At 46.3% G+C, this 144,179-nt stretch overlaps 2 protein-coding genes across 2 annotated transcripts; both read left to right on the forward strand.

Annotated features, from left to right (window-relative positions):
• Window positions 1–20,034: 20,034 nt before the first annotated feature.
• Window positions 20,035–41,714, forward strand: LOC144175644 (uncharacterized). Its single transcript, XM_077704694.1, has 6 exons — window positions 20,035–20,135; window positions 25,693–25,794; window positions 26,204–26,225; window positions 26,837–27,040; window positions 30,475–30,588; window positions 41,237–41,714. The coding sequence occupies exons 1-6, from the start codon at window positions 20,035–20,037 to the stop codon at window positions 41,348–41,350; spliced, it is 657 nt and encodes a 218-aa protein (XP_077560820.1). The 3' UTR covers window positions 41,351–41,714.
• Window positions 41,715–62,844: 21,130 nt separating this feature from the next.
• LOC144175645 (sodium-coupled monocarboxylate transporter 2-like) lies at window positions 62,845–105,003 on the forward strand. Its single transcript, XM_077704695.1, has 15 exons — window positions 62,845–63,186; window positions 71,064–71,129; window positions 71,696–71,747; window positions 72,399–72,466; window positions 74,346–74,503; window positions 76,098–76,238; window positions 77,328–77,457; window positions 83,176–83,264; window positions 84,487–84,596; window positions 85,245–85,312; window positions 94,126–94,212; window positions 97,062–97,234; window positions 98,058–98,161; window positions 104,714–104,814; window positions 104,881–105,003. Exons 1-15 carry the CDS (start codon window positions 62,845–62,847, stop codon window positions 104,971–104,973), a joined length of 1,782 nt encoding a protein of 593 aa, XP_077560821.1. The 3' UTR covers window positions 104,974–105,003.
• Window positions 105,004–144,179: the final 39,176 nt, after the last annotated feature.

The following is a 144,179-nucleotide window of genomic DNA, read 5'->3' on the forward strand; positions in this document are numbered from 1 at the left end:
CGCACGGCGGGCCAGTTCGGTGCGTACGTAAGCGAGCCGGCGTGCGAAGGGCTGCGCGGGTTGCCTAAACGCCTTCACGGGCTGAAAGTTTCGCTGCATTATAAAATATACACGAATGTATTCTAAATATGGGGCCGCGGGGGAAGGAGCGTCACCAGTCCTGCGCAGCTCTGTGGTGCAGCAACACAGGGCGAAACAGTTCGGCCAAGTTTCTCGTCTTCTCCAAAAATGACAGGTAAGCAAATTAGCTTTGTACAAGTTATAGTGAATTCCTTAGAAGCCGACCGATTTCAATCTTCTATTTTCACTTCGCACATGTAACGTGAAGTTAATGAGACATGTCAGTCGTATTGGAGTGGAAACTAATGTGCAAATATATCCCAGCCTTGCAGGTACACAAAGTTTTAATAGAAGTAAACGCGCATTCGGCGCGCAGACTCTTGCCCGTAAGGTGAATTTGAGGCGGCATTGCCTTTTTGCGATTGCCTTAGTAACTGCTTGAACGTCGATTCAGGATTCTTATCGATGTATTTTTTGTTGTTGTTTCGTGCAGTGGGTTTGAGTCTTGGGTGGGGCCCCAAGTCGAGGACGGTTCGAGACTTCATTGGACGTTTCCTGTGGTGAATCACCTCAACCCCTCCAAAGTTATCCCGCTGCACCTGCTCACAAAGAAGGCAAACTCAACTGTACGCGCTTCTTGTCATTGACTGTGTACCTATTACCACGGCGATTGTTGGCGCGGGGTGGCGTGCCCTAACCAATTTTTCCGCTGCCATCTTGCTACAAAACGGATATTTGCGGAAAAACTGCTGCCAAACGTTGCTTCAGTGCTCGGAAAAATCTGACGTAAAACCGCCGTGTTCAATGCCAGTCAATTTGCACAGGGAGCAGTGGAAGGCCAAGCCGAAATACATGCGTTGTCTGCAGCTGCCATTGCAAGCGTTTCGCTCATAAACCAAAAGGGTAGCATTGCCGGCTTTGCTGTTCAATCTAACCCGCGCGCCCGCGCCATGTCATCTTATCGCGAGTGGCTTTGCTGTTCCATAGTTCTAAAGTTAGAATCGATATCGGACAGGATGAGATAAGAGGCGCTGCCCAGACACGAGCTAGGGAGTAGCGTGTGACAACCTAGCCGATATCTGCAAGTAATGAGCTCGGTACATGCGGCTTACAATACAGGAAAACTTTTTTTCTGCGCGTCCCCCCCCCCTCATAATCAGACTGTTCACGCGCCATTAAAAGAAAAAACGGGTACGCTCGATTTGTGTTGCGATTGTGTTCTGTATTGTACGACGTGATGGCGCATTATTTTTGTACGCAGATATAATCTAGCAATGAGTGGTGAATAGTGCGGTTATTGTGTTGCAACAGTTTTTAAAGCAAAGCTTTCTACCTCTATCCCCCAAGGGTTCTTTCGCGACCGTTGGTGTCACCAGAAAACTCCAGAGAACAAATAAAAGAATTTAGTGGCACCGCCGGGAATCGAACCTGGAACGAATAGACTAACAAAGCGAGAGCCCGTTGTCTTACCGATTCAGCTACGAGCCCACGCGAACACGGGAAGACAAATGGTGTACTCACCAAGCACATCTACGGTTTACCCCCTGCCTTCTCGCTGAATGCCACGTGAAAGCGTCACACGACCACTCACGCCCGTCTAGCGGCCCTGTGCGCACCTTTCTCATGTGCTAAGAGTTACAAAAATTAAAGGAAGCTCACACCAATCCATGGAATCTCACTTTTATTACGCCAATGTGCTAAAGCCTGTGGCCTCCAGTGTTCACGTAAAAAATCACAGCTCCTTGTCGTCCGCCCTCACGCCAAATCAAGGAATACATTAAAATACTCTTTGATGACCTGGCCATCACTCCAAACCCCAGCATCAAGATCCTGGGCCTACATTTCCAGGCCAACACCAATAGTGACGTCTCCTTGCAGCGCCTCAAAAACAGCATTAATCTAATCATACACATGATCAGGCGAGTTTCCACCAAGAAGCGAGGCCTAAAAGAATCCGGTACCTTTCGATTAATTGAAGCTTTTATCCTCTCGAGAGTTACTTACGACAAACCCCCATCTTCTTCTCGACGAGGAAGACATAGAGATGCTTTATATAATGATTAGAAAGGCGGTTGAGCAGGCCATTGGTCTTCTCATGAGTGCTTCCACACTGAGGCTGCTTAGCACGGGCTCCACAACACGGTGGAAGAGCTGATAGAAGGCCATCTTTCTAACCAGAAGGTCCGACTCAGAACTACAGTGAATAACCACATGCTTTACCAGATTGGCTGGGCAGCCCAGAATGTCACTCCGCTTGACGTACTCCCAGACTCTTGGCGACTGAAACTAAAGATGCTCCCTTTGCTTAGAAATATGAACCCCTCACATGACGAGGGTCAACGAAAAGCACGGGCTCAAGCGCTAAACACCACCCTCGGTGGGGCTCATGCAGTTATCTACACAGACGTCTCCTAACATCGAGGGCAGCAACACGCCATCAAAGTGGCTACCTCCAGAACCAACCTCCTTGCGTGTACCTCGCTTAGGACCCAAGAAATGACGGCAGCAGAAGAGGCAGCCATCACCTTGGCTCTCACTCAACCAGGAGTTCGGAGGGTAGTCACCGATTCCCAGCAAGCCTACTGGAATTACCAGTCGGGTTGGGTCTCAGTGGCTAAGGCGTTGCGCTGCTGAGCACGAGGTCGCGGGTTCGATTCCCGGCCGCGGCGGCCGCTTTTCTGATGGAGGCGAAAAGCAAAAACGCCCGTGTGTACGAGATTTCGGCGCACGTTAAAGATCCCCAGGTGGTCAAAATTAATCCGGAGCCCTCCACTACGGCGCGCCTCATCGCCTGCGTTGCGTCGGCGCGTTAAACCCTACAATCAATCAATCAATCAGTCGGGTTGGGTGTCCTGACCTGCACTGTGCGTGCTAAAAAACTACTCCCCAAACGGTTCCATTCAGCTCTTCTGGACACCGCCTCACGCTTCAATGGAGGGCAACAAATACGCCCACCAAACAAGCCTGCGCTTTTACCTCCCGTGCTATGGAGCTGCACGAGTACAGTCACCCGCTTATCACGTCCAGGGAGATAATCCAGCATTATCGCCTTCTGAGACAGACCGTACCTTCGCCTTACCCTGACCTTCCCAGAGAACAACAAACTACCCTACGGCTCATACAATCCGGGCTCCTTCCCACAGCCTACGCGTCTTCACGTAATGCATCCGAATCGCTACGACGCTGAATGTAAATTTTTCTCAGAAGTAGGAATACTCCGCCCCGTAATCGGGGTGTGCGACTTTAGACCCTCCTCTCTTTCCGTCAACTACCCAACAAGAGCAATGGGAGATGCTGCTGTCCAGGCCCTCTCTACCTACCCAGCTTCAGCTGGTGGACAGAACACAGGCCGCGCGGACTGCATATGGGCCCCACAGAAGAAGGAATCACTCCCCAAGGCTGCACTCTGGGCCGTTCAGAAATCTGAACAGAAGTATTTCTTCCTCCTCCTTCTCAGCCGCAAGTCTCGTCGCCTCCGTCCGCGGCGTAGATACGGAGAAGTCAGATCGTCTAACACCGGGTTGGAGCTTACTTTGATTTTATAAAAAAAAGTTTCCACTCTTGCTACACCAATACAACTGAACCAAACACCGTTCATGCATCATGCATTGATTTAACCTTACCAAGAATATCTATTTGAAGTAATAAATGGTGTGGTTAAGTGCCCTTCACTTCTCTCTGGTTTTACTATTTGTAGAGCGATGTAAGGGATTTTAAGTGACGTCGCATGTGTAATCGTTATGGGTGCCGTTTACAGCTTTGCTTTCCAACCACATTCACGGGGTGGATTGGCGCGATTTTTTTCTCGCTGCATTTTGTTGGTGTGAACCAAGATTTCTCGAAAGTGTATGGTCGGGTCAACGTTTCCTTTCAGAGTTTCAATTAACTGGCCCAAAAGGCAGGCGTTGAAGCATACCTGTACGTGTTTCTTTTAAATTATAGGTTCCCGTTTACTGTGTCTCTGAACTGAAACGAATTTTTTTAATGTCTAAAGAACATTCCCGTCTCGAGGCGAGCCCAAGAAATAAGTATAAATTGAGTGGAACTTTCAAGTTCTTCCCTTCTCCTGTGGAGGTGTGCGCGAAAAAATATGTATAGTGATTAGAACTTTCGAAGTTATTCTTGCGTAATCAGTTATTGTGTACCTAAATGTGCATCTTGCGCGTTTTTTTTCCTATTCTGCAATGTTGCATGCCTAAATTTGCATGTCATATTTTTGCTTAGAGTCCAACAGAGTGTACATAAAATGTATGTGCATTATATTTTGTGTAGTGCATGTGTTTTCATGACTTCGAATCAAAGGTGTCTTCATATGAATTTTGAATAAAACAAAAGCGAAAAGAATGTTTGTGTAACGCTCCAATTATTATCGCCACAAAGACAACAATTCGACACCAGAAAACATACTATTACTAACATGTTTTCTTCGTTCAATTGTTAAACACGTTACTGCATACACATGCCAAACGACGGGCGGCGGCCATTCCGAGGCATCGCCGCCGCTCGTCTAACTTTCGCGCCTGGTGCCATTGCCGAGCGGCCCATGAGCAGCGACTGGCGGCAGGCGCGGAAGTTGGGCGGGCGTCGGTTGCTGCGGCCGGCGCGCGGGGGCCCGGACCGGCTGCCGCGGAAAAATGACATCATCAGCGTCCGCGACGTCCCCAACCTCCTTTCCCCTCGCCACTCGTTGCCATGACGATAAATGCAACGTTTTTCAGACGCCACGTACCACTAGGGGAGGATTTGGCGCTGTTGGCGCGAATTACGCGGGACCACGGTGGATGCTAGAGAGGCCGCCCCGTGGCCGCGTGGCGCGGGAGGGTATTAGTCGAGCGCGCGCCGTCGTCGAGAGCGGTCGCTGGTCCTGCATCTCGATAATGATGATGGCGGACCTGGCAACGGTACCAGCAATTACGAGTGAAATATCTTTCTTTGTAGTTGTGTGCGTGTGTGTAATCTCTCGACTGCTCATTAAGATCACGATATCCACCGTAATCGCGCAATCAACAACCGTGCATTCGCACTTACACACTCTCCCCCTCGGGGAAGTGCGAGGGATTTTTTTTAATACACAGTATCAGGCCAAGTGAATATAAGGCCGGCAGTCAGCACTTTAGCTCGTAAGGATATTTTGCAAGCACTGTTTCATGATTATTGCTGCAGGCTTAATTCATTCGAACTGGTATGTCTGCCTCTTAAAGTTTAACGTATTGCTGCACACGCAGCCTTAGTTTAATATCAGCTAGGCTTGGTTTTTATGGTTTAGGTTAGGTTAGGTTAGGACCGGATTTTTTGGTTGGTTCGGGTTATGTTAGACTAGTACCGCCCTTTCTCAGTTGGGGTATGTTAAGCTTGTTTAAGTTAGATGTTGGCTTGACATGCACTAAAACTCATGCGTGAAGCACACTGCAGCTGCGGGGAAGAAATTAAAATACACACTGCTGGAAAAAGAATGCCGCCGGATTGGTCACATGGTCGCGACCAGACCATGGAAACGCAGTTCCGGCAGCATTTCGCGCAGCCCACTTTGCCGGCTTCCGGCACAATATACAAATTCAAATCTGGGTAGCCTGTGGCTATGCGCCCGATGCCGTGCACTTTTGCTTGGGGGACTATAATCACGATGTCATTACAGAAAATTTGATGTTGTGCAACAAAAAAAAATTACTAAAAGCAAGGAGGAGCTAGTATCCCTAACTGAGAGCTCCTGTGCAGGATTCGAGGTTCCACCTTGACACCATGCAGGCAAGCGAATTCTCCAGCTTCGTAACCGACTACGATGAAGATATGGAGTTGTGCGTATCGTCGTATTTTTTAAGATATGGCGGTAACATAAAATTTGCGTCTTCCAAGTCGAAGTTCTTCGTCTCGAATTGACCTTTTTTGCTAACATTTTCCTGCTCGGTATCGCCCATGGTGGGGTATAGTGCATGCGGCCGAACCTTTCAAGATTAGCCTTGCTTTACCATTATATAAGTACCGGACAGGCTGCTAGCACAAGTTCCTTGAGGGGGCAGGTATTAAAGCGAAAGCTTTCTTAGTGAGACCGCGGGCGTCCCGGGAGCAAACTAAAGCGTTTTCACATACACCGGGTGGTCGACCGAAAAGGTCTGATAAGATTTTTGAGCACACGCCGTGCGTGTTAAACAGGGCTTTCATTATGCCAAAACGGTTATTCGGAAGTGTCCAAAAAACAACGGTTCTACATAAGACAATAAACGCCTCAATAACCAAAAAATTAGCAGTGGCTTAGCTCGGCTATGCCAGGATGCACGTAGCGTGAGCTAAGGTTCAGCTGGTTATTCTTAGCTCTCCTGGTTGTCTAGGCTTAGCTTGATTATCATGCTTACTGCTGCTTCAGTGACACACACAAGGTATGCGCATTATGTGACACATCTGTATTTATCAAGCGGCGCCGGCGCAGCGTCACCAATCGCCCCAGAGCTAAGCTAGTTCCACGGGCGCACGCCGGTTTTGCGGCGACGCACGAGCGATCGATTCCACACCCGGCCGCATATTCCCAAACCATATCCCGTAAATGCCCAGGCCGACCACACCCCCTAAGCAGGGGCGCAGCCAATCAGGTTAAAAAATTGCAATTTTTTAACCTCATTGGATGCAGCACCGTGACGTCTCTACCTATTCGCCCCGAGCGCGAACACAGTCGGCCCCTGGCGGCGGCGGGACGAACCGCTCCTAGTGTGGATGGCGCATTCGCGTCGTCTGCTTTTTCACGTTGCGTGCGGCGCAAGACGCGTGCTGCACACGACAAAAGAACCAATATGTGTGCTCGTTTGGCAGTAAGCAATGACATAGTTACCTCTGCTTACGCATTTCCTCTAGAAACGCAATAATCAGCGGCCGTTGCGGGTAAATGCGGCGGTTTAGTTCCACGAAACATCTTCGCCGTGGTCACCGCTTGAGTGTGAAACGTGTTATAAACATTGCTTCCACACATGGCACTTTTCGTATTGTTGGGTGCAGTCGTCTGCCGTTTCGGGCACGTCGAAGGGTGCTTTTTGAAGGTGGTGTGGTGATTATTTAAAGGATAAAAGTTTAGTACGCGAAACGGGTAAGAAGCGACAAGACCTGTGCATACGCGTGCAAATTCCACTTCCTTGTAAAATTGCGCTGTGTCCTCATAGAAAGAAGAAACGAACAAAAACATTTACACTGCAAACGACCCGTGCGCTGTCGCCCATACATTACCGGACACGTGTTTTACAACCGCAAGCGCCTGTGTGATCGTGTCCTTCCCGTACCTTTTCTAAAAGAAATACCATTTTTGGACAGTCGTTGCAATTATACTACGGAGGAGGAATAAACATTCATTCTACTGTATCGAGTTGCTAACTTTACGTATTATTTAAAATATGTTTCTATGGATGCGCAAGAGTATTTAGGGGAGATTTTTTGGTAAAATTAAGCAGTTGTGAGTTTGCGTCTATCATGTGGCATTTCGTGTGTAATTTTCATATATATCATTTTCAAATCCGACATGAATCGCCTTGTCCAGAAACGTGTCTCACTCAGCATAACCAAATGCATAAAATGGTCACGTCGTGACCTCTTAAGGTGGACCTAAGTTTAAAGAAAAGGGAGAAAACGCGTTATATAATGCACGTTGTTGCCCACATGTGTGAGGGGTGTGTGCCATGACTCGCTGGTTTTTTTTTTAGTTTTTTCCCACAATGCTTGCTTCCATACAATTTTGAAAAAGGCGAGCCACAATTCCTGGACAATCTCGGACCAAAAAGGGGTTAATTAGTTTTGAAAATACGAGTTAAAGTACTGCTTTTCCACCGCTACAGAACACGATGCCTAGTGTAGTTTCGATTGCCAGTAATACTGATAACAATAGTTTGGCTTTTCGCGTTACATGCGTTCTCTTCTCGCTGCTCTTGCAACGTTGGCAGGACCCCCCTTCCCGAAAAAAAAAAAAAACGAAATGCCCAGAATTTCATTTTTTAACCAATCCTCAAGAATTAAATGCCAAGACAACGGCGATATTCAGTTTACAAAACAAAGTAGTTACCGGGAACCCGTGGCGCTGATTCGCAACGAGAAATTAAAAGGAAATGTTTTACTACATCTGCAACAGCGCTACTTCATTTATTGCCACCTTTAGGGTTCGTAAGCGACCTTATACGCAAGAATGCAAACACATCTCGCTGTTGCAGGCACCTGCTAGATTTTAAAAGGGACGCAAATGGTCAACAAAGCAGCCGTAACAGAAAATTTGTGCTCACTATGAGGCCACAGAAGCTTGGTTTGCACACTGTAAACCTGCTTGTCATTTTGCGAAAACCTAGCTAAACATGAGATGTTGATCGTACTGTGTGCGTTGACAATTCAATTGGCAAGTTCACTTGCGACGAAAGCCGTAAATAAGTGATCCGAAACCGTTATTCATCAAACCTTCCTTCAGAGGCGCTAAAATTTCATTTAAAAGACCCGTTAGAGCGGTTGCATTTATATCTCTGCGCTGATCAAAATTCACTAATTTTATGTTGCCTTTTGAACACACAAAAAATATCGTAAGCTCTTAGAAAGAATTTCGGGACAGTTAAGTAGTGTTACCACTTCAGGGCCTCCCACAAATGCAAGAATGCGCCATGCTACCAGTGAAAGCGATTGAGATTGCCGTTGTAAACTGAATTTCAGAGATCGAGGCTTCCTGATTTGTTTCTATTTATGCGTTTATTGAAGGCTCAAAGCCATAATCTGGAAAGATCGAGCTTGCTACGAGCCACAGCGTACAAGTTCATTGTCACAATTACGGCCATTCTGAGATTCCCGATGAGTCGTCGCTTTTTTTGGCGTAGTAATGAAAACTTACTGCCGCTTTCATGCTATACATTGAACGTTGAGGACCCGAACTACAGCATACCACTCTTGTTTGCACCTTTCGTACGCACATACGGCGAGAAAAAGGCACGAAGCGCGCCCACAGTGTGCATTCTTACGGGCCGCTCAGGGGAGCATCCACACTAGCAGCGCGACGCTGTCGCCACCTACATGTCGAGCTCGCGGCGAATATGTGCGCGACTTCATGCGAGGTGGATTTTTTTCTTTTTTCCCCCTCCCCTCGTTTCGGCTGCTTTTCGGACGGCCGATGGTTTCGCTCCCTGGGCAACTTGTGTTGTACTATTTATATTTTTATTACTGCTATTTCTTGTTTACACATTTGTAAACTTTATTGCGTGTGTGTGTGGCTTACAGTTCAGGCACTAGCTGTGACATAATTTTGGCGAATGAAAAGGCCAGACACTACAGAAATATATATATGTGGTAGCTAAAAATGCGTCGCAGGAAACAGACACAAACTGCTCATGTATACTCATCAGTGGATCTCCAAAAGTGACAATTTTTTGCTGCAATTTGGTCTACGAGATCACTATCGCAAAAATAGTGCGCCAAGGAGATAACGTTTTTACTTAGTTTTATCTCTGCTGCGACTACCGTGACTTCAAGCTCACGGGCAACTACTCATTAATCCCAGCGAAAAGAATATACTTATTGAGTGAGTGTAACACTGCATTAAATGAGAGGCCATGGGGCCCTGGGGGAGCAAGGATGAGGAGAAAAGGGGAAGGTCACAACTCGCACAGTGAACACAGTTGCAGTCTTGGGGTCCTAATCGCAAAATGAACACATTAAAGTCAGTCAGTGGCAGCAAAACGCTCAGTTCACACTTAAATGTACAGTTCACACTGTGGACAATGCGGTTCACACTGAAAACAGTGCACGCTGCAGACAGTTCACATTGTATACCGAACGGGGAAGTCGGCCAGGCTGCTACACCAATTTGTAGAGTCGGTTTTCAAGGGCGTACTCGGTAATTGCTTCTAGTGCGGTGGGATCGTCACGGACCAGACTAACATGTTCCTGTTCAGTCGCAGGGGCGGGACCTAGAGTTAAATGCTGGTGGCGATTACGGTCGAATAATTGACAGAGCCAAAATAAGTGGTAACGATTTGGTGGGCCTTCCCGATTACAGGGGGAAGGGGGGGGGTAATTAGCGCCATTCGGATCCTGCTGGAGCTGTCTATTTATAAATAACGTATCTTATGCAGCAAAATCTCTGTGTGCATGAAGCACAAATTGTTAAAAATAACTAATCGACATTGGCAACAGCGTGAGTGGCAGCACGCATGACTACTGATATCAAACTCGGCCTGATGGCTAGAGTGAAGAGACTGGTCAATAGCCCTGTACAGAAGACATATATCAAACTCCTCGAGTACTTCAGTTGCTGTACAATCCAACTATTACTTAGCCCTTGGTTGATATATATTTTCGATATTGTTTCCCTAAATTGTTATGACCAGCAGTGCAAATTATGCAGAATTCATGACCGAGTGTAAAAAAAAGAAAAAATCCACATCGCATGAAGTCGCGCACATATAGGCAGAGATGTCACGTTGCTGCGTCCAAGGAAGTTAAAAAATTGCAATTTTTATAACCTCGTTGGCTGCGCCCCTGCTTGGGGGGTGTGGTCGGCTTGGGCCCCTACGGGACATGGTTTGGGAATACGCCACCCGGCCACCCCCCCATGATCGTCAAGTGGACCTGGCCGCCATGTGCGGGACAGGGGCCGGCGAAGACGCTGGGGGCGTTGGGTGTGGGAGAGATGCCGGGTAGCGAGCAATGTTCTGTGCGCCGTGCGACGTCACTGCCCCACGCGCATGCGCAGCACGGCTGTCCAGGAGTGCCGTAAAACTGCTCAACTTCGGCCAGTGTAGCTCACGCTACAAAAGGAGCACAGCAGTATACCTCAATTGATATCATAAACCACGTATCCCTATATATTCCAATCATCGTAGATGCGTTTGCAGAGTGCTCGAAATATCGTCGTATGGTTTCGTTCTCCGTTTGCGATTTGGGGCTTTGAAGGTTTAGCGATCGATTAACGCACTTTCAGCGAAGGTAGCACGCACTTACAGTGAAGGTTTTGCCGCACTGTTAACGCAGTTTTTGTGTGAGAAGGATTTCGCGCTTCCCTGAACTTTCTTTAGTATGGACGGCAAAGTGTTTAATTTGCCCCACAGCCCAGAAGCTTTATGGTCGCTGCTTTGCTCCTTCTGTGCTCTCCATATTATTTCTGGGAGTGCATGCTGTAGGACTAAACGGCTCTCTTAGTGGTCGCCCGCGTCTCCACGTGCAGAACGCGTGAAGCCCCTGTGGTGCGTGTACGACAACCGAGCCGCCGCGCGCCCCTGGCGCTACCTGCCGCGGGATGTGCCAGTGGCATACTGCACCGCCGTCGTGTACGCCTACGTGGGCCTCAGCCGAGACGGCCGGAACGTGACGAGCCTGAAACCCGACGTTGATTATGGCTCAGGTGGGCAATCATCATTTTTACGTTACGTGGGGAATGGCCCAGTTACGAATATGGTGGATTCTTGAACTAGGTGCCTGATTCAATTATTTTTTGTGTAAAACATACGCCAGACCAAAACAAGTACGCCAACCCGTGCCCACAACTGTAAAGATTGTAACACAGCCATTGTACATAGATCGGTGTAAAATGTGTGTAAAAACTATTTATAAGAAAAACTTAGAAAATAGAGTTCAGTTAAGGGTATTATCCTTCATGTTCCTTGAATGAGAATATTTTTTTTTTTGTTTAGGGGTATTGCTGAATTTGTTTTTTGATGTTGCATTCTCTTGTAACCTTGAAAATGGGCGTGGACTAATTTGAAGTGTGCTTTATAAGCAGGTTGATAGAGGCTCAGTAGTACGGTTTCTGTACGGGGCGTTTAATGCCGTACAATGTTATTGTTATTTGTCTTTGCCAGCATCTGTAACATGGGAATAGATACTGACTTCGCTAGTAGGGGCTTAACCGCTGACGCAACGGCATGTTTATATATGTAAAATTAATAAATTCCCCCTGCCCATGCAGCCGGCCTGCGTGCAGTGTCGCGGCTTAAAATCAAGGACGGCCGCAGGGTAAGGCGCGGTAATGGAGCCCTGGAAGCCTACCTGGCGCTGGGCGGCCCGCACACGGACAGCCGAAGGTTCGCTGCCGCTGTGGAGGGCTCCGCCGGCGCCAGAGCAGCTCTCATGGAGAGCGCCCGGAACTGGCTGCATGACTTCGGCTACGATGGCCTGCTCGTGCACATCGATCGGCCCGAGGCCTTCGCAAGTTCCGACGACGCGATCAACGACTTCGTCTTCGTGAGTGCATGCACTTGCTGGGTGAACAACACAAGTGCATATATTTCCCTTGAATTGAGATTGCGAACAATAAAAAAAATTGGCTTCAATTCACGCCACGAACGTGGTTCGACTGCGAAGCTGTAAACGACACCAACAACCATTACCCATGTGCGGCAGTAGAATTCAGACAAGTGGCTCTACAAAGAGTCAAACCATCGAATCTGGCAGCCGTTTCATGGCTTTCGCGGGGGCGGCATCCGCGTAACGGACTTAACCCTGTTCTACATGGAGCGATTTTCCCTGCGAATGCGCAGATGCGGCACCGCTCGCGCGGAAAAACAACCTTTTTTCGTTGCTGCGGCAAAGTGCCAAATGTTAGGAACGATCGAGCATCCCCGGCAAACGCCGCTCGTGCGGCGTGGAGGCGGTAGAGGGGCCGGAACTTGTGGCCAATAGGAACACAGCTAGGTGAACGTCACGGCACGCCACGGCATCACCATTTGCACGCTTAGCAACCAGATGGCGTTGCTTGCATACACGCGGCGTAAGCACGGGTGCACCAACACAAACGTACGCGTGTTCACAACACGATGTCGCGCGCCGTTTTCAACGAATGCTTAATCGGTGTCCGCGCATGTGGCGGACATCACGGCAGTTCGGAAAAAGTACATAAAAACAGAAGAAGTCCTATGCGAGGTACACCAAAAGGTGCTAGGTACGCCCAACAAGCGAACCCAGCGTTGCTTGCTGTGTTTGTCTTCTCTGCTATGTGTGCGTATATTGAGAAATAATTGGCGATTGGTAAATGAAACCGCTAATAAACTTATATTTACTGCAAAACAATCTGAAACAACTTCCCCAGAAAGTACAATAACACTTATTTTTCAACATCACAACAAGCTTTGCTTCGTGGGAGACCTAACTCGGTCTGCAAACAATGTGTTTCTGAAGTGCGAAAATCGCGACGTTCGCAGGCCATGTAGACGACATTTACTGGCATTGCGAACTTCGCAAGTGCGAATGTTCGTTCCAGTTATTCGCCGACGAAAAACGCAACATGTAGAAAGGGCTTGAGCGAACGCAGTAGCGGCGGGAGAAAGAAAACGTAGAGGAGCGTCTGGCGAAGGGTGAGCAGGAGGACGGCACGTGCGGCTATGGCGCCATTTCTCTAATGCCTCCCCTCACTCTTGTTTTAAGCGCCGCTGCCAGTGAGCGCCCTCCCTGCCCTCCTCCTCCCCAGACGCTGTTTCGTTCACCGCTAATCCAAACCACGTGAGCGCCGTTACTATGCATTATGCGGTTTGCACTTCACACGAGGGCTTTGAATTAGCGCAGGGGGTAGACCTGGCGCTGTGCTCGCTGAGTACAGCGTCTTCCCGCCTCGTCGTGGTGACGAAGCTTTGTCGGTACGAAGACGGGCTGTCGCTCCGTTTCTCTAATCGGGTCCAGGTTGGATTCCTGGCGGTGCCTGTAACATCTTTCATTTAGCCAGGCGTTTCTGCTGACGCGGACATAAAAACGTCTTGGCCTATTAGAGGTATACTGCTTAGCAATAAAAATTTAGAACATGGAGGAAAGCAAGCGTGGGAGGACCGGATAAGCATCCCGCTCACTTGGAAAAGGGTTACAGAAGTTACAGCACATGGCAGAGTAGCAAATTAATGCGGAAGCCTGGGGAGGGGACGCAAAATACAAAAACAAACACCTTTCCAGGTGGCGTTTCGTTTCCTAGTAGTAGACGCACCGCAATGGGCCCTCGTAAGCTTTGCTTCTCTCTATGAATCACAGAGACAATTACGACTGTCTATATGTGATATTGTAAAAGAATTGTAATTTATTTCAAGCTCTTTGAAACTCTGTGTTTAAGGCTAAATCTGCACTGTTTGTGTCACATTCTGTAGCCACAATACCTGTCTGGCGTGTAATCGTGATGTCGTAAGTGTGCTGGCGGGGGTTTCTGGTGGTGGCTTTTGTTGTAGCGAGCGCCTGCCTCCTGGCTCCCAGTGCGGAACATTCTTTTTCCCCTTAATCTTCTTCAGAGGCGTTCTTCAGTGAACGACTACATTTCAAAGCTTCCCCTGAGGTAGGCGACTTGTTAGCGGCCATCAAAGTAGGGACAACACACTGGAGGCATGCCGAAAGCTGTACAGCGCTGCGATGATGTTCTCCCATTACCATTGTAAATATCCTTTTCTGAATGCGCTATTTTTTGTCCGTGCTACTCCGACAATTAAGGACCTCTGCTACAACAGAGAGGATCGGAACAGCTGTTATTCTGGCACGGCGTATATGCTAATAGCGGAAACGCACAGGCGTTCCTAGTTTTGTAAGCACGATAGTCAAAACCGTCCTGTAGGCGTTTAGTAGTTCCGCTGCGTCCTCTTATTATCATTCTTAAAATATTTTTCCCTTTCCACGGTTTGTTTTCTCTCATTTGCTAGGACAATAAAAGGGACGTCTCTCCAATCGCCATGGTTAGCCCTAGATATACGCTATTAGTGTAAACATCCATTGCTACTCCTCTAAGGAGTATCTTCGACATGCTCTGTACGGATTTAGTAGTCCAGCAATGACGTTGCATTACCATTTGATATTTTTTCCCCCTAAGGTTGTTTTCTTTTCCTCGGTTTTGTTTATATTCTGGTGTGTGGCCAATCTTTTACAGGTGAGCCGAGATAATATTACGACGGACTAAAATGAATGTGAAAGGTTGCTCCTTGAACAGTTGCTAATAACGAATAGAAGGTGGGCATAACCTAGACTAGCGTAGAACTAGGTTGATGAAGAATAATATGGTAAACAAGGGTGGATTCATAGTAAAATAGATTACATTGATTTCAGGACATTTGAACAGCGTGGCGCTGAGTCGACGACTAGACGTATGCACAAAATGTCAAGTCACACTGGTACGGCAGTTCTTGCGCATACATTGTACGGAGAGTGACTAAACTGCTCCAAGAAATGGTGCGTCCCTCTCATAGGTACATGCTAAAGAATTAGTGTTCTTTTCTGCAAACATAGAGGAAAACACTATATCTTTATAGTTAAACAATAACATCGGAGTAACGTTTTGTTTTCAACACCAAAGATGGCACTTTCACGCAAAATTTGTCTCGGCGCTCTCCAGCGGTTTCTACGGAGCCGATTTTGGGACTCCCATCTATCTGTCTCGCCTGTACTTCCCTAGTCAACAAACACAGCTGCACACTTCTTGCCTCTCACCAGACATGTCAAGGAGGTTCAAGGAGACTGAGCAAGCCGATTCTACGTGATATCAGTGCATGCGTGTACACACTATTTTTTTTAAAGCAAAGCTTTCTACCTCTACCTGCCAACGGTTATTCCGTAGCGTGTGGGAAAAGAAACGCAGATGGACAGGGCGCTTTTCACTCACTGAGCACGGTGTACATGGCTCGGTGATAGGGCGCTACTACCCAGCGTTCTCCGCATGCAGGTGCCTGCTCGCACCGGCAGGTGAGTCAGTTGGACTGCTTTGTCGTCTGCTTTAGGGACAGTTGTTTTGGGCCTGTTTTGGCGCTGCTCCGCGTCCATTGGGCGCTTTTCTTGCACGGCTTGATTAACTTTTTCGACAGCCCCTGTTGGATAACCGGGACCCGAACGAAGCAAGTGAGCGTACGGCAAAGATACGTTAACGATTGGTTTGCAGGGCGGGAAAACAAAAAGTAGAGACAACATACAGGCATGTCGCCGCTACACAATTGCTACCTTTTGGGCACTGCTTGCCACGAATGGGACTCTGTTTTCTAAATTTGCTAATACCAATTCGGTTGTGTTTTAAGAGGTATTACAAACTGCGAAAGGAGCAACCTAATCTGATCAATAGTGGTTACAGAAGTTCCCTCGTCTTTCTCGAAATTTTGAAACTTGCTAGACTAACTCGTTTAAATCGGTATGAATACAAATCACTACGCTCACATGCCAAATTGTTTCGGTGTCTGCGCTTCTGTCGCACGGTGGTTTATCCCCGAGCTAGCACACCAGGATGGCTAGGTTCCGCGGTCTCACCCTTCGCAAGACGTTCCTCTCGGCTTTATTTCCGCGGAGGCACAGCCGGGTTACAGCGCCGGCTTCTGCACTCTAGCCCGGCTGTTCCCGACTCTTCTGCGTTCGGGACGCCGCCCTGGCGAATGTCAGTTAACGGCTGGTAGAATCTCTGCTTTCACTGCTTGTAGAGCCGCGTGTGTGAATTCAACTGACGTCGCTAGAGCTGATTTGATTGATTGATTGATTGTAGGGTTTAACGCGCCGACGCAACGCAGGCGATGAGGCGCGTCGTAGTGGAGGGCTCCGGATTAATTTTGACCACCTGGGGATCTTTATCGTGCGCCGAAATCTCGTACACACGGGCGTTTTTGCTTTTCGCCTCCATCAGAAAAGCGGCCGCCGCGGCCGGGAATCGAACCCGCGACCTCGTGCTCAGCAGCGCAACGCCTTAGCCACTGAGCCACCGCGGCGGGTCGTCGCTAGAGCAATTGTTGCCGTTGTCGTTTAAGGCTTTTCTTTCCAACCACCTTGACAGCGTGTACTGGAGCCACTTTTTTTTCTCATATTTGTAGGAGATATACGGAAGCCCCGGAATAGCCCCAAAATTCAGCTTGTTTTCCTTTAGCCTGCCTACTTGGCGTGAAAGAACAATGGTAAAGCTGGCGCGGGTAACGTGACATTTCCGGCGGCTGCAATCGAAAACCTACACAATAATTTCGAAGAGTTCGAAGCCAAATTTTCGTTCAGCGGTGAACGAAAAATTCAGAAAAAAATCAATAAAGTGGACCAAACGCTGGATCATTGCTCCCTTTGGCGCCACACATCTCCGTATCTGCAATAGCCACCAGCTTGTAAGTGACAGGTAATGTTGACCAGATATTTGTAAACATATCTGTAAGTTACCGCTTGTCTAGAAAACAGTATCGTCACGTACCGAAAGATGCCGCATCGGTCTTGAAAGAAAACATTTTCTGGTGCGAACTTGTGCTCCTCTAACATTTCAGAGAATACTGTGGATGAGAAGCAGCAGTAACAAAGTGACGTGCGCAGGGGAGTGTCCGCGAATTACCGCATCGATTATCGATTATCGAATCGATTATCGATTATCGCATCGATTATCGAATCGATTACCGCAGCGGCTGCTCAGCGAGCATTTATAGTTCGGCGTTATCGTCTCTCGAATCGTCGATATACATGAAAAACACTGGAAATCCCTGAAGGTTATTCTAGTCCAGTAACGACAGGCGAAACACTCCCTATCAAGTGAGATAAACCATGCCTCGTAAAAATAATGTAAACCGCGCTTCTGGAACCCAGATAACACAGCCGGGTGCAGCCGGAAGGTAGAACAAAACACACACATAAACAAACCAAGGCAACGTTCACCGCAATATAAACATACGCCAAGGACGAATCACTGTACTCAAAATCACTGTACTGTGAAGACGGGCTAGTTTGTGCAACCGTTCCTCGGTCTCATTTTGCCATGAAGATATACTGCTGTTGTTTGTTGAGAAATCCGTAATTAAAAATCAAAATGAAAGGTTCCGGACGTCATTTTCTTCCATAACTTGGGAATCAAGACTCCTTAAAACTGCCAACAACACTTCTCAAAAACACCTTGCATTATTTTATGCATACTGAAGTTATAAGCGACTGAGCTCAATATTCGAGACACGTCTTCATGCTGCGTGCTGCGCTTCTTCCGCTGCTTCTCCGGGGTAGAGATTTAACAAAAACGTGTCTGTTCGCATTCTGGAGCTCCACGAGGAAATTTTAAACCTTTTACGTCCTTACAAAACACAAATCCGCATTTTTAATTGTAATTATTAGCGAGGTTTAAAGGAATAAAGCGCTACATCAGCAACGCCTGGGGCGAAGACTCTACCTAAAGTGCGCCTTCGATGGGCTTCAGTTTTCTTTAGGCAAGAAATATATAGCAGCGTTAAAAAGCAGATTTTTTTTTTTGTGTTACCACTGCCGTAACTGACTCCGTGCTGGGCGGGTGAAGCACAGGAGTGTATTGATTTCATAGTAGTCACCAGTTAAAACTCACTGTATCTTTTCATCGTCGCATTTCCGCTGGCAACGCATGTTGGGAGCTTTCCAACAAAGAAATGCCGTCTGTCTCGGCATTGGGTACAGATACAGACCATAGAAATAACCAAACGACAGCGAGCTTTTCCGAATGGACAACCAAGAACCCAGCATCGGTTCTGTCAAAGGGCATGCCACGAGATCGTGAATATCTTGTTAGGCTAGGAACAGAGTCGGTTCTGTTAAAGCACCTGGCAGCTTGAGCAGTCCCAATTTAGTTTGCAGTATTTGTCAACCAGTACTCTCTATTCTTTGGTGAAATACCACCGCAGCGAAGGGGTGCTTTCATGTGCTCCTTACAAGAACTTGTTTGCTATGCTTGAATATGTGAACGTCGAAGTTCTTACGGAAGCGTTAGAATAATTCTTTCACTTCAATATAATGGTTACATTCAGGACCTCTGGCACGCCTAAATGAAATGCTTTTTTTTAACCCCAACCACGTCATAATGTCAATTACCAGGCGTCCGCGCCATTTCCCTTTAATAAATGTGTCCACGCCAACGACTCTTCCGTTCTAGTACCATACTTGGGCGGCGGCAGGAACTTCGTTCAAGTATACTGCACAGAGAGATTCTTCATGCTGCAGACTTCTTCTGGTAAAGGTCGGCGTTTTCCAGACCTCACCAGCAACAGCAGTTGTACTTTTTTCATTTACACAAGTGAAACAATTGTTTTTTTTAACAAGTGGGTGGCACCGGGTAAGTTACGGCAGCTGACACACAAAGAAACCTCTTTGTTTTGCTACGCTGCTGTTTGTTCTTGCCGAAAGAAAAGTGACGCCAGGAAAAGTACTCTTTTTGTCGGGTCTTTGCCGCAGGCGTAGCTGTGAGCTTTGCTAAATAAAACTATAAACACGCATTTTTTTCGTAGATGGACGTCGTTCTAGGCTGAAAGTGTATTTGTGTACCTGCAGACACAACACACAAACGCGAAGCACAAAGCCACCGCGAGTAGAGGAGTTCAAGGCGCGAATACGCGATTCAACCACATGAATTCAGCCGCCTAAACTTTATTACAAACAAATTAATGCAGCGTTCGTTTCAGCAGTGATGTCAGCACTTTTAAGGAATTTTGTTTCCCCAGTTTCGGAGCAAATCGATTCTGGGCCCTGGTTATTTTAGATTCTAAATTCACGGTTTTTTAGTAGAAGCGCAACAGTGAAGCCATGTATGCGTGTATTTATTTTTCTGTAGACAATCGATTTCTATATATATATTTAAAACTATCTGGCCGACCTTACCCGTTAGCTACAAGTTCGTCACTATAGCAGATACGGAGATAGGTGGCGTCAAAGCGAGCGATAATCTAGCTTCTGGTCTGGTTTCACGATTCTTTTTCCGAATTCTCTGTTCACGGCCAAACGCAAAGCCGGCTTCAAACTTTTTCTAGTTTCGGTTTCTGTGTCTGATTAAAATGTATTTTAGACAGAACTTTTACATTTTGTCGTCCGTGAGGTCCCAAAGTGGGAAAAAACTGCAGCCGAACTGCGCGTCATTCGTGCCGCCGTTACATTTTCTTTTATAGCGAAATGTGCACGGTAGAAGAAAATGAAATAAATTTTTGGGTTATTCTCTGAATTGCGCAGAACTCGTAAAAATATGAGAAAAAGAAAACAAATGGGTGTGCACAGGCACGCTGAATCGCTCGTCGAGTACGCCAGCATTATATCACATGTCACAGCACTCTGCTAATTACTTCGCAGTCCATGCACGAGTATCTGGGCAAGCAGGGGTGGCGGTTCTCGGTTGTCCTTCCACCAGAAGCGGACCGCCGGAGCACCTTCTACTCGCCCTACGCCTACGCACAGTGAGTGGAAGTTAGCAAAGCCGGATGTGCGGATCTGGCTCAAAGCGGAGGCACGCTGGCGCTGGAAGAGATAAGAAATGCCCAGGGGAAACCCGTGTAAACCTAGTTACTACGAGCGACAGAAGTGATTTGGTGCAAGAGTGGAAAGGAAAGTGCGCCTGGGATATTATTGAGCTCAGCAGGGAGCTCACAGTTACTACAAGCGAAAGCAGATTACGCACACGTTTTTCGAGAATTTTGCCATTGCTTTGAATTTTGCAGCCTGCCGTTTAGCTGCATCTACAGGATGCGTGGATTCATCCTTTCGCTTGCGCTGAAAGCCCCGTACAAATATCCCAGATGGTGCGCAGTCAATGGGGAGTCGGAGGGACCAAGCGCTGGCGAAGCAGCCGTTTAAGCCTGACATAGTCACGTGGTTCACGCGCGCTGAAGCTCACGCACAGAAGGCACAGTCTCCGCAGAGCTAGCAAGCGCCGGCGAAGCAGTTGAGCTTTCGCTTAAAAAGGGGAACTGGGAATTTGTGTGGACCCTCGTTTGTAGATAATGCAACTGGCTCTCATAAATGTGCACCACCAGTGGTTTTGATTACTGACCGTTCAGCCAAGATTTTTGTTTTATACTGCTCCGCGGGGCTCAATGCTATCTAGAGTCAAGAAAATCCACAATCTCCTTCAGAACAGCATTGCTACTCTGCTAACACGCGACAGACTGGGCGCCAATTGGCTTAAGCCACGTAAGTATACCCGGTGAAAGATCTCCGCTGAGTTTAAGTCTAGCTTTGCAGCAAGCAATTTAGTACGTATTTTTGTTGAACAAAGGAGGCTTGATTGTCTGCTTATGCGCTACTTTACGTATTCCCTGAAGCTATTAACCCTGCCGCCAACTCCAGTAGCTCTGAAAAAGCGCCTTTGAACAGAAGCTTTGCTTGCATGCTCACTTGAATGCAGGGAACATAAACGGCAGTACTAATTGTCTGCATACTCCGCCTCCAAACTCCATTTTACTAACGAAAGAACGCTACGCAATAAAATGTACCAACAACACAGCCATTTAGCAATCGCCCTACCTGCTGCGTCGCATATGACAACCCACCCCTGACTGCTGGGATATCAGCCCGTCAGTGGCGCAACTTCCCCTCGGCTCGTGGACCAATGCAACGCACTTGTCACACGGAATCTTCTCTGCGACAGCACGAGCTATGTATGCTCCGACGAATGAAAGAGCGGCCATACTTGCAGTTGGCAGGAATGGTGTCGCCGACGTGTAGATGTCTCGGAGCACTTGCTGTGCCAGCTTAACAGTGGGAGACTCGGCGATCTCATTGTTGTGCACGTTGCTTCCGGTGATGGCCCTGGATGATCAGAAATACGTCGAGCTGCTGGCATTGCTGCTTTTTGAAGAAGCCACGATTTTGGTCTTCCGAATTTTTTTGGTGTCGCAAAGGTTGCTCCGCGCGCCCAACATCTCGTTACAGCCCGCGCAGTGCCTCAGTATTCTGAAGAATGATTCGATTGGGCCACTAGAAAGATTCCTTGTCAAAGCAAACTGAAACCGAAGCTTACTCAACAGAAGCCTGATGCACTACACATTAGAGACAGTGGTGAACACGATAGCATGGTAGGTCTCGTTTGTGAGAAAGTTGTCTTCTTAACTTGCCTCTTTGAGGTTTTTTATGTATTCCATGAATACAAGTTCAAATCAGTGAAGTCGTGAATCATCGGTGTCAGAAAATATGAAATATTGTCTCATATACGAACCCATATGAACTCATGAACAGCGGCGGCGTCCGCCGCGTTAGTCCGGCCGTGTACGGCGCTGCTGCGTTCGGGAAGCCGCCCCCGCGAATTCCAGGTTACGGCTGCCAGATTTTCTGGTTTCTCTATTTTTAGAGCCACGTGTGTGAATTCAAGTGACGTCGCTTGGGCAATTCTTTCTGGTGTCTTGTAAAGCTTGCCTTTTCAACCCCCTCCACAGCCTGGATTGGAGCCAGTTTTTATTAATCATGCGAAGGCCGTGTTATTGACTGCTTTGCCGTACCCTGGGAACCGTTTCTCGGCATCCGACGCCGACGCCGCCTTTTAGAGAAAACCTTTTACGTCTACCAACCAACGATTCTTTCGTGCCGTGCTTCACAACAAACTCCAAACGAGGGTGTGAAGGCGAAGGGCGCTTTCCACTCACGGAGCACAGTGTACACCCGGCGTCAAAATAGGCCGGGGCCGGGGCACGCGAGCGCGTGGCAAAATGCATCGCCGCGACATCTGACGTTGCACATCTGGTGTCAAGACACCGATGTGCGCGTGCGCGTCCAACCACGCTCGCTAGCCTGTCTTTTCATTCGCTTCAAACGGCAACGCTTGTCACATTTAGCGCTTGGCGCCAGGGGCCACTTTCTTTGGGCAACCCCTCTTGCTCGCACACGCTTCAGCGGCCGAGGGCGACGGTGAAGATGCGTTGCTCGCTCTGCGCTGCTCTGACAAAGGATACATGGAAACGGGACTGCTATGTTTTAAATACTGCATTCTTTTTTACAGGAAAGCTGTCTATGGCTAGGATCCAGCAGATCGTCTCCGTTAATAGAGGGATCTAGACAAGAATGTAGACAAGATGTAGACAAGAACTGCGTCTTAAGCCGGGTTCAGAGTGTTGTCGCAATTGTCGTAATATCTTTAAGTAATGACGTCATTTGACGTCTCAGCCAACCGAACTGTGTAAAACGCTGTTTTTTTACGTCCATAACGCGCGATACGGCTGTTACGTATTTAGTCTGAACATAGCATTAAGCGAACGCACATCATTGTCGCGTGAACGCCCCCCTTACGTTTTCTCCAAGCGTCGCGCGCCTCGTGTGGGCACAGCATACTGCCCCTTCCCTTCCCCTACCGCACACTTTCGGGGAGCGCTGGCTCGTGCCACCACGGCGAACCTGCTCCCCTCCCAATTTCGCGACATTCTCCTCCTTTGCTTTCCTTCACTCGTCGGTCTTCCCATCGTTCGCTCGGTCACGACGATGCAGACGCGGCTGAGCCCAGAGAAGGGCGCCAAAGGGCTGTTCTCTAAAATGCCTTCCCAGCAATTCATTTGTGTTAGGAGGTGAAGCAGACATCAGGGGGATCGTTGTAAGCTTGATCTTTGTAAGATGGCTTTCCCACATCGACTGTTGAACAGTGAATCAAGTCAATCTCCGGAGGGAATACCATCACAGAAAGTGGCTCTAACGCTTGTTTCATTGAAACTATACCAAAACAAATTATGTGACAATTAGCCGCTAAGACGAATCTAACACAAAGCCGGGTTTTATAATTTTCAAAATTGCATGGTTCACAGCGAAATTTTAAATATTGTGTAATTCTCGTCCGCTGGCAGTACATATGGAATTCTACGGGAGGTAAACAGACAGCCCCATGTTTGTCCACCGGAAGAAAACTCAAGTTAATCAAAATTTCATTGAGTCAAATAACCAGGAACTATGCTGAATCGCAAATAACAAACAAACGTGTTTTACTTCGTGCACACCTTGAACCCAGTCAAAGCTCACGTTGAGGCTCGGCATCGCAGCTTTGATGGTCGTCCTTTTTCACAGAGTGAAAGGGCACTGAATTTTTCGTTAATTTTTTGCCAAACCCAGGACCACGCCGAACTCTTCTCCTTCAGTTGTTTCAGAACGTGTGCAAGGTCGTCTCATCACACCTTCATAAAATAGATTATTTGTCGCTTCTGTTCGTATTCTCTTTGTGTGCTCATTCTTAGTTAACAATCAATTGCATGTTTTACGAAAAAAATATTAAAACTCGTTCCACCGATTGTGATTGATATCTACTGAAACAGCGCGGAGCCGCAGTTACGACCGTTTTCTCCAATACATGGCAATCTCTCTCCGTAGATTGCGTTATAATGACAACAAACTAGTTCTCCAACGTTTACAACTTCACTACCTAATAACGACAAGTAAACGAAACTCGGCATAGCGGTATAATCGTCCTATCGGCATAGTTTCAGAGAACTTGTTTTTGGATACATGTAATAACACACGAGTTAATGCCGTTTTCTCTAATCATACTCCCTCCGTAGATTTCGATGCTTCGCTGCGCAACAGGCAGTGTCGGAAGGCCAGCTTACAAAGACCAAGCTTCCACCGATATTCATAAAGTCGGCTTTACCTGTAAACACATATGCTTTGCTGGGAACTCCGGAGGGGGCGTAAAACGATACAAGGACAGGCTGTAGTCAAGCCCAGCCGAAGAACAGCGTCGGTGTTAAAGATACCGAAGTCGGAGAGCACATGTGGGACAGAATTTTGTCACGGCGAGACGGGAAAGATTAGTTATCTGTCATAGCAGGGCAGGGCGAGCAACGCATCTTCACTATCACCCTCGGCCGCTGAAGCGAATACGAGCAAGACATGTTGAGCAAAGAAACTGAGCCCTGGCGCCAAGCTCTAAATGTGATCAGCGCTACCGTTTGAAGCGAAGTAAAATACAGGCTAGCGAGCGTGGTTGGACGTGCACGCGCACATCGATGTCCCGACACCAGAAGTGCAACGTCAGATGTTGCGGCAATGAATTTTGACACGTGCTCGCGTGCCCCGGCTTATTATGACGCCGGGTGTACATGGCGCGTGGATAGGGCGCTATTACCCAACGTTCCCGTGCTCGCCCCAGCGGGCGCGTCGGCGGGACCCTATTCCGTCGACTTTATCTGCTTTAGCGATGGTGTTGCGCATGTTTTGGTGCAGCTTCGCGCCCATTGCACGCTTACTTCGCACGGCTTGATTAACTTGTTCGATAGCATGTCCCGGGTAATCCGGACCCGACGGAATCAAGTGCTCGCACGGCAAAGATACGTTAAGGATTAGTTTGCAAAGCGGGAAAAAAAATGTAGAGACGACTCACAAACATCTGGCCATTAGAGAAACGCCACCTTTTGCACAGTGCCTGTTACGAATTGAACTGCGTTTTCTAAATTGCTTAATACCAATTCGGTTGTGTTTTGACAGGTATTGCAAAGAAACCGAGGAACTGGTCGTGCTTAACCGCGATTACAAAACTTACGTCAACTTTCTAGAAATTCTCAAACTTACGAAGCTATTTAGCTTCAATCTGTATAAATAGGTATCACTAAGCTCACATGCCGAATTGTTTCTTTGTCTGCGCTTGTGTCGCGCGGTGGCGTAGCCCCGAGCTAGCACATCAGTTTGGCTAGGCTCCACTGTCTCACACTTAGAAACACGCTCCTCTCCGTTTTCTTCCGACGCACGGCCGGGCTACAGCGGCGGCGGCTGCCGCTTTATCCCGGCCTTGGCCGAGGCTGCTGCGTTCGGGACGGCGCCCACGCGAATCCCAGGTAGCGGCTGGCCGAACCTCTGGTTTCACTCTTTTTAGAGTCACGTGTGTGAATTCAAGTTACTTCGAATGTGAAATTGTTGTGGGTTCATTCACAGCTTTGCTTTCCACCACCTTAACAGCGTGGATTGGAGCCATTTTTTTTTCTCTCAGTGGTCCGCTAAATGCTTTTGTATTGAAAAGCAGCGCATTCTGTTTTGTCCCCTCCTCCGCAGGAAGCTTGGTGCCGTGGTGCTGTGGAGCCACGACCTCGTCGACCAGCCCCAGGAGCCCACCTGCCCTGCGCCCTTGTACAGCAGCCGGAGGGAGTCGCAGTAGCTGGTAAGGGACTCTCTGATAAATTCAAGATGACGTTGTGCTGGAGACCGATTCAATTCGCTGCTGAGACCACTAAGGTTAACCCAGCCTGACTCATATTGCCTCGGGTGCCGAATGCCCGTTTTCCCGGCCGTCGCGATTCTGTAGGCGCACCTACGGATTCCGAGCAATGGTGGTGTTGGCGGTAGCGTGGGGCGAACTCGCACATCCGTGATTCCGCCGCTAAGTGCCGTTAACGCCTGCTGTGTTCAGCCGTGGGCTGCAACTGACTTTGCCGTTAGCAGTGCTTCGCGAAGTTACAAAAATGCGTCCATTCAACTGGTCAAGTCTTGTTTTCACATTTGTGCACTTAAAGAACGAATTAGGCATGCATTGTCTTCTTACACCTTCCACTTATTTCACCTTCAGTGGTCACAGTCGGTGTGGCTACGTTTGTACCGAATGGCGAGGCTTCCGGAAATGATCTTTGCAAGGTGGACGAGAGGTTTTTGTGAGCGTGCTGGGCAGGTAATTGTTTATTCGCATGGTTGAGTATCGACAGGCGCAGCTGTTGAGTCTCGACAGGCGCCGATGACGCACCTGTTTTAATGCCTGGCTGGAGAGGCCAGGCAGCGGCGTAACTTCGCAGTCAATATTCAGCAAATATGCTCATCCAACCTGCGCGCACGGGCGCGAGGCACGTACTTTTACGCCGTCATCTCAAAGCTTTCGGCTTATAAAGGAAAACAGCAACTATCTCTCACTAAGACATTGTGGAAAGCTAAGACACTGAATTCCGTCTTCACGAACAAATGGTGCACACCTCTAACAGGGTAGCGCTCGTCTGAATCAAACCGCTACCGATGTCTCCGTTTTGACGGAGTCGCTGGTTTGACGCGCGACAAGAGATTGCATCCCTGGTTGAGAGTGAGTTAGGTTGAGGAATGCCAAATTTCTTATCTCGTCACCCGGGTGGGCCGCCAAGGGTCGGGAGGAAGAACATTACACATCGGAGAATGTATGCTGTAGCAATTTTCTCCAATTTGTTTTCTACGTGTCCAGGCGAGCGTGGTGGAGCACGTGCGGGCGTCGTACACGGCCGAGGAGGCGGCGCGGCTGGTGCTGTCTCGAGTGTTGCTCACCTTCTCCCTGGCTGGCTTCCACTTCTCCCTCGAGCCGGCCAACCCGCGTCACAAGGGACACCCGCACCCGCCTCCTCCACGGGAGATCCTCGTTGACACGGCCAGCTACGTCGCCTATCACCAGGTACGGTGGCCACGCAGCAGTGGGGAACAGTATATACTCGCACTACTTGCTTTCAGTGCCTCAATGTGGTGGCAAGTCTGTCTGGGATACCGGCACAGGAAGAGAGGATGTTGTGTTTTTCGAACCGGCAGGCTAAAATCTAATTATTTTCCTCACTAGGTTGTGACATTGTTGTTGCTTTGAAAATAATTGACACACAGAATCTAACACAGTGATGGACCAGCGAAGCAGCTTCTTGGAGAGGATAAAGAGCGCGGCGTTCGCGATATTTCTCTTCCCGTTATGGATCCGGAAGAACCGCACCTGACTCATAGCAGTGCTTTGGCGTTGAAGTTGATTATACCACCATCAGTGCATGTGTGATCATAACCGTTACTAATTTTCTCTTTGGTCAGGATTAAAATGATCATACGTCCTGGGGCACGCCCGCGGAATGAGCAATTTCCAGCCAATGACTTCGCTGTGCCTTCAAGCCGCCCTAAAGAGGCACTGAGAAACTACGTGCACGTTTATTTATTGGCTGCGTTGTGCAGGCATATCCAGGTGGTTCTCTATTCAATCAGCCAAAAAACGACCGCAGCCACAGTTTTTTTTTAATGAGCGGCAAAGCAGAAACCACCATTCAGAGTTTTTGGCTACCGTGCCCTGTTACCAAACGGTGTTACATTGCTTTTAAATCTGCTCTTTTGCTATCCCCGCCGCGACAATATTGTATTTCATCCAGCGTACGGTCAGTAAACAATTTTTCACGCACTGGTCGTGCAGGGTAAACACGGTTACAGTCAACTAAAGGTAGCTTTGCAAAGTTGACAGAGGGTCCGCTTACCCGATGTCAGTGCGAAGGAAATGGCCCATTTCAAAGTAGTTTCTAATTAACAAACCTGCAGAAACGGTTCACAAATACTGACATGTTCAACGTGTTCTAGACGGCAGTGTCATATTTGCAGCTTACGCCAGAGATCCTTTCTGCTGCAGGTCCTGTATAAAACGTTAAAATGTTCATAATTATCCGTGTTCTCAAAAAAGTGTGATAATACTGTAATAGTGAACCACTCTTCGATCGCATGAATGATGCCATTTTTACTCATGTTCTAAAAAATTGTACCAACTACGGAGTTCCAAGTATCTTCCAACATTCCGCTCACGCAGAAAAATAGGGCTTCGTTTCCAACCTGGATATTCAAGAAATCTGCCTTCAATAGAGCCAAGTGACCTAACGAAGAGAAAATGGCCAGGGGATAACTTGCTCGTTCCGTTTTCCACGATTTTGGTCAATCTTGCGGCCCGTTACATAAAAAAATCTGTTTTTGAGATGTGTCGCACTGAATAACGTGCAACAAAGTAACGCAAGCGAAGTGAAGTGTACACTGGATTGCAGACTGTGTGGCTAGGGCACTCAGCGCACTGAGTAGTAAACTAGTTCGGCCTTTTCCAAAGGGGAAAGCCTTAAATTCGTATTCATATTTGCAGCCAACTGACCTTTCGAGGAATGCAGTGAAGCAATTCTTTCAAAGAAACTAATGGAGAAGTTGACAATGGCGTAATAATTGCAAGCTTTGATACAGACATAATTCACCAAGCCGTAATGAGAGTGCAAACGTTAAGCTCTAAATCAAATTGTCCGATACTACAACGAATCGGCATGCCCTCAGTGCGTCCATCAAAACAGAATTTAGTGCGGAGCTCATAGGGTGGCCTTCAACGTGAAAAAGTTAGGAAAAACGTAAAGTTCGAGTGCAAAGAATAATGTTGTAACCAAGAAGCACGAAGGCCAGTACAGAATAAAAATACATTTTGAAAACACGATGGCAATGGGCAACGACTGACTTCAGTTTCACATAAAAAACACGTTCGTACAGACTGGGAGTCACTGCTCGGAGCTAACGCGATAGCTGTGGGCTTACCGAGACCAGGGCAACAGAAAATCGTGTGGGCAACGTCATCGTTGCGGACCGCACATCAAATATTGTAAATAGTACGTCCATTTGGAGTGTTGGAATAACATTAAGTGTAACCAACAATAGGAACCGGAATTAGGTACGACGCAGAGGTTTATTTCAAGAGGGAGTGCGGAAAACACCTCGTTTTGAGATGATCCCCGCATGTTACGTGAGGTAGTGCATCACATAAATTACATCACATCACATAAGATATCTTCCCCCTGGTGTCTATGTCTTTGGTCGTCATCGAGCTAAGCTTTTTCGAATAAAGCCTCCTTTAGGAGGTCATCGATGGCTTGTCCTCCCAATATTGCAGACTTAGTCCGTGCTTCTCTTTGGCAGTACGGCCGTCATCGCGGAGCACTAATATTTAAATGAGGAAGCTGAACATCATAAGAGAGTGGTGGTGGGTATCCGAGAAATTAAAGGTGGAAAGGTGGCGGTGTGTAGTGACCAGTTGGGTGCGCTGGGTGGGTGGGGGGTGCTTGCAAAAGTAGCCAAAGAGAACTGGAGTGGTAGTGAGGGAGCGGTGGGGGGGGAAGGCAGAGTTTATCAGAAGCGGCGGCCATCCAGGCTAATGTCCCTGTAAATTAGAAGGGGTTCTGAAACCACAGGTTTAGGGTCCCCGTGAGTATGACTCTCCGGGCTCCCGCTTATTTTAGAGTTAAAGCTGGAGCATGGTCACTTACCACCTCATTAGGACCCATGCCCGTATGAGCCGGCGTCCACACCCGCGCCACGGGGTCGGACGCAAGTTGATGAGAATTTCGAGGTCAGAAGGAAGAGAGGAATGCGTCCTTTAATTCAGTGCCGGATTACGTGTGGGGATCAGAGGGGAGATGGAGAGGGGTGAGAGTAAGAGCTATGGCTGCCTCTTCTGCTGATGTGGGCAATGCGTGCGTATTGTGGCAGAGGTTGCGTATGTTGGGTAATGTCGCGCCAATAACAGCTGTAGCAAACGCTTCTCCCGCAGTGTAGGCGGCTGCGTCTCCGTAGTGCATGTGGTTGGAAGGGAGGCAGTGTATGATTTGCCTCTTTGAAGTGAAGCTTTTCCCGCCTCACTGCTGCTGGCCATCTATAGTCCCAAAACGGGCTGCAGGAAAGACAACTTACAGGAGGGATTTTTGAAAAGCACATTATTAAACGTTTCAAGAAAAAACGCTTGCCGTGGTCGCAATCCAACCTCGGTCCTTCGCGCAATGAAGCCGGCATCTATACCATTGCTATAATCCGACAGGGTCGAAACAGCCTCGATTTTGTGCTTTGAACTTGACACAGGTTTATTACCAGCAAGTTTTGCCGTTTAACTATCTTTCCCTTACGAGATGGGGTTGTATTTTTTGGGACACCTTTACTTCCAAGAAGCTGTTAAGATTTTAAATGTATGCTGTACGTTTCCAAATCGAGAATCCGTGCAACGTCAAAGCAAGATCATTAGGCAAAAGTTTCGTTAAGGAGGCCAAGTAAGAATTATCCTGCCCCTGTGGTTTGCAGTTCTGTCGTGACAAGGGCTGGAACACCACGTACAACGAAATCACTGGGTGCGTCGAAATGGCTGGAGTGCACGGCTGGATCTCTTACCCGGGAAGGCCCCGCCGCGAAATCCTGGTGAGCAAATCCTTTCGCCCTAATTCAATCTCACAGCTCACTAGGCCACTTTAGGCTATAATCTTGCTACATGACCCACTCATCACTCATTTATTTACTCGCTGACTACGTCGCTCGCTCACTCACTCACTCACTCATTCGCATGTCACTGATTTACTCGCTCACTCACTCACGCGTCACTAATTTATACCCGCACTCACTCACTCTCATGTAACTCATTTACTCACTCTTTTACTCACGCACAGGTCATTAACATACTCACTCACGTGTCAATCGTGTACTCAAGCACCCACATATCACACATTTACTTACTCACTCACTCACATGTAACTCATTTACTCGCTCACTCACTCATTCACTCACTCACTCACTCACCGACACACTCAAGCATATTATAGTAGCAACCTTACTCCGACAGGCTTCCCTCGCAGAAGGCTTATGTCTCCCACACTAACACGCATCCCTTAATTACAAGTACGCTTTTGCCCTTTCACCGCTTAAATCACTCCTGTTCCGCTTAAACCGTTCCGGAATTTCAAAAGTACGGGGGTAGCGTGTTTGTTTACCAGTTCGTGTTGGTCCGGGCAGACATGAAAGAACATAAGGACACTCACATGTGGTTGCCAGCAACATCGTTTCACACTGATGGGGGATATCCGGGTGACACATCACCGCGAGCAGGAGGCCATCAGCCCGCAGATAAACAAGCAACAACAAGCCTTACTGAGGACGCTCTGTGTTTTCACCTTGACTTGGTCAGTGACCGCATTTCGTCCTCATTATGATACCTAACCAGACGAACTTTCGTCGAAATCTTGACTACATAACAAGAAGCCGTACTGTCCGAGCCAGTTGCCTGCCAAGAACGAACTATTTTTTGGCCGTAGCCAACGGCGGTTGTACCAGGCCGGTACAAACAAAACCTACCAGCGCTGTGAGGGCACTGGTTTTATTTCACATTGTAATACCCCCACGGTTTTTCAAGTCTGCAGAACGATAAAACGATTAGAGCCCTGCCAACAAGGGCGTATGGAAGTGCAATGAAGCTGGCGGTCTCGTTGGATTTTGCTATCTTGGCGATTAGCTGTATTTTCGATTTGCTATATGGAATTATAAGGACAGTGGCCCAGTCTCTACGTCACAGACCAAGGGGAGACACCATTGTTGGATAGAGATATTGACGTTTTATCATAGCGCAGCTACGCCACTTACAAGCCAGGCTCCAATGCGCTGCACAGGTTGCCTCTGTCACCCCCTGCCACGCAATTGAAGTGTATAGTACAAGCGTAGACACCTCCGTTGCAATAACTGTAGCGTATATGCTACTCGGGAAAGAGGTGGAGGCAGTAGAGAAAAGAATAAAGAGGGGCGGTATCCATGTATTCTCTCTAGATGGCTGTGATTTACTGCGCACCGCATAATGTGTGAGAGCCATCTTATCAAATTGAAGCTTACATCAATCTCTTGAGAACTTTGCTTCACCTTTAAATAGAGTTGCTTAGCTGCGAAAACTTTACCAGGGCTATATAACTCGTTTCACGTATAATCGCGATAACCGCGTTCCGAAGATCTTCCTAGGACACCGAAGCCCATACTGGGGTATTAAATCCGGAATCATGATCGCTTACTGAACGACTAAGGCACTTCTTTTGCTCCCCGCCTTCTCCTCTGGCCGGTTGATACGCTTTTGCTCGCGATCCATTGCTGCCTTAGGGCCTCAAAAATCTCAGACCCTTGTCTTTGTCTTTGGCTTTCCACCACCCCAGAGTCCGTACTATACGCATCCGGTGCAATACGTTTCCACAACAAAAGAATGGTATTCAAAATTGTGAGAAGCCGTCTTTCTGGACATTTCCCACGTGCTGGTTCAGAAAAGTAAATTTTCTGCCTCGGCGCAGGCCTTCTTGTGCCACAGCCACCAACGAACAAATACCCAAACAAACCAACAAACCAACAAACCAACAAACACAAACAAACAAACAAGCGAGCAAGCAGCAGGCTGGCAGGCAGGTACGCAGGCAGGCAGGCAAACAGGCAAACACGCAGGCAGGCAGGCTGGAAACGAGCGGGCCTGTAGGCGGTCGATAGGCATGCATGCAGGCAAACAGGCAAACAGGCAGGCAGGCACGCCGGAAACGAACGGCCGGGTAGGCGAGCGGCCGGGCATGCTTGCAGGCAAGCAGGCAGGCAGGCCGGAAACGAGCGGCCGGGCATGCTTGCAGGCAAGCAGGCAGGCAGGCCGGAAACGAGCGGCCGGGCATGCTTGCAGGCAAACAGGCAAACAGGCAGGCAGGCAGGCCGGAAACGAGCAGGCGGGTAGGCGGGCGGGCGGGCATGCATGCAGGTAAACAGGCAGGCACGCAGGCAAACAGACAGGCGGGCGAGTGGACAATGCACCCGCACAAACGCACAAGCACAGACGCCTGGCTTTTTGAAATGTGTCGGACTGCAAATACACGTGGAATAAGGTAGCTTTCCAGAAGGCGTCTTGATGCGAGGGCAGCGAAAACGATGAAAAATTAGCCAAACACCGCCCCGCTGTGTAACATGAACTCCTTGCGATTCCTACGAGTATATAAACTTAAAAATTTAATAACACAAATTCTTTAACTGCTAAAAGAAGTTAAACGGCAATAATACTCATTTTTTAGCTTTTCTGCGGGTTCTCAGAGATACATCAATATAAAACGCGTTTTTCTCAGAGTATAAAATCATAGCGTATAAGCAGACAGGTGTCGATTTTGGTAACATCTTGTTATAATTTTTGCCGCCGTTGATAGACTAGCCACTGCCAATCGGTGGTTTCCACATTAGAATATATATCTGTTCTACCGCTGTAAGAAGGTCTGCTTACCTCAAATGAGACCAACTTGTCCTTACGTGTTATATATCTGCTACACGAAATCAATTAACGGAGCGTGCATTAGGTGTGCAAGACTGAAGAAACAGCACAGCTGGCGGCCCCTCTCCTTTGCCGGAGACAATGCTGTTGCGCCTCACAAAGAATTCCGAGCTTGCTTCTGAAAGTTTTCCATCACTGGGAGGCCCGGATCATTACATCCCATTACATCACATCAGGCTATCACATCTCTCGCGACGTGCATCGCGTTAGCACGCGCTGGAACGTGCGGAAACTCACTTTGCAAACTCGGCGTCTCTGCTCCCCACGTCAAGTACGAACATGCGTGGACTGGCGCTGAGAAGAGCCTGTAGCGCCACCATCATCATCTTCGTCAGCGCCACCATCATCATCAGCAGATTGGCCAGCTGGCACGGAACACACTCGGCACCCGACACACCTCGGGAACGGCACCCGTGTTCTACGCGCCTCGTCGTGTTCATGGCACAGCCAACGCAACCACAATAAACGAGGGCTCGGCCGCACCACCTCATCGGCCGCCCACAAGCCCACCAGAGATCATGTTACGAACGCTGGGCAGAGTGTTCTCGAAGGTCGAATTGGCCGGCGCCGGACGTCCATTACTTGGTGCTCTGATATGCGCTCGGTATTTATTCTTGGCATTTTTAGCAAGCTCGTACTATGGCGCAAGCCCACGCGTTAACTGGGCGACACCAGGAGGTCCTCACGAGGCACACGCTCTCATGCGCTCGGTTGGGCTGAGGTTTGTGAAAACTCTAGACGGCGGAACTCGAAGGTTAAACAGCTATGCAGTTAACATATCTTTAACGGGCTACCGCCGTAACTCGCTCCTTGAAGAAAAGCGATAAGAAAGAAGAGACTTGATATATAATGCAGATAAGAGAGTATTATGGCAATGGCTTCATTTTCAGACGTTGCATTCACAAGCAAAACAAGTAACTGAGTGGCGCTAATACCACCTCCTCTCTACCTTAAACCGGAGAATTGAAAGCAGCGAAGCTTCAACGGTATGGATTTGTTCGCAGACGCAGTAAATTGTCTCTACCATCGTGGAAGGTACCGTCGAGACAGTTAATTGTGGCGCTCTTGTGCAGCCTCCCCTTCTCAGTTATCGGCCACCTCAAATTGTTTAAATCGCGCTTAAGCTTAACCATACGATTTAAACTTGACAATACCAGGAAATTTTTTACTGAGCGTGATCTACTTCAGAACGATAGGAGCAAGGAGGCTTGCAGTATCTTGTAATGTCTGTATCGTCGCGTGTGTACTAAGCCCTAGTTTCCTGACACCGACATCGTCGCACCGGAGAAGGCAAGCCTAGCGGCGATGGAACCCGCCGTAACCTACCCGCACAATTGCGCCTTTCGAATCAATGCCAGCGCCTATTATATTGCCGCGAACCATACATTGGGTTTGTTTATTTGTGTTTTGCTTTTACCGCCGGCTGCGCCGGTCTGTGTTATCTCTGCGCCAAGAGAAGCGCGTGTTCCATTCTTTCTTTCTGTGCCGCATGTGTTATCTGTTGTGATAGGGAGAGCGTTCCGATCTAACGTGAACAGCCCAGAATGGTCTTCTTGGATCTACTATGTTCTCGATGTGAAACGACGTTTCGAGAACCACGCGCGCCAAAAGATAAAAAGCCTGCAGTGCGGACGCCGGGGCATTCGATTCGACGACACTCGCCTGTGCAAGTCACTTTGTTGACCGCTGCTTCGCCGCCTCTGTATTCTTTTGAGTTGTTAGGGGAGCACAAGTTCGCTCCAATAAACGTATTTCTCATTCAACACAACTGCATCGTCCTTGTCTTCGTGACATCTGGTGGAGGTGCTGGGTACGCACCCTTCATGCCCACTACAACCTCGAAAAGCCGCCAAGGCAGTCCAACAAGAGCCAGCCCCCGCCTGCAAGATTTACCGCCCGAGTTCGGTTTGATGCCAGAAGGGCCCAAGAAAAGGAACGCTGCAACCAACACCATGGTGGAAGAAACAACGTCGCCAATCGTCCTGCAGCAGCCCCGGGAACCGCCATCGTTCCGAGGAGCCCCCGCAGAAGACCCAGAAGAATGGTTGAAGAAACTGGAGTGCATCCGGAAATTCAACAGGTGGGACGACGCAGAAACGTTCCGGCATGTTTTCTTTTACTTGGAAGATTCGGCTCGCACTTGGTTCGAGAACCACGAGAGCTCCTTGACAAACTGGGCTCAGTTCAAAAGCGAGTTTACTAAGACCTTCACTACCGTCGTGCGGAAAGAAAGAGCCGCCCTTTTGTTGGAAACGCGCACGCAACACCCCAACGAAGGTGTCGTGATCTTCGTTGAGGAGATGAAGCAGCTATTTCGCCGCGCGGACCCCGAAATGACGGAAGAAAAGAAGTTGCACTTCTTAATGCGCGGAGTGAAGGAGGAACTGTTTGCTGGACTTGTACGAAATCCGCCCAAAACCGTCGCCGAATTCGTGACCGAAGCCAGCACCATTGAGAAAGCCCTCGAAATGCGTGCTAAGCAGTATGACCGCAACTTTGTTGGCGCGGCCAATGCGAACGACTTTGGCAGCAGGCGGATTACGGCCGACAGCCTACGCGAGACTATCCGCGCAATAGTGAGAGAGGAGCTGCGGAAACTTCTCCCAACGCCGCCGCAGCCCCAAGTCGCTTCCCTCACCGACGTGATTAGAGAAGAAGTGCAACAAGCGTTGGGAACTTCTACGCCATCCGAAGTACCCCGAGAGCCACAAGCTATGACATACTCCGCGGCTGTTCGTCGACCCCGCCCTGCTCCAACACGCCGTCAAGAGGCCCCGCCGTACCGCCGCCCACTGTCACCCGCCCGACCCCCGGTAGCCCGAAACCAGACGCCGAGGAAGACGGACGTATGGCGAACTCCCGATAACCGTCCTCTGTGCTACCACTGCGGAGAGGCCGACCACATTTACCGTCGCTGCCCATACAAGAGACTCGGACTGCGTGGTTTCTCCGTCGACGCACCTCGCCCTCTCCCTGGCCAACGACCACGTGAAATCGACGAGTATCTATCTGAAACCAGCCGTGGCCCAGCGCGTTTCAACCGTTCGCCGTCGCCCTACCCCTACCAATCGCCGAACCGCCGTAGCAACGCTGACTTCGCCCGTGGAAGGTCCCCCAGCCCACGCGGGGGAAACTAAAGGCGGCAACTTCTGGAGGTGAAGTTGTTCTACGGCGAAAAGCTAGAAACCCTCCAACGACGCAAGGACGCGCTGAAGACAGTGATTCACGACATGCCCTCCTCCTGACGAGCCGACCTAACCCTGACGAGACTCCCGAACACGACGACAGCTACACGGCGCGACGCGTACCCGACCTGACCGAGACGTCTGTTGAGAAGACGACGACAACGACGATGCACAGTGCCCGACCATCAACACGTACAAGCAGAGATACGACGCCCCGACGAACCCGGAACTCGAGGAAGACTGCATCTGACGTCAAGGTGTCCATCGACGGCTTTGACGTAGTCGATCTCGTAGACACGGGAGCTGACTATTCGGTAATGAGCGGACCATTTGCGTCTAAACTGAAGAAAGTTATGACCAGATGGGACGGTCCGCACATACGCACAGCAGGCGGCCACCTCGTGACGCCAAGTGGAACGTGCACATCGCGCGTCACCATAGACGGCACAACGTACCCTGCGGCGTTCGTCGTTCTGCCTAACTGCTCCCGCGACGTGATTCTCGGAATGGACTTTTTGACGGACAACGCCGCAATAATTGACCTGCAGACCAAGTCGATAACATTTTCTTCCGATCACTCCACGACGCCGCAGCCGAACCTTGATCACCGTGCTGCTGTCAGGATCGCCGACGATCACATCACCCTGCCACCCCGCGCAAGCTTGATGATCGCCGTCTACTGTGAGGATGCTGCTTCTGACATCGACGCTATCGTAGAGCGTGATCGAAGGTTGCTTCTCGATCGCGGTGTCTCCGTCGCAAGAGGCATTGTACAGTTTAAGCAACGCCAATCTCACGTTTTGGTCACTAATTTCACCGAAGAGTACCAGCATTTAAACAAGGGAGCTGCAATTGCGTTCCTCGAAGAACCGCAAGAAGCAAGTGATGTGATCGCGGTCGCCGACTTTGAACGCACACCCGTAGAAACCTTTAAGCTCCCGCAGCCATTCGACGTGAATCCGGCGCTACCGCAAGAACAACGGAAAAAATTATTGGCTTTGCTGCGTCGCTATAGCGAATGTTTTTCGTCGAGCGCAAAACTACGTCAGACCCCTCTAGCGAAGCACCGAATAATAATCGAAGACGGAGCCCGACCTACCCGACAGTCACCATACCGCGCCTCTTCCCACGAACGGGAAGCCATCCGGACTCAAGTCGACGACATGCTCAGCGACGACATTATACAGCCATCGAAAAGCCCCTGGGCTGCGCCCGTCGTACTCGTAAAGAAAAAAGACGGCACATTAAGGTTTTGCGTTGACTACCGGCGACTAAACAAAATCACGAAAAAGGACGTGTACCCCCTCCCCCGGATAGACGACGCCCTCGACCACCTCTGCCACGCGAAGTACTTCTCATCGATGGACCTGAAGACCGGCTACTGGCAAATTGAAGTGGACGAGAGAGACCGAGAGAAGACTGCATTTATAACCGCAGACGGCCTATACGAGTTCAAGGTGATGCCGTTTGGGCTGTGCACAGCACCAGCGACGTTTCAAAGAGTCATGGACACTGTACTAGCTGGCCTTAAGTGGCACACCTGCCTCGTATACCTCGACGACGTAGTGGTATTCGCCCGGACTTTCGACGAACACCTTGCAAGGTTGGAGTCTGTACTCGAGGCCATTCGTACGTCGGGGTTGACGCTGAAGCCTGAAAAGTGCCGTTTCGCATACGGGGAACTCAAGTTCTTGGGCCACGTCGTCAACGCCGCGAGAGTCCTACCTGACCCGGCAAAAACTTCAGCCATTGCGAACTTCCCAAGGCCGAAAGACAAGAAGGGCGTGCGAAGATTTCTCGGGCTGTGCGCATACTACCGGCGCTTCGTCGCAAACTTCGCACGAATTGCAGAGCCACTCACGCGCTTGACGAAAGATAGCACCCCTTTCAGCTGGGAAAACGACCAAGAAAAAGCATTCGGCGAGCTGCAAAAACGCCTGCAAAGCCCGCCCGCGCTCGCTCATTTCGACGAAAATGCTGAAACGGAAATGCACACGGACGCCAGTGATATAGGCTTGGGTGCCGTCCTTGTCCAAAAGCAAAGCGGCTGCGAAAGGGTAATCGCCTATGCCAGCCGTGGTCTGTCGAAGGAGGAGAAAAACTATTCTGCCTCTGAGAAAGAGTGCCTGGCTATTATATGGGCGATTTCAAAATTTCGCCCATACGTGTATGGAAGGCCATTCAAGGTTGTAACAGACCACCATGCGCTGTGTTGGCTCGCCAATTTGAAGGCCCCCTCTGGCCGTCTTGGGCGGTAGAGCTTGCGCCTGCAGGAGTTCGACGTTACAGTCGTTTATAAATCCGGCAGGAAATACTCCGACGCCGACTGCCTGTCCCGCGCCCCCGTCGACCCAGACTCTTATGAAGACAGCGCGTTCTTCGGAATCGTGACGGAGAGCGACCTAGCCGCCCAGCAGCGTACCGACCCCGACTTACGCGTCATAATCGAGTACCTCGAGGGATGCAACGTTGCCGTTCCTAGGACCTTCAAACGCAGCTTACCAGCATTCAGCCTGAGAAACTCCGTCCTTGTGAAGAAGAATTTCAGCCCCGGAACAAGAGCGAATTACCTTCTCGTCATCCCCGCGGACCTTCGTGACGAAATTTTGGAAGCGTGCCACGACGACCCGTCCTCCGGACATCTGGGCACAGCCCGCAGTATTGGAAAAATCAAGGCGAGGTACTACTGGCCCGGCCTTACCTCTGACGTCACCCACTACGTCCGGAGCTGCCGTGACTGCCAGCGACGAAAAACGCCGCCGACAAGACCCGCCGGACTTCTGCAACCGATCGCCGTCCCATCGAGACCATTTCAACAGATTGGAATGGACCTTTTAGGGCCGTTCCCTACGTCACGATCACAGAACAAGTGGATTGTCGTAGCGACAGACTACATGACGCGCTACACAGAGACCGCCGCTCTTCCGAGGGGGACTGCACAAGAAGTGGCGAAGTTCTTTATAAGCCAAGTTGTGCTGCGACATGAAGCCCCGGAAGTCCTAATCACAGACCGTGGAACGGCATTTACTGCGGAGCTGATGCAAGGGGTATTACGCTACAGCAACACGGATCACCGAAGAACGACGGCGTACCACCCCCAAACGAACGGACTAACAGAACGTCTGAACAAGACAATCGCAGATATGCTGTCAATGTACGTTGACGTTGAACATAAGACTTGGGACGAAGTGCTCCCGTATGTCACGTTTGCGTACAACACGGCTATCCAGGAGACGACGCAGCTGACGCCGTTCGAGCTTGTCTACGGTAGAAGGCCGACTACGATGCTCGACGCCATGCTTCCGCATGTAGAAGACGACGACCTCAACGCCGACGTCCACGGATATCTTCAACGTGCGGAGGAGGCCCGCCAGCTCGCTCGAGTTCGTATAACGGACCAGCAGCTGGTGGATGCGGGCCGCTACAACCTCCGACGCCGAGACGCCGAGTACCAGCCAGGGGATCGTGTGTGGGTTTGGACTCCCATCCGACGACGCGGACTCAGTGAGAAGCTCCTGCGACGGTATATCGGACCCTACCAGATTCTACGACGTGTTGGCCAACTTACCTACGAAGTGATCCCCGATGGTGACTCCGGCACATCACGTCAACGCAAGCGGCCTGAAGTCGTCCACGTGGTTCGCTTAAAACCTTTTTACGGACGATGACGAACTTTTATTTTCATTTGTTCGGACTGTCGCTTATGTTAGCATCGGGTCGATGCCCTCTTAGAGGGGGGGTAATGCCGCGAACCATGCATTGGGTTTGTTTATTTGTGTTTTGCTTTTACCGCCGGCTGCGCCGGTCTGTGTTATCTCTGCGCCAAGAGAAGCGCGTGTTCCATTCTTTCTTTCTGTGCCGCATGTGTTATCTGTTGTGATAGGGAGAGCATTCCGATCTAACGTGAACAGCCCAGAATGGTCTTCTTGGATCTACTATGTTCTCGATGTGAATCGACGTTTCGAGAACCACGCGCGCCAAAAGATAAAAAGCCTGCAGTGCGGACGCCGGGGCATTCGATTCGACGACACTCGCCTGTGCAAGTCACTTTGTTGACCGCTTCTTCGCCGCCTCTGTATTCTTTTGAGTTGTTAGGGGAGCACAAGTTCGCTCCAATAAACGTGTTTCTCATTCAACACAACTGCATTGTCCTTGTCTTCGTGACAATATGGTGACGGGTCAGAGACTGGTGGTGGTGGTGGTTGTTGCTTTTAATTTATTTCAATTGAGTGGAGGTTCGCGCTCAAAAGAGGAACAAGCCCTCAGTTCCGGTTTCAGCAAGCGCCACTGTTCTGTGTTCCCGGACAACGAACTTCCGCTGCTCCTCCGTCTCGCTTCGCCATGCAAACGTGCCTGTCGATTAAACGATAAAACAAGTGCTGACAAGCAAACTTTAGTTTTTGTTTGCACCCTTATTCCAAATTACGGGACATTTTTTTTACGTACATTGCTGTCAATAGTGTTTGGTCTGGTTATGCTTTTAGCGGATATGTTCAACTGGTACAAGGGGTTGGCTTTGAACGTGACTCCTTCTTTTCTTTTTCCGCTTCCGCAACACCAGTCGGACGTTGCCGGTGCCGTGCTGTTTGACATGGACATGGACGATTTCGCCGGAGTGTGTGGAAAGAAGCACGCCCTCACAAGGACCTTCTCAAATACGCTCAACCTCTCTTGACACTGGACGCCCACGTGATGGCTCTCTACGGCAGCGATATTTTATTTTTTTATTTAGTACTATCCGTGGACCACAAGATTTGGTCCAAGAAGGAGGGACAATTTGAAATAACATTGAGTATAACAGTGAACATACGTTGCGCTTTACACCACGAACATATGAAAATAGCAAAACGAATACATCGCGGTAATGCGCAACATACTACATGGCGGTGAGCCGACCACCCTTTGAGAGACATTCATTTGGTTCAGTGCTCACCGCTGTCGCATGACGCACCTCCTGGTAAACTTTTTTCGATAATCTCTGCATCTTGCTTACTTGAAAATGCAGTTGTTCTTGCGTTTGGAGCTTCAAATAAACTCAGCATAGGGATGCAATACCGGACTTTTATTTTTATTTATTTATTTTATTTACAAATACTGCTGTCTGGCAGTTCGATACATTGCAGGAGTGGATCCACAACAGTGAATACACACTACACTGAGTATTTCATTCAAAAAACTATCGGTACGCAACTTCCGGGGAGAAACATACAGTTTATTTCATAGTTCAAGTGTGAAAGGCAAACATGAAAACCTAAATCAATCTGAATTGGCATGAAGGGCATGATGTTAAAGAACGGGTTTGACCTGCGAGTGTTTTCACCGGAGTTAGCAAACGAAATGGGCATGTCAATGGTGATTATCTTGTTCACTATTTTATGCAAAGTGACGATAGCCTCACAAGTACGTCGGTGATAATGAATTTGAGTCATAGACGATTAGCGTGTGACGAAGGCGAAAAATTCTGATCGTAATGGTGATATAAGAAGCTTATTGCTTTTTTGATTTTTGAACACCTTCCAGTTGTGCTGTCGCATGCGCAATGAGGTGACCACACCACCAAAGCGTATTCAAGTACAGGCCGTATAAGGGATTTGTGTGCTGTTAGTTTGCATTGAGGAGTTGCATCTTTCAACGTTCGCTTTACGAAGCTCAATTTCCGAAGCGCTTTAGAACAGACTAGCTTTATATGTTTAGAATGTTACGCCACGGCAATTAAATTCGTTAATATGCTTCATATTCTGGGAATAGCAAAAACGTAGGGGTTCCTTCTAGTTTGTGAATATCATGCTTAGCGTTTTGTTAAGGTTAAGTGTCATTTACCACATTGACATCCAGGTACAGAAAGAAGAAAAAAACGTTTTTTAACTGTATTTGGTCACGGGAGGTACTGATACTAGAATAGAGGACGCAGTCGTCGGGGTACAGATGGAGTTTGACTGTTGTGTTTTGGTTATCTGAACAACATCGTTCAGATAAATTAGAAAAACCCGCCGCGGTGGCTCAGTGGCTAAGGCGTTGCGCTGCTGAGCACGAGGTCGCGGGTTCGATTCCCGGCCGCGGCGGCCGCTTTTCTGATGGAGGCGAAAAGCAAAAACGCCCGTGTGTACGAGATTTCGGCGCACGTTAAAGATCCCCAGGTGGTCAAAATTAATCCGGAGCCCTCCACTACGGCGCGCCTCATCGCCTGCGTTGCGTCGGCGCGTTAAACCCCACAATCAATCAGATAAATTAGAAAAAGGAACGGCCCAAGAACCGAGCCCTGCGGCATACCCGATGTGACAGGGAGGGATGACGAATGTGAATTGTTAAACGCGACAAACTCCTGCCTTAAATTTAGGTAATCTGAGAACCAAGATAACAAGCAAATGCCGCGAGTGCCATGCAGAAATGCTTTTAACTCGAGGGAATGTTTTTTGCGGAAAACAGTATGAAAAGCTTTCGGGTAGTCAATAAAAATTGCGTCCACTTAACCGTGATCGTTTAAAGTCGAAGCGATATCATGCGTAAACCCCAGCAGCTGCGTGACTGTCAAAAATACTGCTCGAAAGAAATGTTGATTTTGGGAGAGGAGGGTATTTTCAGTAAATATGTGACTACATGTTTGTAAATAATGTGCTCTAGAATTTTACGGCCTGTGCAGATTAACGAAATAGCTAAATAGCTTGAATGACTTGCTCATCCCCACAATTAAACCCCGGAACAACTTTCGCTTTTTTTTTTCAAATCTGCGATACAATTCCTGTTTCAAGAGAGATCTGAAAAATGACTGTTAAATACATAGCATTCCATTCATCGCAACGTTTTAAAAATGTCTTTGGGATGTTATCAGCGCCAGCACTTTCATATGTGCCGATATTCAGTGGTAGATTACCAACTCCGGCGTAACTAATCTGTAGTTCCGGGAAGGCAGGCAATGTACTACCAAGACCGAAAGCGGGACTGGTACCTTCAACTATACTAAACACTGATTGAAATAACCATTGAAGGCGCCAGATATAGTTCAGGAACCCGAAGGGGCTGTTTACAATTGGAAAAGAAGATGTCGGGCCTGTAGGATTAACAGTTTTCCAGAATTTAGATGGGTCGTTTTTCATAGAGGTCGTTAACGAAGTTTAGTAGTAGAATTTACGGGTAGCATGCATTTTTTCTCTTGGCTCTGTTTTTAGATAGTCCAGTAAATTCTGGTTCTCTACAGGAGTTTTACGATGTCTTGGAAGTCGCTTTATGCGCCGAGTAAGTCGAATAATTTCTCTGTTTAGCCAAGGATGCCGAGGGTTTTGTTTTAGGCACTTCTGTGGGACATATGTGTGTATGCAGTGTTCAACAATCTTATAAAACTGCTCAAAAAACGCGTCCACACGACATTTGTAGCTATCTAACAAGACATTATCAAAAGATGCTGCTAGAACTGCACGAATTGAATGGTCGTCCACATGGGTAAAATCTACAACCGTTTTGTACGTCGGAAGTTTAGGTCACAGGCAACACTAAAGCTAAGCAGAACTTCCTTGCGGTCAGGCACGCCATCCACAGCTTGACATTCAAATTCATTATGCTGCACAGCCTCATTTAAGAATACAAGGTCTAAACTGGCATTTCCCGTGTAGGAACATCGACTACTTGGGTAAGATCGAAGGACACAGGCGCGCCTCATCGCCTGCGTTGCGTCGGCGCGTTAAACCCTACAATCAATCAATCAAAAGAACACTGGCGTTCATTTTTTTACCCTGCCGCGCTATTTCTACAAAACTTAAGTAAGTTAGATAATAAACAGCGGTTTTATCTCTTGCCGGCAGATGACACCTTGTCATTCATGCTACGTCCTCGATTTTCCAGTTGGAAGCGTTTTGTGCGTACGCATCCTGTGGTATGTGGGCTGTTTTGAAACACAACATTCCTCAAGAAAAGTCAAATGGAACGGCGTGCATTGCACACCGGAAATATAAAGATAGACAAACTTTCTTTGCCAGTGTATGCGTTCATTACATGACAAGGGCTGTGGAAAAAAAGCTGCCAAAGCAGCTAGGCGAGCCGGCCCATCAGCCCCTTGTGTACATGGCAGCAGTTGTCAATTAAATAGACACATGTAGTTGGAAGCAACTGTACCACCCTTGCTACACACACACATTAAAACGATAGAGTTTGCGTAACATCACCGCAGTACACATTGCAGCCCGAAAAAGAGAGAAAAGAAGCAAAAAGGAGGGGGGGGGTACAAAAATATGCGCAAGAAACAAAGCTGGCTTGACAGGCTGTGTCGATAATAGAGGTCACATATACGGAAAAATAAAGAAACAGCCGTAGACACTCTTATCTTTGATCTGAGCGGCCTGTGTAAGTCCGAATCTGGCACAGCTCGATTTAGAGTGGAACAATTTGTAGAGTATAACAACCACAAATACGATAATCCGTGCATGTAAAAAGAGTGAATGAGCCAATAAAAAGATACCAAATAATAGGCACTCACATAGGCATGTATTCTAACCTCTCCTAGAAAATTTTAATTTATGGTTTACATTTGTGCATGGAATTTATTTAAAATGCATGACAACGTGCTCAATACACTTTGAAAACCGTAACCCGCGCGAGAACTAAGCACCTGCCAGTGTTCCGGATTTCGACTGGTATAAGCTGATTCATTAACGCATAGGCCGGCAAGTGTGCGTACATTATCTTACCTCTTTTTTACCACTTTTGTGTACGCGTCAATAAGTCTCTCGTGGTACATATCAAATATGTTTGTAATGTTATGCATTTCAAAAAATCAGCCGTGTGCGCCGAATAACCAAGATTGTGGATAGAGCACTCTTTCCTGCAAAACAAAAATTTTGTGCTTGATTACCTCAGTTGTTGTTCCCCACAATAACTGAGCATATTTCAGATGAGACATCAATAAGGAATTATATAACAGCATTTTAACTTTAGTTCGTAGCAAGTAACAGTGCCGGCTGATGATTCCTGTAATTCTTGAAAGCTTCCGAACAACTTCATTACCACGTTCTTCCCAGGTTAAGCTGCTATTCAAGATTGCACCCAACAATAATTTTTTTCCACAACTTGTATGGTGTCATGACCCAACCATACATGAGTAGGAATCACACCTGGTTCGTTTTGCGGTCGAAAGAACACCGCTTTCGATTTTTTTGCTTTTATTTCTAGCAATGTAATTTCAGACCAATGTTGCACTTCGTTTAATTTGATGTCGGCTTCTTTAGTGGCATCAATACAACTACAGAAAAGCTACAAAGTTACGTCATCTGCATATAGTATACATTCAGTAATGGTACCAAGATCTACAATATCATTAATATACATCTTGAACAGAAGTGGCACTAAAATACTTTCTTGCGGCATGCCTGTAAAAATTTGTTTTACTGATTAATGATACTTTTTAATGCGAACATATTGCGTGCGATGAGAAAGGTATGATGCAAGAAGGCTTGGAACTGAAGACCTGAAACCGTGTTTTTCAATTTTAAGTATCACTCGAGTATGGTTAATGGCGTCAAAGGCCTGCGAAAAGTCAATGAAGACACCCAATACAACTTTCTTTCCTTCGAAGCATCGCAAAATGTACTCTTTTGGGTTTAGCGGAACTAGCTCTGTAGACTTGTGTATTGAGAAACCGAATTGGGCGTTTGCAATTAAGTTTTTCACAAAGAATTCCTTCGAATTTTTATTACCTGATCAAGACCCATTCAAAATACCGGTGGACTGAAACTGGCCTGTAATTTGACTGGCATTTCCGGTCCCCTCTTTTAAACAAAGCTGTAACTTTAGCTTTCTGCAATAGAAAGGAAATACCCCGAATCAAAGGACAGATTCAAGATGCATGTGAGTAAGGGAGCTAAATTATCAATGACGTGTTTTACCGACCTTATCTGTAAGTCATCCGCGTCACGCAGATGCTATTTGTCATTGTTATAAACGCGGAAACAACCTCGGGAGACGTAACCGGAGCCATGTACATGAAATGCGGATTAGAAAACGCGAAAAAAACACCCCGTGTACTGGCCGATTGGCATATCACTTTGCGCTTCTTTGTAAGTTAAATAGCCGTTAATGGCATCAGACATTTCCGTCCGTACTGTACTTCGGCCATCAATAATTATCTCTTGAGGAGCCGAACAACGCTTGGGGTGGATGACGAGGTTGTTAATTTTTTCCCATGGTTTTTTTTTAGTGCGGCATGATTTGAACATGGTATATTATTACGGGTGTCATGCCTGTCGTAGCTCTTTGTTCAGTTTACTTCTATAAGCTTTGAACTTTGCAAATAATTTAGAATCACGTGATTGAAAGAACAAGAGAAACATCCTGTGTTTTTTGTATTTTCCACAGTAATCTTAGCGTACCAAACTGCTTACAAGTCTTCGTAGCGGAAGTGCGTGTCTTAAGTGGGAAGTGCGTGTTATAAATACCTATAAACCTTGCAAAAAATTATTTTACGCCATGTCTGCATCCGTAAAAGCTGTCACCTGAGACGAGTCGACATTAGCCGAGACAAACGTAAAAGGTGCAAGGCTATCATCAGTTATACACCGAAAGAAAGGAGGATTAACCTGTGTAGTTTTTATTATCGTTTCAACAGACAAAGTAATTGGAAAGTGATCACTAATGTCACATAAAATGACTGAAGCCATTACTGGTCGCTCTGAAAATTTGTTATAAACGAGTCAATTAGAGACTGCGCGTTGGTTGTAATTTCTGTCGGCTTTTTAATTGCGGTAACACATCCGCTGGTTACAATATTATTAAGAAACTCAATAGCCGTGCTGCTTTCACCAAGCAGGTTTACATTGAAGTTACCCCCCAGAATGACAGCCTTATTTGATATTACGTTTACTAAATCTAAAAATCTGTCCAGAAAAGAAAGGAAAACACCAATGTTACCATTGTAAGGACGGTAACATAGTGCGAGTATAGTTTGACTGGATGCCCCGCACAATATTTCATAATGAAAAGTCACAACGCAAAGTCTTTGTGAAAGATGGAATGCCGTAGACTTCTGAAACCATGCAAACTCCGCCATCACGACCACATGCTGAGTTCAAAAAATATGTGTTGGAGTTTTGTAGTTTGAGGGCGTCTTCTGCATTCTGATACTAAACCTAAAACCTTTGATGTTACCGATCTGCAGAAAAAAGTGTTCCACATCTGCCACCTTATCAATAGCCGTCCTCGCATTCAAATGCAAACAACGAAAGAAATCATCGAGCAGTATTTTGGTCCTTGTTAACTCATGTATCGTATCGCATCTGATGTCATTCATCGTGACAAATTCAGCAGAATTAACTGGTTATCTGAAATTATGAGGATGTGAAGGCCAAGAAGTTATCTTCACATTCGATAACGTGGTTCGGATCTCCATTCACGTACGTGATTAACACTGGACCCCCGGTATGCCACGCGAACTGGTAATCATTGGCATTTGCCCTGTTCATTGCAGCTGCCAAGAGCATACGGTTGTATCGGGTCAATCAATCAATCAATCAACCAATAAATTAATTGCTCAAACGGTTTTTATTTTCACCAGTACAGCGTTCAGTGAAAAAGGGGTGTGACCGGAGAAAAAGCCACTTGTTTACGGCTTGACAAAGCTCCGGTCTCGCACACGGTCGGAAGAGGTCGATGCTCAAAGTAAAATAACAACAAAAAATACACAATGACAAACGCATGCTTCTTCACGACGGGTTGTCAAAATAAAAACATAGTAGCAAACACTACAAAACAACAACCAATGAGAAACTTAAACTGAGGGCAATAAAGACACCTTCCTTACAGACTCATGTTATTACTAACAACATACATATATTTGCGCGCATCTTAGTTTTTTATCATTGCATGAATTCATGCACATCTTTAAAAAGTCCCTGATAATGAGCTTTGCTTAAGGTCATTACTTCTCTGTGAGGACGATGAAGCAGATTTAGTATGGAAGGTAATGTATGGCTGAGTCGTTGCTGACCGTAGTTTGTGCGGAAAAAAGGTATTTGTCATGGTGGCTGGTATCTGTAAGAATATACAGATGTACTCGCACGTAAGTTTGCCGAACACAGAAATGAGTCCAAATTGCCTTATACCGCCTTTTGTAGCTTTGGGTTACCTTATATGCGCGTATGATAGGAGCATTAATAATTTTATTTTTAATGAACAACTTTATTGTGTATTCAAGGTAGGAGACATCTTCAACGGCCGAACTGCTTTCTTCCGAAATAGTGTTAGTTTTTGCATATTCTGGGCAGTGGTGGTTGCCACAATTAACGAGCAATAATTTAGTTGCGAATTAAACAATGACTGGCAAAGTAGCTTTTTGATAGCTTGGGGCAATACGTAACGATGTATGCTAAGGATAACGACAATATTTTGTAGCTTCGAGCTCAAATAATTATTGAGCTCATTTTATGACATGTTCTCTGAAAACACAACGCCAAGGGTGCTCACATACTAGCAATATTGATTTTGTATGGGCCTAGTTTAATAGTATCCGGCAAGGTGGAAAGGATTCTTGGTGCTCCTGGTTTTTGTTTCACTGAGGACAAAGTGATTTGGGTGTGACCATTCTTTAAGTTGCAGCGAACTGAGCTAGCCAGTGGCACAACACTTGTTAAATCTTTAACAGGGAACAATAGCGTACGCTCGTCCGCATATATAAAAAACTTGCACTTTTTCTTAGTTTTATGATGTCATGGGCATAGAATAGAAAATAGTGGGTCCCAAAAGGCTGCCTTGTGGCACCCCATTTTTACTGGTTTTATTGTAAACCTAACGTTATTCATTTCAAAGAATTGAACACGTTACTTTAACTTAGAACAGAGAAGATTAAAGGCAAGTCTTTGGAATACATTTCTTTCTAATTCTGCTAGTATTATTATATGGTTTACACGGTCAAACGCCTCACTGAAATACAGATATAGGCCCAGAGTCAGCTGCTTCTTTCGAAGTTTTCGACGATGGCGCCTTTCTGCAAGGATAAGGCGCTTTCATTCGAGCGCTTCTTTCTGAAACCGTGTTGGCATTCAGTTAGGAGGTCATGTTTCCGGGTGAAGCTCTCTATACGGGCATTGATTATCATTTCTAGGCCTTTTGAACACACCGGGAGAATGTAAATTTGTCGATGGTTTCCCATTTCGTTTTTGTCGCCTCCTTTATGTACGATTGCTAGTCGTGCCACCTGCATGCTCTTTGGAAATGCACCGGTCTACAGGGCCAAATGAAAGATATTTATTTATTTATTTAATTGAAATGCTCACCAACAGCGCATTGGCCTTCTCGGGTGGTGCATAAAATACAGACATATAAGGCATACAAAAGACAGAATATGAAAAGGGAAGTAACAGTACAATTATATAGGTATATATACACAGAGGAGGAGAATTATCAAAGAGACAGAGACATTTTCTGAGCAACAAGAGCACGGAGATTGTGTGTACACTAAACGACAAATACAAGCACAATCGTGATGATTCTCTTCGCTCCGACACACAAGAACAGAGGGAGAAGTGCATGTGCGACCGCGCTATAGAACATGTGCATTCAAGATAAAAAATTTTTCAAACAGCGTTTAAAAAGAACCATGTCGTTGCAAAAATGTCAATGGCAGATACAAAAAGACAGTTAACGGCATGTTGGCATCGGTTAGCTGGTACCAAGCTCAGAATTTTGTCAACATGAAAGCAACCATGCGGCCGCAGTGGCCTGCTTGGCATTCGCAGGAGAACAGAGCTCACAATGCAAGGGCAGTCAAACTTAGAATGAATGCACTTGAAAAGAAAAATCAGGTCACGCCTGGAACGCCTGATACATAGCTCATCAAGGTTCAGGAGCTTGAGAACCTCAACGTGCAGATAGTTGCTCACTGGTGAGTATCGATAAAATAAGGTTCTTGTGAAGCGCTTCTGAATCCTTTCTAGTCGAAGAGACGACGAAGGACTTAAACAATTCCAGATTGCGCTTGCAAAGTCTAGCTTCGGCAAAATTAGTCCGCGGTAAAGGGATGCGAAGCATGATGGGTTCGTGAATTCACTGGAGGCTCGGGAAATCATGCCAAGTGTTCGGAGACAGGAGTTCGTCAGGTGGTTCACGTGCGAGTTGAAGAGTAGTTTTGCGTCCATCAATACACCCAAACCGCGCGCTACAGTGGCGGGTTAGTAAAGGAGTCAGCAGGTCCAGAACTTATTTAATAATGTGATTTCTAAGTCATCTGCATCCCGACTGCTGCTGTTTATTAGGTTCAAGAAAATGCTACTAACTTGGGGGGGGGCGAGGGGGACATGCTGGCGTCAGGAATAAAGTTTCTGTTAGAGGCGAAATATACAGAGTCCGTATCAAATATGCGATGATAGTACTCATTATTTGCTTTTTCAATTTCTTTGTGTAATTTATTCCTGGATTGCTTGTACTCATTCCACTTGTCGATGTCACGGCACCGTATGAATGATTGATAGAACTTATTTTTCCGCTTGATTTGCGTTAGGAACTGCTTCGTAACCTAAGGCTTACGTGTTTTTTGTTGCACGTGAGCATTTTTCTACAGGGAATGATCTTAAAAAAGCGTTTTCACTATGCTAATCAATTTTTTTTAGCACTCGTCAACATCTGCAGTGGCATAAATTTCATCCCGCTTCGTCTGCTGAACCCCTCCTCTAAACGTATCTAGTTTTTCAGGTGATATGATCCGGCACGTGTATGCTTGTTTTCCAGCAACGCGGAAGACAGCAGGCCGTTGCATGAAAATGAATTTTGACATATGGTCACTTATTTCTGAGCATAAGACACCTGATACTGCGCTGTCAGCCCACGAATTCGTAACAAAGGCGTCGATAAAGGATCAAGTTGATAAGGTAACCCGGGTTGACGACGTGATGGCACACGATAAATTATTGCATTTTAGGGCGGCTGACAACCAGTGTGCAGCCGGTGTCGAATCTTTTATATTGTCGATGGTAAAATCACCGCCAATGCTTAGAACGCAACCTAAATCATTTGCATAGGAAAGTAACTATCGAAGAAGCTCAAGAAAGTAGGACGGCTGCCATCAGGTGGGCGATACAGGACGGCAAAAAGAGCCGTGTCTTTTTTTAATGCTGAGGACGTCGTGATGGTCTATTGTAGCACTGAATTCTTTCACGATTTTGCAAGTTTGAAGCAGAGTCAAAATGGATGCGTCACTTCCTCGGCTTTTTTTACTCTTTAGAACAAAGTGATTATTGCGGGACAGAAAGAAGTATTCCGAGTCATCAGTGAACCATGTTTCTGTGAACATTATCATGTCAAAACTTGTGCTATGACTGTAGAAATAAAGTGACTAAGTCTTTTCCTGGCTGAAGGAATCGCGCATTTCTATACTGTAGTTTCTGTAATTTTGCAGTTTGGCATGTTTTGAGGACACTTGCGATATTTTCGGTGATAATCGGATCGGCCAGTGCCATTTGCCTTGGATGATGAGGAGCACTATTTTAGGTCTCGTCTTTCCTTTAAGTTGGACTGCTTACAGTGATTTTGGTTGACGTCACTGTCCCGAAGTATTTGACGAGCCAGAACGATCCCACGTGTGGTCCACACAAGTTTCCAGTTGTGTTCGCGTTTGCGTGCTATAGCCATTCCCAAAATTCTTTTCATTTCTGGACACAGATCCTCGTTCACATACACGGGCGAATCAGTGGGCAAACCCAGCATAGCGTTTGTCAGCCTTTTCTTCCGAGACATTTCCAACACTTTATCGCGCTTCTCTCAGCGCTGAAACTGGACGATTATGTTCGTGTTGTTCTCTACTTTCGTGTGGTTGGCGACACACATTGATGTCATCGCTTGAGTTGGGTTCACCGCCAGCGTCCCCCATTTCCTTAAGTACTTCCTTCAGTTCTTCGTTTTGTTCGTACTCTGCTCCCTTAATTGGGATATTTCGGTTGCTTGTATACTGCCCGGACTTCAAAAGGCGTGCTTTGAAATCAGCTAGTTCTCTTTCGAGGTTGAACACATGATACCGCAACGCTTCGTTTTCGTTCCGTAGTACTTTGTTTTCGTTTAGTCCCTGTTCAAGCCTTCAAGCCTTCGGTTCAAGTTCTCAGGAATCTACAGTTTTGATCCGGGGGTTCTTAGTTTGTGCATATAGCGCATATATTTTCTGAATAAGCTGCATATAGCGCTCACCGCCCCCTCCTAACCATGATTTGCAATGAAAAATATTTCTCCTTGTTATTGCGCTCTGCTTTTTCACCCCATGCAAAGTTTAAGAACACATTGACTATAGTTTTGCTGACCACTGCCACCTTACAGCCCCTTAAGATGCCTAAATGTTTTCGTATTAGTTGCAAAAACCAGTAGGCTTGTCAATGGGTGTGCTAAGCGGACAAATTTGACTTTTTTTGGGCCATACTTTTGTAAAATCAGTGAAGGCGCACAGGGCTTGTGGAAGCGATGCTTCTGTCATATGAGATTAGAGCAAGTAGCATCTGACTATTTGCTTGTCTTGGATCTTTAAAAATACTCTGCAGTATAGGCTGGATGGCTGATTCCACTTCGTGGTGCCGGTAATGCACCGCGGCTTGTGGCCTCCGGTGTTAACTTAGATGTAGTCCCACATACGCTGATATTGCCGTACATATATTAGAGTCAATTACGGTGCTGGTGCTTGAACTAGCATCTCTGCAAAGTTTGTTAATTCTAGACATGAAAGTACCGGAGGATTTACCAGTGTAGGAAAGTACAAGTTGGCATAGTAGAGACTGGCGGTAGTAGATAGTGAAGCCCATTCAGAACATCAATTATGAGTCAGCTTCATTCGCTACTTTGAGAATGTTCGTGGGTTACGCACAAAATCTAAGCCGTTTTAGACAACGTCGTATTAAGTCATTACGATGCGTACTGCATTACGGAAATCTGTTTACCTCAACACATTGATTCCGCCGGCTAGTTTACGGATGAGTACACTGTTTACCGCGATGATCGAAATTAATAAAAGAGAGAGCAAAATTACGGCGGTGGAGTTCTCATCGCTTTGAGTAAATCTCTCTGGGCGGTCCGTCGCTCATATTTCAGCTGTATTGTGAATGCCTATGGGTGGAGATAAAAGTGAACGGTACGAAAAATGTTCTCATTGGCGTGTGCTACACTCAAAACTCGATCTTACGAAACTCGATCTTACGAATTTCCCGATCTAACAAACAAATTCGGATTTCTCCGCCGGTTCCTATAGAGCTGAGTGCTTTTATGAACTTAAAACAATGCAATAGATTAGGCGCCATTCCGGGTTTAACAAAGTATTTCGACAAATAGACGCAATATAAAAAGGAACAATTCCGATTTTGTTTCATCAAAAAAGCCACGAAGATAATTACACCACGTTAGAAAACAAACAAGGCAGCTATTTTTTGTGTGCTCTACGAGATAAACTTGAAGGTACCGAGGCAGCAGGCGCTGGTGGCTCTGCCAGCACGCTTTCCACTATCTTGAAGGGAAAGGACGCCATCATCCATACCACTTCGTCTGAAATTGCATCGTAGAAAAATCATCTTAATACGACCTCTTTCGAGAAATTGGAGAAAGCCCTGTTTACGTATTTCAAGGATATGATAAACATCAGCCAGTACGCTCAGCCGGGAAATGGTACAACAGAACGCGCTGTGATGCGCGCCTCTGCTGGGGTGCGATCTCTTCAGGGCAAGCCCAGGCTGGCTTAGTATTTTTATCGAGGTCTTTTTGCGCATTCCTAAATCATGGGCAGGTGAGCACTGCGGCCGCCACAATTACGATTCGATGGACGTTACTGGGATGCGCCTCCCTTTTGACGTCGAATTTATGGAACCAATGGCTTGTTAAATGACGGCCCCGATTTTACGAAGTTCTCAATTTAATGATTCGCGGTTCCTGGTGACTTCGTTAAACCTGGCCTTAACCAGTTAAATTCGGATTTAACGAAGCATATGGAGCGGACAATATGAACCTTTACCCATGGGGAGCGGAAACTTGGCGTTTTACTACACAACTTGAAAACAAACTTAGGTGGGCTCAACGGGACATGGAATCAATCATTATCCAAGTATCACCTGGAGACAGGAAACGAGCCTCCTGGATCTGAGAACAAACTAGAGTATAAGATATATTTCAAATAAGAAAAAAATGGAGTTGGACTGAGCACGTACGTAGGCGAAATGAAAATCGTTGGACTACCGAGGACAACGAGAGACGGGTCTCGAAATAGAGGAAGGCCAATTTCTCGATGCAGAGACAAAATAAGGAAATTCTACTCGAGCGGTGAGGTACAGGAGCGGTTGGAATTTGATGGTTTCTGCTTTTTCTCCAGCCTTGCACCACTAGTGTAGGATGCGCCAATTTTTTGCGTATTCGCTATGCTTGCGCATTCAAACTACGCTAGAGTCTTACGTTTGCGGAGAAGTATACATATTACTGCTTCGCAAGAAATCAATACGCAAAGGTAGGTGACATGGGACTTCAGACTCTACGAATGTTTCAAACGAAGAATGCCATTGTTTTTTATGTGTTTTTGTAAATCTCTGTAAAGTGTGAAGTAACATGCTGTCTCTTTTATTCTGTTTATTGCATATGAAAAAGAATAAACTTCAGTTAGTCTGCGTTGGGTTGGGAGCTCTTTTTTGTTTCCCTGGATTTTTGGCGCTATTTCGCGCTATGGCTTGCGCGTATTGTACTTAAAGAGGGCTTCTGCACGGGCTTTCAATCTTACGCGATGCAATAGGCTACGTGGGTTACACGATTTATTTGACTCTGTAATCTGTTAGCTTCATTGAAGGAGAACCATTCATTGTGCACGTGACGCCGCGGGTAGCTTGAAGTAACCCTGAATAGTATGTGAGTGCCATGCAGGATCATGTTTATGTTTCTCTCGGATTTCTCAATAAAGAACCTCTCTCTCTCTCTCTCTCTCTCTCTCTCTCTCTCTCTCTCTCTCTCTCTCTCTCTCTCTCTCTCTCTCTCTCTCTCTCATAGTGTTTTCCTTCTGTTGGTGATCATTACGAGTTATACTTTCTGTTGATGCAGGAAAGTACGATTTGTGCTTAAAGGGGCACTGACACAAAATTTTGAAGGCGAGATAACTTCGGAGATAGATTGGTGGGAACACATATACATCATCTGCAAAATATCAGCAACGAATACAGCCTACAACATATTTAAAATCAATTTTAAAGTGTGCGAAACGCAACCGAGCAGCCACCAGAGGACCACGCGCAATCGACATCCCGAGGATATTGTGTAAATAAACAACGTCACGAGTTTGTGTTTACCGCTTCCGCACTGCCGGCGTTTTTCGCCCGGCTCGCCAGGCTCGCCGCTCCAATCGGAGGGCCGGAGGGCGGAGCTTCTGCTCTCGAGAACGAACGACCCGATCGTTGGCGGCGGAGGCGCCGTGATTTCGTCAGCTCATCGGGCAGCTGGCCGCGACCAAAGTTCTACAGCGATTCCAGGCACTCTGTTTCTATTACTGTTTATTACCATTGGATGCGAAAACGCGCCGGAGCCACGAAAAGCCCACTGAGCTAGCCGCACAGTCGCTGTGCAGGCGGCGGCCACGGCCGCGAAGTGGCCCAGGCCGGCGCAGGTAGCTCGAGTGAAAGCTTATTACCGCTGCACGAAATTGTCCCCAAGTCCCGACCATGGTGGCTTACATGAGAAAGGAGTTAATGATGCGATGGCAGGTTGCATTAAAAATTGTCATTTGCACCGCTTACGAGAGCGGCACTGGAATATCCGCCGCAGTGCTAAGCCGAACACATCTGTAGGCGGACCTGTAGGCAGACCGGCCGGCTGCTCCCAGCGCGCGTCTTGCCACCCACCGTCTCGAGCGTCGCGCGTCGTTTTAGCCGCGGTAGCAATTGCACTCGCAGCGCCTGCTTCACATCCACGGTCGCTTTTTAATTAAGCGCCTCACGAGATCAGTACGTGGGGGCATTCGCAGAAACTGCCGTCGATGCGGATTCGACAGTGCTACGGCGGCTCTGCTCTGTGGTATCCCTCCGATGGTCACGTGGTCAGCTTTGTTCACACAAAATCCACAAAATCCATCGTTTCGCGGCACTCGCGGAAACCGAAACTGCGACTGGCCGCATTGAAAATGCCTCTAATTAAACAACCGTCGCACGCTGAAGCAAATGAGGTTTCTACAGGTTATAAGTAGGTCACTAGCTACTTATCGCAACAAAAAAAACAAGATGCAAAATTTTTGTGTCAGTGCCCCTTTAAGTGCTGGTCATACCGGAAGCTTTCAGGGGGTCTCCTTCGGCTTAGCTAACATCTTAATAAAGTTCGCACTCCTTTGTGCACTAGGGTCACTCTTGCCTGCTCTGGGGCTACGGCCTGCAAGCAGTTTGGTGGTGTCACCGGCGAGCTGGGCCCTTAAATCTGGACATCTGAGTAGCAGTTATTCGCGAAGTAGGTTGTTTCACCCTTGGCGTGTATTGTATTAAAACTAAATTTAATTCTTATGTGCTTGTGTTCCCAAGCTGTAGGAACAAATTACACTAACATAGCAATACGAGATAACACCTATTGTTGGCTTTTCGAAAACACGTTTAGCGCTTCTCTTATATTCTTCCGAATTCTGAAATATGCAGTTTGACGGAGCCTCTACATCAAGGCGGGCATGCATCCTGCAAATATCAAGTACTTCAGACTATTACTTAGATTGCGGGTGCCGTTGCACAAATACCCGAGACATGGGTTTACTGTACTGGCAACAAAATTGCTTAAATGCACTTGTTTTTTTGGTATCTTGTTTGAGCAACCTTTATTCCGGTTTAAAATACTATCGAAAGAAAAAGAGGCTATTGGTATCTGCCTCCTAGAACTACCATATTTGTATAGCAGTTCCATTCCGCCATTTAAGAATCACTCACGGCCGTCACACGTGCCTCGGTTTCATCAAAAAAATCGTGCTGTGAGGAGGATGTGGAATCCTAACGTTGTAGCCTAACCAAACAGCGAGCCTGGTAAAGAGAACCGGTACAGCATAGAACAGCGGATCAGGATCAGCGAAGCCGTAGCCGGATAATGCATGATTTCATTCCATGTGAGGTTTGCGGACGTGTTGTTTGACACGTGTTTACAGCTCCAGCTGTGCAGGAACTGCTGTTTTCTCTTTGATAATTCGCACTCTGGCATTGCTCGCAAAAAACGAAAGATCTCTGCAACAGGAACAGGCACCGAAGCGCGAAGTGCAGAGAAAAAGTAACAAAAAATGGGAGGAGGAGGAGGGACTGCGCGGTACGACAACTACAAGCTGCGGATCTTTTATTTCGTCATCACAGTATTGCTGCCGGTTCCCAAGCGCACAGGCTATTTCATGTGAGAGCTTATCTTTTTCATCCTTTTTATAGGCACATGCAATGTGATTACGTACGTTTAAATCAGCAATGCAAGCCCTTGCCCCCATAGTCTTCCCGTACACCATTGAACACCCCGAATTGTGATACGGTCTTCTCACTTAACAAGGCCTACTCAAAAGCACGATCAAAGCCCCCTAAATAATGCTACAAGCAGCCATAATTTCAACTGCAACTTAAACATTGCGATCGTAAGAATTTTGCAGGGTTAGGTATGAAATGCTCCTTTTTAATAACTCACGCTTCGAAGAACAACTTCCGTGTCTATTTTAGAGTCAGGTTTACGGCGGAGGTGCAGCGTGCAGTTGATCGAAGCACTGGAGGTGGGAGTTTTGTGCTGCACTCTCTCGTGGAGGCTGTTCGAGTCTTTCTCGCCCCGCTAACGTCCCCCGTAGCCTAGGCGCTCTTCACTCTCCCGAACTTTGTCTCTCCTTTCCTTCAACAAAGGGGGTAACTGCTACACTTCGTGAGGTAATAGCCCCCAGATTCCAGGTAATTCGTGACAAAGCGACAGTTCTTCAGTGGGATGCTTGCGGACTCAAGCAGCGTCTTTCGGATCTACGTAAACTCCCTCTAAGCACAAATTTCCCTTGATTGCTATTTCGGAATCACGACTGTCGAGCGATATACGCCTTTCCGGGTACACAGTTGTGCAGTCGACAACTGGCGTAGAAATGTCAAGAGTTTGAGTGGCCCTGATAAACGAGCTCACCACAGTGGTGCATAGTTTACCACCGGACGCATCGAATATGTAGCAGCAACTGTGCATGCGGGGTAATGGTTTATCCTTCACAATTATTGCTGCGCACATGCCACCTTCACTGGCATTATATACAAACATCCTAGAAAGCATCATCAGCACCACACCAGGTCCACACATTTTTACTGGGGATTTCAACGCTCACAACCCCCCCTGGAGCATTATAAAAATGACAGTAAAAGGGCGTGCCTCGTTGACACTGCTGAAAGGCACGGCATATGCGTCCTCAAAACTGGAGAGCAAACTTTTCCGGGGCGAAGCATCAAGCGCCCTTAAAGTCACGGTCGTCTTGTCGCAACTTATTGTTAGGGCGAGCTAGATTGCGGATAATGTAGGACATGGAAGCGACTACGGGCCGACTTACATTTCAGTCGATGGCCTAACGGGTATACGCCCACAGCATGTAATTCTGCTCAAACTGGGAAGCATTCACAACTGTGAGGGAAGATTATGGGGGCTCACTGAGCTCATATGACTTCTTCCTGGAAAAAATGTCAAGAAGTCTAGCACCAAAGTGCTGAGGTTGCCAGATACATACAGCGCTGCTGACAGAGTTCCAGAGCCTTCCAGCAGTGCGTCGACGACCAGAAAGACGATCCGATCAGCCGCTAGCGCATGAGGATATCCGAGATTCTAGGCGCGCTCAGAGGGCAGTCGAGAGGCATATGGTCGACCTTGCCAAGCGCGAATGGCAGTCCTTCTACTGGAAGCTAGACCCGAGGAAGCCGCTTTCCAAAGTATGCGACCTGGTTCGAATCCTGCGGGCTCCACCAACTCAACTGTACCTATTAAACTCCATTTCACACATCCAGCACAAACACGACTTATTTACACGTCGCGAATGCCTTCTCTAGCAAAATTAGCATGGAACCGACACCTGTGCTACCATCATCTTTGCCCCCTAGCGAGGATTCACCAGAAATAACTCCAATGAACGTGCCATTGTCAATGGCAAAGCTGGAGGCTGCACTGCCCTCCATCAAAAAATCCACGTGCCCAGATCTGGGCGAAGTCACTTATACAGCCCTTTCCCATTTAGCGGAAACGGGAAAAGGTGCCCCCTAAACTTTTTTATCGCTAGTTGGAGACTAGCCGTCTAGATCCAAAATAGAATCACTCACGCATTGCGCCAGTTCTCAAGCTAGGGAAAATTCACACTGCAATCGAGTCCTATAATCACATAAAACGCCTGAACTGTGTAGGAAATCCGATGGAGAAGATTGTGCTTTATCGTTTGGACTGGGATCTGACCGTCGCAAATGTATACCCGGCACAGATGTCTGGCTTCCGCAAGGGTCGTAGCAGCATTGACAATCCCATCCCACTTGCAACCAGCCTCAAACAAGTTAAGTATAAGCGAAACATCATATTTACCGTGTTTTTGGACATCAGATCTGCCTATGACTGCGTATCTCATGACGCTATTTCCTCGGTTGTGAAGTCTTCAGGTATCGGAGGCCGGATGTAGCATGGCTGTCAGGCTACCTTTCTGACGGGTGCGTCTAAATGTCAACAGACAGCGCCGACTCAGCACTATATAGAGTGACCAGAGGTGCTCCTCAGGGCGGAGGGATAAGCCCCACACTGTTCAACATCGTCATTATAGACCTGGAGAAATGATGCTAGACGCAGTCGGTCCAAATCTCCCTGCACGTGGACGAAGTCTCCATATGGAGCTCTGGCCCTAACAGGCGTGTGCTAGGGTCGAGACTTCAGAATGCAATCGACTCCATTGCAGCGTTCTTGGTAGCACGACGATTGGAAATCCTGACCAGTAAATTTGCTGCGTCGGCTTTTCCGAAGTGGGACCTCACGCACTACGGCCTCACTATTGGAGGGAATGTCATCCTGTACGTGGATCCCAACCATAAGCTTCGGCGTTTGAAATTCCACAGGTCGCTGACCTGGTCACCTCATGTCCGCCATCTCAACGAGAAGGTCACATCAATCTCCCGCATATTTAATATCCTTTCAAGTAACTCCGGCCGTCGCTCTGTTAACTCTCTAACTCGGCTCTACGAAGCGCTTTACGTTGGCCTCATACGCTACAACATCGCAGTATTGGTCCCTTTTTCTAAGGGAATGATCAATGCACGAGAGAACATGCAAGCAGAGATCTTGAGGACCTGCATTGGTGTCCCTTAAACTACCTCTACTATGCGAACACTGACGGAATACCGACACGCGGAGAAGCTTCTTCGCGTGCCACTGTGGATTGTGGCAAGGCAATGGATCACCCTTTAGAGTGAAGTTCGGTCGCTGAAGTGTGTGACTTCCCGCCGCGGCATTACCAGCCGCCCCCTATTCCTCTGCATCCATCCTGGACGTTCCCGTCCATGAAAATGTGACCACATTGCCCGGAATTATACCCAAGGAGCGTATTCCTCCTGCTGGTCTACGGTTTTTCCTGTTGAATATATCTACCAGACACACGGAGTACGCACATATCTGTACACTGACGGATTGGTTTCATCCGCTGTAGCGGTGTGGATACCTTTTATCACGCACCAGCCTCAGTTCCATGCTCAGCCACAAAACCTCATCTACGGCTACCGAACTTGCAGCTCTGCGGCTGGCTTTGGCTGATATCATCGAGCAGCCGGCACGCGTGTGGGCCATCTTCGCGGACTCTCGGGCTGCACTGCAATGCTTGGCGTCTTTCCCAAAAGATCAGCTTGTGCTTGATGAACATACTTTGTTTCTTCAATATCTGCAGGCGCACCATCAAATGACGCTCCAGTAGCTCCCTGCTCATTGCAGAATAACTGGAACTGTGAAGACGGACGCTGCAGAATGTATAGCGCATAACCAACGCGGACCACAAATACCGGTTCCATTTTCTCGGAAAGATGCTTCAGCACTTACATCCAGTGTGGCATGGAGCCAGCTGTGAGCAATTTGGACAGACGCATCCCATCGTTACACGCTCCTATACTCTATCGACCTGCATTGTTATTTTAGCATGCCACCTGGAATATCTAAGCATGATGAAGCAGTACTACACCTTATGCGGCTGAATTTCGTCTACATGCGATACTACTGTTACAAAATAAATCAGTCGACTTCGCCACTGTGCCCGCGGTGTGATGTGTGTAAAGATCTGCAACACCTAATCTGTGACAGCGCGCGATTTTTTACGCAAAAAGCGTCTCTCATAGTGTCTCTGGGCCACCTGCTGTCCGTAGAACTAGAACGCAGGTGCGTATTAGGCCCATGGAGTTCTTCCAAACTTGCCCCTCGTGCTACAAAATCCTGAATGGTCTACCTAAAAGACAGAAGTATTTATCAGGCTTTCTAAATTTTTAAAATCATATTTGTTCCTCTTCATCGTTATAATCATCATTGTCGACGCATTCATCTGGCGTAGAGAGCAAGGCAGCTAAGCCCGCCTGACAGCGCCAGTCTTATTAAAGATTGTTCTCCCTCTCTGTCTCTCTCTCTCTCTCTCCTTCACGCGCCTGTTCTCATGACAAAACAGCTTGGCGTTTAGGATTCACTAGCAAACCACGCAGCTACACGTTGTGGTCATGTATCTGTCAGAATGTAAGAGCATTTTCGTAGTTATTTGGTTTAACAACTCTTGCTATAATGATTTCAAAGTCTGTAACATGGCCTAGCTCACCGCGGCTCATCAACACGTTTTCCCTTTTGCTAGTTTCTCCAAGGCGAAATATTTTCGACTGCACATGTGAACAGGATATTACCAGCAACATGTCGTTCGTATTGCTTTAGGTGCCTTTGAGGACCGCATTATTTGAAAAAAGTATAAAACGTCGTTTTTTTCTTCACAAATTTTACGAATTAGCCGCTTCAATCCAAGCGTAAAATTTTAAACTTCGTCCCTGTGACTTGGTTCACTTAACGAGAAAGAGCACATAGAAAGACTACATGTCCAGCTGAAGTTGGAAAGTTGAATATGAAGAACTAAAATCTTTTTTATTCGGCTTTTAGTGACCTCAGTTCATTTTGTGTCTCCGCTTTCAGACGAATGAAGTAATTGCAGCGTACGTCAAGAATTTTACGTGTCCCTGTGCTGAAGGACAAGTGTCCACGATGGTGCACGTGGTAGAATACGTAATCTTTGGAATTGTTGTTGGGGGGAACCTTGCTCTGGGTCTGTACTTCTCCTTTCATAAAGCTCGTCCAGGCATTCCAAGCGTGGCCACAACAGCAGAAGTGTTTTTGGGAAACCGGGCACTTCGTATGCTCCCGTTGGCCGCTTCGTCGGTGGCCTCAGTTTGCTCTTCGACCTCACTGGTCGCGTTTCCAGCCCACTTCTACGCGTATGGGATGCACATTTTTTGGTGTTGCCTGACGCCTCTGTTGTACTTACCCCTGGCGACGCGACTGGTTGTGCCGGTCGTATACAAGCTTCGAGTCACATCAATATTTGAGGTGGGTGGATCGTACAGTTCCAGGTAGGTTTTTCCGAGGTAAACCTCAATACACGGATAAAATAAATATTCCTTGATTTATCATTTTTCACCAAATAGAAAGTGTGAGCGGGGTTGCTCTGTCGAACGTCAGAGAAAGGCGTAGTTGTATATTTAAAAATGTATCTTCATTTAGAGAGCTTTTCTAAAGAGGTTAGAAGTAATTTCCCGACATCGAAATCCCCTCCTAAAAAGTCTCCTTTGCCGCATTACTACCAACTTGCGCCTTTTCTCGGTGTGCTATATTACAGAAGGAGGCGATTACATGATCAATCTGCAGTTGCGAACAAGGGCAAAGTGGCAAGTAACCAAAAATGTTTATTAAGCTGCGCCGGCGACAGCTTGACATAAAAATGAAAACACAAAAAAACACAAAACCACGCTACATCAAACAGAGAAGTTGGGGAATTACTTCTTTTGTGTGTTTATTTGAGTCCGACCATCTTTAAGCCACTAATATTTGATTCCGAAGTACACCCTAGATATATTCCCTCCAAGTAAACACCACGACGCCAGAAGGTGTGAAATCTATTGATTTTAACAAGAGTCTGAGTAAACAACAAAAACATTGGGGACGAAAAGAGAAAAGTGAGTTTTTTAGTAAGTTTTTAGAGCCGTTTTTGCATATAGCTCGATATAAAGAAGAATGTGATGAATTTTGTCAAAATTCGTGGGCCTAAACAAAATTGTTTAGTTTTAATGTATATCGCCGATAATATGCAAGCCGGAAATACTTGCCGAAGCAGATAATCCCGCCTGTCGGGTTTTGTCTGCTTAAGACCTATTCTAGATTTACGGCATGGGACCGGCTTTAGGTAATTTCACAAAGTAAAGTCACCATGGATGATGAAGTCACGAAAATAAACCGTACTTCCCGGGAATACCCGCATTTGACGCTAAAAGCATTTGCGTAGGCCTTGAGAGCTTGCTTTTGCCTATAATTTCGCATTATTCATAATTGTCCCTGAGAAATTATGACGTATTTAGGAAATGGTTTTTATGGCCATAATTTAGTTCTTTTATTAAAAAGAACAAGAGACCCACGAAATGCAGCAGTGCTGTCGAGTGTCAATTTTGCAACAAGCAAAGCCACCAGTTAACACACCTAGACGTCTTGTCGCCGTTATACATTATAGACATTATCCTTGTCTGGTTTGCTCGTGGCTTGTAATGAAACATTTCTGCCCCGGCAGTAAAAATTTCAGGAATTTTGAAACGCAAACCGGTTGGTCGACCCAAAAGCTTCTATACGATCTTTGGACGCATGGTGCGCGCGTGAACCCAAGCGTCCATTGTGTCAAAACAGTTACTTGAAAATCGCTGTAAATTTGTTCCTGATAAGAGAATACATGTATCGATCGAAGAAGGAGTACAATAGTACACCGTTATCTCCCAAGCCACGTATCGGTGTACATTTATGTCGTTCGTAGATGTTTACTTATTGCCCGAAAAATCGTTACATGGGTTCGTTGTTGCGATTTGGGTCTTCAAATGCTTGACAATTGATCAAACACGTTTTCAGTGACGTTTGTACGCACTTTTGGTGCAGTGCTTTTGTGAGAAAGTTGTCGCGCTTCCCTTATCTTTTTTAAGAAGGGATGGTAAAGTTTTCTTGTGTCATCTAAGTTTCACAATCTTCGTTTCTTGAAAGGTAATCACAGTGTGGCTTTTTATTTAAACCTAGTGGCCTGCATGTTCTGCACCTTAATGTTTAGGTAGATGGCCAATAATTTTTGTAGAGGATGTGTAAACGCGTTTTTTATTTTTTTTGTGTACTTTTTTGTGTGCTTGATATATTGACAATTTTATTACTTCTCCCTTCAGTACCAGTCCAAAAAGGCGATAAGTACTGCAAAATAAAATAAATGAAATAACTACTCAAAATGTAGTAAGGTACGAACGTTTAGAATGAATCCAGCATCACTAATGAAACACGCTAATGGGAAAAAACACGCTAAAGCATAAGGTTCATATCATCGCATTTCGTTGATTAGAACAGCAGCTGTTCTTTCCACGACCTTTTTGGATCAACTAACAACGAAAGTTTTTGATTTTAGAGCTATGTCAGCTTGAAAAATTTCGCGTCAATCAATAAAGGGTATTTTCTCTGTGGAACAAGCAGGATTATAATGTCCAAAGGTTTTGACGCACGCTTTATGTCGTGTCACGTTTTCTGTTCCTGTTTTTAGAAATTTATGAACTGACACAAAAAAGGGCGTTAGATCGTGTGAGTTCTCATAGCAGCGCAACGGTAGGTGCTGCGTTGTGCTGCACAACGGTAGGTGCTGCGTTGGGGCTCCGAACATGAAAGCGAGGCAGGGCAGCAAATAACTGCCGGAAACGGTGCCTGCGGAATTGAGCAAACACCTGCCGAGGTTGAGGATAAAGGAAATAAAAAAACGTTAACGACGTCCTGCTGCAGATATAAGTCACAACTAAAAGTACACTGGCGAACGTTCCCTCCTTTAAGCGACAAGAAAGCCGTTCAATCTTATCACAATCTACATTACGTGTAGATTTTCTTTGGATTTTCTTGTGATAGATTTTTCTTGGGAACTATTCTACCTTTGTTACGAAAGCACCCCTCAGCAGTGGAGGTTTTGATGCCAGCACTAGCCCTTATTTCAGTGACCCGGCCACAAACTTTCGGCATTTCACTTAGCTCGAAACTCCGGTTATCTCGAACTTTTCAGCCGATTTTGCGACTTTGAGTTTACGAGGTACTGCTGCGTACGCAACAGTGCCAGCAAAAAAACTAAAACAGCGTAGCTCCGCAGTGTATGGGCACAGACTTGCTCCTCATCCCCTATGTCATGCACGCACCAAGGAAGAAAAGCTCGTTCACGGTCAAAGATAAGGAGGTCATGCTGACGCAATCTTCGCCCTCGCGTTGTATGCGATGTATCCACAACCTCCCGTTTGCAGTTATCTGGGTCCCGAAGTACAACCATGCATTTTTCAAACGCAGGCAAACACTTGCAATTACGGAAATGACTGCTCAATTGCACTCAAATGACTGCACTATTTGCACTCATTTGACCCAATTGACTGTCCAATGGCCATTTTGCACTCGACTGGCATGTTCACGAAGGTGTTAATTAAGGCACGAATTCATTTGCCCAATGTAAGCCCTACAACACGACAATGGCAGCCTATACACAATTGCCTCAGTGCAGCCCACGCACTGATTCTGGTGATTAAACCCACACTTTTCTTTTTCCCTGGCAACCGGTCAGGTATACGTGCATGGCCTCGACAGTTTGTCTGGTGCAGACAAGACTACTTGGAGAGTGACCCTTCCACCAATCTTTTTAAAATTGTGGTAGATATCGTGGATTTTGGGGACGACCGCCACCTCGTTAAGTTGATAAGTCGCCTGATTATCTTGGTCGCCTTTTCCGATGCCAGCCTTTTTTGTGTACCACAAATTGCGTGGGCCACCGCCACGACTGCGTTTTGCGGTAGCTCACCTACTCAAGGCGACACACTTCAAATTGGAAACTGATGCTCATAAGATGCGCACATGTTTGTTTAACGCACTGTTGAGACACCTGCTGGCAATGGCTCTTTTTACCAGGCTTGTTTGAGGGGACCTTAACAGCAGCGTGGGTTGGCGATATTGAAAGTTTGTTATAAGCCCCTGCATGTTACGCACGAGATCCCTCAGCAGTGCAGTATAAACTCTTCGCCCTGAGGTTTATGTTCTCAAGCAAACACGTCTGTTAGATGTACGACCCACGCCGCCTCAGGTCCGCTCACACACAACCGCCTAAAAGAGCCACTGCCTACATTTGTCTCAACAGTGCGTTTAACTAAACATGTGCGAGCTGTTTGGACCTAAGCTTCAAGTTAAAGTGTGTCGCCTTACGTCGGCGGGTTACCCACCGAATGTGATCGTGGCGGTCGCCCAAACAATTCGCAAAAAGCAAAGAAAGGCTCGCATCGTAGAAGGTGGCCAAGCTATTCAGGGTACCCACCAACCTAACAGACTGGCGGTCGTCCCGTACTTGCACGGAATCCCACATAATATAAAAAAGGGTTTCAGGAAAGGCTGGAGTCAAAATCATTTTGTCTGCACCATCAAAAAACTTCCAGGCTATGCACTGATGCCTGTACTGTCGCCAGAGAAAAGAAAAAGTGCGGTGTTAATCCCAAAAATGAGTACCTGGACTGTACTGATGGAATCCTGCATAAGCTGCCAATCGATACCATGCCAATTGAGAGGAAAAGGGCCAGATGAAAATTTCACCAGTCATTGCCGCTATTGCAAGGGCTCCCCCCGGTTTAAAAATGCACGGTTGTGTTTCGTGACCTAGTTCAGCTCACACGGTGGTTGTAAAAGCAGGTGCAGTGCATCGCGAGGGTGGAGATTGCGTCAGCATGACCTCCTTCTCGTTCACCGCATAAAAGCTTTTTTTCTGAGTGCGTGCATGACATAGGATATGAGGAGCAAGTGTGCGCTTGCATCCTGCGCAGCTACTTTATTTTAGTTTGGTGGATAGCACTGTTGCCTATGTGTTTGTCTCTCTGAAAACCAAATTTCAGTTGGAAGTAGCGCATGTGTCTGTCCTTCTCTAAATATTTTGGCGCGGGAAAGTCTTATCATGGAATTCCAACTAGCTGTACCCACAAGTGGTATAGTGTTTCCTATATAATTTCACGTATTTTTATGATATATGTGCATATGAGTGGTAGTCCAACACAATGTTTGTTGACCCGATGCGTCCAGGCTTGCGCATGTGTTCGATTTTTTGTGTGTGATGTTGTGTGGGTTTGATTCCGTACTGATGAACTGTTGTTAGTTTTTGCCTTGCCGTGGCTTTAATTTGTGTGTTCCTCCTGTTGGTATTACGTGCTCCCCCTTTCTCTATGCCCCTTATAGCCGTGTAAGCCATCCCGAGCGAACACAGGTATGCTTGAACGAATCGCTTAAACAGGCAAAGCTTTTCTAAACTACTTAATCTGGTGGCAATGTTTATACTTGCCAACATTGTTGAGCAAACAGGAGATATTAGGCCTATTTGAGGAAAGACATCAATGCAAAAGTGATATCCGCACTATTATTTAATTAAGAATAGTACATAGGTTTTTTATCTTTGCGATATTAGATAATATATGCACCATAAAAAATAAAAAATGCTTTCGGAGCCATTGGCGGCAGTGTTGCCAATTGAAAAGTAACAACAGGCTCCTGCAGATGGTGCGAGCAGTCTAACAAGGCAAAATTATTTTGCGCGAAAGGCGGTGAATCTGCCGGCCTTGAGAAGTTCTATGAAGCTTAGCCTTGCTATTAGGAAACGCCAGGCAGCCTCGCTGTTAACACCAGCGTTCGCGACAGTAAGTCAGTGGCGTTGATTTGTTTTTTTCTCGCGGTTGTGACTTAGCCCGCTCTAGCCAAACGTTGAGGGTTTCGTGTTTCCGAAACCTCAAATTGCAAGCTATGCTGCTGTAGCTTGTGGAGTGTTGGAGTATGGTCTCCTGATTCCGGATTGAAAAAAAATGCTGTTATGAGCAATGTGATGTGCTTTAAATTGCCTATGCTGAAACTTGAAGCGATTGGCAAAGTGAGATATTCTTGTTCTAACAACTCTTATACAGTTTGTCAGGGACTGCGATACCGCATACGCGACTAATAAGCGTAGAAAAAACACCACAAAGATCTCACCTTCTAGGCGGGGCTCAGTCTGAGGGGTAGCATTCAAAACGATTTATGCGCTCCAGCTATATCCAGCTTCCGTAAGCACACCGACAACACAACCTTCATGCCCCTGGTTGCAGTCTAGGTCAAACTTTCCGTCATACGTACTAATTATGGTACCGCCTCTAGATAAGTTAGGTACACCATTACTAGATCAATACCTCCGGACGAGAACTCTATCAAAGTCACTATTAATGTTCTCACAAACAGTTCTCACAAATAACTGTGCAATATCTTCCTAAATGTGTTCACCCCTTATCTCATCATTCTGAACACTATAAGAGCTACGGCGGCCAATGACCGGCCTAATGGCAACCTATTTTACGCTCCTGAGCGTGCAAGTCAACAAGTCTATTCACAGCGAGCATACTCGCAGCGAGATGATGCAAGTCATACTCGCAGAAGCTCGCTGGCTGGATATACCAAATGATAAAATATCCATTTGTGTGGTTCAATTTTATGTTGATAATCAAAGACCTAATTTATAATTTGTTCATCCTGAACAGTGTGGAACCGGTAGAGAGTATGGTTTCCTGAAACGATTGTGTTTCAGATTGCTAAATGTGTTCAAACTGCTTTTTCAACGGCGACGTCTGTCCTTTTCAGGATGACTCGTTGCCGACAAGTGGGAATTGGAACACTATGCGAGCGTGTTTTGACAAGCCATAGTCTTGTTTGGTTTGAAGGATTGTGATAGCACTAAGAGGACAGCTTAAAAAGAGAAGAAAACCCTCAGACAGACGCGAAACAAAACACGACGTTTCCGGCATTTCAGACAACGAAAGGTGCCGGTATATCTAAAATTACTCGCTGTGGAAAGAATTCATATGAAGAAGGTTCCCCAATTCCGGAAATATGTCAATAACGTGTCCGGTGCCACTGATAAATGCTCTGCAACTCCTGAGCCAGTGATGACGCCAAAAAGCGCTTCACCGACTACAGACATTAAAGCTTAATCATTAGCTTTCTGATGTTAGCAAAAACTTTCTTCCTGCCCATGTCGCCTTGAAAATAGTCGTACTATTGCCCGGGTCTACATGCTATATACAAATAAATGTTTACGACACCTGAACATCAGATCCTTCCCTTGCTGTAGACACCACCACATAGCACAAAACAGCCACACCCCAATAAATTATGCTCACATAGACGATTGGTCACCGCGCACGACTAACACTTTCTTCAGTGCTTCATACCGTGTGCATTTGGAGAGTAGAATAGCGTACCCCCGTGACGGCAACAATTACAGTGTCCATCAACTTTTGAAAACCACACTATGCATAACCAGGAGCATTTCGTAGTATTTTCTTCTGGTTGTGTATATTTGTTGGTTTTTCTGCACCGGTCTTTAAGTTGTTAGTACATATTGTCAACCCACTTCCCCCTTTATTGCCATTGGCCCTTCGGATAACTGAGTAAGTAAACAGAATAATACGCAAGCTCTTCTCAAAAGTCAGCGGTGGGTCTCCGTTCCGGTTGGGCCAACAGAGCAGCCAGCAAATATGTGCGAGCAGTGCCTCTCACAGTATTCATTGCCTCTTTGGCGATCTGGGCAAGCTGACCATTTTTCTGTCCAAATTGTATATATTGTCTCTGACCTACTACTGGTAGCAGGAGTGGACAGACTATACGAGCGGGATTCTATGTAATCTTTGAGGCAGTTATTTTGAATGGTAATAAAGGGAGGGTTGTTTTAAACTGTCCCCATAGGTGTTTCGGAGAAATGGGAGGCATATTAGCCTCATCACCTCCTAGGAATTCCTGACTGTTATCTTGGCTCTCTTCTAGGTTAACAGTCATTTAACAAACCAATAATTTCCAATTGTAATTGTATATCGCAAGGGGTTGTAACGGCAGGATAACTGAGTCCGCAGGAGAGAATTCAGGGGATCAAATGACAAACAGTCCGGGTACTTCGACTTGTGCCGCGCGATGACGCTCAGGCGAATAATGTTGTCGGACAGCGTCTCATACTTCCTCAGGCTATTGAAATCCTATATATGTAGATGTATATATGAAGTGAGTATCATTCCCATCCCCTTAATTAATGTTCACTTAAAATGGCTATAAGGGCAAATAAACAGAGAGAAATTCATTGTCTGGGCATATTGTTCTCTTCGTTGCTTCTTTTTTACATACAGTACCTTAGGCTGCGCTTCAACACCACGATCTCCTTAACAGCTTGTGTTATCTACATTTTCTTGACGGTGAGTATATCAAGATATAATGATTCTACTTTCCTACGTTTGAAAATACGTGAAGGCATGTGCTTTTCTCATCTTGTTTTTACGTGCAAAAAAGTGTACTGAATCTAAGAGCTGAAATTGGCGGTTCCAAAAGCAGAGTATTTGAATTACTGTGAATGTAGCAACTTTAAATTCTGCAATATACTTGTTTCCGCTGAAGCTTTGCAGTCATGCCAAGAAACATTGTGATATTTCCTAGCGGTAATGGTACACGGACCAAAATATTCCCACAAGCATTTTAATGCCTTTAGTCTCAATAAGTTTATGCGTGTTGTTATTGTGGAGATGTTTTGCAAGCACAATACCTCCGACGCTTATGTTCAGCAGTTTTGTTTTCGCTTGAAACTCTTTTTACCTGATGGAATCTGTGTGTGGTTCAGCGAAGATATGAGAAGCAGTGCGTAGCACGATTTTACGCCAACTTATACGCTTTCTGCCTATTACGAGCCTGCTGCCTATTCTAGTCAAAGTAAATCTAGCTATGCTTCTGACAACAAATATATTTTTCTCTCACACTTTTTTTGCAGCAAAGCATCGGGGCCATTTCAATATTTGCAGCTTCACTGACACTCGTAACAGGTGGGGAACTCAGTTTTTTCATAATGCTATTTTGTTGTAATACCGCAAAAAAAGACTCATGGTCAACGAACGTGCTCTGGTTGTTTTCTCAAATCAAGGATTGATCATATGCTTCTGGTAAAGGCTTCCCCAATTAAAGATGGTTTACAAACAGTACATTATGGCTTAAGGTAGAGATTCTACACAAACGCTTCCATGTGGCAGGCCTGAATATAAGCATTATTTAACATACTTCTTTCATAACCGCAACTGCGATAGCATTAGTGGGCATGGTATATCACACGCTAATAAATGCTGCGCATATGGAAGTGGTAGGCGAGAGAGAACCAATCTCAGCTGAAGAAGGCTTAGCTATAGTCCCCTTTTCGTCACTTACTTCTTGCGGATGCAGGCGGTAAATGAAAAAGAAAGGATGGAGGTAAACGCGGCGATACACACAGTTCTTGATTAAGACAGAAAAACCACTTTACCCGCCAGGCAGAAGGTGTACCGGCCATGCTGTCTGCCGTCTCACCGTTTTATTTCCAAGCGCTATCTCTCTCTCTCTCTCCCGGCCCTTGCCCCCCCCTCTCTCTCTCCCTCTTTCGCTCTCTTTTTTATTGCATTAGCTATGTTCGTCACACTTATGTCCTTTTTTCGCATTTTTCCCAGTTTTCAAAGCGCCCCTTCTTTGGTGTAACATCAGCATTGGATTATGTGGGACCTTTTACACAGCACTGGTGGGTATCTCTGCAGTGATGCTTTGGCCCAGTGGACAAATTCAGTTATCGTTTCACTGCGGTTTTGTGAAAATATTTCCGAATTCATGCTAGCTTCTTTTGCTAAAAAAATTCAAGCTTTCTCTTTTAAAAAGTAATGTAGTTTTAATACAAAAACTCGTTATAACCTAATAACACAAGTTCGTTCCATTGCACTTTGCGAGCGATATTGTATTTAATTATTGCGGCGTTGTAAAACATATAACTCATCCCGTAACGTGCCATCCGTCGAGATTGGTTTTCTGACGATGTACAGGGCTGCCATGCGACCCGATTCGGTTGGCTTCATGGTTGCTACCTTACACAAAGCCCTGGGGTGGGGAGCTTACCTCCCATTCATGTCTGTGGTTTTTTACGATGGAAGCAAGTGAAAAAATACATTTTCTGCCCAGAAGACCTTGGAGCATGTCGGAAACTACCTGATGCGTATATAACGACTTAGTTCCTAGTAAAGCGCTTTCTCGTGACATAGGCTTTCTTCATTGCTTCAAACCGATAAATACAATATGTTTAGTTTTCACCTCTTTCTTCCCAATGCTTTTGTACTTCACACTCGTCAAACACGTGTACTGACAGTAACATTCGATATGAGATTTTCGTCTTGGAATTCAAACCACGCGTTTTTTCGTTGTCGCATCATCGGTGCTGATAATATCAAACTCACTATAAGGGAAATCGAGACTTAGTTTGAACATACAAGATAATAACTACACTTGTGTTTGCAATACCAATATTTTGCCGAACCACACACTATGGCAACTTGCATCACTGAATACATCACAGCAAATGTAGATGCAGCCTATGTAAGTATGCTCTGACCTCCGTTCTGCCTTCCAAATGGTTTAATAAAACACTGCGTGTACTACGGCCCATGACCTTTACCATGATTCATTTATAATGAACATCAGTTAAAGAAAATCAGTCAATTCGCGTTTTTCTGGTATTTTGCTGTTTTCCGGGACGTTTTCGTACCACTGGTGGTGCAGCCCATTTATTTGTGTGAAAAGGTTTCGTAAATAAAGGACCTCATCATTGTTTAGATTTCGCCTTCACATCCCGCAAGTGGTCACTTAGCCCATATGCTTTGGTCAGCAGCCAACGGTCAGCCACCCGGCCGTTATTAAGGGTCACACCTGTGAAGTATTTAACCTTTCCAGGGATGCGACCTTTCTAAAAAAATATGAAATGCAACATGTATGAACCTTTCAAGTACTGGCCTTCCCCGTTGCGCAGGACAGCAATCTTACGGCACGATTGCTTTTACAGAGCCGCGGCGAGGGAATGGCAAGGTCCTTGTTTCGTTACCGAGAGTGTGCCATTTTATTTGCTCATCCTTGCATTCTGCTCGCGCTATAAACACTAGCACAACTTTGTAACATTCATGCGCTACCCTTCCTCATTTAATGACGGAGGGAGCCTTGCAAATGTTAACTGACTGGAAGAGGGAAGCGCATGAACAGTTACAAAATTGATGGTGCGAAAAAGAAAAGCACCGAGTGGCGTTGACCACGCATTGTCAACAGCGGATGGTCGAACCATTTGGTCGTGAACGGGAAACCGTTATTTTTATTGGTTCATTTCTAAGTTCGGGTTCAGCGTGCTAAAAAATAACTGTTTGTGTTCGTGTTCAGTTCAGGCAAAAATATGGGTTTGGTTCCGGTTTTCGGTTGGCATCAGCTGCGATTCGACACCCTGCTTTTTAGATGTCAAATAACCTTATTAATGAGCTATAGCACTGCCTGATGGGAAATTTCGCACGATGTCCAAAATGTTTCTACCCTGGTAGCTGCCCAAGTTCAATTTGGCAGTTCTGAATTCTGATCTTTTTTTTGTTCCCCAGGGAGGACTGCGAGGTGTTGTCTGGACTGACTGCGTGCAGCTCGTCGCAATTTTAATTGCCCCATTAACGGTAATCGCAAAGATCGCCGTCGAGTCTTCATCCCCGACGTCAACCATTCAGCCATTAGAAGACTTCAAGATCAAGGACTATATCGCAAAGTAAGAGCACAGATTTTGTTGCCGTATGTAACGTGCACTGGAGGTATAGCTTGCATGACAGGCAACGTGGTTAAGAAGTATTCACGATTCATTATTTTCATATGTACAGTATGCTCCCGTTTAGACGAACCGGAAACTGACAATAAAACTCACGTCAAAAACGAGGAGCCAGCTGACACCAGCATCGTCCTCAAATATTTATTCGTCGACTACACGTGCAGCCCACCTTAAGACGCGGGTCAAAATCACATTTAAAAATGCAGGCGTCACTGATGCCTTGCAAACTGCTTTCCAACAGGTGTTTTTTTACGAAGGTCAGTTGGCGCCAATTGAAAAAATTGGCCACGTATCTACTTCTTTTGTTGCAAATGTCGTCAAAAGACGATAGTCTTTAGCGACTTTTGCAAAGTAAATGCCTCCCTTCGCTTTCCCACTCACCTCTCATGTTGTTCCTCGTGCGTCGCGCTAGTCCCAAGCTAAAGACGCCAAAGGTTTGCTTAAATCATTTTAAATTTCCCGCGTTCTACTGCTCCAAACCGGGTGTCTCGATGCCAACGCTGCCGTATGGCGAAGACGCGTGTGAATCGCGGCGCCCTACTTCAACGTTTATAGAACCGCGTTTCCCTACTCCACGTGTGTTGCAAGCAGAACGTGGAACCTATCTAGTGGAACCTTTCGTAACGGTTGCCGGTTGATTCCTTAAAATGCCGCAAGAAGCTATACTGGCGCGGGCGACAGCAGGCGACGGCAAAGTGAATTTTTTTCTGGAATTGATGAAGTATTTCATTCCGCCAATATCAAACATGTACGATTTTTTATAAAGGGACTCTGCAAACATCACTTCTGTATTAATTTGTTCTCTTACATTTGCGTAATGTCTTGTTCTTCTTCAATAATGTTGACAGGTATGAACACTACACCGGACTTAGACGGGTACATTTAGCTTTGACTATATAAGACTATTGCGCGGGCATTGTTTTAGTTTGGCCGGGTGGCTGAATCGAGTCACAGACAGACAGACAGACGGACAGACATATAACAAACCAAAATTTCTAGGTTTAAGTAGCCCAAGAAAGACTATCGTCTTTAAAAGTCGATCGAGCCCTTCGTTCAAGCGCTCGCTGAAATATGTTACTCCAACGCTGTAGTCGGGATTCGTGATCAACACTGTGTAGCAGAACACCAGGTTTAAAAACAAACCGTTGTCTCTGTGCTGCTTCTTAAAATTTGCGCCCTACTACAGGAAACACATTTTTATAAGGGAATGTCTGTGCTCCCACAGTAGATATGCATTATGGGCCGGGGTATTTATTCGCACTTTATGCAGACCAGAGTAATTCTATCTTCTCGGTTCGTCTTTTTCTAGGTTTACTGCGCATACGTTTCAAGCTGTTCTTCACATCTGTGTACACAAGGATTGAGCACGGTTACCTAAAAAAACATTTGAGATGTCATGGTGCAGTTTCGATTTCCTCACTTCAATTTCGACCAAACATAGTTATTCACGTGAAAAGATAAATATTTCAATCGCGGCAGTTGTGAATTCTACATAAATATTATTAGTCAGTAAGTCGCGCACTTCATCTTCCAACAGCTTCAGTTTGGACCTGACAAGCGACGAAAATGTCTGGTCCTGCCTCCTTGGCGCTTCAGCAACTGCAGTATACCGACTATGCTTTGACCAAGTCTTGGTACAAAGGCAATTGGCGTGCCGAACACTGAAAGAAGCGAAAAGGTATGCATAGTGGCGTTTCAGTTACCCGGATTAGACGGTTGTGCATTGATTTCATATGATGGCTCAGTTTCGCGAAAGGAGCTGTCGCACGAGCTGTCAATCTTGCCTATGCTTAAAAATTGTCGCTGCGAAGTAAGAACTGCTTCAATGATGCGAAAAATTCAGCGGCATTTGCCTTTGTATGCACAATAAACCTGCGCAATGCGGTAGCATTGTACAATGCTTTAAGTAAAAATGAACGACGCCTTTTGATGTTGTCTACTATGGCTTATTATACTTATGTTTTGCGATGCATTGGTTTGCACTAGCTTTTTTGCTTATGCGGTAAGGGGATTGGGTTAGACCAGACATAGCGACGAAATGTAAAACGTTCCTTAGCTTTTGGGTCTGCCCTGCGGTCCTGCTATATTAGTTTGGTAGCGTTCGGGTAGCGCGAAAGAAATGACGTGTTTCTGGGCTCTGAATACGGAGAAAAGCGTTCGCATAGGGCTAAGCTCCAAGTTCGCAAAGGAAAATGAAGAGTGGTTAACGCTTTCCTAAAGATGCAGCAACTGTTCCTCAATTGTTTTTTTTTTCCTTTTTCCACCTGTAACGTGCTGCCTTCTGTGGTTTATTGTGATTTTGTCATTTGGAAGGGTAGTACATGCGTGTGCCCCAGCTCTTACAGGGCATAGACGGAAGTGTATAATAGCTAGCATGCAAACCCATTCACGTTTAGAGCACGCTGACGCTAAAAAGTATCTATTAGTTTTTTCACCTAACACGAAACGCTGCATCAGGTTTTCCTGGCTACCGAAGGCTCCCACTATTGAAATGATTACAGCGGAATTTTCGTAGATAAGTTATGGTATCCCAAAATTTATATCCTAAATTGTCAACACCTGTAAACACATTCTTTATGCTCCTCCGCATACGCCCAATTTTTTGTGACCCTGAGTTACAGAAGGAGCGTAAAAATATGTAATAACTTTATCTGTCTGCAAATTGTAACTCAGATGGAACCCCTCCCAGCCCGCCAAAGCACTTCGTAAATATGGATTTCTGGCAATGGAGCTATTCTTCACTGATTGTTTGAAAACCGATGCGCAGGGCCACTCTCGCAGGGACGTTCGTCCTTTTTGGGGTGCAAGCGCTATTAACTGCCATGGGATTTGCTCTCGTCATATGGTTTCGTGGTTGTGACCCTGGGTTGCTCGGCCACATCAAGAGTATCGACCAAGTAAGGGCTATGCTCTTTTTGTGATGCAAATCTGTTTATTTAAACATTTACAAACCGGCTAGAGAAACGTTTTGCTGAAAAAGCAGCCTTTCACGGAGCACATTGAATGCTAAACTTAACAAAAAGGAATGTACTTTGAACATAGTCACATTTGGATCTTTAATTTCTGCAGTTTTTACCGTAGCTTAGAAGGTTCAAACTAAGAAGCTTTCTAGAGCATAGTGGGGATCCGTTATTTCATTAAATTAAGGTTGTGGGTAGTAGTCGTGACCACAGAGCGCGTGATATTATGGAGGCGTACTATATTATTAAGGAAATTCATAAGTATCTCAGTAACCCATTACAAAGCTTGCGGGGCACTGAGGCAGAGGATTTCGCTCTTTTTTTAGGAAGACTGTGACAACGTTGTGTTTTAATAGGGTTGTCTGTTGAATAAACCAGGGTGTCGAACCGAAAAAAATACCGGTTCGGTTACGGTTCGGGTACGGGTGAAATAATTTCGTTCCGGTTCAGTTCCGGTTCGACAAAATCACGTACCGAACCGGTTCGCGAACCGGTTCGGGAGCTTGAACCGGTTCGCGAACCGGTTCGATGAGTTGAATTGTCACTGAAATTAGAAAAAAAAACATTTCGTAGTTTAAAGCGACAGTAAAATCAAAACACAAACAAAAATTCAAAATGCTGCTGTTCCCCAAGGGCAGTGGCGCAACTGCAAAGCAAACTTTAAACAATCACGAGATATTAGAAAAACAAATGAAGTGGTGACGATTTACCACCTACTTTCTCATCCAGACTTTATGTTGTCCTAGCGACTATTCATAAAACCACCGCCAAGAGATATGACGGTGGGATATATTTTCTGCCCTTTCATTTTTTGTTGAAATCGCAATCGTCGCTATGGAATCGCGCATCACGCTAACCTTGAAGCCTCAAATTTAGGTCTGCGTACGGGCGCGTTCAAATATCAGCGCTTTATACCAATGGCGCACATTTTTTCATATTTGTAACAAAACAGAAAAATCCTACTACAGGCACATAAATACTACCAATGAATTAGATCATTTCGTCACACTGAATAATTTGTTAGCTGCCACCTTATCGAATGTGTTAGCCACACTTTTGTTAAAAGTAAGCTTTAGTTAACGCTCAGTCACTGCAATACTGCTCTGACCACTGCAATTCCTTTTGCGAAAGCTATACTGGATGTGTGCATTACTATCAGTATGTCATCGTACCGCCTGACCCCCGGCCATTGTTCCGTGTGCTACATTGCGGAATCTTGTAACAGATTATGCTGTTGCAAAATGAAAGGGAAATTTGACACGTGGAGCATGAGATGAACTTTTTCGGCTAGACGCTCTTTAATTCGTCCACAGCAAGTCCCCTCCGGCCCGCCACGGTGGCTCAGTGGCTAAGGCACTGCTGAGCGCGAAGTCGCGGGTTCGATTCCCGGCCGAGGCGGCCGCTTTTCTGCTGGAGGCGAAAAGCAAAAACGCTGGTGTGTACGAAGTTTCGGCGCACGTTAAAGATCCTCAGGTGGTCAAAATTAATCCGGAGCCCTCCACTACGGCGGCCTCCTCGCCTGTGCTGGGTCGGCGCGTTAAACCCCACAATCAAATCAAATCAGTACTCCCCTCCGGAACGAGTAGCACCGGAAGTAATGTAGCGAGTTGGGCAGCCAGCACAAGTGCACCTTCGAAAAAAAAAGCAGATCTAAAAGAGACAAAACTGCAGAACAAACAGAAAAGAGAGAGAAAGAGAGAGAAAAGACTTTATTTCCGGTCAGACTAAGACCTATTGGTGTTCTTCAGCCAGAAGAACCATGCTGAGCTGGTCGTCGAGGGCCGCCGACGCCAACCACACCCGCCAGTTGGGAAGAGGAGGGTTAGGGTAATGAGGGGACTGCTGGGCGACTGGACAGGAGAAGATGATGTGCTCAACATTTGCGTACGTACAGGCGCAGTTGGGACAGGATGGGTCTGAGCGACGACGATAGAGGTAAAGGCGTGCCGGAGTGATTAGAGTGTTCAGCTGAATTGCCCGAAGGGTGTGTACTTGTGCAGTAGATAAGGAAGTGTGGGGTGACGGAAGGGTCTGAAGTAAGTGTCGGAGATGCTTGTAGTGTTGTTTGAGGGTTTTCTTGTAGAAATATGCCTCGTCCGCTAAGGGCGGGGAAGGCCAAGGGATCACCGGCGCCCGGCTAGTAATCTCGCGGGCCAGCTGGTGAGCCAGCTGATTGCCGGTGATCCCTGAATGGCCTGGCACCCACACCACAGCAACCGAGGCAGGGGAGAGGAGCGAAAGATTCAGATATGTCGTCATGGAGATCTTCGGGAAGTCGGTTGTCGCGAAGAGCTCGAATCGCCGCCACAGAGTCAGAGCAAATGCGATAGCGGGGAGAACGGGGTTGCAAAGTGAGTTCTCTAGCTGCGTGGACGATCGCCGCCAGTTCGAGTGCTAAGGGTGAAGTAGGATGGTAGAAAGGGCCTGCTGTGGAGGTGATTGGGGGGCCATCGGAGCTAGCCATAATGACACAAGCAGTGGAGCCCCGAGTAGGGTTATATGCGGCGTCAACATAGCATGTGACAGTGTCCGGAGAGAAGGGTTCGTGGTGGTGGGCACGAGCTTGTCGTCTTCCCTCGTGAAGGCGTGGGGTCATGTTGGACGGAATGGGGGCACAGCGGAGGTTACCGGGAAGGGGCCGTTGGGGGTTGTGCAGAGGAAACTCAATTGGCCGAATGCCCGCCTGCTGCAACAGCCAATGGCCCTGCTTAGAACCAGACAGACGGCCCAGCTGTCGATCCCTGTGGAGGCGCAAAAGATCGGGAAGAGGAAGGAAGAGACCTGTGGCGTATACTTTCTCTGTAGATGCGTGCATTGGGAGATGCAGGGCAGCTTTGTAAAGTGTGTTAAGGGCAGACTGAACCCTTCGCAATTGTGTCTGGGCTAATGTGCAATATGGGAGAGAGTACAAGATTTTGCTGAGGGCGAAGGCTGTTACCAGTTGACTGGCTCTGCGTTCATCGAGACCACCACGCCGCTTGACAACCCGTCGGACCAAGTGAGTAACTTGTTGGCATGTGGTGATCGTGGACTTCATGACATGGGTGAAGGAATGGTCTTGGAGGGGAAAGCCCAGAACACGGCAGGAGGAAGCACGGGGGACGGGGGTACCATCAAGGGTAAGCGACAAGAGCGGGTTCACAGATCGTTGATATTTAGAGCCGGAAAGCAAGAGCAGCTCAGATTTTTCTGGAGCTGCTTGCAGGCCTGTGCGGGCAAAAAATCGAGAAATGAGGTCAAGGCCTCATTGCAAAGTGAGTTCCACCTCCCCTGGAGACCCATGAGTGCACCACAGTGTAATATCATCGGCGTAGAGAATTGAGTGAAGGTTCGGGATCTCGGACAATGCTCTGGCAAGAGGGGAAAGGCCGAGGTTAAAGAGTGTAGGCGATAATACAGCTCCTTGAGGAGTACCGCGAGTGAGGGTGATCGGTGGTGATAGTGTGTTCCCCAGCCGGAATCGAGCCGTTCGGGAGCGAAGGAAAGAACGAACGTAAGAGTAGAGATGGGAGCCACAATTAGTGTCTTGGAGGGGGGACAGGATAGCGTCGTGAAGGAGGGTATCGAAAGCCTTGCGAACGTCCACCGTCACGAGCCCATGAACTTGGTGCCCTGATGGCTGAAGGAAAGTTTGCTGAACAGAAAAGATGATCGCTGGGCGAATGGGACAGTGTGAGGTACCGGCCTGCCTTTCTGCACATGTCATCTGCTTTATTAGTGTTTCTGCTTCCAAGACAAGGTCAAAGCCTGCAGTTTCTTGCCAAGGGATTAAGTGCGCACCTTAACAGTTTTCCCTGACATATCTGTTGTTATTTACACTTGTAAAAAACGGAGCTTGTCCACTGTACTGTCCTAAAAAATGGTCGTGGGTAAGGGACATCGAAGCCACTTGTGGTCAGCAGCAAGCGGTTTAGCCACTGAGCAGCTCCTGCGGTCACACTTGTCAAGTATTAACAATTTGCAGGTGTCGGACCTTTTAAAAAAATTAATTAATGCAAAACGTTTGCACACATCGGGTATGGGCTTTCGCTGCTGCGCACTGGAGCACTCCTGCAGCCTGATTGTTCCACTAAAGTTGCAGCTATGGAAGGGCAAAGTCGTTTTATATCCCCTGCAAGCTGCGGAGAATGACATTTCGTTTGGTCAGCTTGCACTACGCTCGCACTTCCAGCAGCAACAGACCATTGCTACATTGGTGCTCATTCATTTCCCTTGTTGTTACATAGAGCGTGATAGTGTTCAATTGTCTGGAGGAGAAAGTGCGCCAGCGGGTACGAAGTTGATGGTACGTGAAAGAAAAAAAGGCCTGAATTGCATTGACTGTGCAATGTCAACAACGGAGGGTCGAACCGTTTCGGCATGAACCGGTAACCGTTATTTCTTTTTCGGTTCAGTTCCGGTTCGGGTTCAGTGTGATCAAAAAATAACGGTTCGGGTTCGGGTTCAGTTCCGGCAAAAATACCGGTTCAGTTCCGGTTTTCGGTTCGGTTCGGTTCCGGTTCGACACCCTGGAATAAACACATTGTGACTTAGCACTTTTTTTGCCGGTGATTCCTGTGTCCTTCACCGGTATATGTTGCGCTCAACTTTAAACATAAGGCATCTGGCCCGTCACCAAGCATTCTTATGGTAGTCGTTATATGGAAATTGCACGGGACCGCCTTGGTCGCACTACCGTCTGTGTCACCATAACGCGAATTAAGCTGATAAAGCGGTATGATAATCGTGCTGGAGGCGTAAATATAGTACCGCCTTAGGGAGTGTGTTATTGACCGCCGATCATGAAGTTTCGTTACACTTTAGTCGACACCTCGTATTTTGTGTCTACCGTTCCTTCGGCTTCACTTCATTAAGCAAGCTATCGGTCCAACATTTCCACTTGCCCTGCTGAGGTACCTCCAGATATCCCTAAAAGTTTACTACAGGTGCAAAGTAATTTTTAAACACCTGTCTGTCTGTCTGTCTGTCTGTCTGTCTGTCTGTCTGTCTGTCTGTCTGTCTGTCTTCTTGTCTGTCTGTCTGTCTGTCTGTCTGTCTGTCTGTCTGTCTGTCTGTCAAGGTTATCCCCATTCGAAGCATGTTAAATTTTCCACAAAAATATTGTTGCATCTTTTTTGTGTGGCAGTCACGGAAATTACTTAGAATTTTCACTCTCATTACGCGGCAGTGGACCACTGTCGCGCGGATACTCTGCCGGAGTATTGAGGACGGCTCATATTTCATGTCTAAAAGTTCATCATTTGGCACAAATAATGTTTTCCTCATCATATACCTGTTGTCCTGAATAAAGCTGTCCCTATAGTCTCTGTCGGTATCAATATTTGTACTAGTGTGTAACAAAACCTTTTGTAAATCTACGCGTAACGCGTGGTAATTCTAGAAATGACTGCTCTGTAGTTCCTCCTAGAATATACCCTTCTGAAGAACCAGGCTAAGCCCATGCCCTTTGCTACCTATCCGGCCGTCAACACTGCCACGTATATTTCATTGGAGGCTTAACCTAGCTTAAGTACCATAAAATACAATTTTAGTACCCACAGGAAGCTTGAGAAGTGCTAATAACTACGTGCCCTAAACCACGCTACATGTACCAATACACACAATGCTTGCTTTTGCTAGTTTAATAATAATGCATACGTATTTTTTATGCCACAGATCCTGCCATACTATATTAATAAATATTTGGTAGACCTACCTGGCCTTTCCGGGCTGTTTCTCGCTGGTGTGGTGTGTGCGGCAACAAGGTAACCCTCCACTAGCTAAGATACGATTCCTATTACTCAATACTCATTGTAATTGGTGAAAGTGTACCGCATCCATGGTTAAAAACAGGCTGCATTCCAGGTCTGCAAGCTGCAATAACTATTTGCGGTTGAGGGGTTGGCAATGACGTGCGTAACAACTACATACATGCTAATGCGTGTAAAAAAACGCGCTTATTAAGTGAAATAGACGAGGTTAATGAACCTCTTAAAATAGGTGCAAAACATTTTGTGTACGAATGAGGACGCAATACACAGCAATTCCGCTGCCAATGGCTGATTTTTCAGCCTTTATTTTTTGATATAGGCTCAAGATCTGCATAGGCTCAAGATCTGCCATATCCATTCCTTGTTCAGCTAGGTGATCACTTGTCCAAACCAGACTAATGTACAATATAGACGTTCACGATATTACCTCAATAAAATCAAATTTAAATTCCCACATAAACTTTGAATACCACAGTAATCGTCTCAAAGTGCTCCACTGAGTGCAAGAAACTAAAAATTGTTTGAGGGAAAGCATTACAGGAAGTTAATTGATGGTGAAGCTGAAAAACTCCCCTTGGGTGGTGATGGTGAACTGCATCTCGACCGTTCATAACTTACACCGGCACACTGGCTGCGCTGAATTAAGGGCGTTCCCACGCAGAAGGAAGTGGTAGGAAATTGTCCATAGGATATCAGGCTTGGGGACGGGGATTCATATACGAGTGGACGTACACCGTTCTTTTAGCGTTGGTGAGGTAATTGTTCTGATAACTTTTACTACGCAAAGAACAGTCAGTCCGCAGCAATTTCGTTGATGAGAAAAATCACTGAGAAATTCCAGTGGTAGAAACAATTACTAATGATCACCCTGATGCATGTGGTTGAATTGGCACCGCAAGTCTAATTTTTGTATCGCGACAAATTTGTGTTGAGGTATGAGCTCCCTTTCATAAATACTCCGTTGTTATTCCCCTCAACGTTGAAAGTACTTGAGGGGGAGAGAAGAGAAAGCGTTCCTCGCAGAAGTATAATAAAGCAGTTATAATGTACATGGCGTATTAACAGACATAAGAGCTTGTGATAACCGCGTTCTGCGCCTTTTATTAACTACTTATGGAGGGAGCAACACTCGCAAGGAACTTGCTCATTTATTCTAAACTACTGACTTGTATATTAAACTCCGGGATTACTCCAATATTTACTTCTATTTGCACAGCACAGTGTCGTCAACAATAAATTCTCAAGCTGCGGTTTTGTACGTGGACGTCATCGCTCCTCGATATAAGAACGCTGAAAAGCATGTGGTGTGGATTACACGAATGACAGGTTAGCCCTTACGTCTTCATTCAGCTCTTGCTCTAGAAGAAGCATTGCTTGATCCTTCACTGTGGAGCTCAAGTGGCTTTGGGCGAAGGTGTAGTCTACTGAAACAACAAAACATAGAAACGTCTAGAAAACAGGTCGGATATGACACATCGGATAGCCTAAAAACTATGGTATGAAATGTTACATGGAAATGGTACACCCATAGGGACTGGCTCAAAAGTATATCAGATGGTAGACGGCCATTTTACAAAACCCAGTTGTACGTTCATAATGCTCATTATATATTATCAACATAAAATCAATTTGGCGCTCTGCACGTTTAAGCATACCGCGGCTATGTAGCACAATGCAGTAGATGCCTTAGGATTATTTGGACCCCATGGTAAAATTTACGTCCGTCGAAACATCAATGCATAACTATTTGGTTTTTTTGCCTCCACAAAAATAAACGGTCGCCTTGGCCAGAAGTATATACCCAGAAGCCGTGTTTAGCCATAGTTGGCGTAGAAAGCAGTATAGTTATGAAATTTTTTCGCGTCATATATCATGAATACTACTTTTACAGAAGGAATATCGCCAAGAGATGCTGTCGATAGTACACTTACACGTCAATTCGAAGACATTTCAGCCAGCGTTTATTTGTTACAGCCATTGCCATAGGCCTCGTCATGACCGTCTACAGCACGATTTTTGTTTATTTGGGCTCTTTGACCAAGGTAATTACCCACGTTTGGAAGTTCACTGCACCTAAATTTCGAAGTTGGCTACAGATGCAGAAGCAATCTAACGCCGGTTTTTCTAATTTTCAGATTTATCAGCAGGATTGGCTGTGTGCAGCAAAATTGATATAGTTTTATTTCCTTAGGGTAAATTTCTTGTTTCTGGAATTTTAGCAATGATGGAAGTTCTCATTATTATAACGGCTAATAGTCCCCCCTCTGCGCATTATGTATTTTGGATGTTGATGAAAGGCGTTACTCGGTAAGAGGCGGTTCCCGTCTTGGCCGTACTTTTGTTTGCTTTTTTTCTTTGTTTCAATCCGAATCAATTGAGGGTGGCTCATTCAAAGACCTCTGTCATTTTTTAGCCCAAACCCATTTTGTACGTTTTCTTTACTTTTTTACATCCTACGGAAAGAACTTCATTGACACTATTAAAAAGAGTAAAAATGTCCACATCGCGCCAGTATACGGTCTGCCTCTGACCGGAAACAGCCAGCAATGATACTGGTGGGCCTGTACACGAGCGGGTCACTGACTAACTAAAAAATGGTGGGTTTGTGATCATCGTTCAGTTCATGGGCCACCGAAAAGGAATCCCTGATGCACAAATTACTAGTGACCGAACTGCCATTACCTAGTCACCTATGCATACCTCAGCGTGGATTTCGGGTGGGTCACGTGACGCGTGGATGTATCACGAGATCTCGGCGAGAAATGCGAGCTGGGTAAGGAGAGGGAGGGTATAGTGGTATAGGAGAAAGAGAGTAGGAAAGAGTGCAGCGAAAGGGCCATGGGAAGTACGGAATAAAACGAGAGAGGCGACATTGGTGAACAGCAGGGAAAGGCGCGGATGGGTGGGATACGTATGCGAAGGAGCGGACAGTGAAAAGAACATGAAGTTTAATGGGTGAAGGAGAGGAGAATAGTCGTAATCAGAAAACGAATGGAGCGTGGGGATGAAAGTAGACAGCAAGGAGAGGAAGAAGGAATATGGGCAAGACGAAAATGAAAAAAGTGTAGTGCGGGTGCGGACGGGAAGGGAAGGAGTAGGAGGCCAAGAACTACGTGGACGAGCGCCTCGACGGGGATACGAAACATATTAGGAGGAGGAGAAGGGGTTGATGGTGACAGAAATGGGAGCTGGTACAGGTGATGAGAAGGTGTGATGGAGGGGGACGAAAAAATAAACAAAAAGCAGCCGGAAGAGAACGTGAGTTTTGAGGAGAGTAAAAATTATTGCGATTTGGAGAGGAGCAGAATAGATTGAGGGGAAACTGGGTATGTGTTGGAGAAGAAGGGGATATATAGAGGAGATGGGGAGGAGAGGGAGGATCAGATAGCAGGGCGAGGTTGGGGTAGGCGAAGTGGTAGTGTTGAGATTGTTGGACAATATAGCGGGAAAACAGAGGCGTGGCGAATGCGAAGAGGGAGCGGGATAGGAGAATGGTGTGTGAGGAGGGGCATAAGGGGTAGTGAGGAAGAGAAGAACAATTGTGGAGTGGTACAGAAAGGACTAGAACGACCCAGAAGAGTAGAAAAATGTGTGCGGCTGGAAGGAGAGGGACGTGTTACGTGCACGTTAGGTAGAAAAACTCTCGGCTTTTCATTCATTCACAGCGTAGCAAGCAAATAAGCAGCCAAATATGTAGGAGGACTGTTTTAGCTGTGCTGCATGGTGCTTATCGCAATTGGTTGATGCACGAAAAGGTTGCAGGGAACTTCTGTATTTTGATGGTATTAGATAAGAAACTGCTGGGTGGCATTATTTGTGAGTGCAAACATAACGGCCTATCGACAGTTCAAAATGTTCTTTCTCTGCCTAGTAAAGATGTCGCTGAAGAAAAATTATCTTTACGTGGAATTGATGTTATAGGGCTCAAAATCTCTTATCTTAGATCTGCGAATGCCGAGGGTTCACACTGTTCTGGAACAGCAATTTTGCTTCAGAGATATAAGAAGATTTTGATAGTACCGACGACGCCTCTCGTTCTGATCTTCTCGTCCTGTGTGTCTCTTCCGTATTCATTAAAGCTTTCTCTCCCTCTCTCTCCCTTCTCGCAATGTTGAGAACGTGATGACAAAGTGTATATCTTTTTCCGCCGACTAAATGTTTTACAGCGATGGTGTATATGACTAGGGTTCCGTGTACTTTTCTGGCACTTCAAGAAAGCATAGTGCCGCCTGATTTCTTTATGTGCGTGGCTGGATTCTTCCGACAGCCCGAGGTGGCGGTAATCGTGCGCGCTAAAGCCACTTCAGAAGCTGCAAGTGTCTTTGAAGCGCAAGGCGTTAGTGTGTTTGTTGCATGCTTCCTTGCTTTTACTTCGGTCCGCACCCGAAATATTCCTCAAACATCCGTCGCTGTGCGATCGCCCGTGCCCTTGCCAACACTTGCAGTGCCCCCTCTTTGCCATCATTCCAAGGGACCGGAACCTGGAGTTTGCCGCGCGACACTAGCGCCATTTTTTCCCGTAGTGGCGGAAAACGGAAGTTATGGACTAAAAAAAAAAAAGAACGTGCCGAAGCTGTGAGCGCGATGCCCACAGCTGCGGCACGTTATTTATTTTTTTTTTTAAGCGTGAGCGCTTTTTTTGCTTGCCGCGAGTGTTTCCCGAGGCAGTAGGGCTCGAACGTTAATTACCTCATTTAGGTTAATTAGTTAATTATTGATTAGTCAGATTCGGTTAAAAGTCAAAGTGATGTCAATAGGGGTTGTGAGGTATCAAATGAAAGGTATCGATTAGTGGAATCACGTGGTAATAGTCATGAGGTAATCACGTGAGTCATAGATTGGGTTAAAAGTAAAAGTGATGCGACTAGGGCTTGTGAGGTATCAAATTAAAGGTCTCGAATAGGGGAATCACGAGGGAGAAATTAAAAACTGCTTACTGGTTATGGTCCGGAGATAGTCACGTGAGTCACGAATTGGGTTAAAAGTCAAAGTGGTGCCACTAGGGCGTGTGGGGTATCAAATTAAAGGTATCGATGAGGGGAATCACGGGGAACAAATTACAAATTGCGTCCTGGTCATATTCATGAGACAGTCATGTGAGTCATGGATTGGGTTAAAAGTCAATATGAGGCCACTAGGGGTTGTGAGGTATCAAATTAAAGGTCTTAATGAGTGGAATCGCGTGGGATAAGTTAAAAATTGCTTCCTTGTCATAGTCATGAGATTGTCATGTGAGTCATGGATTAGGTTAAAAGTCAAAGTGATGCCACCAGGGCTTGTGAGGTATCAAATTAAAGGCCTCGATTAGGGGAATCGCGTGGGACAAGTTAAAAATTGCTTCCTGGTCATAGTCATGAGACAGTCATGTGAGTCATGGATTCGGTTAAAAGTCAAAGTGGTGCCACTAGGACTTGTGAGGTATCAAATTAAAGGTCTCGAATAGGGGAATCACGAGGGAGAAATTAAAAACTGCTTACTGGTTATGGTCCGGAGATAGTCACGTGAGTCACGAATTGGGTTAAAAGTCAAAGTGGTGCCACTAGGGCGTGTGGGGTATCAAATTAAAGGTATCGATGAGGGGAATCACGGGGAACAAATCACAAATTGCTTCCTTGTCATAGTCATGAGATTGTCATGTGAGTCATGGATTAGGTTAAAAGTCAAAGTGATGCCACCAGGGCTTGTGAGGTATCAAATTAAAGGCCTCGATTAGGGGAATCGCGTGGGACAAGTTAAAAATTGCTTCCTGGTCATAGTCATGAGACAGTCATGTGAGTCATGGATTAGGTTAAAAGTCAATGTGAGGCCACTAGGGCTTGTGAGGTATCAGAATAAAGGTCTCGATGAGGGGAATCGCGCGGGACAAATTAAAAATTGCTTCCTGGTCATAGTCATGAGACAGTCATGTGAGTCATGGATTGGGTTAAAAGTCAAAGTGGTGCCACTAGGGCTTGTGAGGTATCAAATTAAAGGTCTCGATGAGTGGAATCGCGTGGGACAAGTTAAAAATTGCTTCCTGGTCATAGTCATGAGACAGTCACGTGAGTCACAAATTGGGTAAAAGTCAAAGTGGTGCCACTAGGGCTCGTGAGGTATCAAAATAAAGGTCTCGATGAGGGGAATAATGGACAAATTAGAAATTGCATCCTGGTTATAGTCACGAGCTTGTCACGTGAGTTATAGATTGGGTTAAAAGTGAAAGTGGTGCCACTAGGGCTTCTGAGGTATCAAATTAAAGCTGCCGATTAGGAGAATTACGTGGGACAAATTAAATATTGCTTCCTGCTTATATTCATGGGATAGTGGCGTAAGTCATAGATTGGGGTAAAAGTCAAAGTGATGCCCTAGAGCTTGTTATCGCCCTCCCGAATGTAAAAAGCAAGTTGCACATTCGAGAGGGGGGCTGATGGGGTGTTGAAAAGTGTGCTAGGAATGTGTGTTCGCGCTGGTAGTGAAAGCAACAATAGCATATCTGCACAAGATCCCGGCATCCCAAAGTCCAAAGTCGGCCATGAGTCGTTCGGGGAAAATTCGTTTTTTAAGCTCGCCGCGAGCAGACTTGTTCAGTTTGTGCTTCCTTCAAGCTCCCCTATTCTAAGGGAAGATTTTGTGCGTCTTCAATATTACTGGGGACTTTCTGACCCGTTTCGGAATGAGAACAGAATGAGCTCTGCATGCTGAGTGGTCGACGCAGCTCCGGTGCTTCCGAATAGGACGTTATCTACCGGGGCCCAATCGCGAAAGGAAGCCACATCTCTTACCGCACATTGGGCAGGGGTCGTTTGCTTTCGCGAAAAAAAAAGGCTGTTTGGGTGTATTTTCACAGCAATAAACACCTTTTCCTGATTTAGCGTCAAGAAAACTATAAAGGAATGCTACCAACATATGTTTTGAAAAGCTCTTCAGCAGCCCTTTAAAAGCATGTTGAGCTTTTAATATGTTTGGAATCGTGTTTTTTCTATTTCCGATATTTTTCTAAAAAAACATGAAAAAAAATTTTTTTCACGCCCTTCACTATTTGATGGAAATTACAACTCTACTGTGGTGGCATCTCCTTGCAATTAGAAATGAAGCTTTTGTCTTATATATAAAAAATAAATATATTCATTTGTTTTGTTTGTTTATTGCTACTTTGTTACTTGTGGCTGATATGCCATGTGAAGCAACGTACGTAGCACCATCACAATAATGTACCAGGATGGTAAACATATCTATGGTGCTTTACGTTTTTATGGTAGTAAACAAATATACACATGACGAACCAGCGCGCTTCGGAAGCCTTTTACATCCCCTGGCAGTCTTACAGCAGTAACTGAAAATAGCACCCGCTGCAGTGGCTCAGTTATGCTGCTGAGCCCAAGGACGCGGGTTTGATCCCGTTCGCGATCTCTGCTTTTCTTATGGAGGAGAAAAAAAGGCGATCGTATGTCGAGATTTTGTCGCGCGTTAAAGGTGCGCAGGTGCTCAAAAGTAATCCAGAGCCCTCGTGGCCCAGGTGCACAGCCGCGGCGCGTAAACTCTCATAACTTGAATTTAAAAAGGCCCTATATCTCCATTCTTTGCTGCAACTGCCATCGAAAGACAGTAGTCGTCTGCCATCCGAGCCTGTAAAACCCCCTTGTGTCCCCCCCACCCTGGTCTCTTTCGCTCCCCCTCAACCACCATAGATGCAGTCGAAGTTTGCTCAATTTGATCCGACTCTCCTGCGTTCGCTGCATCTGTTCAGAGCTCTTTTTTCTATGGCTCTTTGGCGCGAGTTAACAGCCCCCCAAAAAAAGCAACACACAGCGCCTCAAGAAAGCAAGCAGTGCTTGCTCCAAAGTAGTGGATAGGGAGCGTCGTGCTGCTAGGGGGAAAAGAAACTGGAGCCACCGTCGGGAAAAGAGTTGTCAATCATGAAGCTGAGGAATTTGAAATGCCGGTGAAGTAAAAATATAATATTTTCCAGCAGTCCCATGACGCCACCTGATTGCAGCGCCAGACTTTCCTGTAGTGAAATTTGTTATAAACGACTTCATGCTCTAGAGAGTATGTTGCAAGCCACCGACAGAACGAGTAACGCCAGTCACGTGATGCGCCGTCCAGAATGACTGTCCCCAAGAATACTCGTGGCGACGTCACCCACTTCTTAGGGAATGCGCGGCGCAACAGCGCCATGACGCGCCCTGCAAGACGTTTCGAAGGGTTACTCTTTTAACGTGACAGCACTATACTGTCTTTTCTGCTCCTTAAAAGTGTAATGAATAAATCGACATGCATGTATTCCAATATACAGATACCTGTTTGTGTCGTCTTGGTACAACTATTCACAACTATCTGAACACTGGAACCACGATTTGTAAACTATTCCACCATAAAAATAAGGAACGTTTATGAGAGGCTGTGACCACCTCTTTCGTGCAACCTGTAACGCTATCTTAGGAGTAATCACTTGTTCTTGTATTTTGAGCCCATTCTCCCTTTGGTTCTCCTTAAGTCGCTTCTCGCTTCGTCTTCTCCAACTGTGCCTCTGAACGTGTGGAAGCAATTTTGTAGCTTCGGCAGCAACGAAAATTGATCACTTCGATTGTTTCAGCTTGTCCCGCAAAACGACATATTGCCGCACTAGTGACGCCGCAGCTGCGAATTCGTTTGTCAATTCGCACCATATAGAGCGGGCTTATGGCACCCTACTTGCATTTACGCTTAGGGCAATAGATCCATTTTTGCCACAAGTGTGGTTCCAGAACATGAATACTCATCCGCCCACTTTCATTCCAATACCGTATCAATTCGAGGCGCAGACAAAGAAGTGGCTATGATTATCATTGCAACGATCGTCCTTCTGCAGCTCCGCTAGACATCTTGTACCTCATCACATAGCTTAGCTTTGAGGCTCACTTCATTCGACTGTTACAGTATATATGCCCAAATCCGAGTAACGGTTTTTGCAGTGGCTCAGAAAAATCAGCCCGCATTTAGAAAGATCCCCGTACAAATATTTTCCGGGGTGGGCTGACAGCAACACATGTGAAGTTCCCACTGCATTCCCTCCTCACCCTTGTGTTACTTCACCATCGCGCCCCGCTTGGGCCAACTACATTATGCAACCGGCCAGCGCGGACGGTGCGCAAGCCGTGTATTGGCACGGAGTGTTCTGCGAAGGCCGCATTACCTTGGTTACACAAGCGGATGCCATAGAAATGCTGCACCTTATCAATATTATTTTATTTTATGAGCAATAATATGGATTACGATCGAAACTGTGTAGCATATGTTATACAACTCCCAGACGGCAGATCAAATCATCTTTCGAGCGAATGACATTTGCTTTATGTCAATGTTTCAGCGCTACACGACAACACCGAAGGACGTTTGAGATGAATGATATTTAGCGGCGAACCGTGGTTCGGGAGCTCATTCAGCGGCGAATAGAGTGGCCTCGACAGCAGTGCCGCATCAACAGTGAAGAAAGTTCACTAATACACCGAAAAATACGGTTTCTAAAAAGTGTCAGCACACATATTTCCCCTTCATATTGTGTTTAAAATAAAGAAAGGCAAACAAGTACTATGTAAAGATAAAATCGCGCCCACAATGTGCGCTGTACCCTAATACGGATTCTTCGCGGACTTGTGTCGGCTTGTAATATCAACTGATGTCACTTAAACTGGTGATCTTTCTAACTTTATTTAAAGATATTCCTTCGTTATCTTTTCAAAAAATAGATTGTATGAAAGCATTCTAGATGGAGACCTTTCATTTGATCTCCCCCAAGCCCCAGTAGCGTCACACTCACGGTTAACCCAACCTATGACTCACGTGACTATCTCATGAGTATAACTAGGAAGCAATTTTTAATTTGTCACATGTGATTCCCCTCATCGAGACCTTTAATTTGATACCTCACAAGCCCTACTGGCACCACTTTCACTTTTAAACCAATTTGTGACTCACTTTACCATCTCATGACTATAACCAGTAAGCGACTTTTAATTTGTCCATGATTCCCCTCATCGAGGCCTTTATTTTGATACCTCACGAGCCCTAGTGGAACCACTTTGACTTTTACCCAATTTGTGACTCACGTGACTATCTCATGACTATAACAAGAAAGCAATTTTTAATTTGTCCCACGTGATTCCCCTCATCGAGACCTTTAATTCGATACCCCACAAGCCCTAGTGGCACCACTTTGACTTTTAACCCAATCTATGACTCACATGACTATCTCATGACTATGACCAGGAAGCAATTTTTAACTTGTCCCACGTGATTCCACTCATTAAGACCTTCAATTTGATACCTCACATGCCCTAATGACATCAATTTGACTTTACCCTGTCAATGACCACGAATTAATTAACTTAAATTTTACGTAATTAAAATGAACGCGCGTCGCCCGGACCTAGTTTCTGGCAAAAAATGTGCGTTTCACGTGACCAACATCATCACGGTAACGAGCGGTTGCACTTTTAAACTGCACGTAAACCCGCGTGCTCCACATTCACACGCCAGGAAATACCCAGTTCAGTTTTGCGATTTTCTTCCGCTGGTGGCGCTGTTGAACGGCGCCAGCAGCGCCACCTGTCCCACGTTCGGGCCCCTTATTCCTTCCGCGCGCACGTGGTGGCGGGAATGGCGGAACGCCACATGCGTCTAGTTCCTTCCGCCTACTCGGTTTGGTGGTAGCCGTATATGCCAGTGCATATAAAACCACACAGACAAGACAATAAATGTGCGCCGTCATTTTTTTTCCGAACGAACACTGATCAAGAAAAATGCAGTAGTTCCTACCTTTGGTCAAAATTTTGCGCCTCCCAATCTGTGCTGGTCATCCAACTGGAATGGCTCGTAATCCTTTGTTTCGTTTCAGGCCTTTATGATGGCGAACACTGCGGCTACAGCACCTTTCACGGGACTGTGCCTTCTCGCGGTCCTGTTTCCATTTGTCCACTCGAAGGTATGCGCAGTGGGCAGCAATATTGTCATCTTAGCCTACATGTGCGTACTACTGCCATATTTAAAATAGGACAGCAGAAGTCTTTCGAACCAGCTTTTTTTTACTCAATATGGTCCACCAGTGAAATGAACTTGGGCTGCTCCGTGGGATTTCGTGCAGTATACGCAGTCATTGCGAGCCATGATTACAGTAGAGGCTAATAAAGGAAATACCACTCTTTATTGTAGTACCACGGAATGTTAGAAATAGTAGCATTTTGCGTATGCTGCAGACAGTTGTGCTTTTATGAAAACTGAACGTATGTCGTAGTGGCACGAGCCGCTCGAGCAAAGCAAACAGGATTTCCTTGCACCATACGTAAGACCAAAATGGCACAATCCGGTTTAAACGAAAGGCTACGAATCAAAAGAAGGTCGGGCACGGGGTTGGCAGAGTGCCGCCCTTGACATCGGCTCGCTTTGAATCTGGATGGCCTCTCCCACCCGGCGGGCTTAGTGCCTGCAGAAAGTTGCCACCTGCAGCGCCTCCGGGGAGCGGCTCACGGTGAAGGCAGTGCATTTACGGCGTCACTCAAGTTTAAAGGGGCCTCTAAGGCAAAACTTTCAAGGCAGAGTGGCTGACAGATTCAACCGCGTTGTCAACACTTGAAGGGAAGTGCAATTTTTTTCATTATTTTGTGTACGCATGGAAACAGGATTGAAATAACGATGTGGGCGTACACTGATGAAACAGTGTGCATCACTGGTGACGAAAAAAGTTCTATTCTAAGTCGTATGACGAGTTTAGCTATTTTTGATTCGGGCAGGTACACAAAGGGTACGACTTCGCTGTTCTATAAATTGAACACCTGAAATATTTCCGAGATAATGCTTCAAATTTAAAATGCTCCTTATGTATTGGTATGATACGCACAACGTTTTTGTTTGCAGGCTTTACAATTTTTCGTATACATAATTTCTTAAGCGTTATCAACTGCAAACTCACGAAAAATTTCAAACACTTTATGCTGAGCATATATGCTTAAACAAAACTATTAGAAGAAGTAAGAAATTGCCACATAGTAGGCAGTGTCGTCAATTTAGCTAATTTGTATTTATATATAGATCTAGCTCCTTGTGGACTCAATTAACTACCAAAAATTCTGTTCATGGACGATTAGCTGGTTACTTTCAGCTCCTGTGTTCGAAACCTAGCTCCTAATTTAGCTACTTTATGTTTAGTCCAGGGAAGTTTCGGAATCACCTTGTTGTTGTGGATGACTAATCGCTACACGTATGCTACACACGAGGTAACAGATGTTACTTATTTGCCGTGACTCTACAAGAAGGTACATACCACACCAAGATGTACTGTGTCTCAAGGCAACGGAGAAAACTGTCAAAAAGAGAGAGCAAACGTAAATACAAAAGCAGTCTGCTGAAGCTTCTGCCCCTCTGCGTCGCTGAAAAAGAAAAAGAGCACTTCAAGAATAGAGAGGCTGTGTGATGGTACGGCTTCTTAGGAGTGTCGCTTATCGCGTGGGGAAACTGATTAGCATGAAATTAATGCTCGCTTTACATTTGCGTACACCCTTTGTCAAAATTTTGTGGGCCAATCCCAAGCCTTCTCGACAACACAGAACTCAAAGTATCGGCGTTACCTTCAATTGTGACTGTATATTTTAAGGCAGTAAGAAAAAAAAAGTGTTTTTTCTAGCTTTCCTACGTAAAAAGTTTCCACCTCACTCGGGATGTAAGCTTGTACATTGAATTTTTTGCAGTCTGCGCGTTTCCTGTTTGTTCCCCAAAATTCTGACAAAGACTGTACATGTGCATACGGTTGAGTCAACATTCCTATAACTCAAACGCTATGTGGACAAAACACGAGTTCGAGAAACTTTAATTTCCTGTGGAGCGGGCGTGTTTCATGAACACGGCGTATAGTCTCATCGACAGTATTTTTAATAGAATCAAAAAGCAAAGAGCTTTCATATTATCTGTTAGTATGGTGGTCGTGGGTCTGAAGTTTACATTCTAATGTAAACCTCAATTTTTTATTTAATGTGTCCTTCAGCAATGGAATATGTGTATCTGAAAAACAATCCACGCTGACCACTGGTAGAACATCCATTCCACTGCTAATGACAATTATTTGTGGCTTGCAAACATGGCAACGAATCACAATGTAGAAAGGCTTCGCGCAGGGCTACAGAATCAGTTTTGATTTCATACCCCTTTAGGTCGGCGATATAGTATATGTAGTTCATTTTTCGCATGTTTGCAGAGCAGTGATGTATTCTTAGCTCGTCTTTTATGAACCCGCCTTTGACAACTTGTAAAAACTACGACTGCACTAAATTGTTGCTTTGGTAATAGGAGAACATTTATACTTTGTTCGTACATGCTCTGCGCAGTTTTTAATGTTTTCAAGCTGTGTTTATAATTTCAGAGTAATACAGCGGTCAACAATTGCGCTATATAGAGATAGCGTATTAAAAAGCGATTGGAAACGAAATTTCGCTACGTTTAACTTCCTGCTGGATTTTCTAACTTCTTCTAGATACTTTGACGTCCCCATCTAGCTAATTTTGCTCGCCGACATTTGGCAACACTGATAGCCGACTGAACAAAGCAGCATGGGATAGATGCTTTAGATTTTCGTAGTTTTGGGTGGGAAAAATAGAGCAGGATACGGTGCTTGTATTACTTCACCACGGCAGCCATAAACATTCCGCGTGAATGTAATTCGAGGGAAATATGAGCACGAAGTCGAAATAACCCACCATAGTTTCTAATACCAATTCTACAAAAGTGCCGTTAGATAAAACAACTCGCAATATAATGTGACGATTTCTGTGTGACATTTTGCAGGGTGCCGGCATTGCGACCCTGCTCGTTACGGCATATCAAATTTATCACTTGGTCCAAACCATCGCAAGTGAAACAAATCCGCCAAGAATGCCGGTATCCCTGCAATATTGCCCCGCCAACTTCAGCCGAAGTGTTTTGGCAACAAATGAAAGCTGCCGGCAATTTACAACTGGGTAAGAATGCGGAATAGTTATTGTAGATCCTTTGATTGCTGCCCTTTATACGTGGTTACTACAAATGCAGCCAGTACAGTTCTGTCAGTTCTCCGCATTTCTCGTTGGCGCGGAAGGTGAGCGCTTTGGAATCGCGAAAATGTTGCTAGTGGTAGCTTTCGCATTAAACAGATTTTTACTTTTTAAAGCCGCTTTTAAGAAGTCGGAGCATTCATTTTGATTAAACACTTTTGACGGAAGTGCAGAGAAAATTCCCGCCGGGTGGAAACCGAACCCAAGACCTCCCACGACCTCCGTCGGGGGGTCGGCTCCCACCCAGCGGGAATTTTTTTTCCACTTTCTTTCTGTCTTTCCAAATTCTTTATCTGTTTTAATGACCTACAAAATTTGTCCTTTTGCTTTCCGAGGTTATATATAGGTTATATATCTATATATATATATATATATATATATATATATATATATATATATATATATATATATATATATATATATATATATATATATATATATATATATATATATATATATATATATATATATATATATATATATATACATACATATATATATGAAGAAATATTTATTGGGGACTTAATGTAAAACTTATCAATCTATACGAAAATCCTACTGTTACGCTCTGCATAAGAGGCTTGAAATCGCTATAAAGAATGTGTAACCGTCCTAAACTCCTGGATCTGGTGGCATGTCCTTGTTAAAGACATTTTTAGAACGCTTGTGTCCTTGATGTCCTGTCTAGGAAAAAAGTAGTTTACTTCACAAGGTAGTAAACAAATAGCAAATTTTGTTTCCTCTTTTTCAGACCTTCAGAATCATTCTTTATCTTGCGCTTGTCGTATTACTGGAGTAGCTTTTTTGCCCTCTTCGCAACTATTTTGGCCGGGATTCTTCTGAGCGCTCTAACAGGTAAGAAGTTCGTATAGTAGTCATACGCTGGAAATTTGTAATCGCCCCTTAAATTTTGGCACCATGAAAGATGAGAAAAATTCTTCCTGAACACGTACAGGCCGTCCTCAAAATTTGAATATTTTTACCGATTCGCATATTGAGCGTTGTGTGCATAAAAAGGGGGGGGGGATAATGAAATACATGGAAAGTAAGTAAGTAGTGAGTAAGTATTGTTGAATAAGGCGGACGTAGCCTTGCATAGCGGCCGGCAATTGCTCCGCCTAATCCTCCCCAATCCCATATCAAAACTCTCAAAGTCATCACACCTCACTTAGTCCTAAAATAACAGACACACAATGTCACCACACCTCAGTCCTGTGGACTGCAGGAATCCGAGTAGGAGATAAGACACCTCCCTTCGCACAATCCACTGGTCCCTAGGAAAAATCATGTCCTCCGATGTAGCATGTGGCACTCCTAACTTCTGGAGATCACGAAAAAAGCTTGTCCGCTCAGGGTTGGTTTTGGAGCAGTTCATAATGAAGTGATCAATGTCACCATTCACGCTGCACGAGGGGCACAAAGGGGATGAAACAATGTTGATTTTATGTAGCCAAGCTGGTGTACGGGCTGAGCCTGTTCTTACTCGCAGGAGAAGACAGGCTTCGGCTCTTTTCAGGCCTTTCGTCACGACTGGTTGATGTACTGGTCGCCACAGCTGCCTAAAGTGCTCGCGAATGGTCTGCTTCTGTATGCGTTGGAAATCCCACCGCGTTTGCACCGTCCTTGTAGAAGATAAGGCGTACTTGGCTAAGCTGTCAGCATGTTCGTTTCCCGCTACACCGACGTGCGACAGGATCCGCTGGAATTGCACGGTGAAGCCTTCATGCTTAAGCCGCTTTAGTAGAATTAGGGATCGCTGACAGGTCGTTTCAACAGGTATGCCCCGCTGCAACAGATGAAGGCCTGACTTTGAATCGCTGAATATTGTGACTTTTTGCCTTTCAAACGATGACAGTTGGCGCAACTCTGCTTCTATGGCAACACACTCACTCACTGTAGATGAAACCAAAGGCGTCACCCTAGCAGCCCACGAAATATTCAAACTGGGTATGAAAAACGCCGCCCTGCACACCCCACTTTTTCCGTCAACCGATCCATCAGTGTATATGTGCACAGAGTCCCCGTATTCTCGTTCCAAATGCTCCAGCACCAGCGATCGTGCTTCAGCAATAGGTGTACAACGCTTCGAGCGCATATGAGGGGTGGTCAATGCACAACCCACACTCTCGTGGGACCAAGGCGGGTCCAAAGTAGCCGTTTTCTCAGTCCATTTCGGACACAGCCTCCAAGAGTGTTTAGGGTTGCATGAGCACGAGACTCTACCCTTAATCGTAGATGCCGCAGTAATGCTAAGCCAGCACTTGTTTCTCCCAGGCGTAGCACTTGCATAAGCAAACGTTGAGACGCCTGAAGACGAAGAGGTGTTGACAACGCCTCATCGAGGGTCTTGTTTCCAGCTTCTTGAGGGACGCCAAGAGACAGCCTAAGCCCTTTCCTGCATAAGGATTCCAACGGCTCGAATTGTGTCTCTGAAGACGGCATGAGAGGCAGCTGATAAAGCATGCGGTTCACGATCAAGGCTTCGTGCAACTTGACCATAGAGGTTGGGTGGTTTCCCCACGTCACACCAACAATTCTCCTCAGTAGATTAAGTCTGGGCGCACAGAGGAAACCATAGAGTCGACGGCCTTTCGCCAATTCAGCCTATGGTCGAGAACAATTCCTTGAAATCGAGCATGAGTAGCTTGGCGGATGGAGATGCCATTCAGTTCTATCCTCAGACACGCAGACCGGCGTCGTACACCAGAAAATAGAACAAAACACGATTTCTCCTCTGATATAGTCAACCCTACTGTTGAAAGATACGCTTGAACAGTTGAAACAACATGTTGTGCTATAACACGCAATCGCTTTGTCTGGTATCCGGTGAGCCAGATGGAGATGTCATCCGCATCTATTGACAGACGAGCTTTTGACTGGTGGCTCTTAAGCGTAGAAGGCAGGGCAGACATGGCTACATTGAAGAGAATGGGCGACAGAACACTGCCCTGTGGTACGCCTCGTACTACAGTCCTTTTTGAACTAAAAACATTCTCCATCCGCACCTGCATGAAGGGGTCGGTCAAGAAGACTCGAATGAAGCGGAGTAGGTGTCCTGTCACCTCCATTTCTTGCAGATGACTCAAAATAGCACTTGGCAAGACAGAGTCGTATGCCTTAGCCACATCAAGAAACACCACTACGGAGGACAAGCCATAAGCTCTATTATGTTCTAAGTGGCTGACCAAATCCAGTACACTGTCTTGGGTGCTCAGCCGCTGGCGGAAGCCAGTCATGCAGGCAGGAAGCTTTTTCTAATGCTCTCGCCAACACATCAGTCTAGCACACACTAGCTTTTCCATGAGCTTTGAGACACAAGAAGAAAGTGACACCGGCCTGTATGATGAGAGATCTGCTGTATCTTTGTTAGGTTTAGGCACCGGTACCACCCAGGCCAGCTTCCACGATGACGGAATGTCCCCTGTCGTCCAAATATGGTTAAAAAATTCTAGGAGACTATGCTGGGACTCCAATGGCAAGTTAAGTAGCATTTGGTTCGTGATGCCGTCAGGGCCAGCTGCACACCGTTTGCGTAAGCTAGCGAGGGCTGTTTGGAGCTCCCTCAGCGTGAATGGGGTATCCAGTGCTGAAACTGAGGAGTAAGCGTCAGCCGTTGATGCACTACTGCGTAATTGCAGTGACACGTCTGTTACGCATGGTGATGTCGAAGATGCGTACACGTCAGCGAACTCCTCAGCCAGAGATGGTAAAGTCTTGCCTTTGATTAGAGCCATTGCAATAAACGGCTTGACAGGGCGACCTTTTCCCAAGAAGGGAGTTCACCACTCCCCAGATGAATAGCGAATACATGTAAACGAAAAGAGGTTTCAGAAGTATTTCTACAGAAAAACAGCTAATGTGGGATTCACAGCTTTTCAATTCTTGTTCCTTATTGGCATGACCTTAGTGCTTTGCATAATGCGGACGTATTAGTAGAAACTAAGAGGAAAAGGGAGTTGGCAGGGCATGTAATGTAGAGGCAAGATAGCCGTTGGCCGTTAAGGGTAACAGAGGGATCCCTAGAAAAGGCGTGCGTGGCAGGGGTGCCATAAAGTTCGGTTGGCAAAATGAGATCAAGAAGTTGGCGGGGATCAATTGGTCGCAGCTAGCGCAGGACCCGGGATAATTAGAGACCTATGGAAGAGGCCTTTGCTCTGCAGTGGGCATGGACAGGATGATGATGATAACAATTGGTTGAGCGGAAAATTCAGCCCGATTCGTTGGTGCTTTCTAACCTATTGACATTTAAGGTTGTCGAACAAAATACTTTTTTTTGTTGGGTTGGCGTGATAATGAAAATATTTTGGGGGTTACACTGTCATCATGCAAATGGTAAAACGTACCAAAGCGGCTACTTTTCACCCCTAAAAACGTGGAATAGCGATCTAATATCCCTTGTTGACTGCGAAAACAAAAATTTGACCACAGTGCCCTTTCATTATCATACCGGTTCCACTTCAACCTTGTGGAACGGGCATTATTTTAACGTGGTAATACTTTTAAGGGCGTTTTTAAAAGGAAGATTTGTGTAATTTACACGGCGGCCTTGCCATTTACTAGACACATTCTTTTTGCTTTATGCCGACGTCATAATGACGCAAGGCCTGCTTATTGCATTTAAATTATCCAACAAACTTTCTACAAAACGATCAGCATACATTCCAGCTAGTTCTTTCGATGTGTGGGCTGGTATTGCCTGCCCTTTTAAGTGCGAATGTACTTTATAAGCGACCCCGAACCTTCCGCCGTCCGCATAGCAACAGCTGCGTGTGCACGCGCTTTTCGTCTTCCTTAGCAACGGGGGGAGATGGGCGCGCGCTGCCTGGCCGCTGACATGGCTCATACCCACGTGGGAGATTGGCCAGGAATAAGTGCGAATGCACTTCTTAAGCGAGCCTGAATCGTCGCGCTCGCATAGCGCCTCCTCTCCCCCCTCGCCTACTCTCCTAAGGCCCCTTTACTACTCTCCAGCTCGCAACACCCTCTCTCGGCGCGCCAGCCAGGCCACTACACTATATAAAAAAAAACAGCATCCGGCGCCAGGTTTCGATCTGCGGACTTTGCGGCCGCAGCGCGACGCTCTACCGACTAAGCCACGGACGCGACGTTGATATCAGTGTTAGTAACGCGCCTTATATCTTTAACGCATTCAAACTACGTCGTCAGCGGCGTGCTTTGGCGACTCAGCGGCGTTATAGCGGCTTGATAACTGCGTGGTGTACACGTGATACTACAAACCCGCTAGTTCTGCATTCTCTCACGTGACTGCGCCTCCTCTCCCTTCACTCCGGTCGGCGCTTCGCAGCTGCGGTGCGCTGCGGTGCGGTGCGCTCCTCCTCTCGAACATACACGTTAATTCACCAAGATTTCCGCAGAGGGACAAACGAGGCGTGTTAAGCCGAACGTGATCACGAGGGGGTGGTAATGTAACTAACGGGCAAAATGCCACCAAACTTCAACAAACTCCCCCTCATAGCATCACCCCGTGCTTCGCCCTTCCTCATACTCCCCTTCGGGGAAATGCGGGGGAATTTTTTATAAGTGTCTTTTTTACTGGCTGACCAGTGAAACGGTTGTAAATGGATTTCCTCGTTTGGTTTCGGGGCATTTTAATATGAGGTGTGTAACCATAATGCACGACAAAAGGCTTCTACACTTAAAACTTTTTGTTGCGCCAGCACTCTGCGGATAAAGTAGAAACGATTACCCTAAAGGTGCGAGAGAACGCCCACCCAAAGTGCAGAGATATGATGCGAAAAATACGGGATTGGCGATCTTTTAGGCGGGGTGCGAAAAACTAGATAAATGTGTCCGTACCGCCAACCAAAACCGCGGAGATATCAAGAACAAATACCAGATGAGCGAACTTTCGACTCAAATGCGGTAATAACCAATACGTGATCGCATTAACACATGAATAGATAATTCGCGTTTATTTTCTTCGCTCATCGGCGGTAAAACCATCGATTTTAGCGGGTGGGCGATCATTAGGGCCTTTAAGTAAATCGAATATTTCACCCCTAAAGGGTGTTGGCAATGTTTTTCGGGTGCGCGCTCGCTCGGAACTTTACGGTGTCATAATATGAGGGAATAAAGGTAAGGCCAGTTTGGCAGCAGAAAATTGCGGAGAATGTACATTGCTGGGAGTTATTTAACACAGCTTCGAATAGAAAAAAATTCCCCCGCATTTCCCCGAGGGGGAGAATGTGAAAGTGCGAATGCACGGTTGTCGGCCCGCTTGCGGCGCTTGCGCTCGGCCCCCGCAGCCCACCGCCTCGCCGCCTTCTCTTCCATCTCTTCCATCGGGTTTGTAGTATCACGTGTACACCACGCAGTTATCAAGCCGCTATAACACCGCTGAGTCGCCAACGCACGCCGCTGACGACGTAGTTTGAATGCGTTAAAGATATAAGGCGCGTTACTAACACTGATACCAGCGTCGCGTCCGTGGCTTAGTCGGTAGAGCGTCGCGCTGCGGCCGCAAAGTCCTCGGATCGAAACCTGGCGCCTGATGCTGTTTTTTTTATATAGAGAGGAGGACTGCGTTAAAGATATAAGGCGCGTTACTAACACTGATATCAGCGTCGCGTCCGTGGCGTAGTCGGTAGAGCGTCGCGCTGCGGCCGCAAAGTCCTCGGATCGAAACCTGGCGCCGGATGATGTTTTTCTTTTATATATAGAGAGGAGGACTGCGGACGCCGCCGCCGCCGACGCCGCCGCCGCCGGCGGTGGAAGGTTTGGGGTCGCTTATAAAGTGCATTCGCACTTAAAATGTTTCTTGTCTGGACGGCGTAGTTTGGACAGCAACACAAAACCAATGTACACAGCGTTTCCGAGAGATCGAAAATAATGATTTTGAAATATCAGTGCACTTCCACTCTGTGGTGAAGGATAACCAGCGGTGCTGGGAGTAGGCAAAGAATTTCACGAAACAAACACGTAGTAGAAACTCGGTGTGATGATAAAGTCGTCCCCGCGGGTAATTTCAGTATTTTTTAAGATGCCTGCGTTATATTGATATGTACGGAGCACTTAAATAAAGCTGGCTTTGCCGCAATATTCAATTTTGTCTTCCGCTCTCGAAACGGGGATTTGCGCGTCGACTGCGTTTCCGTCCTCTGTATGCTCCCCGCTGCCGCTTTCGCCGTTCGGAGTGCATGGGGCGAAAGGACACGTGCCGACGATATACCGTCTCCTCCTCTGCCCGCGCTCTGATTGGTGGGCTCCCAATCTGGTGAAAGTGGAGTGCCTTATGGCGGTAGGTTCACAAAGCTGCCCAGCGTGACACCGAAGGACGGACGACATGGATCGAATTAGAACAGCTCCGCTGTTAAAAATATTGTTATGGTACTTCCCTCTGCTGACAAGTTTAATCAGTGAATGATGTGTTGACGATATTCATTTCAGGTGAGATGAGAAGTGAAGCGGCTAAGCCTCACCTGTGCAGTGATGTTATTCTCCGGATGTTGGGCAAACATCGACAGCCGTTGGGAATAGCAACAAATGAGGTAAGACGTTCGGTAGAAAGACGCTTGTCCAGGGCTCTGTGATTGTGCTTTGCTTGTTAATTTCAGGAAATTACAGAAATAAATCCGAAGCAAAGAAAACTGGCGTGTCAGCCTGAAAATAAAAATCTACTGGCCCAGGAATTCGAGACGTGCGCTTGACCTAGCTTCCCCATAACATAAAACTACGAGATGTTTATGAAATATAAAGTTGTAACATTAGCAAACCGAAAATAAACAGCGTTTACTTTACCCTGGCAACATTTTTCGTTCATTTTTGGTAGGATGTCTGCCACCTGTGGAAAAGTAATATTTTGTATAAATAGAGCTTTATTCGCAGTAAGAAATTGCAGAAGTCTGCAATGTCGCAGTGAATTTGTCATACGTCATATTGTAATGGTTCTTTTAGTTCTCTCAAACAAAGATCGGTTGTAAACATGATGAATTATCTTTGTTCAAAAAGATGCCATGCCGATCTTGTTTTGTCTTGTTTTGTCAATGGTGAACGTTTTCTTATTTTGATTGTTTCTTGGAATCATATCACCCTTTTTATTTTTGAGCGTATTATATTGTTACACTGTTGCTGCCAATGTTTTTTTTGTAAATATTACTTCCGTGTTAACTCATAGGGTCCAAGAACAGTCACTGTCATTGGGACCTTTGTCGGTAGGGCTTTTGTTTATGTACTTTTCTTACACACTTCAATAAACTCCTTCCTTCTTGTTTCTTCTTGTTCCTTCCTTCTTCTGTTGAGATTTTCAATACAGTGTTTCTGTTGGAATAAAAAACTAGGAAAAGCGTTGGTATACTTCTCTTATCTGAACAACTGCTTTAGGCTTCGAGGAATAATATTTTAAAAAGCCAGGCTTTTATGCCTTTACAACTTTGTATTGAGAAAGCAATTTTCTTCATTCGTCATGTCAGTGTGCGCGAAGCACAATAGTATCTTTGGTTTGAAATGCAAAACTCTGACGTTTAAACTCGTATAGCCAGGTAAAATATTGGTTTTGCAGTTTGGTGTACTTCGTGCATTGGTTATTTTGAATTTCCAAAATTACCTGGCTTTACGAGCAAGCACAAGCGCATTGTTTGCAAAAACCAGACCGGTATGATTCTACAGATTGCGTAAGAAGGTGACAGTATTCACAAAATATATGGTAAGTTAATTTTCCTGTTTGAGAAGCCGTTTGAAGCTAGTACATAGGAAGGGAACTAAAAAGCGGTGGATGGGAGTCAAAGAAGGTAGGAATACTTGCAGAGGAAATAAAAAGCACAGAGAGTACGTTCGAGCAAGTATCCCCTATAACGAACAAAACCTAATTTAGCCGACTGATAACAGCACCGCTTAGTACACGGTCGGCATTTTATATAGATGTACCAAACCTGTAGCGATACTGCACATGGCATCAGCGCAATACGAAGGGGATAAAATTAATATTCTATCAATCAAAACGCCGTCATTGTACACTTCGTGTTTTCTCCTTTTATGACCCCCCGAGTGAGCCAACTTTATATCCTCTGAAGCTTTTTGATCTAGAAAAACAAAAACTGGAGAGAGAGAGAGAGAGAGAGAGAGAGAGAGAGAGAGAGAGAGAGAGAGAGAGAGAGAGAGAGGGGGGGGACAGATTGAAATTCCTCAGCAAAAGCCAGGGCGTGAAACTGGAACATAGATTCTGTTCGATTCAGATGTGTACAACTCCGCGCTCCACAAATCCTTTGTCCCGGTGCAGTGCAAAGGCGTGGTTGCCCGGCCCTTTAGCTCTCCGGCAGCCCGACCAACGGTTATAGCAACATCAATTTTAGGTACACAGCGGAGATAAAGATTTCACTAACTTGACGGTAGGTGAGGCCTTAGTGCAGTCCCACAGCTGTCCGTTAATATGGGCTTTAATTTGCGCAGTATTTAGCAGTCGGTTTGCAGAGACATCTATTTTTATTGTTGTTCCTTGACGTTCACAAGCAGTGATTTAGCTATTATAAATGAGTGTGTTAGCTGAAATTTATAAGTACTAATATGCACAAATCCATTACCAGCGCCCACAAAACGGATATGAAATTTAGTCATTCAGGTTGGTTTCAGAAAGATTTGCAGACCCTGTTGTCAAAACTTGACAAACGTCAAAATGGGAGACACTAGCAAGAACAAGCAAAAGGTACATAATCGGGACTTTCTCCGCCGAGAAAACTTGCAAAATTCAACAAAGCAGCCGCCTCCAAACACTACGTGACAAACAGTCAAACTGCTCCTCTGCGCATATCGCGCGACCGTTTTTCTTTTGGCATTACTCAGGATCGACGATAAAAACTACAACCCCTGGGCCATTGTGCGTCATTTTCCCGGGCTTTTATCTTCTCTAGACGCTGGTTTCATCACTGAAACAAAATATGTTGTATTTTGCGGTCGGACATCAATTGCAGTCGGCACGTCACTGAGTAAATGAAAAGTCCAACACGAATTTTGGCAGCAGTTCCTTCGGTGGCTGTGGCTCTGTGGGACCGCGGCAATATATTGCCTGAACGTTTGGCTTGCATGCGTTTTTATGTTTATTTTTTCTTCGGGGAGACGTTGAAACAAATACGGCAGATCGTTTAGAATTCATAGTGCATATGTGAAACGTTTTGAATTGAATTGAATTGAATTGAATTTTATTCATCAAGCGTGAACATGAAACGTGAATGGGCACAGATGCACTGAGAGGTCCCAAGGTAAGAACCGCAGGCGGGACCTCCCATGATGATTGTTAAAAAAAAGAGAAATCATCAAGCAACACTAGAATACAATGTCAGCAAATAAACACTCAGCATAAAACAGAGAAAGATGAATACAAAAGCCAAAGAAAACCAAAGAAAAAATATTACACTAAGAAGCAGGAACACTAAAATACATAGAATACAACTCCAATCTATTCAAAAAAATGGGTATATGAATACCACATCAACAACAAGACATGATACTACAGTTAGAATTTGCAATTACGTTGTTTGCAATTTTCTTGTAAAATGGAGGTACGAGCTATTTGCTCAAAATACATCGTTCAAATTTGAGGGCGAAGAGAACATGGACAACAAAGGGGGACGACACCTGCGCTTACGAGAAATTAACATTTTTTTTTACTTTCGCTTCAGTTTATTTTAATTTATTCTACTTTTCTTTTAGTTTACTTCCGCTTATTCTTTCTAAGCAGCGGTGTCGTCTCCCTTTCGTGTCCCTGTTCTGTTCGCGCCTAAATCTCAACGATGTTTTCAAGACACAGCACTACCAGCTGAATCATTTGCCAGCTATTCTTATCAGCACATACGCCCCAAGAGATACACCTTGCCCTTCTTTGGCACGTCGCATAAGATGGTCCCGTGGTCCACCAGATACGCCAATCGATTTCTACTATTTGCGCGGCGGACCACTGCCTCAAGGACTACTCACCATTGCAAAAGATTTTTTCCGGCACGCAGCCCCCCTTCAACGGGTGGCCTGGTCAGAATTTAGGCCCTAACATTTTTGCTGATTCCGCCAACCTGTCGCTTACCCGATTACTCTACGTTTCGTTAACAGCTCGAGAAAATTACAGTCGCTCAGCGTGTGCAGAGTGGTGGCCGTGTTGTTTATGAGCATATTCCTTCCTTATTGAAAGCAGGCTTATGTTGTACTTTAATTTGTGCGCTCTTAACAAATTATCCCATCTGGTTCTCCTCTTAGTAGACAAGCTAGGAGAGCACACCCGGAGCAGATTAAGATGCCTATGAATACACGGCTCGAATTCATGCGTCGTCCCGATGCAGCATGTTGTGGGTACTTATTACGACACATAAACATCAGAAACTGTTTCTGCAATAGGATTTTGTGTTGCTTCGGTCTTTACCAGCGATATGGCAGCCGACAAACAGGATGTGTCAAGGCGAAACTGGGGAGAGTGAGAATAATGCCATACAAAATCATCTAGCCAAAGCCAGACAATATATGTGAAAGCGAAACAAATTTATTGAAATGCCATTTTGCCCTTCTTGTCTTTCGCCCTTGGAAGTTCGCAATGGCTGAAGTTTTTGCCAGGACAGGTGGGACTCCCGCGGCGTTGACAACGTGGCCCAAAAAGCTTGAGCTCCTCGTACGTGAAACGGCACTTTTCGCGCTGCAGCGTTAACCCCGCACACTAAACTTTTTTACACCCTTTTAGCCAAAAAGGGTACACCATAAGTAGAAAAAGGGTGTTGGGAGGCCTCTACACCCTTTTTCTTGAATTTCAACACTCTTGTCCTAGCTCTACACCTTTTTTGTGAGAAAAAAAAGGGTGTTGATCAACTTCAACACCCTTGGTTTTTCTTAGGGTGTTGAAAGTGTGTTAAAGATGTTCAGCTGTTCGTTGAATAAGGCCATGTTTGGATGCATAATAGCACTGTAAAGAAGTAGAACTACCTCATATACTCCTCCATTCGCCAGAAATTTTCAAACGCAAAAAATAATTGCTCGTATGCAATGATCGCTCGTTTCTATATGCGGTGCACCTAATGCCCAAAATTTAGCTTTGGCATGTGAAACACCAATTGGAACTTTCAAAATAAAGACTATAGTCGTGTGGCGAAAAGGGTGCTTACCGACTGCAACACGCTTGGCTTTCGGTGGCTTGTTGAAACGGTGTGAAATAGGTGTTCAGTTGCAAAAGAAGAACAGTGGAGCTGGGGGTCGTTCCTGGTTTCTTCCGGTGTTCCTAAGTTTTGTGATGTTTGCTAAGCTTTGCAATTTTCTTGCTAAGCTAGGATGATCGCTGAGGGGTGAGGCCAAGTTTAAGTGGATTTCCCAAATCTGTTCCAGTGTGTCCCCCCCCCCCCCCACTGTCATGGGATCCAAGGGGGAAACAAGCTAAATCGGCCCCCAGCTATGCTGTTTCTCCAGCCTTGCTTCCTTGGTGCAAGCTGCGCCTTTGCGTTTTAGAATTCCAAAAAGACTAGTACCTTTGCAATGCTACAATAAGAGGTCGCATACGCATACGCCCCTTGTGCTCACACTCTAACATTCACTGTTATAACACCCTATCTGCGGTGGTTCACCCTTTAGAGGTGCCGCAGTTCTTTTTCTTTGTATTTTTTTGCTAACGCCACTGAAACTAGCTCAAGCTTAAAGAGCTTCACCGGTAATAAATTATGCCAATTCATATTGCTTTAAACATCGTGAGGTAGAACACACAACCCGCTTGTAGAAAATGTTCAGTCCACCCATGTAAACAGGTACAAAATGCCTCCAAAGTAGGAGATCCCTTCAACTTTTTTCTTAGTTGGCGGTCTTTTCTTACACCCTTTTTCTTAGTTTCGAACACCCTAATTTTTAGTTTTCCACCCTTCTGGGAAAAAAGGTGTTGAAATAATGAACACACTTTTCTAAGGGTGTTGAGATGGCGGGAAGATTTGTTTGGTATTTAATAAAATCCATCCCCAGCTTTCCGGCTCACGCCTAGTTCAGCCATCGGCCACCAGGGGCTCAGGAAGGAGCTTAGCTCTATGGGCGGCGATCTTTTCAGCCGGATTACTCATAATTTTCGAAATGTTCTGCGATGTATTTCTTACCAAGTTATCCTGGGCTTGAAAACTACCAGTATATAAAATATAGCTTCAGTATATTGGTTCCCCTAGGTCCCTGAAGGGTTTAAAGTGTGAGTATTGCGGAGAAGCTTCAAGCATTGCGGAAAAGCTCATGCCATCCCCGGAGTAGACCACACTCCGTGGGGGCTTCACCTCGTCGTTGTACCAGTTCGGGTTCCAAATAAGTAGCATTTTTTTTAACCCTACGCGTGTTACTGGTGCGTTCATCCCCAGCTTTCCGGCTCACGCCTAGTTAAGCCATCGGCCACTATGCGCTCTGGAACGCGCGTAACTCTATGGGCGGCGATCTTTCCAGCACGATTACTCATAATTTTCAAAATGTTCTGCAAAGTTTTTCATATCATGTTATCCTGGGAGTGAACACTACCAGTATATAAAATATAGCTTCAGTATATTGGTTCCCCTAGGTTCCTGAAGGGTTTCAAGTGTGAGTATTGCGGAGAAGCTTCAAGCATTGCGGAAAAGCTCATGCCGTCCCCGGAGTAGACCAAACTTTGTGGGTGCTTTGCCTCGTCCTTGTGTCAGTCCGGGTTCCAAATAAGTCGCATTTTGTAAAGCCTGCGTGCGTTACTGGCGTGTTAAAGAACAAACGGGTAATGTGGAGCTAAAGCGAAGCGGTGGTTCGGGTTTTGAGTGCTGTTACAAATCGTCGGTGTGTGCGTGCGCGAGCGCTTGTGTGCGTGTGTGAGTGTGTGTGTGTTTGTGCGTGCATGCGTGCTTTCACGTGCATGCGTGCGTGTGCGTGTGCGCGTGCGCGAACACACACGCACACACGCACACATACACACACGCGCGCGCGCCCGTGCGTGTGCGTGCGTGCGTGCGTGTGAGTGCGTGCGTGTGTGCATGCGGCTCCTTAGTTTCGATCCAGGCTACGTTCGGTAGACCAAAGTAAAGACAGCAGTGGAACAGCCAGGAGAAGAACATAAAGCAGTCGTAAATGTCGTTGTGCAGTAATAGAAAGTTTGGTTAAGTACATATCACTTGTCTCTAGTTTCACTCTTTGTAGAGCTCCGTGTGAGAATTCAAGTGAGGTCCCATTGGTAGTCAGTGTGGGTGCCGTTTTCAGCTTCCCAGTCCAACTACGTTCACAGCGTGGATTGGAGCCCTAATTTTTTGTATTTTGCCGAATTAGATCACTTGTGAAGATTAACGAACTTTTAGCGAGCTTTTAAAGCAGTGAACTTTAAAGCAGCGAACTTTATTTAGCGAACTTTTAAAGCAGCGAATGTAGGCAAAAATATCCAAATAGAAAGATGCAAAACAGATTGGAAAGCTTCCGAAAAATAGTTTCCGTATTATTTTTCAGATCACTCATGCATGATGTCGCGATGAAAAAAAGCACGACGTCACATTCCCGCGCGCGCGTCGTGATTACAGTGCTCTCAAACGTTCGGTGCACAAACAACCATAAGCACACTGCCGCTTAAAAAACACAGGTCACCGACGCAAACGATAACCGTTGCCTGTGCTTATCGCTATAGCCAACTGTGGCAAGGGAGCGCATCGCTGGCGTAAACGGCACAGCCAACGCCACGGAGCAAGAAGAGGATTCTTGCTGCGTGCCAACGCCTACATCGCTGAACTGTCGCCTTTCAAGCAACAGCACGCCTATGGCTGTTTGCGCGCGAAAAGTTTGGGAGCACTGCAATCAGGACGCGCAAGCGGGCATGTCACCTGGTGTTTTTTGTATTTCTCCAGTAAGCGGGAAAACACTAATAGTGAATAGATAGAAATAGATAGAAAGACGGAAACTTTTATTCCGACATACTGCAAACCGCTCTGCAACTTCAAATTGGAAATTTTTGCCTAGCTCTGTTGGTTCAGAAGTTGGATAATTAATAGTGATGGATTATCCGATTAGGCAAGATGCAAAAAATAGTGTGACACACTACATATAAAAAGTGGCAACATGCATTTGGTCGCATCGTCTTAGAGTGCATCGGCATATTTTTAAAGTCCGACTTAAGTTAAATGAAACACCCCTATATATAGTACGGGGTCTTGAAAAATGAGATTGATTTGAGGATTGATTAGAAAGCCGGGTGACCGACTAATTGACGTTGGTTGGATTTAAATGATTTAGTAATAAGTAACAATGTTCCGTGAGAATATTTTGTTGTGCTTATTGTGAACTATTTCCCCTTTGTGGTCATCTTTATCTAGCGACGAAAAGAGCCTTTCCACATGGCGCCTATTTGTCTTGCTCCGCTCGTGAAATGGACCGTGTGTATTGTTTGGCATACCGCCGTTGGCGCAGCCGTTCCAAGATGGCCGCGATGGCTTCCGCTCTCCGGTAGGTCAAAGCATAGGGTCAAAGTCGACACGAAAAAATTAGAACAGGATTTCAAAATTATGATTGCACTACACTGTGCAAAAGTACGAAGAAGCAGTTGTCGTAGTTAACTGTTCCAGCAATATTTGTGTCTGCGTGACTCTCCTACATGCTGGAACGAAGCGGAAGTTGGCACACTCCGCCCCGAATTCCGAGTAGCTCAACCGCCGAATATATGCGCTATTACTATTATAGACTCTCAAATGGCATTAGAGTCTGTATTGGGCGCTAGGCTGCAGCCATAATTAGGCATTAGAATTCAGCCAGAATACCTTAACGCTTTGGTAAGATACTCCGATCCACAATAAAGAAGTTAATGTTATCCGGGCACCTGGTCAGAAGGGGTTGGAAGAGAACGAGGCACCGACAGACACGTTAACTCACGAGACTTGCTCCTCGCGACCACGATTACCTCAATGATCGTGGTCGCGAGGAGCCATCGGTGATGAATCGAGGAGCCATTTCCGACAAAACATTAAGAACATCCCACCATCGCCACAAGGGGTCTCAATTCTGACGAATCGCAAACTCTGTAGATGACAAACCAACACAAGTATCTACAAATCTACGTGGGCAAAGATGTTTGGCGGGAACATGAAACACAAACTCTGCTGAATTCGGGAACACATTCATCCTCTTACGCGTAACCCAGCCATTTCCAAGGGTATGCTACGGGGAGAACCACTCAAACATTATACCGTACTTACTCGATTCTAAGCACCCCCTTCTTTCTGAGATCGCGATACCCAAAGTGGGGGTGGGGGGGGGGGGGGTGCTTAGATTAAAAAAAAACCTACATTTCCTCCACCACTACCGGGCTACTTTTTTCGCAGCCATTTCTCGACGAGATGGGCGCAAAGAACAATATTTTATTTCACAAGTATTCACCCAAAAATAGGTACAGTGAACCCACCGCTTTCGTATGATTCCAAAACGGGTATAGGAAAAAATGGTCCCGGAAAAAATGGTCCCGAAAGAAATGGTCCCGGAAAAATCGGTCCCGGAAAGAATGGTCCGAAAGCCAAGGTAGGAAAAAAAATTGGTCCGGGATAAATTAGTCCCGGAAAAAATGGTCCCAAAGCCAAGGTAGGAAGAGAGAGAGAGAGAGAGAGAGAGAGATAAATTTATTTTACTAATGAGCAGGATGTTCTTAGGGGGTGTATCACGATTGCCCCGCGTGCCATTTTCCCCGATGTCAGTTTCCCCGGCCCATTCTCCCGGGCCGATATTATGGCGCGTCATTTTCTTTTTGGTGACTTTAATTTTTTAAATTAAAGTAAAGTAAGGTTGGACGATCTTCTCAAGAAGATGATTGGGTGAGCTTCCCCGAAGTATCACTGGGGCGTTATTCCTTCTTCCCTCGGCTGCGATAATTTAGATGAGGGTCCAAAGTACGATGGCGGTAATCGCTATCCCCCCACCCTTCCCTCTTCGCTCGGGTCTAGGACAGTTCGGTGTACGGACATTTCAGTGTGGGACATTTATTTGGGTGCACGGACGTTTCAGTGCGCAAGCACTCTGGCAAACGAATGGTCTGTGCTTACTTGTTTTAAACAGTCATTCTATATTTCCGCGTAACTTTGGTTACAGAGCCTAATAATCGACTTTAGTGGTTGCACATTTAGATTGATGACGTTTTTATTGGCGCCAGTTATTTGAATAAATTGAGCAGTTCTATATTTCTGTTTATACCTTGTTCAGGAAACATTTATTACGCAGCCAACTAATTAAATCCTTTCGCAGACCCTTTTATTTACTACAGCACTTTATAATGCAGATTCGCTCTTTTTTGCCTCATGCACATCAGCTAAGGAAATCAGCCGATGTTTACGATGTATTTTGCAAGTAATTTTCTCTAAATAAAAGGCACGCTCCCACTATCGCCAGACAGCACCTTTACAAACATTCTGTTGCTCCCAAAATGCAGAAAATATGAAGTGTTTCATGCCGGCAGCGCTGTGATGCTAAAATAAACTTGCAAATACTGTTGTCGGCAGCTTTTTATTACTCAGTCTAGAATATCGTCGTGAAGAAAGAATGGGCATTTTTGAAGAGAGCTGCAGCTTCTATCTCTCTTAATCTTGCTAAAGCGTGTATGGACGGTTCCAAGCCTCGCAGTTGTTTTTGCGGTTTTAATCGAATTACTTGCATTAAAATTTTTAATCCATGCTCAGCCCTACCATCCATCCATCCATCCATCCATCCATCCATCCAACAAACCATCCGTCCGTCCGTCTGTCTGTCTACCCAATTTTCTTTGTTAGATTTTAGCCTCCAAAGTCGTTATTAAAGCATTCCATCTCTTTCTCAACCCTTTAGCTAAAACGCAAAGGGACAACATAGAACCGGAAAAAACTTCACATCCGACTAACTTGAAGAGAAACACGTTGACTGAGCCATGGGACCATTTTTTCCTAGATGGTCACTGGGACCATTTTTTCCGGTACAACTTTTTCCGGAACCATTTTCTCCGCCGCCATTTTTTCCGGAACCATTTCTTCCGGGCCCATATTTTCCGTTTCCGTACCCAGACACCTTCACTACCACTCGGGTGAGTTGTGCCGCTTGGGCCGCCGCTTTCAGTATCTCCCAGTAGATCGTCTTCTGTTCCTTCGAAGTGCACGGTTTGTAATTGAAAGCTACATAAATGAATTGGCCACAACGTCAACTACAGCCCGTTTCCACTCGTCTGAAATCCACCTCCTTGAGATGGCTGCTTAAAAAAAAGGATGCTTAGATTCGCATGCAAACTTTTTAGATGCGAAGCATCTCATGCTCGGGGCTGTGTCCCTCCTTCCCTCGTTGTCGTTGTCCGCCATCCGCACTCTACTGCGCATGCGCGACTCTTCCGCCAAGTCAGCGCTTGGGCTGACGTCAGCGCAGTCCACTATAAAAAGAAACAGTTGGGCGGCACCCGGTTTTGATCCCACGACTCTCTGGCCGCAACGGGAGGTACGTGGCGCTCTTCCCACTGCGCTACAAACCGAGACGGGAGCATGTGCTACGAACGCGCCTTATGTCCTTCACTCATTAAAACTACGTCAAGAAGCTACTGATACAACGAAGGCACGCCAAGCTTAACGTCAACGAAAACGACGAACTGAAAACTACGTCGAACTTCAGTCGACGCCATGGCTGCTTCGAATACTACTCAGGGTTCCCCTTCGGGAAGATGGTTAATTTTTTTTCAGATTTTTTCGCGAAAGTAGGGGAGGGTGTTTAGAATTGGGGGTAATTAGAATCGCGTCAGTACGGCATGTTCCTCTTCTATCAACACGCGGAAGGCCGCTTGTACTATCTCGTTACCTCAAGGTCACCGCGAATTGACTGAGAGGGCACAGAAAGTAGCTTTCGCATATTGTACCTATAGACCTAAGGTTGCACCTTTGAGCTTTTAACCATCTGTCTACCCCATTTTCATAGACTCTTGAACAACTCCTTCAACAACCAACATCTCCACTCTCTCCCTACGCGAAACTGCACCGTTCAGTCCAGCCTACACAATATTGCACAACACTTTAAAAGACTGACAATGTCACTTTCTCACTAAACTGACAACTACCCCGCTTTTTTTCTCTATATTGACCACCACCCGCAGCTACAATCTTTCACGATCCCACCTTATTCGGTGATTAAAAATCCCAGGCCGTCTCCACTGACGTAAAACCTGGTGAAGGGCGACGCGTGTAGTGTATGAGTATTCTGGGTGCCTTGGCGTTTTTGCCAACGGAGATGAAACCGTTGGGGGGGGGGGGGGCGGTGGGAGAGAGAGAGGTATACGGCTTAGCTGTAAAGGCGTCTTGTCTTCGACGCACGAAGCTCTCTTGCGCGAGGAAACGAGTGTCCCGCTCTTTTTTTAGTACGCGTTACGTTCTAGTGCGAGGCGTAAACGAGTTTCCGCGTGTTTTAGCACCTTGAACACAGGAGACGACGATTTTATAAAACGACGACAGGAGACGCCAACAGCCCATGCCACTAGGGGGCTTCGCCCCCAAAATACTTGCTGCTCCTCTTTCTCTGGTGACTCATTGCTCGTGAAGTGGAAGTCCTCAACGCAGTAATAACTCCGTTCCAAACCGCTTCCCGCAGGGCGCCAATACAACGATATGGCGTCATAGATCTCAAGAAGCAAAAGGTCCTCTGCAACTCTTCCTTGATGTCTTAGCATAGACGTGCCTCCGAAGTATTAGCGGCTTTAGTAAGGCTTGATTATCGCGTGAGCAGTGCACATTCATTTAATAATACGGTCACAGACCAGCAAGACGACACAATTAAGTTACAGCACTAGCCAAACGTTTCTGATAATACATCATTGGTCTGGTTCATCACAGCTACATTTAGGCATTTACCGTTAGGTGTACAAAGCGGGTACGCCAACTGGTCGCTACTTCTTTCTGACAGCAGAGCTGTAGAAGCGTTGTTCTGTCCGTGCGGATGTGGCGAGGAGGCAAGGAGCCCATAAGCAGATGTTGAGAGTGCGCGCTTCGAGAAAGAAGTGCGGGTGGGGTGGATCTGGGGTATCGAACCCCGGACCTCCACGCCCTCAAAATGGTACCTTCCCACTTGGCCACCCCAAAGGCGCTAGGGGTACGGGGTTACTAGCGGCAGGGATAGCAACATGTGCAGCCAATTGGAAAGAAAAAAAAAGGCCTCCCCTAGTCGGAATCGAACCAGGGTCTCTCATTATAAAAGCGGCGTCTATCCGATGGCGCCACCGTCGCACTCGGCTCGCACCACACTTCCTTTGCGGTGATAGCGCATGCGCTGTCTCTGGTCTTAAGCGTAGTTGAAGGGGAGTTTGGATTCGGAATTTTACTGTTTGTATTTTGGAATTTAGGATGGTGGATTGTGGATTGTGAAAGAGCGACCTGCATTTGTTTGAAGCGCTCATCATACAGGGCCTTTAAGGTTGGGTACCTAGCTAGTTTCCGGTTACAGCTGTGCTTGTGAAAAACGTGGAGAGGTCTTTGTGAGCAAGCGATGGTGCGACCTTCATATATGTTTGAACCTTTCAAACGTAGCTGAATCAGCGTATCATTGATTGTTGGTCTGCCTCATTGCGCATTATTGGGTCGTTGTTGCAACTTAGTGGTGACACCGAGGAAAACTCTGGTCCTGACACTTAGCTGTAAGAGACACTCTTATTTTTCACTGATCAAATCTTCACAATAAACTCTGCAGACTGGTCTACAGAGTACAGAGACCACAACTGCGTCCATAGTGGCCGCTCTTGCCTCACTTAAACAGTACCACGAGAAGGTTGTTGATGACTTTGCCGAAGCAGAAACTGCGCTTCATTGTGAGGTCAAGGAGATTAATTTAAGATATCGATGATTTAGACAATCGTACACGTCGGAACAATCTAGTTGTGTATTTGTGCTGCGTAGCTAGCACCAAGAGGCGGGTTCGATTCCTGGCAGCTGCGGCCGCTTTTTTGATTGAGGCGATAAGCAAAAACGCCCGTGAGCTGGAGATTTCAGAGAAGGTTAAAAATTCCCAGGGGGTCGAGATTAATCCCGAGCCCTCCACTACGGCACGTCTCATCGCCTGTGTAGCGTTGGCGCGTTAAACTATACAATCAATCAATCAATCAACCTAGTGGTGTATGGCGTAAACGAGAAGGAGGATGAAGCTCATGGAACTCTTTTGGGAAGTGTCGTGACCAACATCTTTGCGTGCGGGCCAGGGGTAAAAGTGACGTCGGTCGAGCGCAAATACTGCATTGGCAAGAAAAAAGCCACGGGAGAGCGACCTGTTGTGATTCGATTTATGACTCCACAGAAAAAATTGCAGTGCTACAGAACTGTTTCAAGCTGAAGTGTTCAACTATATCTGTTTCGCAGGATTTTTCACTGGCTGTGCGTGAAACAGATCGGAACCTGTGGCAATTGAAAAAAACTTAACCCTGACAACAGCGATAAAGGCGCTCTAGTGTATTAAAACCTAAAATAAAAAAATCTCGTATGTTTGAGACAACGCACAGAATAAGCGAGTGGTAATAAACAAATCCTATGACGATTTACCTGATGATGCCAGGAATTCTGACGCGTGACGCAACAGGAATACTACATCGCTTGCATTACTATGTTTCGATGCGAGATGAATTTTGAACAGATAAATTAAGAGTTGTTGTTGCTGTATTTTCCTGATATAGTAGTTATAACAGAAACGTGGCTAAATACTGGCATACATAATTCCAAACTAATTCCTTTTTCCCCCACCCTGCTACGTACCGATAGTGACGTCCGAATGGTGCTACGTACGGACAGGGGGCGTAGCTATTGCCATAAAATCGTCTTTCATTTTTCGCCCATCAAGGCATCCCTAACCACAAAAGTACCTGGTGCACTATTAAGGTTAATAATACCTCAATTCTTATAGACGGAATCTATAGAAAACCAAACGACGATTAAATAGTACCTAATTCAAATGCACGATTTCCTTTACCAGAATGTAATTGAGCGCACTCAACTATTGATAACTGTGATTTCAACCGCGGTGACATTGACTGGAATCAGCTTATAACTGGTAGTCACGGCGTAAAAGGCTGTGAGCGGCTTTTACAGATTTTGTATAGATACGTGCTTATATCGGTTGGCAAAGGAACCCACGTGCATAAAAACGCTCATTCAGTACTTGATCTGGCCTTTGTTTCCCGTCCCGACGATTAACCCCTGAAGTAACTACAGAAGAAAGCATTTCTGATCACCATATGCTTTTACCGACATTTGGTAACTAAAATCAGAATTCCAGCCGCAACAATAATCTCTTAAGGGTTACAAGCAGTATAGCAGGGCAAACGACGAAAGCCTTATCGGTCATCGAGGAATAGTGTCTGAGGAATTTTCATGTTATTCTGATACAAGCATTAATTAGTTAAGGGTGAAGTTTAAACAAGCAATATAGTTTTGCGAAGCCAACTCCAGCGAAGCCAAACTGCCTCGCTGCATTGGTGTGCGCTTACATAAGTCCTCGCAACAGAAAAAAGCTTCCTATAAACCGGTAATGGCTGTCATAAAGCCAATAGGACACGCTGGTTTGTGATATTTACAAAACCTTGTTCCAGTTAATTACGACGGCTCCTGTAAATTCTTTAATTCTGTTTTTGTGCCTAATACAGCCGAGATTACAAGGCAAGCTGATCGTAACCTGTTCTAGCATCGCTGCTTTTGATTTCACACTTTATCGCCTTGTTTTACCGATGATGTGTAGCGTTTAATAGTGTCGCACAGTGTTATGTGCGTTAGAATAGTCTGTACAATGTTGTTATAACTTGTTTTTCCCACAGATGTTCGGTAACTGAACCGTACAGCTGAGAAAGCGCATATATATTTTTTTTTGCGTGCTTTGACAGTGACGTGGCAATTTGTGATGGTTTGTTGATTTTACCGCTGAGTAGGTACCGACGCGCAGTGCACCCATTTTTGTATTCATGCATGCAGCGCGCCGCGACTGCCAACTTCCTGCGAGAGCCTGACAAGGGTTACAGTATTGATAAAAATAAATAAGTACTCTCCACGAGGGAGGGGGGAAGGGAAGAAGTCAGTTGCGTCCTGCACACGTGTCTGGAAGCGGGGCTGATGCCAGAGGAATCAGCAATGTAAATTTGTGCACATAGAGTATGTCCACATGGAAGAGTGCCTTTTTAACAGGGAAGCTGTCGGCCAATTTATTCATGGGCTACGGGGTCCGCAAATCCCCGACAAATAAAAATACCCGGCGCACGTGAGCGCCTACCTCGCGGGGACCACCCGACCGTTAAAAAATAAAAAATCGCCGAGCACTCGTGAGCGCATGCCTCGCGGCGAGCGCCCAGCCTCCCTGTCAGCGTTGATCAAGCCAACCATTGGCCAAGATGGGCAAAAAAACCTCAGCGTTCACCGTAATCGGGGGAACACTTAAAAAAAAACTGAAGGAAGCTCACAGTTATAGCAACAAGAATTGAGTAAAGGTCATTGCGGCAGCGAAGAAGAAGCAAATCCGCTGCAATCAAAAGAAGCAAATCCGCTGCAAACTGCCGTGATGGCCGTGAAGGTGGCGCGGCCATCGTTAGTGGAAGCTTCCTTAATTTTTAGTGCGTGGATTTCGTGTCTCCGCGACATTGTAAACGAAGCCCTGGCTGGAAAGTGAGAATACGATACGCTCATATCACGTCAACAACTTCGTCAACCTCAGCGTAGTCCCAGTCAACACGCTTCGCAATATTGCCCGGAACATCCGCTTGTGAGCTGACGTGTTAACCGAGAGCAACAAACAGTTTTGCTCATTTCATGGTCGATTTGTTTACTGCGTCATCTGTGCCCCTATTTTTTTTTAATTTTTCTGTCATATAATAAAAACTTGACTGCAATTATCATTTCAACATAACTAGTAAGGTTGCGTATATTCAACCTAACTTCTCTGCGTCAAAAGCTACTCACACTCGCCTATACTTTTTTATAAACGCGATAGAAGGCGCTAACAATGTTTTAACTGTCGAAAACAAGCTCTTAATGAACGTTTTGCGTGTATTGACAATTCCCGAAACAGAAGTATTCCTCGTGCGAAATTTCCTACGAGGAGTTGGCATTCCCTACCAGTTTACCTATGAAGAATTGGACTTTGAAAAATTGAAAAATGGACTTGTGACGAGTGGGACAATACGCATACCAGTCATATATTCGGAATTGTGTATACATCACAGTAAATTTCAGGACTTTTCCTACTTCAAGAACGCGTTGCCGTGTCTAGTGTCACCGTTAGGGACGCGGCAAACTCTGATGTCCAAATTATGTACACTTTATATAAAGTACAGGAATATATAGCATATATACAAGACAACTGATATAGCGCGCAGTGGGTCTTATAAAGTGCTTGCCGGAGTCTAATTGGCGCACCGGTACTGTCCCTGCGACCTGTAGCAAGTTGGACAGCAAAAACCATCTTGCTCTCAAAGGGCCAAACATCATGCTTAGCCCTTCAAGATCAAGAAAGTTCAACCCAATTAAACTGGATTCAACCCAAATTCAAGTAAGCTCGGGCCCCTTAACCTTTGCCTGCATTTTTTATGCGAGTTGGCTCTTGTGTAGCCTCTCGCTTTAACTCGTGAAAAAAAAAACATGCAACAAGCTCCACCGCCAAAGCAACCTTCTTCGTCCGGCCAACAATTCAACTCCAGCCACGCTTCGCTATCAAAACGCAGCGTAACGGCCGCTGTTTGCCAGTGCTGCGCTACAGATTATTCGCAGTCGGCGGAGCGGTGCTCGACTATCGCGTTGCCACGAAGAAGTCGGCTCTTTTCTTTCTAGATTTATGCTTGATAAACAAACGTTGACGCTGAAGCCGGGAATTTTAAAAACTGAACGGAATGCCGCACGTGGTGGCCAAAGCCAGTACTACTGGCCATGAGCCGGAAAGCTGGACATGCGTGTAAGTTATCGAACACAAAAACTACCTCGTGATTAAAAAGATTTTGCATATGCGCGTGTCGATTTGTATATTCTCATAGTAAAATCCATAGTTTCAAAATTAGCGCTAAAATGTGTTTTTCGCGATAAGCCCACCGACTCGACCGGGGGGCTTTCCTCTGCTGGATATAAAAGCAAGAACAGCACATGTATTACTAAGAAGTATGCACTCGCTGTACCCCTTGCATCCCCTTGGTTTCTTTGCTCAATTCATTTGTGTTCCAACTTTAACTGGTGCATATTGACTGTTTGTGTTGAATGGTGCACCCTCCGCCGATTCGCATTGCCACTGTGCATGCCATCACCTCAAACAAAGGGGTGTGAGACTCAGCACCCTTTTCTGGGTGTTGAGCATCCTCAACACCCTTTTTTCATCCGTACACCCTTTTTTTGCCAAAACACCTTTTAAGGGTGTTAGCCATGGGACAGGATTTTTACAGTTTTTTCAGCAAAATGTGTGTAAAAAAGTTTAGTGTGCGAAGCACGAATGGCCTCGAGTACAGACTCCAACCTTGCAAGGCGTTCGTCGAAGGTCCGGGTGAATACCACAACGTCGTCGAGGTATACGAGGCAGGTGTGCCCCTTCAGACCAGCTAGCACAGTGTCTATGACTCTTTGAAACGTTGCTGGCGCCGTGCACAGCCCAAACGGCATCACCTTGAACTCGTACAGACCATCCGGGGTTATAAATGCGGTGTTCTCTCGGTCTCTCTCGTCCACTTCAATTTGTCAGTAGCCGGTGTTCAGATCGATCGATGAGAAGTACTTCGCATGAAAGAGGTGGTCGAGGGCGTCGTCGATTCGTGGCAGGGGGTACACGTCCTTTTTGGTGATTTTGTTCAGTCGCCGGTAGTCAAGGGGAAACCTTAATGGGCCGTCTTTTTTCACAACCAGTACGACCAGCGCAGCCCAGGGGCTTTTCGATGGCTGTATAATGTCGTCGATGAGCATGTCGTCGACTTGAGTCCGGATGGCTTCCCGCTCATGTGAAGAGACGCGGTACGGTGACTGTCTGGTAGGTCGGGCTCCATCTTCAGTTATTATTCGGTGCTTCGCTACATGTGTCTGACGTATACTGAGTTCGACGAGGAACACTGGCTGTAGCGACGCAGCAAAGGCAATAATTTGTTCCGTTCTGCTTGCGGCAACGCCGGATTCACGTCGAAGGGATTCGGAAGCCTGGAGGTATCTTCGGGTGTGCGTTCAAATTCGGCAACCGCGATCACGTCGCTTGCTTCTTGCATTTCTTCGAGGAACGCAATTGCAGCGCCCTTGTTTATATGCTGGTACTCGTCGGTGAAATTCGTGACCACAACGTGAGATTTCCGTTGCTTAAAGCGCACAATGCCTCTTGCGACAGAGATACCGCGGCCGAGAAGCAGCCTTTGGTCACTTTCTACGACAGCGTCGACGTCGGGAACCGCATCTTCACAGTAGACGCTGATCATCAAGCTTGCGCGGGGTGGCACGGTGTTCGGGGTTGGGTTACGGCGTCATACAGTGATCGGAAGAAAACGTTATAGCCTTGGCCTGTAGGTCAAATATTGCAAAATTGTCCGTCAAAAAGTCCATTCCGAGAACTGCGTCGCGTGAGCAGTTAGGCAAAACGACGAACGCCGCAGGGTACGTTGTGCCGTCTATGCTGACGCGCGATGTGCACGTTCCACTTGGCGTCACGAGGTGGCCTCTGGGTGTGCGTATGTGCGGACCGTCCCATCTTGTCGTAACTTTCTTCAGCTTAGACGCGATTATCCGCTCGTTACTGAGTAGTCGGCTCCCGTGTCTATGAGGGCGACTACTTCAAAGCCGTCGATGGACAGCTGAACGTCGGACGCTGCCTTCTTCGAGTTCCGGGTGCGTCGTGGCGTCGTATCTCGGCTTCTGCGTGTTGACGGTCGGGCACTATGCGTCGTGGTCTTCGTTGTATTCTCATCGGCAGGTGCGGTCATTTCGGGTACGCGTCGCGCCGTTTTGCTGTCATCGTGTTCGGGGTCACTTCAGGTTCAGATCGGGCCGTCGGGCTAAGGGCATGGTCTTCAGCCAGTCGCTGCGTCGTTGTAGGGTTGTCATTTTTCCGCGGTCGTGCAACTTTACCTCCAGAAGTCGCTACTTTTAGTTTTCCCCCGCGTGGGCTGTGGGACCTTACACGTGAGAAGTCAGCAGTGCTACGGTGGTTCGGCGACTGATACGGGTAGGGCGACGGGGAACGGCTGAAGCGGGCTGGTCCTCGGTTGGTGTTGGATAGGTATTCGTCGATCTCAATAGGGCGCTGGCCGGGTCGGGTGCGTGGTGCGTCGACGGATAATCCTCGCAAACCGAGCCTCTTGTAAGGGCAGCGATGGTAGATGTGGTGGGCCTCTCCGCAGTGGTAGCACAGCGGACGATTATCGGGCGTTCGCCACACGTCGGTTTTCCTCGGCGTCTGGTTTGGGGCTGCAGGGGGTCTTGCAGGCAACAGTGGACGGCGGTACGGAGAGGCTTCTTGACTACGGGTTGGAGCAGGTCGGGGTCGACGAACAGCCACGGAGTAGGTCATCGCTTGCGGAGTGCGGGGTGCTTCCGACGGCGTAGAAGTCCCCAGTGCGAGTTGGACTTCTCGGATCACGTCGGTCATGGAGGCGATCTGGGGTTGCGGCGCCGTTGGGATGAGCCTCCTCAGTTGTTCGCGAGCGACGGCGCGGATCGTTTCCCGCAAGTCTTCCGTCGCGAATCCAGGGGCGTTGTCGGGGTTCACCAAAAACGCGTTCAGTGGTCGATCGTATTGCCTCGAACGCATGTCCATGGTACTCTCGATCATCGAAGCCTCTGTCACGAACTCAGCGACGGTTTTGGGCGGTTGCGAATGAGTACAGCTTAGAGCTGTTGTTTAACTCCCCGTATCAGAAAGCGCAGCTTCTTCTCTTCTGCCATTTCGGGGTCAGCTCGTCGGACCAGAATCTTCATCTCCTGAACGAACACCACAACACCTTCGTTAGGGTGTTGGATTCCCGTCTGCAACAACACCTCAGCTCGTTCTTTCCGTACGACAGTTGTGAATGTATTTTAGATGCGACTGCATCTCATTCACTCGCCTTGTCCCTCCATACGGTGTTGTTGTCTGTCCGCACCCCTCTCCCTACACTATATAAAAAAAATAATAGTTAGCGGCGCCCGGTTTCGATCCCACGACCCTGTGGGCGGAACGCGATGTACATGGTTCTCTTCCCACTGCGCCACAAAACCAGGACAGAATCAAATGCTACGAACGCGCCTTATAGCCTTGACTCATTCAGACTACGTCAAGATGCTACTGATACAACGCATGATGGGGCAATAATTAACACTTGCAATAAAAGAAAAGAAGCTCCCACTTACAGCAACAATGATGGAGTAAATGTCGTTGCGACAGCGAAGCCCCAAGCATACCACTTAGAGAGATTGACCAAAATTGGCCAATAAAACATAATAATAATCATAAAACATAAATAATAATCATACTCGTTCCCGACACGTTTCACGCGATTTCAGAGTCAATCCAACGGAAACACCAAGTGAACCCCACGATGCGTCGCATCTACACAGGGTTCCCCTCGCGGGGAGGTGGGCACTTTTCAAAAATACCGCTTTGAACATGCTCCATGATGTTAGCGAGCTCTCGTGAATTTCAAACCAGACATGAGCCGAGTCTCCAAGGTAGAAAAATGCTTTCCTCAGAGTTTCTTCATCATCCCATCTGTTGAAACTTCGGACGCGCTCTAGCGTCTCCAGCCACACTTCCGGGTCTTCACCAGGGGATCCTCGAAATGATGGCGGCTCCCGAGGTTGCTGCAGAACGACGGGAGAATTGGCTTGGTTGACCATGATGCTGGTGGCGACGTCTTTCTTCGCTTTCTCCGGTAGTAGACCGAGCTCGGGTGGTAAACCTTCCAGGCGGAGGCTGGCTCTTGTTGGACTGGCATGGCGGCTTCCAGAGGTTGTAGGGGTCATGAAGGGTGCGTACCCCGCACCTTTACCAGATGTCACAAAGTCAAAGACGACGTAGTTGTATTAAAAAAAAAGAGTTTATTGGAGCGAACTTGTGCTCCCCTAACAACTCAAAGAATGCACAGGCGGCGAGACAGCAGTCGAAAAAGTGACGTGCGCAGGCGAGCCTCGAGAGTCGAATGCCGCGGCGTCTGCTTTGCTGTCTGTTATCTTTCGGCGCGAGTGTTTCTGGAACCGTCGATTTACATCCAGAACATTGTAGATCAAAGAAGATTATTCTGGGCTAGTGAAGTTAGGGCGAAACAGTCTGCTTATCTGAATGAGATAGCCCGTGCGGCACAAAAATAAAGAATGGAAGACGCGCTTCGCTTGGGACACTGAGAACAGAGCCGGGCGTGGCCGGGCAGTAAAAACAAACAATAAATAAACAAACCCATACATGGTTCGCGGCAGTATGCAATCACCTTTTCTCTAAGCTGAGCGTCAGGTTGCAAACGTGCAGCACCTATACCGTGTCCACTCGCGTCTGTATGAAGAATGCAGGGTTTTTGCTCATTGAAATGGCCAGTAAAAGTCCAGAAGTCAGAGGGATTTTTCGGCTTTCAAATGCCTCTTCGCATTCGTCAGACCACATGAAAGGGGTGCCACATTTTAGAAGCTTTTTGAGGGGAGAAGCGATGGTCGCGAAGTTCCTACCAAAGCCACGAAAATATGATGCCAGTCCAAGAAACCTCCGGAGTGGCTTCTGTTGTAAAGGGCGGGGAAAGTTAAGGATAGGTGAAACCTTTTCCGGATGGGGCCCAATACCATATTCGCTGGCCAAGTTCTCCTGATATTTGATACCTTAGCAAGCAAAATGACATTTCTTCGTGTTGAGCTGCAGAGCCGCCGCCGCACGGCACGCGAGGACCTGGTCCAGGCACTGAACGTGTTCAGAAAACCTCCAAGAAAAAGTTATGATATCGTCAAGATAGCCCAAGCACGTCTTCCATTTTATACCATGGATATCGTTGTCTATCATTCGCTCGAAGGTGGCAGAAGCATTACAGAGTCCGAAGGACATGACGTTTAATTCATTCAGACCATGCTGTCTTTTTTTTTTTTTTTTTTGCAACCCTCGTGCATTGGGATCTGCCCGCGCCGGAGCGGAGTTCAAGGCTGGAAAAATACTCCGTTCTTCACAAACAACAGAACGCGTCGTTTATGTGGGACATCAGATAGGCGACTTTGCGGGTGATTTTGTTTAGCGCACGATAGACCATGCAAAAACGCCACGATGCGTCTTTTTTTTCGCACCAAGACCGCTGTTTAAGACCAGGGACTACATGAAGGGCGAATTATATTGCGGGTAAGCATGTCCCTTACCTGTTCGCTAATGACCCGGCGTTCCGAAGCGGACCCATGGTAGGGGCGACAATGAACAATGCTGCTACTATCAGTTCCAATCCGGTGCGTGACTGCTGAAGTAGTTCCAATAAGTCCAGTAAACACTTCTCCGTTGGCGACAGATCAGAGTTAATGGCGTCTTCAAGAGCATCGAGAGGTCCTGCTCTACTGCTATAACGGGAACCTGGTGGTAGGAAGGAGAGTGGGACAACAGAGAGAGCCGCAGTGTCCGTAACAGTCGCTACAGTGGCGTCTTCTGGAATCAGGATTGCTTCGAAAGTGCTATTCGTTGCAGCGAGTGGTGCAAATCCGTGTGAGAAGCGGACCAGACAAGTAGGAATGAGGACACCCTTGGGAAGGAGCCTTGCGATGTCGATGGCAACACTAGCAACAAGGCGAGGCGGCGTGATCTACACAACACTGGAGTTCGGCGTAACTCGTCCAAGTTTCCACTGCATTGGCGGAGCGTTGTCGTCATTCACGATCACGACGTCGTCCCCCTTCAGTTGCGGTAGAGCAGCAGGGAGACGACTGTGAGCTGAACGTAGCAACAGGTTCCCGTGTTTCCGCACCAAAGATGTGGCGGCAGCTAACGCGTGTCAGAGGACCAGAGCCCTAGACGGAGCGACCCGTGCTTCTTGATTCGATGCGGTCGAACGACTAATGCCCGTGTTCTCGTGCCTCGAGATTCCGGTCGCCGACTCCTCGTCTTGCTACTCTACAAATACTTCTATGACCATGTGGCGGCGGATGAATACCGGAGCACCCTACTTAGCGATAACCCCTGGACCCCTCCCACGTGGCGTGACACTTGCCTCGACATGTACATACAGGGCCCTCCACTCTTGGTGCGAGCACGGCGCAGCGTGGCCTCGCTCCGCGGAGCCCCAGCGCACAAGACGTGGCCGCGCTCTGAAGCTAAGTGGCGCAGGCGCATAGGGGCTTGGAGGAGGGGCTTTGTGTCGTCTGCTAGCGCGGGAGCGCGCCAGGCTAGCTTTGCTGTGAAGCACGCTCTCGGCATGCTTGTAGCATCGTTGCGCACGCTGACCGCATTGCGGGAAAGCGCACTTTCCCCGCTGCGGCATGTTGTGTAGTTTGTGTAGCGCTTTCTCTTTTCAGTTCGTGTTGCTGCAAACATTTCAGGACTGGCTTGGTTTCGTTTAGTCAGAGACGCTGTAGAAGAGGGCCCCGTATAGTTTCGGCCACCAGGACTTATGTAATGTGCACTGGAATTAACCAGCAGATGGGTGTCTGTTTACACGGTCAGGCTAATCTGATTCGGCGCCATGTGCGAACTGCCAAGGCACTCCCCCAGCCACCTCCTCACCCATCAAACTCATTTTTACAGCGAAGGTGTGTATGGTTAGGATCCAGCAGGCCGTCTACGACTACATAGCGACATGTAGACAAGAGTATCACGCGAGCGTAGCGCCATTTTCCGGACCCACTCAAATCCTGGAATCGTAAAACTCTCTGCCACACCTTCAGCGTAAACAATCGTAAAAATAATAAAAACGCCCCAGAGCCTTCATAATTTGATATAACACTCCTTATATATCCTCTGAAAATATGTCATCTCAGCAATAAATTTGTGCTTAGAGGTGAAGACGACTTTATTGGCTTGTATTGTAAGCCGGCTTTTCCACATTGTGAGTTGTGCAGTGAAGCACGTCCGTCCACGGAGGGACTGTGATTATAGAAAACGGCTCTAACTCCTGTTTCATTGAAACTATCCCAAATCAATTATCTAAGAACTAGTCGCTAAGGCGGCTCTACCATTAGGCGAAATTTTATTTGCGTTCAAAACTACATATTCCACAGTGAAGTTGTAAATATTGGGGAATTCCCGTCTGCTGTCAATGCAAGGGCTTCGCCTACGGGAGGGAAACAGACAGCCCAAGTTTGTCCGCTGGAATAAAACTCTAGTCCGTCCAGGTTTCATTCAGGTTATTCACTAGGGATTTTGCTCAATCGCAAATTGCGAACCAACGCGTTTGTTTTGTGCACGCCTTGGACTCCGCCTTGCTAAAAGCAAATTGTTGCTCACCTTGAGGCGCGGTACCATAGCTTCGCTGGGCATCCTTCTTCACAGAGTGGAAGCTGAGAAGAACTTCTTGCTGGACTAGTTGGTGAATAGTTGCCATAGTTTGAAGTGCAACAAAAAAACACGCACGAAGAACGGAGTAAACGAGACAGACGAGACAGACATAGCGCGTGCTTCGCCTACGATATTCTTCGTCCGTGTTTTTTTGTTGCGCTTCAAATCATGGCCACAGAGCGGAAGGACAATTAATTTTTTTAAAGCGAAAACTTCTGTGGTACCGATGGCGTTCTATCAAAAATCTAACGCATTTTCCCATAGACTGGTTGGCTGACCAAAAAACTCGACTAAAACCAAGAAAAATGTCTTAGGGCCCTTATATTTTTATAAGGCGGCTTAAATTTCTTCTCAATAAATGTCTTCTCAGCAATGCACTGGCGTTTAGATTGAAAGCCGACTTTCAAGGTATCGGTGTAAGCTTGGTCTCCGTAAGATAGCCTGTTCTGCATTGCCTGTTTTGCAGCGAAGCATGGCCGCCTACGAAGGAAGTATGATCACAGAAAACGGCTGTAACCCTTGTGTGGTCAAAAGCATCCCCAAATAAATTACATGAGAATTACGCGCATAGGCAACCTGCATGCGCGAAACCTGCCTTCTATTGTGTTAAAACGGTCAGTTGAAAATCGCGAAAAAGGTACAATTCTGGATAACGCAATACATGTATCGGTAATGAAGGAGAAGTGCCATATCATAATACTTTCATAAATCGCGCATCAGTATACATTCAGATTGTTCGAAATGCGCTTACTGGGTGCGCGAAAAATAGTCGCTTTCGCGCTTCTCTCAATCGTCTTTATGAAGGGATGGTAGATTTTTATAGTTACCGTTTTGTGATTACTTGTCATTTTTAGTAGGATGTCTAATCGTAAAACAAATTGTATTCGGGAATCGGTACAGTTCATTCCTGCGGGCTCTGTATTTTGCTGAATGAAGACTGCAACGGTGACCGCAAATCAATGCCCCAGCCAGAATTAGGTAACGATGCATGACGCCGCTTAAGGTCAGACCTGGTCCGACTTGGTCACAGGTCCGTCCAGAAGTAAACGGAGCACGGGAGCGTTGGCCGAACTGCATCGCTGCGCCGCGTGTGGGCGCCAACGGGAACCAAGGAGCGCCGGTCTAAGAGTGTGTTCGCACTGCCGCCGCCGCCCTATCTGATATGTTTAATCGCCGCTCTGCTGGCGTGTCATGCTGGGCATGACGGTTTTCAAAAGGTACCGTGGACTATGGAAGGGTGCTGTTTGCATTGCCGCTCACAGGCATCAGCGGTGGCCCAATCCGTCGCCGTTGAGCTGGACGAAGCTGCGCGCGCACGGAAGCGTGCCTTGTTGCGCGCTATAAAGAGAGGCACAAAAGTGTAGGCCGCTGCGGTTTTGCATTGCGCGTCTTTACGATAATTTATTGTAATCCGACAACAAAATTGCTTCGAACAATATAGAAAGCACATTCACAGAAATGTTTGTTGTTCGGAAAAAAAACAATCTCGCTTTCAACATTGTCTTTTTTTTTCAATTTTGGTATTCTCCCAAGTTACTGCTGCCACTAAGTTCTGGTTTGTTCTGAAGAAAGGAAAATACAAAAACGCCCATGCGATGAAACATTTATGTGTTGAAGAACGCCGTGAAGAATAGATACAATCGTTGTCTTCTATTACAGCGGGCCTCACAAATGCATGTTTTGTTATCGCATTAACCTTCTCGCTCCCACTGACGAGTATGGTCGTCATAAGATTTTATACCAAAATGACCGATCACGAGTATGACCGTCATCGCTCACGACGGCTATTCTCCTCATCGGTGATTTTGGAGCCGTGACGGCATTTTTTTGCAAGACACTGAGGCCGTGCGGTGAAGCGACCTTCGAGCAATATTTTTTTTATATTTTAAATGATATAAAGGAACGTTATTTTATCGAAATATTGGCGCCGTGTGAAGCCGTATTAGGACAATCTTTCTTACGAAGTTAAAGAAATAAAGGAACGCCATTTGATCGCTATAATAGCGTCCTTATATTCAGAACAAACCGTTCTACAAATTGATAGAAAACATTTTTTGGTAAATTTGGTACAGTTTTCTTTCTTTTTCACGGTACGCAAAGGGTTCAAACCGACGCTGTAATCTTTAACGACCACCTTCTATTAGTTAAGAAAATGTTACCACATTTAAACCCTACGACGCTGTTATGTCGATGGTATTAGAAAATATTAGCTGATAGTTCGACACGCGCCGTTAGAAAAGTTCAGTGCCCTTGCACTTTGTCAAAAACGATAACCAACAGACCTGTGGTGAGGATTGTTAGAATAGTCTTAGCGCCTAATGGTTAATAATTTATTATCGGATAGTTCCGCTAAAACAACGGCAACCGCCATTTTCTGTAATCGAACTCACTGCAGAGATGACCATTTATACACAGCAGACAGTAATTCTGTACCGTTTACAACTTCACTGATAACTCAATAACACCAAACTTGGAGCCGTTTTCAGTAATCATGCTCCCCTGAGGCGCCCTACCACTGAGCTCGGTCCGCCCGCGGTCGACTACTCTTGTACCAAGAAGCCACGGAGCATTGCCGCCGCTATCCCCCTTGACCACACATCCCTTACCAACGCTTTGGAGCGCGTATGGGGACCCCTCCAGAGCAACTCCCGCGTCAGTCGTTCCCTCCTCCACAAAATCCACCCCTCTCAGTTCGCGTCCCCTAACTGTTCCTGTGTGACTCCCTTGGCACTCACTCACACCATGTCGCCTGTCCTGTCAACCCATCCCTCAAATCTGCAGCATCGACCCGTGGGAGGACGCGCTGGGCAGCTCGTAACCGGTGGTGCAGCTACAAATGGTTGACCGAGCTGCCAGTATCGCCGCCAGCCTTCGGCCTTCAGCCACCTCGCGTTGCTCAGCCAACTTGCTCGGAAAGTTATTTCTCTCTGGCCATGCACGCTTCACGGCGCAAAAGGAAATGTGAAAAATCCAGCCTACAAAAACCAAACTTACACCGATCTTTTGAAAGTCGGTTCACCTCAAAGCACAAATGCAATGTTAGAAGGCAGTTTATTTTATGGGAAATAGAAGCAGTCACCACCTGTTATACATGAAGGCCGGAGGACCACTTTTATATTTTTATGAATTTTTCTCACACAGGGATCCATTTTTTTTTTCTGGACGGAAAAGCGGGCTGCGGTAGGAGCGTGACGCGATACCACGACCGACAGTCGTAAAGAACAGCCCTAGAACAGCACCGCTGTTAAAAACACCTTGCCTTGCTCAGTGGCAGCGCGAAAGTTATTTCAATTAGAGCCATATTTACGAGGCTCCCCGAACAAAAATAGACAACGTCCCAGTCTTCATGGTTCTGGATAACTTTGGTTTGGATATTTACTTAGGGCCACACGATAAAGCTTAGCATTGCGTTCTCGTAACTAATATTCGGGGCTCTATTTTCCTTTTTATTATTTGTAGTTTTAATGGTTCTTCATATATTTTTGTTATTAACATTTTTTATCCTTATTTTTTCGCCCCGTCACGAGTTCGTGGCGTCAACAGTAGTTTTACGGGGATTGTCGGGACATAAATATTTTGACAATTAGCCGCCAAGAATTTCGCCCCGCAGCTCGGCTGGTCATCCTTTTTTACAAACTAGAAGGGCACTGAATTTTTTTAAGCGCGTGTAGAAGTATCATCAAATTGCTATTTTTTTACCTTACCATCGACATAACAGCGAACGAGGGTTCGATTTCCGGCCGCGGCGGCCGCTTTTCTGAGGGAGGGGAAAAGCGCAAACGCCCGCGTGTTCACGATTTCGGCACAAGTTAAAGATCCCCAGGTGATCAACATAAATCCGGAGCCCTCCACTACGGCGCGCCTCATCGCCTGCTTAGCGTCGGCGTGTTAAACCCCCACAATCAATCAATAAATGAATCAATCAATTAATCAATCAATCAAGCAAGCAAGCAATCAATCAATCCATTAATCAATCAATCAATATAGCAGCGAAAACGGGTTCAATCCAAAGCTGTAACATTTTCTTAACTAATCGAAGGTGCTCGCTAAAGATAACGGCGTCGGTTTGAACTTTTTCCGTATCGTGAAAAAAGAAAAAAAGATGTATCAAATTTACCAAAAAATTTTTTTCTCTCAATTTGTAGAGCTGTCTGTTCTGAATAAAATGACACTATTACTGCGATAAAATAACGTTTCTTTATTTCTTTAACTGCGTAAGCAAGACTGCCTTAAGATGTCTTCACATGGCGCCAATATTTCGATGAAAAAAAGTTCCTTTATATCTTTAAAAATGTAAAAAAAAAGATTGCTCGAAGGTGGCTTCACCGCATAGCCTCAGTGTCTTGCAAAAAAACGCCGTCAGGGCTCCAAAATCACCGACGACGAGAATAGTCGTCGTGAGCCATGACGGCCATACTCGTGATCAGTCATTTTGGTATAAAATCTTATGACGACTATACTCGTCAGTGGGAGCGAGAAGGTTAATGCGAAAACAAAACATGTGCCCTGTGAGGCCCGCTGTAATAGAAGACAACGATTGTATCTATTCTTGACGGCGTTCTTCAACACATACATTTTTCATCGCATGGGCATTTTGTATTTTTCTTTCTTCAGAACAAACCAGAACTGAGTGGCAGCAATAACTTGGGAGAATACCAAAGTTGAAAAAAGAAAGACAATGTTGAAAGCGAGATTGTTTTTTTCCGAATGACAAACATTTCTGTGAATGTGCTTTTTAAAATGTTCGAAGCAATTTTGGTGTCGGCTTACAATAAATTATATCGCAAAGACGTGTGATGGAAAACCGCAGCGGCCGACAGTTTTATGCCGCTCTTTACAGTGCGCAACAAGGCACGTGCCCGTGCGCACGCAGCTTCGCCCAGCTCAAGAACGGCGGATTCGGCCGCCGCTGATGCCTGTGAGCGGCAATGCAAATAGCGCCCCTCCATAGTCCAACGCTACCTTTTGAAAACCGTCCCGCCCAGCATGAAGCGCCAGCAGAGCGGCGATTAAACATATCAGATAGGGCGGTGGGGGCAGTGCGAACACACTCTCTGACCGGCGCTCCTTGGTTCCCGTCGGCGCCAACACGCGGCGCAGCGATGCAGTTTGGCCACCGCTCCCGTGCTCCGTTTACTTCTACGCGAACCTGTACATTTCAAGCAGACAATGCTAATTAAATTGCACAAATGTAAATAGGCTTGCCAATAAAAAAAGCGATTAGTTGCATTAACCAATGTCCCAGACAGATGCAGTTACTCATCCCGAAGCTTGCGCGCACTAGCGAGGCCCCGATATTGACTGACTCAATGTCTTAGTTTGTCTGTCTGATTTTAAACCTTCTCTTGACTGCCTGATCTTAAATTAAGCAACCCAGTGGTGTTAGAGCAACGAATACGGCGGGCATTAAAGCGAAACAAGTATTCCTATATCTGCTCTCAAATAGCAGGAGCTCGAATAAGATCACAAGTGACCGCTAAAGCATCCCTTTTTTGAAGAATACACCCACAAAATTACAGATTTTTCTACGTTACAACGTTTGAGCACCTCCTCATTGGTTAAGTGTGCTGCGCAGGGAACCAGACAGGCAAAATGTGGAAGTAGGCGTCTTATTACTGATGAACTAAAACAGCGGTTGAGCCAGTTCCAGGTAGACACCTTGGGTGACATATTGACAGATGGACAAATTTCAGTGTTAAACTTGATGGCAGTGGATTGGGGGCATCTTTTGGCTTTTGCATAGAAACTGCACATATATTATTTCTATAATGATTAATTTATTCGGTGCTGTTTAAAAGCGTCTCGGCTGTCGTCTGCGGTAGGCACACCACTTTTCCTCACACACATGGGCAAAAGTCTGGCGGGACAAAATGAGTGTTGTCAATATGAGCACAACCTCCTCAAGTAATGTCGTAGAGTGAGCGAGGTTTGTCAGAATAGATCAGGTTATAGTCAGCTTAATACGAGAATTAGGCTTTCTCTTCTACTTTAATAGGCATCCTTTTTGAAACTTTCAACAAACGCCAGTAATTTAAGCATTTCCGTCTTTCTCTTCTTTGACAAACAGCCCTAATTAGAAATGCACGTAAGATAAGACAGCTGCAGCCACGAGTTGCCGTAATGAAGTTTTTCTTCAGTTTGTTTGCAACACGGGAGGGAAGAAATTTAAAGTGAAACCTAAAAATCCCAGGGATGACTTACATGGGGTGACGCCCGTAACATCAGCCTCTGCTCGATAAAAAAAGACGCATTCTCGTTCTCTCTCTTAAAATAAAACCAACCGGGGTTTTAGAACAACGTCAGACCCCGGAAATGCAATCCCCTTTCCGAAGCAGCCAGATGATTTTTCCGTATCTATTCACTCAGTAAGAGCGGTAGCAAAAAATCTATCTTTACTCATACGTAAGATCAACTCAATTTTATGCGTCATTCTTTTCTGCCTTAACTATAGCTTACGTTTCGTGCCGATAACATCGCGCCTATGCGCCCTTTCAGCGTACGTTTTGTCTTTGTTTGAGCCTTTTGTTCAAGCATAAGTGTTCGAAGCCGACGGTTACATTTTGGTAAGTTTCGCTAGTACTCTCTCCCAAAGCCTGCTCAGGCGGTTTCTCCGAAGTCCAATTGCACCTCCGCTCCCTCGTATTGGGTTGGAAATTGTGGGTCCATGTTTCTCGGCATAGGCTTGAAAAACTGGGATCATTTGGACACAGGCTTTCCCTCCCTCACTTCAAAGTGCACCGCCAAAGTCTCCTCTTCTCATAGACGGAAGACAGAGCCGGGTGGAGAGAACAGGGAGAGGGAAGGGGCATTCAGTGCAGGTCGCCGCTTCCATTTCCCCGACACCCTGGGCGACCTCCCTAGTCGCCCACCCCTAAGACCGACACTGCCTTAAACAGCGCTGCAGTAGGAGGAGACGCGCGGGAATGAAGGCGGCCGACTACGAGGTTTATAGAACCGCGTGGCCGTGCTTCACGTGCGTTCCAAGCAGAACGTGGAACACAGCAAGTGGAGCCTTTCGTTGCTGTTGCCGCGTGATTTTTCATATGCCGCCAGGAGGCGGGGGTTTTCTGCAGTAGATGCAGAATATCATTTGCTATCGAAAAACCAAGCGTCCATATTTTTTTAATAAAGGAACACTGTAAATATCCCTTGTGAACTAATTTCCTGTCTTATATTTGCGTAATTTCTTGTTCTTGTTCAACAAAGTTGACAAGTATGAACATATAAACCGGGCTTAGACGTTTACATGTGGCTGTGAGTATACAAGACTATTGCGCAATATCAATTTTACTTTGGCCGGGTGGCTGAATCGAGTCACAGACAGACAGACGGACAGACAGACAAACGGACAGACAGACAGACAGACAGACAGACAGACCAAAATTTCTGGCTTTAAGTAGCCCAAGAAAGACTATCTTCTTTAAAAGGAAGCGCTGAGTTGTACGCAGAAGCTACAAAACCTGCTGCAATGAGGCAAGTGCGCTTTCCCGAAACCCGGTCGCAACGTGCTCCAAGGCGCTACGAGCATGGCGGGAGCGTGCTTCACAGGAAAGCAAGCACGTTGCGCTCCCGCGCTAGCAAACGACAGGAAGCCCCGCCAGGGGAGTGGAACTTCTCATACCTTGAATGGGACGCGATATGCGCTCCCAGTGCCGGAAAAACCCCTGGTGTTTCGGGCGGTACTAAAAACATAGCGGCGCGTTGCAGACATGCAGTGGGAGACGCCATCTTGATGAGGAATGAGAAGCCGAGGGGGGGGGGTGGAGAGGGGGGATTTAGCGCCAAATTTAATTGGGACGTACATGCAAGGTAAATTGAGCGCGTGGAAAATATTCACATGGAAAGCGCACGACCTTGTTCCTGTTGCGGAACCAGCCACATTATCACAAGGGCAATTGTTTTGTTCTGATTGATGAAGTTTTGTGCGTTCACTTCTTTTTGAACAACTTGTTCTAAGTATGAAGTTGTTTTCGTTTATTTGTACACACAATCTAGACAAGAATAAAGAGTACAGTTATATTAATTTTTACGGCCTAATGTACCATTCATACAGTAAAAAACCACAACTTGGATATTTTACGCTTTCAGTCGCAAACAAAAGTGCATGGCATATGGCCGCATGCTAATTACTAGGTATCCAGCCAGTGCATATCTGTCGAGTGCCTTGTCTGTCAAAGGTCTGCGTAGTCTCTGGTGGTGAAATGGGCAGAACACAGCCGGTAGCTGCTGCAGATCTGGCGAGGTGGTAAATGAGCCAGGTCCTGCCTTCTCGCACACTGGATCCAAACGCGAGATCTGGAACATTAACAAGCACGTGTGTATATTTTGGTTAGAATGAACGCTAGCTTTATTGCTGCTTTCAGGCACACATAGTTTTGAGTGAAAACTGGGATCTGTATTCGAAATAAACATTATATGATATATTATGAATCCTTTTTTCTTAAATTGATTTAGGCTACAATGACGACTTGTGACAACACCAATCGTAAAGGCAAATTTTAAATTAAAATTAGCCTTTATTATTAAAAGACGCGGATACGTTTTTCTATTTGTGCGATCCTAATATTCTGTGGCAACGACCCACCATTCCTCCTAATCTAAAATACATTTCTGCAGACAAAAGCAGCCATCCCACACCAGAACCGCTAAGCAATTATTCATGCATATTTACTTTCGCGCCATATGTATTCCTCAGGTATTTCTCTGGCCCTGCAATAAACCGGTTAGAAAACCCTTATTTAAAAATCCCTAATAAATTTCTAGCAAAGGTTAAGCCTGCACTGTCTAATCATTTATCAGCTTATGGCTGTAACTGCGTTCTTAAGAATATATCGTTCTTGTACTTAACGCTGAAACTCGAAGCAAGGAACTAAAGCTTAATTTATAAATTATAAGTGGCGGAAATATAGTTAAGATTGTCTTATAACATATACAGTGATTGCTTAGTTTGTAAAGTTATTGCTACAGATTCATTCTGCTATGTGCCGTTGATTCATGTGAAGACAATCTGCAGAACACACAATTGAAACGCACTAAAATCACTTATGCAGTCACTACTTAAAGGGGTCCTTCATCACTTACCATCGACTACTAGGAATGTATTTTGGGGTAAAGTCTATTGTCCCATCAATCTCCTCCCGCGAGAATTATGAAAATCTGTTCACTATCACCGAAACTACGCGCGATGAGAAGCGCGCTCTCTCCCGGAGAGGGGGGCGGATCGCGGCGTTTTTTTCCGCGACCTTCGATATATCACAAGGGGTGTAGTTTTCTCCTTTTCTCTGCAGCCTGGAGGGGTCTATTTGCGGTCTGGTGCCACAAAAAAGCAGGCATGGGTGCCTGCTCGCAAGCTCTCTAGGGCTGATAGGGCGTTTTTGAAGCTATAAACGTTTGTTGTCGAGTGGTCTGGTTGAAAGGGAAGTATTGAGCTCATCACTTAAACTCCGCGCGCACTCAAAACACATTTGAAATAAACGGCAAAACTCTGCCCACAGGTTCAGGCATAGAAGAAGTTCGTACACAACACCTACGACGGCGGATGGTCACAGGAATTGCGAAAAATTAGCCGTGAAGTTGATCAGTGAGAGCCGATCGGACAGCCATGGCCTCAATGACGTCGTTTAAGCCATGCCAGGGGTACATAATGAGGAGAGCTGAAGAGAGCGCGGTTGGTTTTTCAGCGTCTTTCACAGCGATTTGCGCGCTCACCGCTTCACGTGTACGTGTAATATTTGGCTCAGATATTTCTGGTAGTATAAGCTAAGCGTCGCGCAGGTTTACTTGCACTGCTCAAAGAGTGTTGCAGGGTCCCTTTAATATAGTGCTAACAACACGATATGAACCTACGGACCCAGCCTTTGAGCCATAAGTATATGGGAGATGCCTTCCTCCAGCTCTGGACATCAATAGGCTGATAATAATAACGGTAACAATGATACTGATAATAATTATAATAATCGCAATAATATTAATAATAATAACAACAACAATGCATTCTAGGAAAACAAACTAAACGCAGGCAATCGAAAGATAATAAAAATAGTGCAGATAAGCTCACAGTGCTCCATTAGTTATTGTATATGTTGCCTCATACACATTTTGCTGCATACCGTGCATTCACTTGCGCTAAAAAGCAAAACACACAATCGAAACGCATTCAATCAATAACGCACGTATAAACAAACGTGTGTAGCTAATGTAGACATTAGATTAATTAGCAGATGCTCTGCCGCACATTTTATGCGCAATTCAACAGTCAAAGAAGACTATCAGAATGTAATAAATAAATAGTGCACGTGTATACTCACTTAAATTATAAAGCTACGGCTGCAACCGCATCCTGCTATCTCGTGCAAGCGTAGAAAAGCACAACTAACAGCATGCAGACGGTACCTTTCGTCCGCCGGGATACAAAAAAATTTTATGCCGGCCTGGCTTGAATTTTGACACCACTCAGTACAGAACGATCTGTGATGACGGCGCGAAGCCATTCATGCGTCTGTTTCGCGCTGAAATGAATTTACGGTGGTAAACACGGCCCTCGGAACACCGCGGATCATAGCATACCTGTGGGCGCTACAAGAAACGCCCCTTTTCAGCGGTGCGATGTAGAAAGGCGCTCGTTTTCCACTCCGTGTAACGCTCGTATTTTCGTAATCCCGAACTGCAACTTTTAAGTTCACTTGCATATTAAAACTCCGTAATTAATAAGTAACCTGGTAATAAATATAAAATGCAACAACAACGTTCATTTACGCTCGTATGTAGTACAGCCCCCAAACGTTAGGATCGTTGCAGTCAAATGAAGCAATCAATGAAACCACTACTCGTTTTCCGATTGATTTGAGCCCACTAGCCGGTAAATTATACCTTCTCCTTAAGATTCACAAGGCAAACAACCCACGTCGCCCTATTGTTTCTGGCATTGGCACTGTTACCCAAAAAACCTTTCGCGCTATGTGAATAACCTTGTTCGCGACATTCCGCCCAGTTTTCCCTCCTTCATTAAGCATGCAAATGGTTTTCTCTCAGACATCACAAAAATTGAAATTCATGATATCTGCCTACTAGCTGCTCTCGACGTTGCGTCACTGTACACTATCATTCGTTATGCAGATGGCATCACCGCTGTATCATCTGCGTATCAGCAGTCGCCGTGTGACACACCTATCGATTCTTTTACCCTTTAACTTTTCTTAGACTTATTCTTGAACTTTAGATGAAGGTATTGTTGAGTACGTGCAGATAAGCTGCGTTTTCTGACAGGTATTGCCATACTTTACCTAATATCAGCGGTGCTACAGTGCCTTAAAGCAAGTCCCGGCATCAGACGCAAAACAAAATGAAACAGGGGTCGAGGGTTCTAGAATGCAGCCGCGAGCTTTCATACTTCACTCGCTAAGAAACAGTAAGAAGACGCCGGAGGAGGCGCAGTTGATAAGATTTCTGGTTCCATTCGTGGTCGCGTGACAGACCTCTGAGCTCTATATCTGTGCTTCGGGGATACTATGGTTTATCTGTTATTTTTTTCTGCCCGTTGGCACGTACGCTCCAAGGCCAAGGAGTGTATTGCAGCCGCGTAAGAACAGCCTCTTTTGCAGCCGGGAAAGCAAATTCCCCACTCAATCGGACGCACAGCCCGGAGCTGCAAAACTGACTTAGATGAGATGGCTGCCGACGCAACATCAGTCACGCTGCAAACGGAACTTCTGAGACGAGTGTGGACGGAGATGCCTCTAGCGGCGCATTACTTCAACCTAGGCTACGCAAGCTTGAACAAAGATTGGTTATAGCACGGCCAGGACAGTGTGGTGTATACTTGTTGCTCACTTTTCAGATCTACACTATTTGAGGTCACAGGGGCGTACACGACGACAATAACGGCTGCTCTAGAGGTGATAACTAATACCTCACCTCTAGACATACACCTAGACATTCAAGTCCATATGTTTTTGCGGTTTTCTGAGCGACAATCCATCACGTTCAGCTCAATCAATTACGAGCCTTTCGACGTAGACCTTCCGGCTGACTCTCTGACTAATCGAGCCAGATTGCTTCGAATTGGCAGCGCGAAGCTTACTGCTGCCTACGCTAACCAAAGATTTCGAATCCCTGGCCTACACGCTTATACAGATGGATAGCCTACCTCTACTTCAGCTAATGCTGGCTTTTTTATCACGTCTGGGCCTGATTCCTTTACAGCAGTGCGCCGTTACGGGCTCTTTACCCCAACATCTTCATTCGACCTAGAAGCAATAGCCCTGAACAAACTACTTCAGTTTCTACTTGATAATACGCTTCTGTGGATCACATCTACACCGGCAGCCTCTCTGTCTTAACCGCTCTTGATAACCAGTTTAATCGATCTACCGTAAGTCACCAATTGAAATTGGCCTTCCTTCCTCTTGCTAACACTGTTTTTGTTCATCTCTGTCACGTACAGGGACACTCAGGTGTTTGGGGTAAACAGCGGGTGAACATGGTGGCGACGAGTGCGGCTATGAGAGGAGAAGTAGCCCATGGTAAACTGTCCAAACGCATGATCAAATCTAGATTAACAAAAGAGGGCCACCTGAAATGGCAGCGAAGGTGGTCGACAGAAAATACAGACACAGAACTCACATATGGACACCCAACGCATTCCACATTCCCTCTTTGCCCCCCCCCCCCCCCCCCAAAGACGCTAACTCATTTGATCACTGCACATGGACGGTTCCCACATTATTTTTATAGGTTACAACTGACGGTAACCTGTCGGCGCTTCTGTGGACAGGACGCAGATTCTTTTTCTCACTGTTTACAAGATTGTACAAGAGCACCTGTTTTCATTAAGCGACTTCACAGCGTAATAAGACAAGCTCTGGGACCACCCGAAGGCTTAATCGGTGTCCCCGCAAGTGGTGGACATCACAGGAGGGAAGATGTACAGAATAACCGTCCGAGCTACAGTAAAATGGGCTAGGAACGCACAGCAAGCGAACCCAGGGTTGCTTGCTGCGTTCGTCCGCTCCGATATGTGTGCGCAATTGATAAATAATGGGCGATTGTTATATGAAACCACAAAAAAAATTTATATTTACCGAAAAAGAGCCTGAAACAACTTGCCCAGAAAGTATAATAAAAGCTTCTTTTTTTTTAATCACTACAAGCTTTGCTTGTGGCTTAATTCGGTCTGCCAACGATGTACCTCTGAAATGTGAAAATAGCGACGTTCGCAGGCCATGTAGACGACATTTCCAGGCATTGCGAACTTCGCAAGTCAGAATGTTCGTTCCACCGAATTCGCTGACGAAAAACGCACCATGTAGAACGGGCTTTAGGCAGTTTTTCTTCACTGTGCGGGGCTACATAGCATGCGCGCCGGTTATCTTTTTTGTTTCGCAGTGTGCGGCGCTCTCAAATTGTGTCGCTTTTATTTGTACTGATTGTTTTAGCTTTGTCATTGCTACTTCTCCTGTTCACCATAAGCCTGCTGCCCGCGGTGTGGGCAGACGTGGAGGGTTTGGTTTTGTGCTTGCTGTCACTGTTTTTTTTTACTCACCTGCATATTGGTTTTTTTTTTTAAGTACTTTTGGGATTTCGCCCATTTTCGTTTATTTTTTATTGTCTGATAACCTTCCAGAGCTTGGCTGAAGCGGGTTTTTCTCCGCAACTTTTTTGTTGTTTTTCAAAGGGAGAACACGGAATAAATAAAGGAATAAAGGGTAGTACCGCAGGAGAAGCAACGCCCTTACGCGTTGTGTGGCCGCTTCCTGGCTCTCCGCGGTTACAAAAAATAGTTCCCTATATTGCAGTTGTTTATCCATATAATTACATATATAAACGAATGACAGTATAACCATTTGATTCTAAAGTCCTTTATACATATTTCATAACCCAGAATGAATAGTTGTCAAAGGAAAAAGAAAAAGTCATCTGCATCGCAAACTTGTTGAGGAGAAAAAAATTGCCGAACAAGATTTATTCTTGATGCAAAATATTTTCGGTGTATTTTATATTTACTCAATAGTATCCGCAATTCGTCACTGTTTGACAAATAAAACAAACGTACAAATTACGTGCATATCATTTCTGAGTCTGGGTAGTTTGGGTTTCACTCGCTGCCCGTCACATATCTGTCGTCTGCTTCAAGAAAACATTATGGTCGTCTCTTATATTTGGTCCTGTTCGTCACAATGCGATAATTTCTTCTCTCACCGTATGCGCTCATTGTCAGAAAATGTAGGCGTTCCGCTGCTCTAATCACCGTAGAACCAAGCGTCGCAAAAGGAGTGTGGAGAAAAGGGCGGTTCGCCGCCGCAACGCTTGCGTACACTGCACGGACTGTGCAAGCCCAGGGTATAACTGAAACCAACGGCGAAAGTTAATCGGTGCCTTTCAGAAATCGGCCGCGACATCAACGGGAAACGCAGTGCTCTGTGCGCCCTTTTCGAACGTAGTGACGGGCTGCACACATATCACCCTTACGCACACTAACGGTCGAGATCGCTATGAAGGTACGAAAAAAGAAGCTTTATTTCATTACGCTTAAACGAGCCGTCCCCATCGCATA

The sequence above is a fragment of the Haemaphysalis longicornis genome, unplaced genomic scaffold (genome assembly GCF_048455015.1).
Source record: "Haemaphysalis longicornis isolate Haplotype H1 unplaced genomic scaffold, Haemaphysalis longicornis Haplotype H1 scaffold_3, whole genome shotgun sequence".
Classification (NCBI taxonomy): domain Eukaryota; kingdom Metazoa; phylum Arthropoda; class Arachnida; order Ixodida; family Ixodidae; genus Haemaphysalis; species Haemaphysalis longicornis.

Bases quoted from the DNA above. Each gene is read 5' to 3' on its own strand.
- LOC144175645 (XM_077704695.1), top strand. From the start codon at position 62,845: ATGGTGCACGTGGTAGAATACGTAATCTTTGGAATTGTTGTTGGGGGG. The intron at 71,130-71,695 runs GTGAGTATATCA...CTTTTTTTGCAG, and splicing joins TTATCTACATTTTCTTGACG to CAAAGCATCGGGGCCATTTC. The intron at 85,313-94,125 runs GTAATTACCCAC...GTTTCGTTTCAG, and splicing joins ATTTGGGCTCTTTGACCAAG to GCCTTTATGATGGCGAACAC.
- LOC144175644 (XM_077704694.1), top strand. From the start codon at position 20,035: ATGCACGAGTATCTGGGCAAGCAGGGGTGGCGGTTCTCGGTTGTCCTT. The intron at 20,136-25,692 runs GTGAGTGGAAGT...CCTCCTCCGCAG, and splicing joins TCGCCCTACGCCTACGCACA to GAAGCTTGGTGCCGTGGTGC. The intron at 25,795-26,203 runs GCTGGTAAGGGA...TTTCACCTTCAG, and splicing joins AGCCGGAGGGAGTCGCAGTA to TGGTCACAGTCGGTGTGGCT.